The sequence below is a fragment of the Ursus maritimus genome, unplaced genomic scaffold (genome assembly GCF_017311325.1).
Source record: "Ursus maritimus isolate PB19 unplaced genomic scaffold, ASM1731132v1 scaffold_12, whole genome shotgun sequence".
NCBI lineage: Eukaryota > Metazoa > Chordata > Mammalia > Carnivora > Ursidae > Ursus > Ursus maritimus.
The window spans coordinates 53,022,288-53,166,466 of record NW_024423564.1 but is presented as its reverse complement, the minus strand read 5'-3'; the positions used below and the strand labels follow the sequence as shown (position 1 = coordinate 53,166,466).

General features: G+C 36.5%; 1 protein-coding gene across 4 annotated transcripts; it reads left to right on the top strand.

The window, feature by feature from the left end:
- Window positions 1–24,945: 24,945 nt before the first annotated feature.
- ATG4C (autophagy related 4C cysteine peptidase) lies at window positions 24,946–110,902 on the top strand. 4 transcript variants are annotated; one of them, XM_008690794.2, is made up of 11 exons: window positions 24,948–25,384; window positions 48,250–48,389; window positions 56,123–56,206; window positions 68,608–68,841; window positions 70,952–71,282; window positions 73,328–73,398; window positions 77,238–77,374; window positions 83,801–83,879; window positions 84,537–84,613; window positions 93,310–93,429; window positions 104,326–104,456. In XM_008690794.2, exons 2-11 carry the CDS (start codon window positions 48,314–48,316, stop codon window positions 104,350–104,352), a joined length of 1,236 nt encoding a protein of 411 aa, XP_008689016.1. In that variant the 5' UTR covers window positions 24,948–25,384; window positions 48,250–48,313; the 3' UTR covers window positions 104,353–104,456. The 4 variants fall into 4 exon arrangements, with proteins under 4 accessions (XP_008689015.1, XP_008689016.1, XP_008689013.1 ...); XM_008690791.2 differs by lacking the exon at window positions 104,326–104,456 and adding an exon at window positions 109,757–110,902 and having other exon boundaries at window positions 24,951–25,384; XM_008690792.2 differs by lacking the exon at window positions 104,326–104,456 and adding an exon at window positions 109,757–110,902 and having other exon boundaries at window positions 24,951–25,430.
- Window positions 110,903–144,179: the final 33,277 nt, after the last annotated feature.

Genomic DNA, 144,179 nt, shown 5'->3' with positions numbered 1-144,179 from the left:
CAATTAAAATATATTGGAATTTGTCTTAAGACACAATTGTTTTGGGGGCATCTGTGTGGCTCAGTAGGTTAAGGGTCAGACTTGTGGTTTCGGCTCAGGTAGTGATCTCGGGGTCATGAGACTGAAACCTGTGTTGGGTTCCACGCTCTGTTTAAGACTCTCTCTCCCTCTGTCCCTTCCCTCCTCTCTCTAAAATAAATAAATAAATCTTAAAAAAGAGAAAAAGAAAGAGACGAAACTGTTTGAATCCCAGTATTTCTGCTAAGCAGTTGTGAGCTTTAGGCAAGTTCACAAACCTCTCTGAAACTCAGTGTCTTCATCTGTAATGTAAGGATAGCTCCTACCTTAGAGTGTTTTTGAGAGAAACTAGCTACTAGATTTAAAGCAGAGTTTTATAGTGAGCATAGTGTGTACTCATTAAATGGTAGACATCTTTATCTGATTCCTCCTGACTCTGTTTATTGTCGTTTATCTTAAGTAAAAATCTTGTAGCCACAAAGCAAGTAATCAGCTCTCCTGCCCAACATTAGTGTCAGAAAATACTGGTGCCCCTGAGAAACAGGGAACCTAATGAATAGGGCACTGTTTTGGGAATCAGGAGATCTGGCTTTCATCCTGGACTTACTGCTGCCAGTGACTTAACTTACAAAGCAACTATGAAAACAAGCCTTGTGCCTGAAAAAATAAACCCTCTCACTCTTTTTCTTGATATGTTTGATTGCCATGGGATTGTTTTCAGAATTAGGAGAATATGATTCAAGTTCAGTTCAGGTCAGCAAACATTTTTTTTTTCAGGACTTGATCTGTGTCAGGCAGTGTGCTAGTTCTTGGATATAAAAATGAATAAAGCAAGATTCTTCAGTTTTCATTCACTCATTCAATAAATGTTTATGGAGTACCTAGTAGGTAATAGGAACCTTACAAGGCCTGGGGAATCAAACAAAAAGTTATTGCACTAATGGAATTTATAATACAGGGAAAGTTATAGACAGTGATGTATTAATACATGTTTAAGAACTAGCTCTCTACAAAATAAATCAAAAAAGTGTGTGTGTCTTAAATTTTATTAAGACAAAGAATGTGTAGCCAGAATTTATAAATAACAATGTACACTTTATTATGAAGTCATTATAGCCAGTCGGTTCTCACTAAATGATTTTGTTGATTTTTGCAGAACTCGTAAATCCATGGCAGACTTATGGTTGAAATTGACAAATGAGTGTGATTCCACCTGAATGTTGGCTGATATTTTAAGTTAAAGACTAAGATGAAGTGAAACAAGGAAGAAGAATGTCAGAACTTCACCTGTTTCTCAATGACTGAATGATTTCTTCTTTTTTTTTTTTTTAAGATTTTATTTATTCATTTGACAGAGAGAGAGACAGCCAGCGAGAGAAGGAATACAAGCAGAGGGAGTGGGAGAGGAAGAAGCAGGCTTCCAGCGGAGGAGCCTGATGTGGGGCTCGATCCCAGAACTCCGAGATCACGCCCTGAGCGGAAGGCAGATGGTTAACGATTGAGCCACCCAGGCGCCCCTGAATGATTTCTTCTTGAATGAGATAATAGTTTTCAAATATTGAAAGAATTCTTTGGTGCTGAATTTGCTACAGACAAAACACACTTTTAATTTTAATTTGTATTTTTTTAAAGATTTTATTTATTTATTTGAGAGAAAGAGTGAGAATGAGCGGAGCACAAGCGGGGCAGGGGGAGAAGGAGAGGGAAGAGCAGATTCCGTGCTGTGCAGGGAGCCCAACTCATGTCCTGATCTCAGGACTGATGGCAGACACAGACGCTTAACCAACAGAGCCACCCGGGCACCCGATTTTAATTTGTATTATTAATATTTTTTCTTTCTTTCTTCCTTTCTTTCTTTCTTTCTTTCTTTCTTTCTTTCTTTCTTTCTTTCTTGGAAGAGAGAAAGCGACTGAGAGGGAGAGGAAGAGAGAGAGAGAATCCTAAGCAGGCTCCATGCCCAGTGCAGAGCCTGATGCCAGTCTGAACCTCACGACCTGGAGATCATGACCTGAGTTGAAACAAAGATTTGGACGCTTGAATGGCTGAGCCGCCCTGGCACCCACTCTTTATCACTTTCTTAAGTCTAGATAAGGAAAAGAACAATATTAACCCTTATTGTAGCATCTTCTTATTTCCGTGATAAAAATACTGCCAGTATTGCCACTTTTAAGCTACTAATATGATTTTCCTAAATATGGAGTTGGAAAGAAATTATATATTATTTCCACCATATAGATAGGATAGAGGTAAATAACTTCAAAAACATAAATAGTAGTAAAATTCACTAAAATAGGAAGTTATAAGTTTTGAGTATTTTATTATCTTCATTTTTTTTATTTTATTATAAGTTGTAAGTTATAATAAGTATTATGAATTTATTTATTTTAATTTTTAATAATGGTGTTTAACAACTGGCTCACAAAATTTCTGAAAACAAAACCATCTATTCTCTTGAGCTAGTATAAGCTAGCTCCAGCACTTGTAGAAATGTTATAAGGTAATATCTTTAAATATTCATATCTCTGTTTTTTCTTTTCTATACTTTCTTGTACTTGATCTTTTCCCTGTAATTCAGAGCTGGCCACGTTGCCTTAAGAAGAAGCATGGTTATTTTACTGAGCAAGAAACAAGGGTCCTTATTATACATGGTAGATTGAACACATGTGTTCACCACAGGTTTCTCTTGAAATTCCCATAAACCAAGTAGAGCCAAGAGAGTGGTAAAGGAGAAAATATAACAAAATTTGAAGTATGAAAGTAGATGAATAAGTGAGAATGAATATTCCAGTCTAAAGAAAGCTAAAATCTGAATTTGCAGAGGGAAAGGTAATAACAACAAACTGATTCATGGTGGGGAATCCCAAAAGCTCAGGAATCGGAAGATAAAATTGAAGGAAATCTCTGAGAAAGTGGAACCAAAAAATAAAAAAGAAATGGAAAATAGAGAAGAGAAGAAAATTAAAGACAGTTCAGCATCTGAATAATAAAAGTTTCAGAAAGGAAGAATAGAGAAAACAGAGGGGAGATTATCAAAGTAGTGATTCCAGAGCAATTCCCACAATTGAAAGACATGAGCTTCCAAAGTAGCAGAGCTCATTAAATGCTTAGCACAAGAGATTTATAAAGACCCATACCAAGGTGTCTCATGTGAATTTTTATTTATGAGGGACAAAAAGAAGTTCCTAAACATTTCCAAAGAGGGAAGTGGAAGCCACAAACAGGGCTAGATTTAGAAAGAATTGCCTCTTTACAGCAATGCTTCATACAATAAGACAATGAATCAATGTCTTCTTCCGATGTCAGAATTCCAAGGAAAATAGTTTCAACCTAGAATTCTATACTCAGCCAAACTTTCATTTGAGTGTGAGGATAGAATAAAGACTTTTGTAGATGTTTATTTTCTTAAAGATTGTATCTAACATGTACACTGGAGAATGTGCTCCACAAAGCAAGGGAGCAAAATAAGGAAGAAAGATACAGCACCTAGAAAATAGGAGATCCAACACAGGGAGGAGAAGAGAATCCTCAGGATAGGCATGGAGATCCCAGAGCCATATTTGGATAATATTGCTAGGGAACAATCTATTCATGTTGGGGCTGGAGAGCAGAAGGCTTCACAAGGGTTGTTGCCATGACATAAAAAAATTTTTTTTAAACCTGATGTATTTGAACATTATGAGAGGAAATTTATAATTCTGGAGGAATGTTTGAAGATGAATTAGTTATAGGAACTTAGAAAACCGAGGAAAAAATAACGACAACTATTAATTCCAAAAGAAAAAAACTGTACAAGAAAGGAAGTGCAATCATCGTATACTGCAGTGGTCATGTTGAGGCAACCAAAAGTTATAATATGGGGAGAAACGAAGGAGGAAAAGAGTGTATGTGAATGTGTGTATGATAAGGCATGGGGTGGGCAGTGTTGTAAGAAATCCGAATCTTCATCTTCTGTAGCAGGAAGCCTAAATATATGAAACTGAGCAATCTTGAAATAGCAGCAGTTATGGATGTTACTTAGGAAAGATGGAAGCAAGTGCTAGAAGAAAATTCAGCTAACATAATGGAAAAAATGTTGCATTTGAACAGTGGGAATTGGAGTAGAGAAGGTGGAACAATGTAGTGCTTCTTTTCAATATAAGCATTATAGTAGCGTTTGACTTTTAAAGCTCTGTACAAAGATAAACTATTGTCTTCTTTTTTTATTTTATTTTTTAGTTTTGTTTTATTTATTTATTTGAGAAAGGGAGAACATAAACAGGGGAGGGGCAGAAGGAGAAGCAGACTCCCCGCTGAGCAGGGAGCCTGATGCAGGGCTTGATTCCAGGACCCCAGGATCATGACCTGAGCCGAGGGCAGATGCTTAACTGACTGAGCCACGTAGGCACCCTGATAAATTATTGTTTTAAATAAAGAAGCAAGAAGCACCCAACTTTCTTCTTTTTGTTTTTTTCAAATAATCTTTTGAAAAGAGAGAGAATGCAGTGAGGAAAATGATAATGCTGTGCAAGGGAAAGCTTCAACCATAATGGTTATGGAGTACTGGAGAGGGATAATTACCACCCCTGTTACAAAAATAATCACACCCTTCAGTGTTACAAAGAAAAACCAGACGGGGGGAGTGTCTGGGTGGTGCAGTCAGTTAAGCGGCTGACTCTTGGTTTCGGCTCAGGTTGTGATCTTAGGGTCTTGAGATCGAGCCCCGCATTGGCCTCTGTGCTCAGCATGAAGTCTGCTTAAGATCCTCTCTCTCTGGGCACCTGGGTGGCTCAGTCAGTTAAGCATCTGCCTTTGGCTCATGTCATGATTCAGGGTCCTGGGATTGAGTCCGCATCAGGCTCCCTGCTCAGCGGGGAACCTGTTTCTCCTTCTGCCTGCTGCTCCCCCTGCTTGTGTTTTCTCTTTCTCTCTCTCTCTGATAAAGAAATAAAATCTTAAAAAAAAAAAAAAAAGACTCTCTCTCTCTCCCTCTGCCCTTCCTTACTAAAATAAATAAATAAATCTTTAAAAAATTATGAAACATTTATGATGTACTACTATTTCTTAAAAAAAAAAAAAAAAAGAAAAGAAAAAAGAAAAGGAAAGAAAACCAGGAGGAATTGTGGACCCTTAAAATAGGGGTACTCAATCTCCTCTGGGGTTTGTGAGAATTTCCATACAAGCTTACAGTTCAGCCAAAGAGACAGATTATAAGCAGATAATTTCAACACAAATAAAGTTTTTCAGATCACTTGTGCATTATTTCATTTAATCCTCAAAACAACCCAGCAAGGCTGATAGTTCATTTTTAAAAATTCTACTTGAGAGATAAGGATATGAAAGCAACAAAATATTGACTGAGCCTCTTTTATACAGCTAGTTAGCTTTATATCTGGGATTAGAATTCAAGGGCTGAAGTAGTTATGGTGCAAATTGTCTGGGAATTCAATGTGGTAGTTTCTTGTGGTTACCTAAGTGTGAACACCAAATTAGATTTTAAATATCCACAATATTCTATATCTCTTTCCGATCCTGCTGGTGTCATCAATACTACATTATCCTACCAGGGGATCAGTTGTTCCAACACTGATGCTTTGGTAGTTTTTTTAAATTAATAATTGGGATTTGTAAACTAGCCAAAGATTTTTTAATTTAAATGCATGAATTCATTTATAGAAAAAAATCTTCCAGAGACATAAAAGCTAAAATCCAATAAAGGAATGACCTTTGTTGTGGAAAAACAAAAGAAAGGAAGAAATCAGGTCTTTTCTGGAAAATCTGGGACACCAAATTATTAGGCGTAATATGCTTCCCCCTAGGGACATAGGTCACTTTCAATATTTGCCAAAGCATTAGATCAGCCAGGCACTGGGAAACATTTGTAAGCTTTAATAACTGAGCTGCTTCAATGTGTTTTGGTAGAAGTTTAAAACTTCTCTGGCCCCATTTTATTAAATGTATATGTTTGGCTATACAACATCTCTCTCTTAAGATATTACTGGGAGAATAACCATCTACTTAACAATTTTTATTGTGCCTGCAGTATGTGTACATGGTGTATAGTGGTTATGTTGCACAAATGCAACGATTAGAGCTCTGGAAAAGGAGTTGGAGAAAGAGGAAGAATTTGTAATCTGAGCAGTAACGGACTTAATTATTTAGCTGGCTGAAAGTGTGTCAATCTCCTCTGCTTTGCAAATAAACAGGAACCCAGAGGTAAACTTTTTTTTTTAAGGTTTATTTATTTATTTATTTATTTATCTATTTATGAGAGAGAGAGAGTAGGAGTACAAGCAGGGGAAGAGGCAGAGGCAGAGGGAGAAGGAGAACCAGACTCCCCTCTGATCTGGGATCCAGACGTGGGGCTTGATCCCAGGACCTGGAGATCATGACCAGAGCCAAAGACAGATGCCTAACCATCTGAGCCACCCAGGCGCCCCAAGAGGTAAACTTTAGATAAAAAACAGAAACTCTGGGGTCAACTAAGGAGACTGACATTAAAAACAAATAGTTGGAACAAATTTGTTGTAGAATAATCAGAAATACAGATACTTTTTAAAAAAGATTTATTAATTTTATTTTAGAGAGACAGTGTGAAGAGGGGGAGGGGCAGAGGGAGAAGGAGAGAGAGAACCTCAAGCAGACTCTGCACTGAGCATGGTGCCCGATGCAGGGCTCAATCCCATGACCCTGAGATGATGACCTGAGCTGAAATCAAGAGTCAGACGCTTAATGGACTGAGCTACCCAGGCGCCCCCTATACAGATACTTTAAAAGAAGAGAGAATAAAAACTACTTGAACTCTACCAGCCAGAGATAAGAATTATTGGCATTTTAAGATCAATCTTTCCACACTTTATATGTATACATACATATGTACAATAAAAAGCTATACATGCTGGTTCATAACTTGCCTTTTAAAATTCATCAATATATCATAAGCATATTTCCATGTTAAGTAAGAAACTAAAACATCATGTTAGTTACTACATAATATTTTATTAGACTGTTTTCCCAAAATTTGCATAGACTATCTTTGTTTTGTTTCTCATTTTTGAAATTTATATGTTTATATTTTTAAAAGATTTTATTTATTTGTTTAAGAGAGAAAGAACAAGCAGGGAGAGGAACAGAGGGGGAGGGAGAGGGAAAGAGAATTTTGAGCAGACTCCCTGCTGAGCCTGGAGCCCCACATGGGGCTGACATGAGATCATGACATGAGCCAAAATCAAGAATTGGATGCTTAACTGACTGAGCCACCCAGGGACTCCTCATTTCTAAGATTAAAGACATTAAAATGATAGACATTTAAAAATTTTTTTAAATGATAGGCATTCTTAGAACCAAAATCTTTGGAATCCTTTGTTAGTTCTTAAAGATAAACTCTGAGAAGTGGAATTACAAGGTGTATTGGTTAAGATTCTTTGGTTGTAAGCAACAGAAATCTGGCCACAACTAGCTTAAGGAACAGGGAAGAATTGATTGATTCACATTCATCCAATAATTGCTTAAAAACCATTAGAGGGGTGCCTGGGTGGCACAGCAGTTAAGCGTCTTGGCTCAGGGCATGATCCCGGCATTGTGGGATGGAGCCCCACGTCAGGCTCCTCCGCTGTGAGCCTGCTTCTTCCTCTCCCACTCCCCCTGCTTGTGTTCCCTCTCTCACTAGCTGTCTCTATCTCTGTCAAATAAATAAATAAAATCTTTTAAAAAAATAAAAATAAAAACCATTAGAGGTTTTGTTCATTGGAAACTATAAGGATATATTTATCATTTAATTTGGAACACAGATTGCTCAAAGCAAACTATATTCTATTTTACTTATTTTTTTAAGTTTCCACCTTAGTTCCTTATATCCATATTCTGATCAATACTCAGCTAAGCAATAGAGGCAGACCCTCTGCAGATCTTCAGAGCACACTCTCTGTGCAACAATCTCCTCTCTGGCATGCTGCCCTGAAGACTTTAGCTGCCTTGTCCTCTCATGACCCCAGCTCTATCTTCTCAACTCAGAGAGACCATGAGGCTCCACCTGGGATCCCTCTCTTCGCAGTGCAGTATGGAAACTCTCTCCAGACTAAGTAGGGGTATTCATAGGGCTCCCTTTGTTTGTTTCCTCCCTTTAGAAATTATACTGGTTGTGTGTGCTTTTTTTTTTTTTTTAAGATTCGTGTATTTATTTTAGAGAGAGAAAAAAAGGGGGGACAGAGCAGAGGGAGAAGGAGAGGTAGAGGATTTCAAGCAGACTCCCCGCTAAGCACGGAGCATGACATGGCTCAATCTCATTTCTCCAAGATCACAACCTGAGTGGAAATCAAAAGTCGGATGTTCAACTGAATGAGCGACCCAGGCATCACCCCCACTTTTTAAAAGTAAGCTCTACCTCCAATGTAGGTCTTGAACTCATGGCCCGAGATCAAGAGTTGTATGCTCTACCAAATGAGCCACCCAGGTGCCCTGAAATCATACTGTCTTGTATTGCTTGATGTCCAATGTCTAAAAAACATTTTTTCTTATATTTTGTCTGCTTTTTTCATGTTTTGGAAGGAAGGGTGAATGTGGTCCCTGTCACTTCATCTTGGTCCAAAGTAAAGTGTCTATCTCAACATTTTTAGAGTCCCTGTCATGTGCCAGCACTTGGGATCCCAGCTAGAACATATGATCAAGCTACAGAAAAGTCAGAATTTGAGCTGGCTCCAGGGACAGCAGCATCCAGGATATAAATGCTCCCTGATTTTAAGATCTCTCTCTCTCTCTCTCTCTATTTCTTTTTCTGTCTCTTTCCATATCTTGTGTCTCTATCTTTTTACACACTACTGTCAATTTTTCCTTCTTTAGATGATCTAAATTCATCAAGAGTACACAGGCAAAGAGACTTGAAATTGTATTCTTTCAAGCTTCGTTATTTTAGAAAAAGGTGAATCTCTTTTTCTCAGCTTCTGTATGGAAAATCTCTAGGAAGGAATAATAAGCCCATTCCTTGGATGAATCACTGCAGCTAGGGAAGTAAGGAACTTAAACTGACCCAGTCTAGATCATGTGCTTTACATTTGTGACCAGGGATCTGGAATCTCTTACAAAATATAGTCACAGGGGAATCATTAGATGAGTAGGCATCACAATTTATATCTGCAATTCTGCATATATTATTTTTTTAAAAGATTTTATTTATTTATTTATTTATTTATTTATTTATTTATTTTAGAGAGAGATAGAGAGTGCTAGTAGGGAGAGGGGATGAGCGAGAGAGAAAACGAGAGAGAGAAAGAGAGAGAGAATCTCAAGCAGACTCTGTGTTGAGCATGGAGCCAGACACAGGGCTTGATCCCACAACTCTGAGATCATGACCTGAGCCAAAATCAGGAGTCAGATACTAAACTGACTGAGCCACCCAGGTGCCCCAGTGGGTATACTATTTCTTGATATTTAAAAAAAAAACTACTTTAAAATAATTTCTGGGATGCCCCGGTGGCTCAGTTGGTTAGGTGTCTGCCTTGGCTCAGGTCATGATCCCAGGGTTCTGGGCTCGAGTCCAGCATCAGGCTCTTTGCTCTGTGGGGAGTCTGCTTCTCTCTCTGCTTGCCGTTCCCCCTGCATGTGCTCTCTCTCCCTTTCTCTCTCTCTGACAAATAAATAAATAAAATCTTAAAAAAATAATGTCCAACTTCAGCACATTTGTCAATGGTTAGTATTGAGGGATCAGATGCTTGCCTAGTATAGTGCATAAAGAAGCTAAGGTAGAAGGAGGCTTAACATTTGATTAGTGAATATGGTTCAGAAAAGCAATACACTATAGAAACCATATAAGGATCCTGAAGAACAACAGAGAACTGTAGTGTTTCTAAAGGGAGACATTTATAAAGGTAGTTTAGAAAACATCCAAAAAGAATTTTATGATAAGGTAGGGAAATCTTTTCTCATTCATGGACCCACCCGGGAAATTCTTAAGACATCTAGGCTAACTATGTCAAAGCTGGACAAGAAAAATCTTAAATCTTAGCCACTTATTATTCTCTCAGCCAGTTAACTATCAAGTCCTATCCATTCTCTCAACCCTCCTTGGCCTCTCCTTATTTAAGTCATCTCCTGCTTGGATTACTGCAAATGTCTTCTAGCTGGCTTTCTGAATCAAGTCTTGCTGCCTGTGATGGATGCTTGTGCTTACTGCCCAACATCCATTTGCACTTTTCCTTTGTAACTGCACCCAAAAATCTCCTTTTGGGAAAAATTCCTCTCTTACTCTTAACCATATAATTTTGGAGAGATTAATCTCACCTTCAGTTCCATAAGTGGATTCTTGTGAGCTTAGCTACTTAGTGAATTTCTATTGAATTAATAAAATTACTGATTCAGTTATTGAATTAGTGAACTCACCTATTCCTCTGATCGTACTGATTACCTTAGGCCAATGACACACAGTAAAATGTTGGGGGCTTCTGGGAGCTAACTTATATTCTTCCTTTGAATCTCTGTAGAAATGTCATTTTCTCAGGGACAGTTTCCCTAATCTCACAATTTAGGTTATTCTCCCCTATTATACACTCCTGTATACAAATACATTTGTAATTGTTTAAAATCTGCCTTCCTTTTTAAGAATATACACTTCCTGGATGCAGGGCTTTCTATCATACTCATTGCTATATTCTCAGAGTCCAGCACAGGGCCTGGGACCAAATACACAGTGAACAAATCCACAGACCAAGAATGAACATGGAGCTCAGAATCACGGAGAAGGCAAAAAAGTGTATTTTAAGAAGAAATGATCATTCTACCAAACCTAGTTTAAACATCAACCTAAAGCTACCTGGTGTTGAAGAATCTGAGTATTTTGGGCTAAATTCCAATGTAGACTGAGTTAAGAGAGGAAATGTGAAACCAGAGAGACCAAATATTGTGCCTTTCAAGTAAACATTTTTAAGTTTGCTTGTTTGTTTATTTATTTAGTTAGGTAGGTATAAGTAGGCTCCACGCCTAGTGCAGAGTCCAATGTGGGGCTCGAACTCACAACTGTGAGATCAAGACCTTACCTGAGATCAAGAGTCACTCAACCAACTGAGCCACCCAGGTGTCCCAAGCTTATTTATTTTTATTAGTAATCTCTACATCCAACGAGGGGTTTGAACCCACAACCCTGAGATCATGAGTTGCACATTCTTCCGACTGAGCCAGCCAAGTGCCCCTCAAGTAAACTTTTGACTACACTTTCCTTAATGAGCTCTGTGAACTCATCCATGTCTAGGCTTGTGCATTGTCTATCATTTTGGTATTTTCTTACTCATTAATTCAATAAATATTTATTCATTATCTCCTTTATTTATGCACTGCTATAGATACTAGAGATGGATGAATAAAATGTGATACTGTAAGGAATTTACAGTCTAATTAGAAGGTTAGATATGTAAACAAATAAATTATAATATAACATTGTGGTAAGTGCTGAAAGAAGAAATTAATGATTATTGCTTTCTTTAAACATATGGTACTATTCTTCAGGGTCTTTCAGTTGCAAGTGACAGAAACCCAATATCAAACGGCCTAAGCAGAAAATGGAATCTATTGACTCTTGTAACTAGGAATTCCAGGGAGAAAGCTGAGCTGAGCTACTCAAATAACATCGTTGGGTCTCTCTATCTCTTTCTGTGTTTATGTCTTGCTATTTAGGCCTCACTTTATTTTTCTGAAGATGGCCCCTGACGTAGATTGCTGTGGTGCACTGCCCAGATGCCACCTTTAGGATGGAAGCACTGATTTCTCCCCAGCTTTTGGGAGTGTTGGCTGCTGAGGGCTCAAAGCTGAGTCTCTCTCTGGGAATTGCCCTTAGGCAAAGGGAGGCACCTCATTCCAGGTTATGCCTCCTCCCTGGGAGCAACTTGCCTCCAGACTGATCAGTGAGGGGTTCCAAGGCCTGACATGTCTAAAGGGCCATCTCAGCTTTAGAGCTACCCATGGGGCATTTGAAGAGTCTGAGGAACTTGAGAAGGTCTGACACTTGGCAGATCTATTCTATGAATAATGGGGTTGAATTTATTTTTAAATTCTGGTTATATAGGAAGAAATGGAGAGAAGGAAAGAGAAGGAAATATGAAGTAAAATCAAAAGATTGTTCTTTTTTTCTTTTACGATTAGTCACTATACAGTACCTCATTAGTTTTTGATGTGTGCTCCATGATTCATTGTTTGCATATAACCCCCAGTGCTCCATGCAATACTTGCCCTCCTTAATACCCATTACCGGGCTAGCCCATCCCCCCACCCCCAAAAGATTGTTCTAATTAAAGACCAAGAGCCTTGCCCTGTGACTTCTCTTTAGGATTCTACAGATCTTCATCAAGTGCTTCCATGTAAAGGAATTTTTTGTGAGGTACCTCTGCAAATGAATACAACTGTGGGTCTTAAGTTCTTCTAGAAAATAGACAAATGAATTAGATAATTTCTGGGAAACCATTTCTACCCTGTTATAGGGGCTTTTTGAGGCTAGTGACTTGCCTGGGAAAAGCACAGAGCTGAACTGAAAATAAAACAGCAAATTAAGAGAGCCATCTACTGGCAGCTCATTGAAATCTGTTTAATTCATTAGGTTTTTAGGCTGAATATACTTCGTAAGTAATACTATGATCCACTTTCTTGGATAAATTTAATCTGACCAACTGTCATGCTATACTTTGTATGAAGGAGGATATCTTTAATATAACTGTTATAACCTGAAACACAGATACCCATGTTTAGAAGTTATTCTTTGAAATTTAGCCAACTTGGCTATTACACGAAGAATGATGATGACAAGGTACATGATGTTTATAGTAAAGTGAGTACAAGAGCAGACAATATATGTCTAGCACTGGTCCATGTAATTTCCTTATATTAATTTTTATAATCTTCACAACAATCTTATAAAGTAGGTGCTGTGATTATCCTCATTTTGTAGATGAGAAGAGTAAGTGCAAAGAAGTTCGATATCTTGCCCATAAGTCAAACAGCTGTAAGCATCAGCACTTGGATTAGGACTCAGGTCATTTGGCTGCACAGTCCATACTCTTACTAAAAACAGATACAAAAATATATTGAGTTACAGACACAATGCAATTCCTATAAAAATTCTAGCTGACTTTTTTTTTCCAGAAATTACAAAAACAAGATGATCCTAAAATTCCTAAAGAAATGCAAGCAACTGGCAGTAGCAAAAACAATTTTGAAAAAGAACAAAATTGGAAGACTCACATTTCCCAATTTTGAAATTTACCACAATGTTATGAAAAAAGTACAGTACCAACATAAGGATGACATATATTTCAAAAGAATAGAGGGGTGCCTGGCTGGCTCAGTTGATGGAGCATGCGCGGTCAAGCCCCACGTTGGGTGCAGAGATTCCTTAAAAGTGAGGTCTTTAAAAAAATAAAATTATGACTCCAGAAATACACCTATATATTTATGGGCAATTGATTCTCAACAGGAATGCCAACACAATTTAGTAGTGAAGGAATAGTCTTTTCTTTTTTAAAAAATTCTTTATTTAAATTCAATTTAGTTAGTCTCAAGTGTGGGAACAGTCTTTTTTCAAAAACAAATGAAGTAAACCTGTTACTTCAATAAAAACTACACAATATTTGTTGCTGATAACAAAATTTGAGATTTTAAGTAAAAATTAGAATGTGGGAGAACTATCTGCCACAGTGAGCTTGTCAGCTTCCAAATACTTATAGACCTTTCTGACTAGAGAAGTGCACAGGTAAGGCACATTCCCACCTTGGGGCTTTTGCACTGCCTGTTCCCTCTGTCTAAAATGCTCTTCCCTCCTATCTGCTTGCCTTCCTCCCTTAAATTGTCATTCACATGTCACCTTCTAAATGAGGTCTACCTCCAGTGCCATATTTAAAATTATAATCCATCCCTCAAGACTCCTGAGCTTTCCTCCCACCCTTTGTTTTTCTTCCTCCCTCCACCTCCAAAAGACTTATCACCTTCAACATTCTACATAATTTACTTTTTAATTTTTTTAAGTTTATTTATTTTTGTTAGGAATCTCTACACCCAATGTGGGGCTCAAACTCACCACCTCTAGATCAATTGTTGCGTGCTCTTCTGATTAAGCCAGTCAGACCCCTATTTTATTTTTATTTTTTGTTTGTTCTGTCTTAACCAACTAAAATGTAAGCTCCTTGCGAAGAGGAATCATTGTTTGTTCACTGATATAACTCAAGCCCCTAAAATAGTGCCTAACACATTGTAGGCAATCCACACATACTCAGTATATTAACAAATGTTTGTAATAATATTTTATGTTATTATATTCATAAAAAGTTAAGATTATACATCAAAATCTTAGGGGTCATTATCTTGATTATAATATGTTTCCTCAATGTTTGAATTTTTATCAAAGACCTGGGTTATTTTATTTTAAGATTTTATTTATTTATTTTAGAAAGAGAGAGTGCACATCAGTGCGCACAAGCAGAGGAGGGGCATGGGGAGAGGGAGAGGCAGAGAATCTTAAGCAGACTCCATACTGAGCGAGGAGCCCAATGAGGGGATAGATATCATGACCCCAGGATCATGACGTGAGCCAAAACCAAGAGTCAGATGCATAACTGACTGAGCCACCCAGGCTCCTCAAAGACCTAGGTTATTTTAAAAATCAGAATATATATTAAAATCTTAAAAAAAAAAAGGGGGGGGGGCGCCTGGGTGGCTCAGTCGTTAAGCGTCTGCCTTCGGCTCAGGGCATGATCCCAGCGTTCTGGGATCAAGCCCCACATCAGGCTCCTCTGCTGGGAGCCTGCTTCTTCCTCTCCCACTCCCCCTGCTTGTGTTCCCTCTCTCGCTGGCTGTCTTTCTCTGTCAAATAAATAAATAAAATCTTAAAAAAAAAAAAAGAAGAATATATATGTAGAGTGGTGCCTGGGTGGCTCAGTCAGTTAAGTGTCTGTTTTCAGCTCAGGTCATGATCCCAGGGTCCAAGGATTGAGTCCCACGTTGGGCTCCCTGCTCTGTGGGGAGCCTGCTTCTCCCTCTCTCTCTGCAGCTCCCCCTGCTTGTGCTCTCTCTCTGTCAAATAAATAAATAAAATTTCTTTTTAAAAAAAGAATATGTATTTATATAAACGTACATATATGTATACACATATACACAAAAGTGCATGTATATGTATATGCACACACGCATATCTATGTTTAGCCCAGCCCAAATTGCCATCTATTCTGAGATGGAATTTATTTTGAGGAATTTATTCTTCTTCTATGCCACAATAAGACTTTGTCTTTATTTTTATTTTTTTTTTAAAGATTTTATTTATTTATTTGACAGAGACAGCCAGCGAGAGAGGGAACACAAGCAGGGGGAGTGGGAGAGGGAGAAGCAGGCTCCCAGTGGAGGAGCCCGATGTGGGGCTCAAACCCAGAATGCTGGGATAACGCCCTGAGCCGAAGGCAGACGCTTAACCACTGCGCCACCCAGGCGCCCCAAGACTTTGTCTTTATTAAGTCCTGTTCATATTCTGCCTTGTTTTATAATTCATTGTATATATTCTTGTCTCCCTCAAAAGATTCCAAGCTCCTCTAGGGCAAGACAATGGCATGCTCACATAGGCATTTGGCCAACTGAGTTTTTAGCCATGCCTCAAAGACTAAACATTTTCAAAACTAGAGTAGATTTATTTTGAAAATGGCATTTGTCATTCAGTGTATAAATCTGTGAACTAAAGTAAATAAAAACTTTAAGTACTAGGACTTAATAAACATGATCCTTCCCAGCTTTTGTGTTTCCATACAGAAGCCAAAAAGAATAAATATCAAGAGGAGTTCTCTTCTGGCTGCCTTTTTACTTTAAAATATATTGATCCAAGGTTTTTATAACTTTATTTATAAACTACAGCTATTGTGATATTGAGGTTTAATATTAATATCAACTTATTAATATTAAGTAACCCCTTTATATTTACAAAATAAAACACAGGTTGTAAATTATTTGTGAAATACAGAAAGCAGTAAGAAAAAAATTATTCAAAATTTCATTATCTAAAGGCAACTACTATTGATATTTTTATCTGTATATATTGATATCTTTTCTTCTAAGAGTAGTTTTTCATTTGTTTGTTTGAAAGAGTTGTGATTATTTTACAAGCATAATATTTTATCCAGCATTTTCCACTTGGTGTTAAAATATAAGGCACATTCCATGTTATTATGAACTATTCATAAACATTGCCATTTGAGTCTTCCCCCAATTCAAAGTCTGAGACCTGGCTTTTGGTTCAACTGACAAATTACCAGTATTAGATTCTTTCCTCTTTCTCCTGGCTCACTGAATTTCTGAGTCTTAATTTTTAATTTTTAAAAAGATTTTATGTATTTATTTGACAGGGGGAGAGAGAAAGAGGACAAGCAGGGGGAGCAGCAGGCAGAGAAAGAGGGAGAAGCAGACGCCCCGAGGAGCAGGGAGCCTGCTACAGGGCTCGACCCCAGGACCTTGGGGACCTGAGCTGAAGGCAGACACCCAACCAGCTGAACCACCCAGGAGCCCCAAGAGAGAGACTATATTTAGATTCAGAAGAACCTGAAATTGAGTCAGGCTAAGATTTAGACTAACAGAAGTAATGTTTATGAGCAGTATTTATCTTGCTGTTCTTTCCTGGAGAGCAGTGCAAGGTAGAAGGAAGAGCATGTTTTTTAAAAATAATTGGAAAAATAGTTAACTTTCACAAGACTAGAAGGAATAAAAAGAAGGAAAGAGAGAAAGAAAAATGTGAATTTTGAAGTCATACTGACCAGAGTTCAAATCATCTAAAAGTTGAGAAATGTTAGACAGCCAAGGAGTATACTATTTATTGCCTACTAGGTTCCAGGTGCCTTAAACACATCAGTTATACCACTAGCCCCCAAAAGAGGAATCACTGTCCTATGTCCCCATGCCTTAGAGGGTCGCATATATAATATACCCACAAAAATTATACTATAAACACAAGAGTGTCTTTATCATTCTCTAACTTGTTCTCAGTATTAATCCAGTACAACATCTCACCTGAAATAGTTGTTCTTGTGACTAGTAATGTCAGGCCCCAAAGAAATGATTCTCACATCCTTTTCCCTGCCTAATGCAACTGTGTTCAAATGCTGTAATGGTTTTGGGTTTTGTTGGTGGTAATATCAAAGATAAACACTGCTTCAGAGTATGGAGAGGATTTGAGGGGCAAAATGCTCATCAGATAAGGAAAGAAAAGAAAAGACAATTACCTTGTCAAATCCTTTCTCTCAGAAAGCATGAATGGAGTAGATTCTTAAATAGCAAGGAATCATTTCACCATAAAGCTATTCATTCATTTTCTTGCTTCTGTTCCTATTCCATTTTGCGGCTCCAAGGTACTTATGAATGAGCGTGGTATTTGCAACAGTTGTATAAGGTGACTGCAGTAGGTATTTTTAAAATGGCCTCCAATGATCCCCCCCCTCCTTGTACATATGTCCTTTTGTTTTGTTTTTAGTTTTTTAGTTTTTTTTTTTAAGATTTTATTTTTAAGTAATCTTTACACCCAATGTGGGGCTTGAATCTCAGCAACCTTGAGATCAAGAGTCACATGCTCCACTGACTGAGCCAGCCAGGCGCTGTTGTATGCCTTTTTGTAATCATCTCTCCCTGAGTGTGGGCTAGGCATAGTGGATTGTTTCTAATATGTAGAATACAAGAAAAGTGATGAGATGTTACTTCTATGATTGGATTTTAAAAGACGATGACATCCATTTTGCTAGCAGACTATCTCTATTGCCTTCTTGGCTCATGCACTTTAAAGAAACAAGATGCTATTGAGGCAAAGAAATGCTATTGAGGCAATAGCCAGTGAGGAACTACAGCCTTCAGTCCAGCAAAGAACTGAATCCTGTCAACAACCACTGATTGAACTTGGAAGCATATTCTTCCCCAGTCATGCTTTCAGATAGGTCCACAGACCTAGGCCATTACCTTGATTACAACCTTGATGGAGACCAGGAAGCAGAGAACCCAGCTAAGTCATGCCCAGATTCCTAATCCCTCCAAATTGTGAAATAATAAATGTTGCTCTTAAAAGCCACTAAGAAATAGGGGCGCTTAGGTGACTCGGTTGAGAATCCAACTCTTGATCTTAGCTCAGGTCTTGATTTCAGGGTCCTGAGTTCAAACCCCATGTTGGGCTCCACACTGGGCATGGAGCCTACTTTAAAAACAAAAAACAAAACGACTAAGAAATGGGTAATTTGTTATACAGAATACATAACTAATGCAGTGATTGGTGTAACATTTTGAAGTTTCTTTTTTCTTTTCTTTTTTTGGGGGGGAGAGAGTGAGAAAATGTGTGAATGGGGTAAGGGGCAGAGGGAGAGAGAGATAATTTTTTTTCAACTTATTAACATATAATGTATTATTGGCTTCAGAGGTACAGGTCTGTGATTTGTTAGTCTTATATAATAGCCAGTGATCATTACATCACATGCCCTCCTTAATGTCCATCACCCAGTTACCCCATCCCTCTAACCCTCTCCCCTACAGCAACCCTTAGTTTGTTTCCTATGATTAAGAATCTCTCATGGTTTATCTCCCTCTCTGGTTTCATCTTGTTTTATTTTTTCCTCTCCTCCCGGATGATCCTCTGTTTTGTTTCTTAAACTCCACGTATCAGTGAGATTATATGATAATTGTCTTGAGAGAGAGAGAGAATCTTAAGCAGGCTCCACGTTCAACACAGAGCCCAATGTGGGGCTGGATCTCATGACCCGAGCCAAAATCAAGAGTTGGATGGTTAACAACTGATCCACCCAGGCGCCCACATTTTGTAGTTTTAAACATTACATATTACTCTTAAGTGTGTGTATATATATGTACATATGCATATATATAAGCTTAAACAAAAAACACATTTTACTTATCATAAAAATATAATTAGTGATGTTGAACATTTTTTCATGTGCTTATTGACTATTTGTATGCATCTACTGGAGAAGTATCTACTCAAGTCCTTTGCTCATCTTTTCATTGGGTTGTTGTCTTTTTGTTTTTCATCTGTTAGTTCTTTGTGTATTCTGGATATTAAACCTTTATCAGATATATGACTTGCAAATATTTTTTCCATTCTATGGATTATCTTTTCACCTTCTTCACAGTGTCTTTTGATGCATGAAAGTTTTTAAATTTTGATGAAGTCCAATTTATCTATTTTTTTCTTTTTCGTGCTTTGGTGTCACATCTAAGAAACCATGGCTAAATTCAGGTTATGAAAATTAACTTGTATGTTTTCTTCTTAGAGTTTTATTATTTTAACCTTTATATTTAGATCTTTGATCCATTTTGAGTTAATTTTTAAATATGGTATGGGAATATCATACAGTTAGGGATCCAAATTTTTTCTTTTGCATGTGGAAGTCCAGTTGTCCCACCACTATTTGTTGAAGAGACTATTCTTTTGCCCTTAAATGGTCTTGGCATGCATTGCTTTTTTTCCCTCCAATTTTTTTTATTGTGGTAAAATAGACAAAACATAAAATTTACCATTTTAACCATTTTTAAGTGCTCTGTTCAGTAGCATTAAGTACGTTCACATTGTGGTGCAGCCATCACCACCATCTATCTCTAGAACTCATTTCATCTTACGAAACTGAAACTCTATACCCATTAAATAATAATTCTTCATTCCTCCCCAGCCCCTGGCAACCACCATTCTACTTTCTATCTCTGAATGTGACTACTCTGGGTACCTCACATAAATAGAACCGCACACTACTTGTCTTTTTGTGACTGGATTATTTCACTCAGTATTATGTCCTTAAGGTTCATTCATGTTGTATCATGCATCACAATTTCTTACTTTTTAAAGGCTGAATAATATTACATTGTGTGTCTATATACATTTTGCTTATTCATTCACCTGTTGATGAACACTTGGGCCACTTCCACATTTAGCTATTGTGAATAATGCTGCTATGACCAGTGTGTACAGCATGAACTGTTTTTGTTAGCAAAAACCTTTCCCAGAAGCTCCCGAGCAAATTTCCCCTCACATCTCATTGCCTGGAATTGTGCCACATGTTCATGCCTAAACCAAAAGAAATGGGCCACAATGTTTGATTAGAGTCTAAACTTTAGGCAAATCATAATTTATGCCTTGTAGGGTTTGGGGAAGGAATATCCCTGCCCAGAAGCTTTGGGCTGTAAGGAGGATGTGGATTCCATTATACAACAAGGATGTGAGTGTAAGCAAGCCAGTTGCACTTTCTGCTGCCAAGAGTCCTGAAAGCTACACACGGTTAGAGTGAACCTCAGATTTATATAGAGTTTCTGCTTTGAAACCTTGAGGCTGGTGGATATACCTCATATTCCTGTCACCCTTGGTCATCATCTTTCTTTTTGTGTTCTCATCTGTGCTTCCCTTTCTCCTGACCCAATCCTCTTACTACTTTTCTCCCTTCGAAATCTTTCCATTCCTTCTCTCATGCTCTAATTTGCTACAACATGATTCTCCTCACAGAATTCACTCCCTGGGCTTTTTTTTTTTTTTTTTTAAGATTTTATTTATTTATTTGAGAGAAAGCAGGATCGGGGGTGGGGTGTGGGGGGGCTCGGAGGAAGGAGAGGGGGGAGGAGCAGAGGGAGAGGGAGGAACAGAGGGAGATGGAGAAGTAGACTCCCCGCTGAGCTGCTAAGCAGGGAGCCCATGGACAACTGGGGCTCTATCCCAGGAACCTGGGATCATGACCCCAGCCTAAAGCAGATGCTTAACCGACTGAGCCACCCAGGCACCCCTCACCTCTTAGTCTTAATGAATGCTCTCTTTTCTCTGGATTCGGTCTCTCTGCAACTTTCTTGAATTCGTGTTTTTGTTTTTGTCTTTTTGTTCTTATTTATTCATGTACACCAGGTCCAGAGATGAGTTCAGCTCTCCCCTCATTCTGTAATCCTCTGCTTTTATGTAAAAATCCTGTTCCTTGAAGGATTTCCAGACATTTGTATATGCCATTTTCTACCTTACGTCATTCCTGGAAAGGTTATGAGTTTATATCCCTATCTACCTAGTTCACAATCTTATCCATGCCCAGGGACACCTGGTTGGGCATCTGTCTTTGGCTCAGGTCATGATCCCAGGGTCTTGAGATCAGGTCCTGCATTGGGCTCCTTGCTCAGTGGGAAGCTTGCTTCTCCCTCTACCTGCTGCTCCCCCTGTTTGTGCTCATGCTCTCTCTCTTTCTCTTTGACAAATAAATAAATAAAATCTTCAAGGAAAAAAATATCTTATCCTCGCCCATGTTCTTTTCAATAGTCATTTAAAGTTGATTACTCCCAAAGGTATATATTGAGCTCAAATCTTTCTCTTAAGCTTCATATCTCACTGCCTCCTGGATTTAGCCATCTGGCAACTCTTAAGCATTTTTCTTTTCTTTTCTTTTCTTTTCTTTTCTTTTCTTTTCTTTTCTTTCTTTCTTTCTTTCTTTCTTTCTTTCTTTCTTTCTTTTTTTTAAGATTTTATTTTCAAGTGATTTCTATACCCAATGTGGGGCTCAAACTCACAACTCTGAGATAAAGAGCCACATGTTCTTCTGACTGAGTAGCCAGATGCCCCAACCATTCCTAACTCAACATATGGAAAATTGGGAAAGCAGAAACCTAGAGGTCTTTCTTGATTCCTTCTCCCCCTCAAACCTCCTCTTGATTCTATTATCCTAATATCTCTGACCAGTTCTGCTCTTTTTTAAAAATCACTATTTACTTCAGATTTCCCATTTTTTAATGTGAATTATGAAAACAATATCTTAACTGTTCTTTTCAGCTCGAGACATTATTCATAACACTGCAGCCTAAAAATGCAATCTAATTATGTTATTCCCTAAATGGTTCCTTATATAACCAGGTTAAAGTTCAAGATTAACATAGTACACAAGACCAGTTTAGGAAATAGCCCCAGTCTGTCTTTCCAGCCTTGTGTCATACCACTCCTTCACAGTCATGTTCCAGCTATAATGAATTTATTAGTTATTCTACATTGGTTGATCTCCCTTCTTCTGAAGTTGGTTAATTATTTTTGTCATTTAAGTTATCTCAGGACTTTCTCCTCTAAGCTCCATCAATTTGAGAGTAACTGACACTCCTGTTCTCTTAATATCTTGTCCATACCTCTATCATAATGTTTATCATGCTGTATTGTGGGACCATAATTTTCCTATCTGAATTCTCTTCATATTTCCAGGATTTAGCACAGTGTTTGGTAGATATAAGCTGTGACTAGATTGTGTGCAGCATTTCAAGACTAAGGTTTCCTTTGCAGCACTTGCTGAATGTGGCTATGTAATGAAGAGGAGGATGGAATAATATTGCATTTAGGAGGGAAGCTGAATCCACTGAACTTGCTTTCAAAATTATGAGGATTTTATAGCTATGCTGAGGTACAGGGGACAGTGGAGAGATAGAAAGAGATTGAAGATGTAGGAGAGGTGATAGAAATACGATCACTTGGAAAGGAAGAAAGGTTTTAAGCTTTCCTCAAAATAATTTTTTAGCTTTTGAAGGCCTACAGTTATTGGTCTCATCAAGGGCTGAGCTCAATTTATCTCAAGATAATATTCTTGATCAGGGGTTCACGTTACCCATTTACTTATTAAACAGACCTTTCATCTTTCCTTGGGTTCAGGGGGGAGATGGATAAAGAAGTACACTTGGTAGAAGTTAAGGATTAAAAGTTTACTAACAAAAATCTGGAGTTGTATCACAATCAATGCTACTGGAGTGGCTGGTATGGTTTCAAAGTATGTGCCTGGGATATGATGACATTTTAGAAAGGTCTTGACACTTAAGATAAAGGTTGTTATATATATACACACACAAAGCAATAAATGTTCTTTCATGATTTCTGAATGTAACATTCTGATTAATGAAATATTCTGGTTTTAATACCTATTTTATTATATAATCTGAGTTACTTATTAAGAAAATGAAGTTGGATGTTAAAAATAGCATATATTAAAACTCCATAGTATGAATAAGAAGGGAGTTTCAGAGCCTCAGACATCACTCTGAACCCCCACAAACACTTATGGAGAGCAAGTTACTCTGAATAAAGTAATGTGTTAGAGCCGAGAGGGACACAAACATTTAAGGTGTGACTCCAGCCTCTTAGAAGGTATAATAGCTAGTATAGAGTTCCAATTAACCAAATGCAGAAGTGATTATTAGATGAGGTTACACGTATTTTCCTTTCCGCTTTCCATTCTGATAAAGCACTCTTATCTTTTCATTTTCCATTTAAATCTTTCCCAGCTATCAAAACTATCTGTGCTTCAGAAATAGACTGTTGTGGCTAAACAAAGTGCTTTGTCCCTAGAAGCACAAATTGTGTATTTGTTGAACTAAAATGAGTATCTTGTTCAGTTTGAACTCTCCTTTGCTTGGCAATTGGCTGAATTGGAAAGTCAAAGGCACATTTAAAAAGAGGAGAGAATATTGCTGAGTATTGCAGCTGCCAAGAATCTCCTTTCAAAACCTAAAGTCGGCTACATGAATTATGTACTCTTTAAACTCTCTTCCTCGTTCATTTACACAATTGATCACTGAAACTACTTTAGAATATGCATATCAATTATTTAGCATATTTTAAAAGCTTCCTTAATAACATCTTTAATAAGTGGATGCAATTATGTATTTATTTACTGCAAACAGTTATGAATAACAGATAACCTAATTATAGTTTATCATTACCTCTAATCATTCCAGTGGAAGGTTTCTCTTACTGCATTCATATTGTAGGTGCATGAGTATGGAAAGCGGCAGATTGTTTTCTGTGATCATAGATTTTAAATATTTACTTGCTAGTGCTGCATAATTTAGCACACTGTAGTTGGAAAGCAGTTTGTATGGTAGTGGATGCCTTGTCGGTGTTACAGAATACAGTTTCCCTCTGTGACTTCTATGTGAGGTTGTAAAAATGGAAAATACTGTACTTCATTTTCTAACCAATTAAAATCTGTTCAGCTGTAAATTCATAGAAAACCAATGTTTATGGTATATATCAATTTTATTTTATATTATTACCATATAGTTTAAGAATTCAAGAATTGTTTCTCATGTGCTACTAGTACACAATACCAAAAATAAAATATATTCATTCTTGATAATCTAAATCTTTATGAAAATAACAAAAAGGCATCCAGATGCATGCTATCTGTCCTAAGAAATCAAAACAAACTTCTGTACTTTAAAATATGGAACCACAGACTATTTAATGAGGCAAGGAAACAGTTATTTTGTTTTGTTCACTCTAATAAATGTTACATTTATGATCTTGCTATATCCTTTGTGCGATTGGTTACTTGGTTGCCTTACCACATAATAGAAAATAAATAGTTCCAATTACCTGTTTTTATAATAATAATGAAAATAATCCAAACCTTAACATGTTAAAAAAGTGAAAAACATTTTAAAATTTAATTTTGAACTTTCAACTCGGCATTCTGAAAGATTTCCTTTGCCATGTGGGTGCATAGTCCGGCAGTACAGATTGTTAATTTTTCACTTCCTGCTCTTACTATTATTTCTTACGCAATTCAGAAGCATGTCTGGTAGTCCTTGTTCCAACACAACCTTTCAGTACTGCAAAACGACCTAGGATTACACTTTGCAATAACTTAGTATCCTACTCCTTATGAGTGTGGATAAAAATCTCCATTTCATAAAAAAAAAAAAAACCAAACCTTTATACTATCCTGGGTTTCAATCCCTGAAAATAATCGGAATGTGGAAAATGCACACATTCCTTAATATTTTCGAAGTATTTACCTACAGTCTCAACTATAGCTTGGCTTAGAGAACCTTCACAACAGGACAGCAAGGAATAGCGGCATTTTTATCAAAGGGGTCTACATTATTCCAAGTAATTTAGCGACTCCTCTGAAATCACATCTCGGGTCTGCCGGTGTCAGGAGGAGAGCTAAAAATGAGGGGGACGCAGTGCATACTGGGTCTTGTAGTTCCGGAGCCAAACGAGAGGGCGTGGTGTTGCGTGGAACGCTGGGAGTTGAAGTCCAATTGTCCCCGGGACCTCAAGACAGGAGTAAAGTGGATTGTCTATCAGACACACCAGTTACAGATAGATACTTTCCCTTGGCTCTGCGCTTGCCGTATTGGTGACCTAGGGGCTGGGGTGGCGAACAGTGGGGAAAAAAGATGAAGCGGAGCACGGGTCTGTGGGCTGCTGATATTGCTAAGACCAATCAAAAGGATTTAGTGCCCCGGAAGTGGCTGACCTACTGGGTTCGAAGAGGAGGCCTTTCCTTTTACTACGGTGGCCGGGGAGCCTGTGGCCGCAGCGCTGAGGTCGGAGCGTCTGCGTGTGTACTGGCTTGGCTGCTTTTGGGGCGGCTGCTGCTAGAGCTGGATCATTTCCCGGGTTGGTGGCTCCTGCACATATTTTACATTTCTTCAGTTCTGTTTCGGTGAGGGGCGATTTGAGCCTAGCGGAGTCAGGAGAAGGTTGGGACTTAGTGCTTCTGGTCTCCAGATGACCGGGTTTTTGGGGGACCCTGCCGTCTGTGGAGATCCTGTGGCCAACCGTTTAGGCTCTGAGGATTTTGGCGCCTCCTTCATTTACTTTCTAGTGTAATTTGTCTTCTGACCCCTCGCCCTTTCTGGGCTCCAAACCTAACAGTCAGCCTTCCTCTGGGCAGCTGTTCCCCTCTCCTTGTGGCTTTTCTTGGTATTCCAGATAGGACTTCTTGTCCCCTAAGTTATCGCATCCGTTTAACTTTTTCTCGTTAAAAAAGAAAAGAAATGAAAATCAAAACCAAAAATTAGATTCTCAAAATCTCAATTTTCTCATTCCTAATACCTTTCTTCCTTTTTGGCCTTTGTTACTGCTGCAGACCTTAACACTCTCGCCTGAATATCTTAATGCCTTTACATCCAGACATCAACGTTCACTCACTTAATTTGGTTCTCACTCATCCTCAACGTTTCCACCTCCATCCGCATCTAAGGGCTCTTTATATGTTGGAAGTTCGAATACATTCTTAGGATGATTGGTGAATCTGAGAGACGTCAGTGGTCAACTCGGCATGCCTCTGCTTATAGAGTTTATATTTCTTAAGATTTCTTTGGCTTACATTTTGGTTTTGTGTTGATTATTTTCCCACAGGGGGTTTGCTGCTACCCTATAGTTAGAGGAGAATACCTTGTCCTACAGGTCTTTGTGTCTGAATTACTTAGGTGGGACCCCACCCCCCCATTCTTAGTCGGAACATGTGTCGCCTGTGGAATTTGCAATGATTTTGTGTCAGTTAATAGCAGATAGACACAACGGAATGCTCTTTCCTTCTTGCTTGCTTGTGATTTGTAATTAGATTATGAGTCATTGAAAGTACCCAGAGGGATTGGAAAAGCTTTGAAAGGTAAATTCTATGCATGTTCCAGTTTACAAATTAATAAAGCTTCTTTCCTGAACAAGGAAGAGTTTCTAACTGGTACAATAATCTGGTGCTATGTTGAATTATCAGTTCATTCTTCGTAAAATTTTGGGAACGGCTTAAAGTAAAAAGTAGCCAATATAAGGAATTGTATAATGTAGTAAAAAAAAAGTTTAAAGACCATTTAACTAATGCCCTTTTTCTGTAAAATGGAATGCAAATATGTTGAAAAATTTGTTATAATTGTTTATGGTGTATTTTTTGAAGATTTTATTTATTTATTTGAGAGGGAGAGAGAGATAGAGCACAAACAGGGGGGAGAGGGGAAAAGCAGGCTCCCCACCGAGCAAGGAGCACAATATGGGGCTGGATCCCAGGACCCTGGGATCATGACCTGAGCTGAAAGCAGTCACTTAACCGACTGAGCCACCCAGGTGCCCCAATGGTGTATTTTTATATATTTTGATAAATCTGGTAAAACAGGATTGTATACTATTCCCTAATATTCTGTAGACAGAAATTTTTTACTTCCTGGCTTTATGGGGACTGTGTAAATCAAATAAGTTTGCAGTTTTTCTTGTATTCTAATTATTGCACTATGGAAATCCTAATAGTAAAACTTCCGTTCTTCTTTAGTCATTCAAATATAATCTATAATATATAATCTATGTAAAATATAAATATTAATACCTGTACCCTGTCAAATTGGAATTATTCCTAATTAATCAGAAATGGTTTCAGCCATGCTTATGATTTGGAGCTAAATATATATTTCAGGGGCACCTGGGTGGCTCAGTCGTTGGGTGTCTGCCTTCGGCTCAGGGCATGATCCCCGGGTCCTGGGATTGAGGCCCGTTTCGGGCTCCCTGCTCTGCTGTGAGCCTGCTTCTTCCTCTCCCACACCCCCTGCTTGTGTTCCCTCTCTCACTGGCTGTCTCTCTCTCTGTCAAATAAATAAATAAATAAAATCTTAAAATATATATTTCAGATTTAATTCACTCATAGAATTCTTGGCTGGATAAATGATAAGAGGCTAGATATTACTCAAACTTTTTATATTTTTCCTGAGATTTTATTCATTTTGTAAGCATTTATTGAATATGTCTTGCTGTTTAACTGTTGTCAGAAAAATCATCAAAACATTTATTGAGAGCATCCTCTTGTCCTCAGATCTGTACTAGATGCTATTAAAGCATTATTGCATTTAATCAATATAACAACTCAGTGAGCTGGTGAACATTATTTACATTTAGCAGATCAAGAAACTGAAGCTCAAACAGTTCAAGTCATTTAGTTAGTCCAGTGCATTTTGACTCTTCCCACTATACCACAGCTGCAAAGATGTGTTCTCTACCCTGGAATATATAAGGAACATTAATTCAATAAGTATTTTTTGAAGCAGCTGTTATTTGGTACATGATATATGTTATTTGTTGCTGGAGATACAACAGTGAACAAAAGAGACCAAAGCCCCTGCTCTTGGGGACCTTACACTATAGCAGTATGGGATGTAAACCTTGTCTTCAAGAAGCAGCAAGTACAACCAATATGCTGTATTAGATTTTATGTGTTTTAGAATGTTAAAGTTGAAAAGAGAGATTAACTAGGAAAGATTTAATGAAGAAGATGAGATTTAATCTAGAACTAAAGTAGTGATTATATATTTGGTAGGTAGAAACTGGGAGGAAAGTGATTCTAACTTGAGGCATAAAAAGAAGAAAATTCTGAATTGTAGGGGAGAGAAGAGAGGGAAGGGTGGATAACTAGACTGCTTTGTATCTTCAGTTCCTTGCACACACAAGTGCGCAGTGTTGGTTGAATTTGAAACAAATTTTTTTTTTTTAAAGATTTTATTTATTTATTGACAGAGAGAGAGATGGCCAGCAAGAGAGGGAACACAGGCAGGGGGAGTGGGAGAGGAAGAAGCAGGCTCCCAGTGGAGGAGGCAGATGTGGGGCTCGATCCCAGGACTCCGGGATCACGCCCTGAGCTGAAGGCAGACGCTCAATGACTGAGCCACCCAGGTGCCCCTGAAACAACTGTTTAAATGAATGAAGCTATGACAAGAGTTCAGATATGAAACAAGGAGGAATTAGATAGATCTAGTGTTATTATAGTGGGACTAGGAGAAAGGAATGGACTTGATAGCTGTTGGTGAAAGAACCAGTAGGGTCTGTTAATTATTGAATGTTGGGAGTAGCGTGGTGGTCAAAGGAGAAAGGGAGGCTAGATTACCAAGTTTAAACTGAGTGGACCAGGTGTGTTGTTGATTTACTTATTTCATCAAATCATAAGATTTTTAAAAAAAGTCCTAGATGCACCTTTGTTGTATGAACCACTATGAAAGAAAAAATTTTTGCCAATTAAACAAAGATAATCAACTATAAGATGTATTCATTTTCAAAGTTAAAATGTAAATGTATGATCTAGAAATGATGAAATAAAGTACTCCTTATGATGGTTGGTGGATCTTATAACCAGTTTTTTTCTGTTTATAAATAAACTTGCAATCTTTGACATGCATTCAATCGTTTAGCATTTATTTATTAACTGGGCACTCTCCTAGGTCACAATGATTAAATGGTGAGTAAATACAGTTTTTACCTTCATATTGTATAACTGGGGAGGCAGACATAAATCAAATGTTCAAAGAAATTTAAAGTTCCAGTTATTTTAAGTGCTATAAGAAAGGAGTTGATGTTATACAGAGGAAAAACTGTTTATAAGAGGGATAGCAGTGTGGATAAGGAGAGGCCAGATGAGAGATGATAATATCTTGGGCAAGATGGTGGTGAAGATGGAAGTGGGTGGATTTAGAGATATTTAGGAGGTGGAACTAGGTGATAGACTAGATGTGAGGAATGAGGGAGACGAAGGTGGTGCCACCACTAGCTTTTTGGCTTATGTAACTGGATGGATAGTAGTACAGTTCACTGAGAGAACACTGTAAGATGATCAGGTTTGGGGGGACATGGTTTGTTTGTTAATATTTTTTTATGGTGGCATCAATTTTCAAGGTTAATTTCTTATTTTTTTTTCTTTTATGCCATTGTTTGAACTAAGTATACTTGAGGAATGGTGTACCTGAAATAAATTTTTTCAGTGTGTTTTTTTTTTTTTCTTGAGTGAGCAGGGATAAAGTTCTAGATGAAAGCATTTGGAAATATGCTGGTATTTGTTTTGACTTTATATGTAACGTATTCAACCATATATATGAATAGGTATATGATTATTTTCATGTGGGATTTGGCAATAAATTGGGTATCTGGTTAAATTCTAACTTCATTCAGTTAGTGTATATGTAAATTTAAATGTGTATTAGGGAAGAAAGACATGCTCTTGATTTTTCCCTTGAAATGTCTCCTTTGTGTAATTTTTGATAGATATTGAATCAATACAGTTTATTTTTAAAATTTTATGTTTCATAGTAAAGCAGTAGAATGTGTAGAACAGAGAGCATGGCTTCTGGAGTCAGACTGCCGAGATTCAAGGTGTGTTTTGCTATTTACTAGCAGTATGACCTTGTAGAAGTTTAGTCTTTCCAAGCCTTTTCCCCCCTTAATCTATAAAATGAGGATAACAATAGTATCTGCATTAAAGAGTTGCTGTAAGGATTAAACGAGATGATATATGTGCATAGGTTAACAAAATTACTGGTCCAGAGTTTGTGTTTATTATTGTTATAGATATGTGTTCTGAAATTATTTGTATGTCTGTGACAACATTTTAATTCTAGAGATCCTTATAACTAAAAGATCTCAGTTGCAGAAAAAATTTGTTTAGTCATTTTTGGATTTGGAGTAAATATTATGTAAGATAGTTTTGCTGATTCATAATTGTCCTAGATGAGTTAACACGTCCTCTTTTAAGCATTTTCTTTTTTTTTTCTCTTTTAAGCATTTTCATCAGAGATTATGTTTAGTCTACAGCTATGATAGGAAACTAATGGTGTCTTGGTTTGTAATTAGTTATTATTTGTTAGGATTATTACTTTTATTTTTAGCCAAACTTTTCTGAACTTTGTCTTTGCTTTTAGTGCTTATGGATAGGATAAAGAAGTAGTTAGACTTAATAAAGTCTGATCAGCTGCTTGAAAGTCAATTTAATTTCCACCCTACTTTTTTCTCTCAACTTTTTTCTTTTGAAAGTTTCTTTTTTAAAAAAATATTTTTATTTATTTTTTTGATGTAAAGTTCAATGATTCATTAGTTGCGTATAACACCCAGTGCACCGTGCAATACGTGCCCTCCTTACTACCCATCACCAGCCTATCCCATTCCCCCACTCCCCTCCCCTCTGAAGCCCGCAGTTTGTTTCTTAGAGTCCGTAGTCTCTCATGCTTCATTCCCCCTTCTGATTACCCCCCCTTTCTTTATCCCTTTCTTCTCCTACCGATCTTCCTAGTTCTTATGTTCCATAGATGAGAGAAATCATATGAAAGTTTCAAACCTAGGGCTTCTGGGTGGCTCAGTCGGTTAAATGTCTGCTTTCGGCTTAGGTCCTGATCTCAGTGTCCTGGGATCAGTCCCCCTCAGGGCTACCTGCTCAGTGGGGAGCCCGATTCTCCCTCTGCCTCTCCCCCACTACTCGTGCTCACAAGCTCGCTCTCTTTCTCACTCGCTCTCAAAAATAAAAATAAATAAAATCTTAAAAAAAAGAAAGTTTCAAACTTATAAAAAAGCTGAAAGAATAGTACAGCAAATACCTGTATATCTTTTATTTAGATTCAGTAGTTAACATTATACCTCATTTGCTTTCTCTTTCTCTAAATATACACACATGGCATGCTTTATTTTTCTTGCTGAACCATTGGAAACTAAGGACTCATCCTGACACTTCACTCCTAAGTTCTTAGTCATATATATCCTATGAACTAGGACATTCTCCTACATAGCTATAATGCTGTGTGCACACCCAAGTAATTTAACCTTGATTGATAATACTAGCTAATGTATAGGCCATATTAAACAGTTTGAATTTACTTAGATGTTTATCAGTAATGTCCCTTATAGCTTTAAAAAAATACTTAAAGGGGCGCCTGGGTGGTTCAGTCAGTTAAACAGCTGCCTTCTACTCAGGTCATGATCTCAGGGTCCTGCTCAGTGGGGAGTCTGCTGCTACCTTGGCCTCTGCCTGCTGCTCCCCCTGCTTGTGCTCTCTTCCTCTTTCTCTCTCTGTCAAATAAATAAATAAATAAAATCTTTAAAAAAATACTTAAAAAGTACTTCTAGTTGGGGCGCCTGGGTGGTTCAGTCATTTAAGCATCTGACTGTTGATTTCTGCTCAGGTCATGATCTCAGGGTCCTGGGATTGAGCCCGGCATTGGGCTCTGTGTGAAGGGTTGCTTGTCCCTCTCCCTCTGCTCCTCTACACCTCCCCACCCCCGCCCACCTTTGCACTCTCTCTCAAATAAATAAATCTTAAAAAAAAAAAAAAAAGAATTCCAGTCAGATCTTATTTATTTTCTTAGTTGTCATGTCTGTTTTCTTTTATCTAGAGCAATTCCCACCTTTTCTTTTTCCTCCTTCCTTTTTTTTTTGTTTTTGTTTTTTGGTCTTTTAAGACTGACAGTTTTGAAGAGTCCAGGCCATTTTGTTTTGTAGAATGACTTACAAAATGAATTTATCTGATTGTTTCCCCACAATTTCAGGTTAAATATTTTTTTCCCAAGACTATTACGTAGGAGATATTGTAAACTTTCCATTTCACCGCTTCAGGAAGAATATAATGGCAGTTTGTCCCATTACTGGTAATGTTAAGATCAATCACTTAGGTTAGCCAGATTTCTACATCCTAATGTTATCTTTTCCCTTTTGAACTTAATAGTTAATCTGTGGGGGTAATACTTTGAGATTGTTGGATATTCTGTTTTCCAACAATTTTTTTTTCTATCCTTGGTTTTAGTAGGCATGGATCATCCTTACCTGAATCAATTATTGCATTGGTGGTTGCCAGATAGTGGTTTTCCAGTTCTCTCAATCCTACATGTTTGCTGGCTATCTTTATTTTTATTATTTTTTTTAAAGATATTATTTATTTGACAGAGACAGCCAGCGAGAGAGGGAACACAAGCAGGGGGAATGGGAGAGGAAGAAGCAGGCTCCTAACGGAGAAGCCCAATGTGGGGCTCGATCCCGGAACGCCGGGATCACGCCCTGAGCCGAAGGCAGACGCTCAACGACTGTGCCACCCAGGCGCCCCTGCTGGCTATCTTTAAAGAAGAGATATTCCTCCTCTCTCCTTTTATTTTAGTATTATTACGTACCCAAGGATTCTTTTAAAAAAAATTATTGGTTATAAATCTGTTACCATTCTTCTTTTTTAAAAAGATTTATTTATTTATTTATTTATTTATTTATTTATTTATTTATTTATTTAATAGTGAGAGAACACAAGCAGGGGGAGCAGCAGGCAAAGGGAGAAGGAGAAGCAGACTCCCTGTGGAGCAGGGAGCTTAATGCGGGGTCGATCCCAGGACCCTGGGATCATGACCTGAGCTGAAGGCAAATGCTTAACCAACGGGAGCCACCCAGGCACCCCTTTTGGTTTTTCTTTTTTTTGAAGTAGGCTCCATGCCCAGTGTGGGGCTTGAACTTATGACCCCGAGATCAAGAGTCTCATGCTCCACTCACGGAGCCAGCCACGTGCCCCACCATTATTCTTTTTGATGATTAAATTATGTCAAATTTGATTAGTTAGATACAAGCCAGTTCCTGTTGCCTTTGTTAATGTTCACATTGGTATTTGGGCACATTCTTATTGTTTTGTACATTAAGATGTTCTAGGTTCACGTTGTATATTCCCTGCTTGAGACCTGGATTAGCTGTTCTACCATGGAGGCCTGGTTCAATTAGTGGGAGATGGTACTCAGAAACCAAGATTTGGGCGTTGAATATACTCATCGCTATTGGAGTATCATTGCTTTTAGGTCCTTTAAATGGATACACACATGCACACACACACACTTATAGGATACCTTCAATTAAAATTCAGAACCACAGAGTTCATCTTCACCTTCTGGCAGTTCATATTTGTATCTCCCTTTTCCTACAGGGAGAATTCTGATTCAAAATCATATCAGTATATTTACTCATCTAATCTCTCCTGTAAAACACTTAAGATGGTTTTGGTATTAGTATACCGATACTCTTTCCAACAACAGATTTACCAATTAAAGATTTCTTTGCCATTTTATGTCCTTAGACTATATCCTGCTAAAGATCTATAGTCAAGTTATGTGTTCAAAGTTATTTGTATTATATTTTCTGTGTGATTATGTTATCAGTTTAAAATATAAAGTTCCTACTAAACTACACTTTTAATAGACTCTTTCTGTAAAATAAGTTAACTGGTAAAAAGATAAGTAGCCATAATAATTTAAAACTTTATCATAATATATAGTTATAGGGAACTCTAGAACAGTTCTATCAGGTAGAAATTATGCATTTTTTTTCTTTGTAAAGCTTTAAACCTGTAGCTCTATTTTGAAATTGATATACTATTGTTTAAAATTAGAAATGGGAAAATGACATCAAACAATTCCATTTGTAAGCCAAAACAATTGTGTTTGTGAACATTTTAAACAATGCTCTTCTTTTGACTGATGATACAATTCAAGCATTAATCTTTAACAATAGACATTATTGTTGAGGGTACTTTAACTCATTCCTAAGAAATATGGCTAGTGTTATCCTTATTTATACCCAGAATAGTAAGATTTATATTATTTGTGTGTCCTTGGTCTTTGTATTTGAAGAATCCCAGTTGTGACTGTGTGTGATATTTTTCTTGTGTGAATATTCTCATTGGAAAGGGGAAAATATTTCTCAATAATTGTAACATTCTGTATTTCTACTGTGAGACATAACCATATTACATCTTAAGTTCTGGTTAGTTTTATAAACATCTTGATTTTAGAATGTAAATTTAATGGGGACAGGAACTGGGTTTCATGGCTCATTGTATCTCCCATAGTATCTTACAAAAGTAACCACTCAAGTACTTGATGAATGAATAAATGTGATATTTTGTGTTTAAATGAGGTATAATTACTAGTCTCAATAATATGGATGCACCTTTTTGTAGCAGAAGTAACTAATGGAATGGGACTTGGAAAAGATCTTATCCACATTTACTTGCTAAACAAACCTTAAAACCACTGTGTCTCAAACTGAATTGATGTTGCTAGTTCTACCATCTCAGTTTGCTGTTTATGTCTCATTTCTTATCCCTTTATCAGTACCCTGATTGATACCCTCGTTACCACTCATATAGCAGTCTTCTGACTAATTGAAGGAATTGAGACTATTTAATGTGGAGAAGAGATGGTGCAGTGGGAGTGGGGGAAGGTATTGGAGGTCTTTATTTTTTTTTAAAGATTTTCTTCATTCATTTGAGAGAGAGCACAGGTGTACCCACGAGCACAATTGGGGGAGGGGCAGAGGGAGAGGGAGAAGCCGACTCCCCACTGAGCAGGGAGCCCAAAGCGGACTTGATCCCAGGACCCTGGGATCATGACCCCAGCTGAAGGCAGATGCTTAAGCAACTGAGCCACCCAGGCGCCCCTGGAGGTCTTTAAATAATCTGATGGGTTATCAAATGGAAGACAGATTAGTTTCAGAAGGCTCAACCAGGACCAGTTGGTGGAAATTATAAAGACATAGGCTTTTGGTTCCATATGTCTTTCAAGCAAGGGAAGTTGTTTAAAATTAGCTGGAATAATGTAGTTATATGGATACTCTAGAACAGTTATGTTCACTCAGAGGCTTGGTGAATGCACTTGGCTAGGATGTTGTAAAGGAGATCTTGCTATTATATGGGTAGTTGAACCCAATTAATGATTAGCCAGTGAGTTTGAACCAGACAGCAGATTAGATTCCTGGGGATGGGAGTCATATTTTTTTCAATCTTTTAAATTTACACATTTTCTTTCACTGCTTTCTTTCACTGTTCACAGGTTAGGGGAGATTAGGGATAGGTTGGAGTGTATTATATGGGAAAATGGTTAAGACCTGTTATTAATATTACTACCTACTGGCTAACTGGATACTTTGTAAGTTCCCTTTCAATCCTGATATTCTGACATCCTTCAGTTCTTATAAAGGTTAGGTTAATTTTGTGAATGATTAAATAATTTGACCCTTTATGTTGCTTCTTATGCAGACTGAATATTTTACCACTGCAAAGTTGCATTTTAAAGTATGGAGGCTCCAACCATTCATAGTTACCTTGGACCCATCAGAGGTTACCTGACATAATTAAAATTTATTTATCAAACTAGAGTAAGTATTATATGCTTCTTAGAGATAAGATCAAGGAGATCAGGGGCACCTGGGTGGCTCAGTCGTTAAGCCTCTGCCTTCGGCTCAGGGCGTGATCCCGGCATTCTGGGATCGAGCCCCGCATCAGGCTCCTCCGCTGGGAGCCTGCTTCTTCCTCTCCCACTCCCCCTGCTTGTGTTCCCTCTCTCACTGGCTGTCTCTCTGTCAGATAAATAAATAAAATCTTTAAGAAAAAAAAAGATCAAGGAACGCTTAAAACAGCCCAGATATCATTAATACTTCTTACTATAATTTTAAGTAAGTGATTGAAGTCATTTAAACTCCTTATATCCCATTCGGATTATTATGATGACAACTTTATAGTCTGTGAATGTATAATACTCTGTGCTGCACAAATGGAGGTTTTTTTGTTTTTTTAAAAGCTTTTATTTATTTATTTTGACAGAGAGAGAGAGCACAAGCAGGGGGAGTGGGAGAGGGAGAAGCAGGGGTTGGATTCCAGGACTCTGGGATCCTGACCTGAGCTGAAGGCAGACACTTAACTGACTGAGCCACCCAGGTGCCCCTCAAATGGAGGTTTTTGGTTGTAGGACCTTGATACAAGTCACGTGTGAGGGTAAATGAATGTTCAGTACTTAGTTTCTCTTTTTTAATTTTTAGATTTAAGAGAATAATGCGTAAGTAGTACATTTTATTTGAGTTATCACTGTAATGTAGCTGTTCATTGATTTAGTATTTTTAACTGGAGGGTGTATTGCTGAGGAGTTGTAAGAATGTTTATAAGATGAATCCTTGAGGCAAAACTATCTTATTAGTCTCTTATTAATCTTTTTGCTATCAGCTCTTTTATCACTCTTTTAGAAGCCAGTTTCTGAATATGTGAGTCCTGCCCTTATTATATTGCTGTTCCTTTGCTCAATCTATCTTTATCTCTTAACTGCCATATATATTTTGCCTAACCCTTAGCTCTGAAAGAGGACAATCCAAATAAATGTTCTCCCTTTCTTCATATTTGTGACTTAAAAAAAAAAAAAGATTTTATTTATTTATTTAACAGAGAGAGAGTGCACAAGTGGTAGACAGGGGGAGAGGGAGGAGCAGGCTCTCCACTGAGAAAGGAGCCCGATGTGGGGCTGTATCCTAAGATCGTGGGATCATGACCTGAGCTGAAGGCAGACGCTTAACCGATTGAGCCACTCAGGTGCCCCCATATTTGAGACTTTGAAAGAAATAAACATGCTGGGTTTACAAACAACAGTTTTAGACTACATGTTCAATGCATGAAGATAGAAGATTGGCAAATATAGGAAAAGAGGGAATAGAAATGGATATAGTAATTGATGTTTCTGCAGACAAAGAACTGAGATGGAGAGAAATAAGAGCAGAGATGACAGACCAACATATTGAGAGACATTCAAGGTCAGACAAGGGATTAATATTTGTTACTAAAAATGCAAGCAGGTAGAAAAGGTTACAGTAGATGAAAACTTAGAATGGACCTCACAGTTCATTTTATTTGATGGTATAGCTAAAAGCACATAAAAAATTCTAAATCAATATCTATAGCTCATCTTGCTGTAGAAAATACCATTTGGGGAAGGTGCCCAAGCATACGCAAATCCTGTAAGTCTGCAGTGTTTTTTTCGGTTGTACTATGTGACTGAGATCTATTCTGTAGAGTCAGTCCCTGAAGTTCTGTCTGTCAGGAGCTTTTTCTTGGCTTTAAATTCTCAGTGGATAAAATATTCTTCTATCTGTTGCCATATGGGAGAGGCTGATTGCCTTCATCTGCCCTTCAAGGACATTGATTCGAGGACCCTTTACATTTATCAGTTTCTAATTTATCGACTGTCTTAATGCATGGTTATGGTTAGAAAAGTGACTCTCTAAAATTGACATCTGGGTCTCAATCGATGATTTTCATATCAAATGTTGTAGCTCTGCTTTCCAAAAGAACTCTGCTTAATGTTCACTCTGCTTTTCACATCATTGACAGTAAAGTTTAGGAATAAACCTCATCTGGTAGCTTTATGTTTACTAAGATAAAATAGAGATTTCTCCTCTTTACTGCTATTTTTTAAATTAAAATGGATTTATTAGTGAACAGAAATATGGGAATGGTGGATGATAAGATTTATTGTAATATGGATTAATAAAGTCTACTTGAAAAAAGTTACTAATTTCTTTAAAGTTTAGGAAATAACCATAAATCCCTTCTTTAAAAACAAAACAAAACAAAACCATAACACCCCCCCCCTTTTTAATCAGAAATCCCTTCTAAAAGTGTTTGGAGGGGTGCCTGGGTGGCTCAGTGGGTTAAGTGTCTGCCTTCTGCTCAGGTCATGATCCCAGGATCCTGGGATGGAGTCCCACGTGGGGCTCCCTGCTCAGTGGGGAATCTGCTTCTCCTTCTGCCTGCCTCTCTCTCTCTTCTCTCTCTCTCTGTCTCAAATGAAAAAATACAATCTTAAAAAAAAAAGGGTTTGGAAATTGCGAAGAATTATTTTGATGGTTTTCTAGACTAAGGCTCTGATATTACCTAAACTAAACAAGAATTTTGGCATATCAGTTCTATCACTGGAGCAGTGAAACCAGGTATTTTAGATAACAAAAGAAAATGAAATATAATAGATAATGGGTAAATCATCTCTTCACTTTATACCTGATAGAATGAATTTTAATTCATTTTTAATTTTTTAAAAATCAGGTAAGCTTTTGGAAAGGGAATTTGTGGGTGAGGATAGTTTAGATTTTTAATGTGGGACTACTGCTCTTAAAGTTCATTGTTATTTCATTTGTGTTTTTTGCTCATTTGTGGTTAAACTAAAAGTACTATTTGTCTTGCCTTTTCCTTGGCTTATCTCACACAAGTATAAAAAAGACATTTGAATAGACTGAATGGACTCAATTATTAATTTATTCCTTTTCCTCTTTCCAAATCTTACTACTATTTTAAGGAGAAAAAAAATGATGAATTAACTAGGGATATCCTCCAAGTCATTTTATTCAGCTAGAGCTGCCCTAGGGAATTGCATTGAGGAAGTTACGTTTTCTATATGACTAAATAGCTGAATCTGATGTCTTTAAGAACCGGAAGAATAAAATTGTTTATCTTAAAAAGGAAAAAGCACTGTCTCAGCATTTTATCTTTCTTAGAAGCTGCTTAGGATTTTGTAATAGAGTGTCTTCTCCGTAAGTTTCCTAGTCAAGCAGTTTCAGGCACATTTGTAATTTCCTGTATTCAGTTTTTAATCTGAGCAATTTATTTTTGAATATTATTTAATGTAAGTATTCAATGTAAACATTCAATGTAAACAATTAAAGAAAAATACAAAAAAGATATTTCATCTTTTAGTTCCACTTTCAGCATGGACTTCTAGACATTGTTTTTACATATTTGTGTGTGTGTGTGTGTGTGCAACTCTATATACATATATATATTATATACCCATATAGATGTGTAAATTTTATTCATGCTATTCTCTCTTCCTTTTCCTCACCCTGTATAGAGTTAGTAAACTTTTAATTTTTTATTTTATTTATTTATAAAAAGATTTTATTTATTCATTTGAGACAGATAGAGAGCATGAGCAGGGGGAGGGGCAGAGGGAGAAGGAGAAGTAGACTCCCCACTGGGCTGGGAGCCCAAGGTTGGGCTACATCCCAGGACCCTGAGATCATGACCTGAGCCGAAGGCAGATGCTTAACCATCTGAGCCACCCAGGAGCCCTTAAACTTTACTTTTTTAGAGCAGTTTTAGGTACATAGCAAGACTGAGTAGAGTTCCTATATACCTCCTGTCCCACAATATGAAGAACTTTTCCCACTATCAACGTCTTGCACCAGAGTGGTACATTTGTTACCGTTAAACCTACAATGACACATCATTATCACTCCAGGTCCATGGTTTACATTAGGCTTCACTTTTGGTGTGAATAAATGTATAATGACCTGTATCAGCAACTGTAGTACGATAGAGAATAGTTTTATGGCCTAAAAGTCCTGTGTGTTCTTCCTACTCATTCTTTGCCCCTATTGCCCCCATCCCTCACAAACAATGATCTTTTTACTGTTTCTGTAGTTTGGCCTTTTCCAGAATATCATACTGTTGGAATCATACAGTTGATATACAGTGGTCTTTTAAGATTGGCTTCTTTCACTTTGTAATATACATTTAGTTTTCCTTAATATCTTTTTTTTTTTTTTTTTAAAGATTTTATTTATTTATTCGACAGAGAGAGAGACAGCCAGCGAGAGAGGGAACACAAGCAGGGGGAGTGGGAGAGGAAGAAGCAGGCTCCTAGTGGAGGAGCCTGATGTGGGGCTCGATCCCATAGCGCCGGGATCACGCCCTGAGCCGAAGGCAGACGCTTAACCGCTGTGCCACCCAGGCGCCCCTCCTTAATATCTTTTTATGGCTTGATAGCTCATTTGTTTTAAGTGCCTGAGTAACAGTCTACCGTCTGGATGTATTAAAGTTTATTTATCCATTCGCCTACTGAAGGACATCTTAGTTGCTTCCAACTTTTGGTAATTATGAATAAAACTGCTATAAACATCTATGTGCAGGTTTTAGTGTGGATTGTTTTTATTTCATTTGGGTAAATACCAAGGACCACAATTGCCGAATCATATGCTAAGAGTATGTTTAGTTTTGTAAGAAGCTGCCAAACTGTCTTCCAAAGTAGCTGTAACATCTTGCATTCCTATTAGCAATGAATGAGAGTATTTATTGCTTGACATCCTTGCCAGCATTTGGTTTTATCAGCTTTTTGGATTTTGCCCATTTTGACAGGTATGTAGTGGTATCTCCTTGTTTTAATTTGATTTCCTGATAACATGTGGAGCATGTTTTCATGTGCTTATTTGCCCATCTCTATATCTTCTTTGGTGAGGTGAATCTTTTAAGGTCCTTGGCCCATTTTAAAATTAGGTTGTTTGTTTTCTTATTGTTGAGTTTTAAATTTTCTTTGTATATTTTGGATAGGAGTCCTTTAGCAGATGTGTCTTTTGCAAATATTTTCTCCCAGTCTGTGGCTTGTCCTTTCATTCTGTTGACATTGTATTTCACAGAGAAGTTTTTAATTAATTAATTTATTTTTATTTATTATGATATGTTAGTGACCATACACTGCATCATTAGTTTTTTTTTTTTTTAAGATTTTATTTATTTATTTGACAGAGATAGAGGCAGCCAGCGAGAGAGGGAACACAAGCAGGGGGAGCGGGAGAGGAAGAAGCAGGCTCATAGCGGAGGAGCCTGATGTGGGCTTGATCCCCTAACGCCAGGATCATGCAACGCCAGGATCACGCCCTGAGCCGAAGGCAGGCACTTAACCGCTGTGCCACCCAGGCGCCCCTGCATCATTAGTTTTTGATGTAGTTTTCCATGATTCATTGTTTGCATATAACACCCAGTGCTCCATGCAATACACACGTGCCCTCCTTAATATCCATCACCGGGCTAGCCCATCCCCCCCACTTCCCTCCCCTCTAAAACCCTCAGATTATTTCCCGGAGTCTATAGTTTCTCGTGGTTCATTTCCCCCTTTGTTTAATTTTAATGATGTCAGCTTACCAGTTATTTCTTTCAGGGATTGTGCCTTTGGTGCTGTATCTAAGAAGTCATTGCCATGCTACAGGTCATTTAGGTTTTCTTCCATATGACTTTTATAGTTTTGTGTTCTACGTTTAGGTCTACAATCCATTTTGAGTTAATTTTTGTGAAGGGTGTATGATCTATTGTCTCCTTTTTTTTTTTTTATGTGTATGTCCAGTTGTTCCGGCACCATTTATTGAAAAGACTATCTTTGTTCTGTTGTATTGCCTTTGCTCCTTTGTCAAAGACCAGTTGACTATATTTATGTGTATCTATTTCTGGGGCTCTCTATTCTGTTCCAGTCATCTATTTGTCTACTCTTTTGCCAGTACCAATAATGTCTTTGTCCGATTTTGGTATTAGGGTAATGCTGACCTCGTGAAATGAGTTAGAAAGTATTCTCTCTGCTTTTATTTTTTGGGAGAGATTGTAGAGAATTGGTATAATTTCTTCCTCAAACATTTGGTAGTATTCAACAGTGAAACCACCTGAGCCCGATGCTTTCTTTTTTGGAAGTTTATTAATTGTTGACTCAATTTCTTTAATAGATATAGACCTATTTAAATTGTCTATTTTTTGTGTGAGTTTTGGCAAACTGTGTCTTTAAAAGAATTGCTTCATTTCGTCTACATTATCAAATTTGCGAGCATAGAATTGTTCATAATACTCCTAATTGTCCTTTTAATGTCCATGGGATCTGTGGTGATGTCCCCTGTTTCATTTCTGATGTTAGTCATTTGTATCTTCTCTTTTTCTTAGTTAGCCTGGCTAGAGGCTTATAGATTTCATTGATCTTTTCAAAGCACTAGCTTTGATTTTGTTGATTTTTCTCTACTGATTTCTTTTTTTCTTTCTGCCTTAATTTTTATTATTTCTTTTTTTCCCTGCTTACTTTAGATTTAATTTGTTCTTCTTTTTCTAGTTTCCTAAGGTGGAAGCTTAGATATTGATTTTAGATCTTTCCTCTAAAAGGAAAATATATTGGAAATTTTCCAATATATTCATTCATTCAGTGCTATTAATTTTCCTGTAAATTTTAAGGGAATTTTCTGCATCTCACAAATTTTAAATTGTATTCTCATTTTCATTCAATTAAAAACATTTAATTTCTCTTGAGGTTTCCATGTTATTTAAAGTGTTTTGTTTAATTTCCAAGTATTTGGAAAATTTCCAGCTAACTTTTTGTTACCGATTTCTTGTTTAATTCCATTTCTGTGAGAACAAATATGATTTCTATTGTATGATTTCTATTCTTTTAAATTTGTCAAGAGGTGTTTTATGGCCCAGAATCTTGTTGGTCTTGGTGAATATTCCATGTGAACTTGAGAATAATGTGTAATCTGTTTTTGTTGAGTGAAGTAGTCTGTCAGTTATGTCCAGTTGATTGATGGTGCTATTTAATTCAACACTGTCTTTACTGATTTTCTGCCTGCTGGCCCTGCATTTCTTACTTTTAGAGGGGTATTAAAGTCTCCAACCTTAATAGAGGAATTAACTGTTTCTTCTTTGAGTTTTAACAAGTTTTGCCTCACATATTTTGATGCTCCGCGGATATCTTTTTATGGTAATAAATATAGATCTATGTCATAATATGTATATACCATAATTTTGTCATCAGCAGATATTTGTGTCTCTTAGCACACCAGTGTGCTAGGTGTAAGGATACTGTAGTGAATGAGACATATTTTCTGTACTCATGGACTTTATTATTTGAGAAATTATTATGCAAAATGGTTGTTTCTTCAGGCTGACCAATTTCATCTCTTATGATGATGCAAAAAATATGAAATTCCTTTAATGTGCATTACTTAGATTTAGTAAGTTTGAAAATATTTTCCTATGTTTATTGGTCTTTTTCTTTCAGAGTGCCTGGATTTTGTTTCTATTTGGGTGTTTTTTCCCTTATTGATTTATAGGAGCTCTTTGTATAGTAGAGACATTCAGTTCAGTTTTGGGGGAGTCAAAAGTTACACATGGATTTTCACTAAACAGGGGTTCAGTGCCCTAAACCCTGCATTGTGCATTATTCAGGGGTCAACTGTATATGAATTATTAAGCTAGCAACAGCTTAACTAGTTTGACCTTATGATAGTAATTTTATTATTCTCATCTACCCTATGTGCCCCATGTACAATGGTAATAAAAGTATTCTTATAGCACAGTCAAGGATATGTTACAAAAACATTTTAAATGTTTCATATTTGGGGGTATAGTTATTCTGAGTAGTCAATAAGCAGGAATTTTGAGGAAAAATAATAATAATAAAAGAATAACAACAATTTATTCCACTCTAAGTTCCTTGAGGTTAGAGAATTTTCTCATTAATTTCTGAGTGTGTCATAGCATCTTACCTTGGCTATTTATTTATTATTTGTTAAGGAGCCATTTTCTAAGGTACAGACTTTTCCCATACAAAATGTCTTACTTTGTCTTTATGTTCCTCCCACCCACTTTAAGGGATCATTTTTACATTCTTTTTTTTTTTTTAAGATTTTATTTATTTATTTGACAGAGATAGAGACAGCCAGCAAGAGAGGGAACACAAGCAGGGGGAGTGGGAGAGGAAGAAGCAGGCTCATAGTGGAGGAGCCTGATGTGGGGCTCGATCCCATAACGCCGGAATCACGCCCTGAGCCGAAGGCAGATGCTTAACTGCTGTGCCACCCAGGCGCCCCCATTTTTACATTCTTGCTAAGGGCTTTCCAGGGTATTCCTGGTAACAAGTGTTGCAAGCTGTTTGAACCAAAGTCTTCCCCATTACCTACTTTATTTCTAACTTAGAAAGAAAATACATGTGTGTGTATTCTCTTATTTTAAATATTTTGAATTTAGAAGACTCGTGGTTGGTGCCTTTAAAAATTTTATTTTGGTGGCTTTTTAAAAAAAAGATTTATTTATTAGAGAGAGAGAGAGGGCAAGCAAGAGGAGGGGCAGAGGGAGAAGGAGAGAATCTCAGGGAGATTCCCCTCTGAGTGCAGAGCCCAATGCAGGACTCAATCCCATGACCTTGAGATCATGACCTGAGCCAAAACCAAGTTGGACACTCAACCAACTGAGCTACCCAGGTACCCTGGTTGATGGCTTTTGAACAATAAAAATTTTAAATTCTAGAAATTACATCTGTTCTTTGTATAAGATTTGGAAAAGGTGGGCAATAGTGGTATAAAAATAACCACACACAATTTTATATCCAGAGAAACTTGTCAATTTTTGATTTCTTTTTAACTCTTCCCCTGACACTTCTCCAGCTAGTGTCATATGATGCCTAAAGTTTTAGATTCTGCAGTGTTTCCCCATTATCACAAACTTTCTGGAGACTTTATTTATTTATTTATTTATTTATAATTATTTATTTAATTATTTTTTAAAAAGATTTTATTTATTTATTTGAGAGAGAGAAAGAGCAAGCACAAGCAGGGGAAAGCAGCAGAGGGAAAGAAGTAGACTTCCCTCTGAGCAGGGAGCCTGACGCAGGGCTCAATCCCAGGATTCAGAGATCATGACCTGAGCCAAAGGCAGATGCTTAACCGACTGAGCCATCCCAGGTACCCCTGGAGACATTAAAAAAAAAAAACCCACTTATTTATTGGGACACCTGGGTGGCTTAGTTGGTTAAACATCTGCCTTTGGCTCGGGTCATGATTCTAAGGTCCTGGGATTGAGTCCTGCATTGGCCTCTTTGGTCAGGAGGGAGCCTGCTTCTCCCTCTACCTGCCACTCCCCCTACTTGTGCTCTCTCTCTCTGCCTCCCTGACAACTAAATAAATAAAATCTTTAAGATAACCCATTTATTTATTAGGGAGAGAGAGCAAGTGAGAGTGAGTGTGCACAGCAGGGAGAGGAGCAGAGGGCAAGGGAGAGAGAATCTCAAGCAGACTCTCTGCTGAGCATGGAGCCTGATGCGGGGCTCGATCTCATGACTCCAAGATCACTGAGCTGAAATCAGGAGTCAGACACTTAACCAACTGAGCCACCCAGGCACCACTCTGGAGACTTTTTTTTTTTTTTTAAGATTTTTTATTTATTTATTTGACAGAGAGAGACAGCGAGAGCACAAGCAGGGGGAGTGGGAGAGGGAGAAGCAGGCTCCCCACTGAGCAGGGAGCCCAACGCGGCTGGATCCCAGGATGGTGGGATCATGAACTGAGCGGAAGGCAGATGCTTAACGACTGAGCCACCCAGGCGCCCCCTTCTGGAGACGTTTTTAATGGATATGTAATTAATCATGTGGATGCACATTTTATAAACCTTTCTCCTTATTTTTCCAAATTTTGTTAAATTCTGCAATTTTTTGGAGGAAAATTTCTTGTTGTCAGTGAAAAAATTTCCAACTGATAGACTTTTACAGCTTGTAAAAGCACTACTAGTGAGATACCTTATTATTTATCTATTCACTGATTCATTTAACAAACATATTTTGAGAGCTAATCACATGCCAGGCAGAACTCAAGGACACTCAAAAAGTTGGCCGTCTATTGTAAGAGGTAAGAAGTAATTACAATACAGTATGATGAATGCCATGATAGAGGAGGATATAGGATGCTTAGGAGCTAAGAGCAGGACATCTGTTTTAGTTTGAGGTATGGAGTGGGTAGAAATCTTACAAGTCTGATCAGAGGAGGTGAAACTTAAGCTGGGTCTTAGGGACTCATGATAATAAGGTAGTCAAAAAGTGAGGATGAACAGGAGGGCCTTCTAGGTGGAGGGAACAGCACATGCAAAGACATGGAAGCATGTCCAGTTTAGGAAGCTTTAATATTAATATTAAAAGTGGCTTCAGTGAATGGTGCATGTGAGGGAGTGGCAAGAGAGGAAGCTAAGTAAAAGGGCAGATGTAATTTCTTGAAGGGCCTTGAATATTCTCAAGACTGAGGGTGTAAACATAAGGCAAAGTCCTTGAGGAACATGTTTCTAGCTCTAATTCTCATTTATACATCAGCAGTTCTCAAATTAATAGCTCCCGCTCAGGCCTCACTTTTAAGCTCCAGATCTATATATCCAACTGCCTAGTTGGCCTCTCTGGAATATATCTAGAAGGTAAGCTCCCTGAGAGGAAGTGTTTCACTGTTTTTGTCCTAAGCTGTATCTGCATTGCCTTGAACAGTGGCTGGCAATAATTTATTGAATAATTAAATAAATTAATATATCTCTCAGAGGCATCTCAAACTACATAGAAATTAAATTCATGATCTTCCTCCTCTAACCTGACCCTCTTCTGATGCTCCCTATTTCAATGGTTGGCACCTTTTATTTAGTTTCACAAGCCAGGAACATGGGTGTATCTTTGGCATATCTATCTTTTTTGCCTTCCTTATTCATTTAAACACCAAGACATTGGATTTTTGACACATTTCCTTATATGTCTGTTTCTCTCCCTCTCTGATGCTCCATTCCAAGCTATTACGATCTCTCTTCTAGTCCTGTACAGTACTTGTAAACTCTAATCATGTACTCTTGTCCTTTTCAATCTATTCTTTGTGCTGCCCTGGGAGTCAAACCCACAGAATCAGATTCTAATATTTCTGTTTGAAACCAATTGTTCTTAGGATAAACAACAAAATTCTTAGCATGGTGTACAAGGCTGTGTGTGCTCTGGCCCATGTCAAACCTATAGCCACATCTCAAGCCCCCTTTTTGGATTTTTTGTGCTCTAGTCACACTGACTTTTAAAATTTTTCCAACAGGCCATGCTTTCTCCTGCCTCAACTGTACTGTATAATTAGTAGCTTTTAGTACATATTATAAAATGGAATGTCTATTGTTAGAGAAATAAATTTATCAATACTTGTGAGTAGATATTTTTAACCCTAAAAGGGCAATGTTCTGTGCAGCATTCTTTTCTTGAAAAGTAAACTGTCTGAATTATTGCAGATAAGCACAAGCATTTTAAGGTATAATTTGTTCCTCTTTCAGATTATATTGCACATCTCAAATTTCCCTCGTCAGTTATAAAACAAATACCTGTGAGCTACATTTATTCTTACTTTAAAGTAAGAAAACATCTTTTTTTGTAGATTTAAGCCATTCTATTTTTTTTAAAGATTTATTTATTTTGGAGAGAGAGAGAGACGGCATGTATGAGTGGAGTTGGGGGGGAGAGGGGGAGGGACAGAAGGAGAGGGAAAGAGAGAGAATCTCCAGCAGACTCCCCGCTGAGTGCAAAGCCCCATGCAGGGCTCGATCTCAGGACCCAGAGATCATGGCCTGAGCTGAAATCAAGAGTCCCATGCCTAACTGACTGAACTACCCACATGCCCCTAAGCCATTCTGTTTTTTAAAGATGCTGCAGTACTGAGATAGGGAGGAAATGCAGAAAATGCCTTAAAAAACAAAACAGGTTTTATATGAAGTAGTGACTTAATCAGTTTAAGTGGAATCCTCCATTCTGAAGATAGTTGTCATTTCTTTCTTTCTTTTTTTTTTTAAAAGATTTTATTTATTTATTTTTAAGAGAGAGAGAGAGCACAAGCAGGGGAGTGCCAGGCAGAAGGAGAGGGAGAAGCAGACTCCCCACTGAGCAGGGAGCCCTATGCGGGACTCAATCCCAGGACCCCAGGACTACAATCTGAGTTGAAGGCAGACGTTCAACCAACTGAGCCACTGGGGGGCCGGATAGTTGTCATTTCTTGTAAGATTTAAAACCACCTTCTCTCATTACAAATAAAACAAATCTTGCAATAGTCTCACAAGCATCAAAGTGGAGTTGTTTCACTAAGCTAATTTATTGTTCTTGATTGTGAGTAATTGGAGAAGATTACTGTTTGGTTTTGTGTGATAATTTTTATTGTATATTTGGTATTTAATGTTTTTTGTAATTAAAATATAGAATATATTATAATCTGTTATGTAAAATGAGAAATTGGTTTGCTCATTTGCCGTTCAAATTGTATTTAATCATAAGTAAAACTTTAGCAATATTATACCATATAATATATCCTCATTACTTATTTTTCTTTAATTTTCTTTCTTTTAGTACAAAAGATTTAACTTTACAGAAGAATGCAATCAAGTGATGGCTTTTTCTTTAGAATTTGAATATGGAGGCCACAGGAACAGATGAAGTTGACAAGCTAAAAACTAAATTTATATCTGCTTGGAACAACATGAAATATAGTAAGTATCATTTAAAAATTGTATAAATCTAAAGGAATATTTAAAGACATGTATCATCTGCCTTATTAAGTCACTCACAATTGCTTAAGTTTGTCTTTGAATGAAATATTTCTGTGAGGAATGTAGATAAACATATATCCTGAAGAAAGAACCAAATATCATCATAAACATTGTCTAGAAACTCAGGCATGCTATGTGGTCCTTTTTTCTTTGAACATTCAGAAGCAGATAGAATTTATTTAAGTGATGATAATACCTCAGTTTTTCAGACTCAGTTTCAGGCAACGTCATATATAAACTAGGAAGCAAGCAAAATAGACCTTTGTACACACAAAACAGACAGTATAATGTTCACATACTGATACCTATGAATTTCTCTTAGGAGTACTCTTAGACCTTTATATTTAACCTAGTTATTCGTGGTTTGCAAACAAATCCAATAAGGGTCATTTTGGTGGTTTTAAAACCCACCTTGGACTAGAAACAAATAGGAAATGAAGAAACTTTCGAAGATGGAAAAATACTTAGCAGAACCAGTTGCAATAGAAAGAGGTTCATATCCATAAATTTGGAGTAACATTTAGCAAAACCCCTTCATAATGCAAATTCAGGTAAAACACAATTGACAGTTGGCTTCTGGTTCACTGGAAGGCATGGCCAGCTAGCCATTCAGATAGTTATAACTTGATAATAATGAAACATTGCATTTTGAAAACTATGGACATTGATTTTTTACAAATTAAGATATAATTTACATACCTTTTATGATTCTGTGGTTTTTAGTATATTTATAAGATTGTACAACCATCATCACTATCTAATTCCAGAACATTTTTATCACTCCCAAAAGCAACCATGGACCCATTAGCAGCTACTCCCCATTCTTCCCCACCTCTCTCCAGCCCCTGGGAATCACCAGTCTATTTTCTGTCTTTATGGGTTTGACTATTGTGGACATCTCATATATATGGAATTGTACAACTTATGGCCTTTTGTGCCTGACTCCTTTCATTTAGCATAATGTTTTTGAAATTCATCCATATTGTAGCATGTATGTATCATTACTTCATTCCTTTATGTGACTGACTGAATAATATTTCATTGTATGGCCATATCACAATTTCTTTACCTATTTCTTAGTTGATGGACATTTGGGTTGTTTTTGACTTTTTGGCTAATATGAATAGGCTGCAATGAACATTATGTACAAGTTTTTGTGTGAATATATCTTTTCGTTCCTCTTAGGTCTATACTTAGGAGTAGAATTGCTGGATCATATGTTAACTCTTTAAGTTTAACTTTCTGAGGAACTACCAAGCTATTTCTCAAAGTAGCGGCACCATTTTACATTCCCATCAGCAATGTTTGAGGGTCTGAATTTCTCTACATTCTCACCAGCACTTTTTATTGTCCATCCTTTTTTTGTTGTTGTTAAGTTTTTTATTTATTTACGTAATCTCTAAATCCAATATGGGGCTCAAACTCACAACGCAGAGATCAAGAGTCACATGCTCTTCTGACTGAGCCAGCCAGGCGCCCTGTATTGTCCATGCTTTTTAAAATTTTTTTTAAAGATTTATTTATTTTAGAGAGAGAAGGAGAGAGAGAGCATGAGCAGGAGGGGCAGAGGGCGAGGGAGAGAGAATCTCCAGCAGACTCTGTGCTGAGCATGGAGCCTGATGTGGGGCTTGATTTCACAACCCTGATATCATGTCCCCAGCTGAAACCAAGAATAGGATGCTCAACTGACTGAGCCACCCAGGTGACCCCATCTATCTTTTTTATTAGAGCCATTCCAGTAGGTGTGAAGTATCTCACTGAGTTTGATTTGCATTTGCCTTGATGAATAGTGATGTTAAACATGTTTCCATATACTTATTGGCTATTTTTATATATTCTTTGGAGAAATGTCTATTTAAATCCTTTGTACCTTTTTAAATTGGGTTATCTGTCTTTTCACTATTGAGTTGTAAGAGTTCTTTATATATTCTAGGTACAAATCCCTGAGCAAATGTATGATTTGCAAATATTTTCTCCCATTTTGGGGTTATCTTTTCACTTTTCACACTTCAGTGTCCACTGAAGCACAAAAACTTCAAATTTTGATGAAATCCAATTTGTTTATTTTTTTCTTTGGTGGTTTCTTTTGATATCATATTTAAGAAACTGCTGCCTAAATCAAGATCATGCAGATTTATACCTATGTTTCTTTTTAAGAATTTTATTATTTTAGCTCTTATTTTGAGGTCTTTGATCCATTTTGAGTTAATTTTTGCATGTGATGTGCAACTTCATTTTTGTATGTGGCTATTTAGTTGTCCCAGCACCATTTTTTGAAAAGACTATTCTTTCTCCTTTGAATGGTCTTGACACCCTTGTCTAAAATCAGTTGACCACAGATGTAGAGATTTATTTCTGGACTTGCAATTCAGTTCCATTTATATACACATCTGTCCATGTGCCAGTACCACACTCTCTTGATTACTTTAGCTTTTGTAAAATTTAAAATTGGGAAGTGTGATTCCTCCAACTTTGTTCTTTTCCAAGATTGTTTTGGCTATTCTGGATCCCTTGCCTTTCTGTATGAATTTTTGATCATCTTACCAATTTCTGTAAGAAATCCAGCTGGGATTTTGATATAGATTTGATACAGAATCTGTAGATCCACTGGCAAAGTATTGCCATCTTAACAGAGTATTGCCATATTAAGTCTTCCAGTCCATGGATATGGGATGTCTTTCCTTATATTTAGGCTTATAATTTTTTTCAATGATGTTTTGTGGTTTTTTACATATAACTTTTGTACTTTTTGTTAAAGTTATTTGTATTTTATTTTTGATGCTATTTTAGAAGGAATCGTTTTCTTTATTTTAGCTTGTTGGTGGTATATAGAATTATAGTTGTTTTTTATAATTTGATCCTGTGTCTTGTAAGCTTGGTGTTCTACTTTATTAGCGCTAACATTTTTTGTGGATTCCTTAGGGTTTTCTGTATGTAAGATCATGTTCATCTGCAGGTAGAAGCTTATGCTCTTTTTAAGCCATTTACTCTGGTGAATAGGTTATGTGATGAAGATTTCATTTGTAAGTTGAAAATTGTCATATACGTACTAGATAACACATTTTAGTAGTATCCTAGGAGTTGTTACTTAACCTATTATTTACATATGTGTTGTTTTCCATATCTAGATAATTTAAGTGTCCACAGTAAAATCCAGAGATTAATCCCTAATCTCTAGATAACAGATTGTTCAGGGTAACTAAGTGTTCTAGATAGCTTCAAGTTATGAAGTAATATTTTTTATTTGATTTTATTGGTGAAAATCATTCTAAAATACTTTGTGTATTTTCCTTGCTTTGAGTTTGTGTAGTATGGTTGGTATAGGAAGGACTAACATTGAACACCCATTAACACATTAGCATTTTGTAGATAATTTAGGTACCTTCTGATTTAAGTCTCATATCTTTCTGAAATAGATATCTTTCTGAGTTTTTTTTTATTAGAAAACTGAGATTAAGTGACATATTTCATGGTCACATGAAATTCTATTTCATGTCACAATTCTATTCCAGGTAATAACTCTTGAAACTGGTATTTATTTATTTATTTATTTATTTATTTATTTATTTTTTAAAAAGATTTTATTTATTTATTTAACAGAGATAGCCAGCGAGAGAGGGAACACAAGCAGGGGGAGTGGGAGAGGAAGAAGCAGGCTCACAGCAGAGGAGCCTGATGTGGGGCTCGATCCCATAATGCCGGGATCACGCCCTGAGCCGAAGGCAGGCGCTTAACCGCTGTGCCACCCAGGCGCCCCTGAAACTGGTATTTAAACCCAGCCTCTCTTGCTCCCCAGTCTTGCTGTTTTCTGAATACAGTGAACATAATTTAGGATTATTTTTATCAACGTCAGTATTATGAAATGGTGAAGAAGGAACTAGAAGTGGCATAGCACTTAAGATTTAAAAGACTGTCAACCTTACTTTCTTATAAAACTGTTTCATTTTTGCTTTCTTCTCCCCTCCCCCTTTTTATTTACATGACTTTATGAGGTATGTAAACTTGACTTCCGTTTTAAAATAGTAATAAGTAAACCATCCTTCTTCTGTGTGTTTCTGATCCTCCAGAAAATCATTATCATCTGTTCTTTCTATGTTCTTTGGCTTGTTTACATCTTTTAAAGCCTTGTGATTTTCAAGTTGCTGACTTAATGGACTTATAAGGTTTTTTATAATATTCTGTTTATGGTAGTCTCCAAAGATGGTCCTTAGTAAGGATCTTTAATCACATCTTGTGTTGTTTCTTTTCTCATTGAATCCGGGCTGGCCTATGCCTTATATTAACCAATAGAATGAGATAGAAATGAGGGTGTGTCAATTCTAGGCCTGGCTGTTAAGAGGGCAAGTTCTGCTTGCTCTGTTTTGGAGCTCTGAACTGTTATGTAACCAGCTTAGGTACTCAGCTGGAGAAATCACATGGAAGGCCACACAAAGAAGAAAGGCCCTGAAACTACATAAGAGAGAAAGCATCAGCCAATGCAGTATCTCGGTTGAGCCTCTCCATCTTATTTTTACGACATTAGAGACTCCAAGCAAGATCAGCAGGAGAACTGCTCAGTTGAGCCCAGTCAACCCACAGAGCTATGTGATATAAGAAAAAAGTTGTTTCAAGTTACTAAGTTTTGGAGTGGTTTGTTAAACAGGAACAAATAACTGAAACACTGTTCTAGTTTATCTCTTAATTTTTTTTTTTTTGTAACTGAGAGAAAAGTAACGTAAAGTGTGATGAACAGATCGTAAGTATACGATTTGCAGAGTATGACACATGTTTATACCTATGAAACTAGCAATCTAATCAATATATAGAAAATTTCCTTTACTCCAGAAAGTTTCTTCATTCTTCCTTCTGGTCAGTGCTCACCCCTCATAGACTGTCACTGCTCTGTGTCAATTTATTAAATGGCTTTTTTGCCAAATTTACTTACTTTTATTAATTTAGTTTTATTAGTTTTTAATTTAGAAAACATAATGACATTTAATTTGTCTCTGTCCCACCTCCCTGCTGCTATAAATTGAGATTTAGAGGTAAAAAGTGGGGGAGGTTGAGGAATAAAATAAAAATATATTCTTGAATATGAAGAATTCTGATGACTATATATTTTTCAATATATGTAAGAAGAACTTATTCATAATCATACTTCTTATTCATGTCTCTTTCCTATGTCCCAGGCTCTATTATCCTATCTCTATGGATTTTATATCCTTCATTTTTCCATCTCTGTGTGCCAGAGCATCCTGGTTCAGCATCAGTAAGCTAGGGCAGAGATAGTGGTACATTTCTTACAATGCTTTTAAAAAGATAAAATGAAGATTGGCCAACTAAAACTAAATAATTTAAAGAAAAAAAAGAATATAGACTAGTTACTTGGCATACTGGTCTAATTCAGCTCTGACATGCCTGTGGAAAAAGAGAGAAAAATGGCTGGGCCTTATCAGAAGTCCTGAGTCTTCTTTATGTACCTAGCGTCATGGAGTATTAAAGGAAGGCAGTCTATTTTGAGGGTTAGGTCCTGCCAGGATTTGCACAGGAAGTACAGAAGTTAAAGCATGCACCATATGAATGAATGATGGTTGAGCTTTAAAGCACTATGTATCTGTGCTCATGTAAAATGTGGATCTTTGCAGTGCCCCAGGCTCTAAGAAATTAGATTCGCAACTTCTCTTTTCTTGAGGAAGGACTGGTGACTGGTAAGAGGTGGTAGGCAGAGGGTAAAGTGTAGAGAGAAGGAGAGAAGTTCCTCCTTAAAGATTGTTTCCTTTTATTTGAGGTTGTTTTTATGAAGTTCTTCAAATTTGCCTTAGAAATGCCGTTGGAGGAGAAGGAGTTATTACTATTTTGGGGATTAGAATTATTCCGGTACAGTTACTAATAATATTTCTAAGACATAATGTTTGTAAAGTGCCTAGCCTAGTTCCTGGTAGACAGTAGGTGGCCAGTGAATACTAATTTCCCATTATAGTTCAGAGAAGACCATCAGAGCCAAGTGAGAAAAGGAAAAAATGGCTTAGAAGTGTATACATGAGCCAGAAGATGTAGGATTTGGATAGGCTGTTATTGAGGAGGACATTTTTGTCATGGGATAGTATGACCCAGATAGCAAGCTCCACTTTGAGTACAGCTGAAAAGTAATGGAAAAGATGACTATAAAGGTAATTTGTAGCATATTTTGGAAAGTCTTTAGTATCACTGAGAAGTTCATAATAAATCTGTTAATAATGAGTCACTGAGGATGGTTTTTGGGCAGAAGAGTTACCTAATCAAAGCTGAGCCACGGGGAGATTAATTTGGCAGTGATATGTGGCATATGCTAGAGTGAAGGAAGACTGATGGCACAGAAGCCATTCTGGAGAGTATTGTAGTAATCCAAGCTGCATGAAAGCCTGATTCGTGTGTTTGATTTTCCATTCTTTTCTCCAGCAAATTCAAATACTTGGATCATCTTTATTGTGAATACACAGTTTTATTTATTTGTTTTTTATATTTATTTGTATTACAGTACTTTGAGGAGCACTTTCATAAGAATCACTGATTTTAAATTTTCTAACAACTCTTCAATATAAATGGTAGATAGTCTACTTAAGAGTAGACCTAAGTCAGGCAACCCCCTTGGGTCCCCTCCCTCTTCGGGAGCTTTGTCCTCTATCATTCAATAAACTTTACTATCATTCAATAAACTTTACTTTGCTGCCCAAAGAAAGAAAGAAAGAAAAAAAAGAGTAGATCTAAGTCTGTTGTCTCCCAATTTCAGATTCTTTGTGTTTATATGCTCTTGTACTTTAGAAGTGGCTTTTAAGTCTACCATTAGCAGTCAGGAATTTCATATACTTGGGGATATTCAGAAATGTAATGGACAAGTGTTTTTCTCAGGAAGTCAAGAAATATTAGTAATACCATAAAAAACCAAGAGGAGGGGGCACCTCGGTGGCTCAGTTGGTTGAGCAACCGACTCTTGGTTTTGGCTCAGGTCATGTTCTCAGGGTCATGGGAAAAAACCCCAAAAGGATACTACCTTTTAGACACATAGTTTAGTAGGAAGAAAATTGGAAGAATCAGAGTTTGCAACTACAGTTGGGGATTGGGAATTGGGAGGTGGAAAACTGAGATGAGTCTCTCTGAAAGCTTTATTCACTACTTTCAGAGATCCTAAGGTGGCTGACATGATGGGGTTATAACATTTCCGTAGGAAACTTCAATCCACATTTACCAAAAGCACTAGTGTACTGTGTTACCTTGTCCCTAAATTACTTTATTGGAATACTCTATTACTTTAAATATTTTAATTATCTAAGATGGAAGGAAATGCAAGAAATTGGTAACATTTGTTGCATTTGGGAAAAGAGATTGACGTCAGAGGAACTGGAGTAGAATTTGTACCTTTTAAGTTTTATACCATAAGAACATTGTAACCTGTTTGAAAATAAATTAAAATTAAATTCTTTTCTTTCTCATGTCTTTTACATGAATAGAATGTGTTTAAAATACTTAACTGTATTTGAATGTCACATAAATGGCCTGTATTTTCAGTTCATTGTCCATATATTTTGCTATTTTTGCAAAAAATGAGTGTCTATAGCTGAGAATTAATGATTTGAAATTAAGAAAAAGGAAATGCTGCTAGACTCTTAGTCTGAAATCCTTTAATTCCAAAACTACTTTTCTCTTTTCTCGTTCAGGTTGGGTGTTGAAAACAAAAACATATTTTAGTAGAAATTCCCCCGTATTATTGCTTGGAAAATGCTACCATTTTAAGTATGAAGGTAAGTGCTAAATTTGTAACCCATTTAAAAATCTTTATAGAAATTCATTGTATAACTGTTTTCATTGTTTTATTTCCAGATTAATTTACTTTTGGCATATGTCTTTTTGTTTTTTACTTAAACTCTTCTTATTGTAGTAAAATACACATAACATAAAATTTACCATCCTAATAATTTTTAAGTGTACAGTTAGGTGGTATTAAATATATTCATAATGTTGTACTAATAACATTACCACCATTTATCTCCAGAACTTTTCATCTTGTAAAACTGAAACTCTACCCATTAAACAATAACTCCCCAACCTTCTCTTTCCNNTCCCTCAGCCCCTGGCAACCACCATACTACTTTTTATGCTTGTGTTTTTGGCATATTTCTTTAAGAACCTGTATTTTATGTAACACAAAATACATTGCCATGTGGTTTGGGTTTCTAGTGAACTCCTTGAGGATGAGAATCATGACCTCTTTTGTGGTGTCCCCCATAGTTTTGGACTTATAATAGTATGAATGCTAAGTATTATTTGAATTGATATCTTAATATGATGTATCAAGTTCTGTGATAACTTTAAAGTATACACTAATAATTAAAAGTATCACCTTAATTAACCTACTAATGGTAGATTTTCCAATTCTTAAGGAAGCTCCAATTTCTGAAATTAATTGACTTTATTTGATGTTTTTAAGTTTCCACATATACTCATCCTCTTAATAATTATCATACATTTTCTTTTAATAATTATCATGTATTTTCTTTTAATAATTTATGTCACTTAATGAGTGTCTTCTATGTGTCAGGCGTCATGCTGAGCTCTTTGTGAAATGTCATTAATTCTTACAACAAGACTACAACATCGATTCATATATCCTTACCTTATGAGTATGGAAACAGGAGCTTAGAGAAGTTAAGTAATTTGTCCAAAGTCACACAGGTATTAAATGGCAGAGCTGAAATTTAAACCAAGACTATGTCTCACTTTATGACTGGTGTTTTTTCTACTATGTGTCTTTGCTTGGTTTTGTGTGTATGAGTGTGTGTATTTTGTGTTAATGTGCGTGTGTGTGTGTGTGTGTGTGTAGGAGAGAGGAGTGAATGTATGTGAAAGTATGTCATTATCAAGGCTTTTATTTTTGGTTGACTTATTTTGGCACATCATTTATCAGCAATTTTCTTTTTCATTTCTTTTTAAAGATTTTATTTATTTGAGAGAGAGAGAGAGAGCACACGAGTGGAGGGGCAGAGGGAGAGGGAGAAGCAGACTCCCCACTGAGCAGGGAGTCCAGTGGTCTCAATCGCAGGACCCTGAGACCATGACCTGACCCGAAGGCAGACACTCAACCAATTGAGCCACGCAGGCGCCTCCTATCAGCAATTTCCTAAAACCTTTTAAAAGTCTTGTAATAATAACAGCTAACATTTATTATTTATTATGTGCTAGGCAGCATTTTAAGTAATTTACATGTTTAACTGATTGAATCCTCACAGCATTCTTGAAGGATGAATAGGAAGGTGATGGACAAAGAAGGGATACATTTTCGGTAAATAGAATGGCACAAGATATTAGAGAGTATATTTCAGAAACAGAGATGTCCCGTGTAGGTATGGTGTGAGAGAATTCTGGAAAGAATCAAATTATGTCGGGACTTCTTGAATGCTATACTAAAAAGTTTTGTTATTTGTTTATAGGCAGAGGAGAATATGGGCTTTGGGGTCAGACATAAGTGCTTTGAATTTTGGCTCTTTTTACTAATTAGTTGTTACTTTAGGCAAATTGTTTATTCTTCCTAAGTATTAATGATAACTGTTTCATAAGGGTTTAGTGATTTGCCTGGTACATATGAGCATCCTAAATAGTATTATTATTCATGATATAGGAAATTGGAGAAAAAGTTATTAGAATTTTTAAAATTAATTTTTTTAAAGTAATCTCTATACCTAGTGTGGGGCTCGAACTCATAACCCCAAGATGAAGAGTCTCATGCTCTACTGACTAAGCCAGCCAGGTGCCCTTTATTAGAATTTTTTTGTTGTTGTTAAGGATAGCATTATAGATTTTTTAGAAGAAATACTTTGAACAGATCCTTGTAGTGGGCTCTTGGGGGCCCTCAACTCAAGAGACACAAAGTAAGTGATGTAGGAAGTAAGAATGAGACAAATAGAAGACTATAGTTGACCCGTGAACAATGGGTTTGAACTGCGCAGGTCCACTTACATGTGGATTTCTGCAGTAAGTATAGTACTGTAAGTATATTTTCTCTTCCTTGTGATTTTCTTAATGATATTTCTTTTCTCTAGCTTATTGTAAAAGTACAGTATATACTGCATATAACATATAACATACAAAAATGTGTTAATTGACTATGTTATCAGGTAAGGCTTCTGGTCAACAATAAGTTATTAGTAGTTTAAGTGTTTGGGGACTCCAAGTTATACATGGACTACAGGGTTGGGATTGGAGCCCCTAACCCCACATTGTTCAAGGATCAACTGTATTTTGCTTTCGTTTAGGAGTGGTGATACAGGGAAGGGGAAAGGTGTGGGACCTGGAGGGAGAAAGGAGAGGAGCTAGAAAGGTGGTAAGAGGCTACATGTCCATTGAGACATTCCCTTGTTGACGTCCTCTGATCTTAAGTAAAGTCAGGTAAGCTTGTGAAATGCTTGATCTAAGAGGAGTTCTTTTGGAAAGGGGATGAATTTGACATGTGGAATGAAGACGACAACTCATATTGTAGTGGCTGGACACAGGGAGGAGCATTAAAGCTTAAGCTGTGGAGAATTAGCAGAAATCTTGGAGGCTAGGTTTGGGTTCCTACATGTCACAGAATTTTTGGCGTAAGCAAGTTTTCTAAGTTTTCAGAGAGAGACTGGGGTGCCCAGTTGGCTTCTTAATTACAATGATTGTTATTATCTTAGATTTTTGAGCAAAAAATGCCAAATTTCATGTAATTATTTTCAGTGATTATATATTCACAATGTACTGGTTAGGACATTGATCTTGCCCAGAAGGAGCACATAATAATTATAACTAAATACATGCTTTGGAAGAATAACTGATAGAAGAATGATTGGAAGTCAGTTAATAGGCAAGATACAATGACTCTGATATAGGGTAGTGGAAATGGAAAGGAGGGGATGGATGTGAGGTATTTTAAGATAGTATCAACAGCATTTAACAAATGATTGGATTTAGTAACATGGAGATAGTAGATAAAGAAGACTTAAAAACTACTATCTTGGATAATAGGTAGTATTAGTAACCAAATCTGCTATACTAAAGGAAGCATGGGCTTGGGGGTACATGTAGTGTTTGAAGTAGACTATTTAGAAATGAACAGTCTGAATGAAGTAGGCTGTTTAGAATTGATTTGTATTTATTTTCAAAGAGGTCGCATTCGAGGCCAATGGGTAAGGTCACATTGATGAAAAGTATAGGTGGAGAACATCCATCTTTAAAGATAGTCTGATGAGGAAGAATTAGTGAATGACATTAAGAAGGAATAGGCAATATATAAGACAAAAACCCATAATGGTGTATTATCATAGAAACCAAAGGAAAGATTTTCAGGAAGTAAGAGTTGGACAAAATGCCTAATGCTCAAAAGAGGTTAAATAGGAAATAGCCTCGGTAGAAGCTCTAGGATTTGTTGATGAGAAATTGCTGATGACTTTTGTGAGAGCAGTTTCACTAGAGTGGTAAAGATACAAAAGTAACAGCAGCTAACCTACGTTTACTGGATGTGGGTCTGTGTTATGCATCAAGGCCAAATTGTATTGTTTTAAGGAGCTAGTGATCATGATATTTGGTAAAGAAGAATTTTTTTTTAAGATTTTATTTATTTATTTGAGAGAGAGAGAGAGAGTGCCTAAGTAGGGGTAGAGGCAGAGAGAGAGAGAGACAAGCAGGCTCCCCGAGGAGGGACCCTGAGATCTCAGGACCCTGAGATCATGACCTGAGCTGAGGTCAGATGCATAACCAACTGAGCCACCCAGGTGCTCCAGAGAAGAACTTCTTACATAAAACATAAAATTACAGGGGCGCCTGGGTGGCTCAGTCCTTAAGAGTCTGCCTTCAGCTCAGGCCTGATCCCGGAGTCCTGGGATCAAGCCCCACATCAGGCTCTTCCGCTGGGAGCCTGCTTCTTCCTCTCCCACTCCCCCTGCTTGTGTTCCCTCTCTCGCTGGCTGTCTCTCTCTCTCTGTCAAATAAATAAATAAAATCTTTAAAAAAAAACAACATAAAATTACAGCCTATAAAGGAAAATATTGATCACTTTGACCAAATACAAATTTAAAATATCTACATGACAGAAGACACCATAAACAAAGGTTCGTAGCAAACCAGAGAGAGAAGATACTTGCACACGCTCTTTCATTCTCCTTTTGTGTGTGTAGGTATTTTATCTGTGTATGTATCACATGATGACCTTTCTATCTCTCCATCTCTATCTTAAACAAAATGTTAGTCTCCAAAATAATAATGAACTACAAATTAATACGAAGCACATAAACAACCCAAGAAAAGATGAGCCAAGCAAATGAACAGGCCAGGTGCTTTTTAAGTAGAAATCTGAATGGCCAAATACAGGAAAATGCTATGCTAGTAATAAAGAGAGTGCAAATTAAAATGGGATATTATTTCTTAGTCATCGGATTTGTAAAAATTGAAAGGTTTCATGATATCAAATCTTAGCAAGGATGTGAAGAAGTAGGAACTCAAGCACTGCTGAAGAGAGTGTAAACTGGTACAACCTCTTCGTGAGAAATTTGAGAGTACTTAGAAAAATTAAAAATATACACAACTTAGGATCCAGCAATTTGACCTTTAAGTATTGATCATAGAGGAGTTCTCTGTATGTGTGGAGAATACATGTACAAGGATGTTTATTGTAGCTTTATTGAAATAAAAAGTTGGAAACAACTTAAGTATTCAGTAGTAGATGTGATGAATAAGGTTAATCATTTATTCCACAAGTATTTATTGAGAGTCTTATAATGTGCCAGGCACTGGAGTTAATGCTGAAAGTATGACAGGCACAGTCCTTACTCTCAAGGAGCTTACTGTCCAGATGAGAGACATTAAACAAATAAGTACAAAAGTTATTAATCCCATTATGATATTTGTGATGAAGCAGAAATATAGGCTGCTGTAAAACTACAGAAGGAGACCAAATTAGAAAGGTTGCTAATGGATGTATTTCAAAATAGCTTAAACAATGAGGGGATGTATTAACATACACAATCAGAAGTCCTATGTAGGGATGGCTCTAGGTTGGTTAATTCAGTGCCTCTGTGACATCAAGGACTCATGTTCTATTCATCTTCCTACTCTGCTAATCTCAGCATGTTGGCCTTATTTTCACCAACTCTCCTTAAAGTAGCAAGTGTCTATTTCAGCACCAAGCTCGGATATATGACCAATATGACACAATCTAGTGGAAGAAAGACTTTTTCTTCTTTGTATTATTTATTACAAATACCGAATTTTTATTATTTTTATAATTTTATATTAAATCGTTAAAATTTTGAAATTATGAAATATTCATACATAGAGAAGGTAAAAACCTTGTGTATATACATTTAAGGAGAGTAACAAAAGTGTACTCAACAAAAAAAATACAATTTTACTCTTACCTATTTATTTAACTTTTAATTCAAGTATAACTAACATACAGTGTTATGTTATTTTAAGGTGTATAATATAATGATTCAATAGTTCTATCTGTTACTCAGTGCTTATCACAGTAAGTGTGTTCTTGATCTCCTTCACCTCATCCACTTACTCACCTCCCCTCTGGTAACCACCAGTTTGTTGTCTATAGTTAAGACTGTTTTTTTGTCTCTTTTCTTCTTTGTTCATTTGTTTTGTTTCTTTAATTCCACGTATGAGTGAAAACCTATGGTATTTGAGTAATTTTTTAAATCTCTGTGTGCTTCTTCTACCCAATTATAGCCCTCCCATGCCAAAAAAAACCCGCTATTGCAATGTTACAATGATTTTTTATTTCCTGTTTCTGATTTTTTGAAAATGGAATCAAACTATATTTCGCTTCTGTTACTTGCTTATGCCTTTCAGTTATGTTTTTAAGAATTGTCCATGTTGTTACAGGTAGTTCTGGTTTACTTTTACCGCTGCATAGTATTGCACTGTATGAATTACTACAAATTACTCATTCTATTATTGATGGGCATTTGATTTTGGTTTTTCACCTTTATAAACAATGTATGTAGTATTTTCTTGCATTATTTATTGATTTTTAATTCAGTTGCATTGTGGTCAGACAAAATACTTTAATATCAATCAATAATAGAATGAGATCTTATTTATTGATTTGAGAGAGAGAGAGAGTGTGCACACAAGCAGCAGGGAGGAGCAGAAGGAAAGGGAGAAGCAGACTCCCTGCTGAGTTGGGACCCTGATATGGGGCTCAATCCCAGGACCCCGAGATCACGACCCGAGCCAAAGGCAGATGCTTAACCCACTGAGCCACCCAGATGCCCCGATAGAACGAAATCTGGAAATTAAGCGATACACCTCTATATAACTCCTCATTTCTTTGTACATGCCATTTTTTAGTGAAAGTAAAAGTTATGATTCAAAAAATTCTGAATTCCTTGATCTTATTTCCACAACGTTTGGGCATAACCCTGGTAAGATCTAGAGCAACACAGATCCCTAAAAACAATAGACTTAGCACAAAAACCAACAGCATACATAGTAAGACCACTTGATATCTTACTTTCATGCCCTTCCTTATGTTCTACAAAGAGATTCCTAGCAAAAGTCCATCCCTGAGATGGTTTCAGTTCAGAAAAAGCTTTTACCATTTTCTAGCCTCTGTGCTACCCTACTTTTTAAAAAAGTTTTTCCCCCTTTTTCCATGTACTATTTTCATCCCCATGGCTAGACTGATTGTAGATGCTCCTCAGCCCCAAAATTAGGAAAGACAGAGCCTTATCTCTGTTCAGTTTACACTAAATCATTTTGGCCCCTACAATAGAACCAGTGTGCCAGAGATAGCCTCAAATTCCAGTTTTTCCTTAACAGTCTCTGAGCCCATCATGTCCTGAATCATCTAAGAGAAAACCTAGAAAAATCCTAGCCAGATGGGGGCATGGTGTCTGTGAAAAGATTAAGCTTCCTTAGAATGAAATAAAATCCTTAATTGCTTCTCTTACAGATAATCTGTAAAATTAAATTTTGGTATTTGGTCAAGATGCTACTAACTGGTAGGACCATTTGGATTTTTTTATAGTATACAATATTTTTTATAGTATATTTTATTTATTTATTTGAGAGAGGGAGCACGAGCAGGGAGGAGGGGCAGAGGGAGAGGGAGGAAGCAGGCTCCCTGCTGAGCAGGAAGCCCCACACAGGCCAAACCCAGGACGCTGAAATCATGACCTGAGCCGAAAACCCGACTGAGCCACCCAGGCACCCTTATGCTACAGATATTGACATAACAATGCACAACAGGATATCTTACACTGGGAAGGTGGAATTGTATAATATGAAGTGAAGAGTTTGTAGCTCAGGAAAGGTAGCAAGATAAATTTAGAAGCTTGAAAGATCATACCAGATTTAGCCTGGTTAAAATAATCTAATTTTTTACAAATGTGTCCTAATATTGATAGAAATAAAATAATAGAAGGCAGATTATCAAGTTTAAGACTCTTATACTTATTGGGGCACCTGGGGAGGCTCGGTCAGTTAAGCACGTGTCTTTGACTCAGGTCATGATCCTGGGGTCCTGGGATCAAGCCCCACATCAGGCTTCCTGCTCAGTGGGGAGTATGCTTCTCCCTCTCCCTCTACCCCTCCCCCCCCACTTGTGCTTGCACGCGCTTGCTCTCTTTCTCTCAATAAAATCTGTAAAAAAAAGAATCTTATACTTATTTATCATTATGAATGAATTCATTGTAGATGACTTAGGGTAAGATGAAACCACTACTTCCTAAGCACTTAAGATTTTTTTCTTTATCACTAGTTTGGAAAAATTTGATTATGATATGTACTGGTGCAATTTTGTTCATGTTTCTTGTGCTTGGGTTTTGTTGAACTTCTTGAAACTGCTGATTCATAGTTTTCATCAAATTTGAATTTTTAAAAAAGATTTTATTTATTTATTTATTTGAGAGAGAGAAAAGAATGAACAAGGGAGTGGCAGAGGGAGAAGCAGGAGAAGCGGACTCCTTGCTGAGCAGGGAGCCTGATGTGGGGCTTGATCCCAGGACCCCGGGATCATGACCTGAGCTGAAGGTAGATGCTTAACCGACTGAGCCACCCTGGCTCCCCTCAAATTTGAATTTTTTCCAGTCATTTTGTCTTCAAATATTTTTTCTTTCCTTCACTTTCTTCTCTCTCCTGGGTCTCCACTTATACATATATTACCATGGATGAAATTCTGCCACAGCTCACTGATGGTCTTTTATTTTATTTTTTAAAAAGATTTTATTTATTTATTTTAGAGAGAGACTGCGAGTGGGGGGAGGGGAAGAGGGAGAAGGAGAGAGAGAATCTCAAGCAGACTGCACGCTGAGTGCAGAGCCCAACATGGGACTCGATCCCATGACCCTGAGATCATGACCTGAGCCAAAATCAAGAGTTGGACATTTAACTGACTGAGACACCCAGGCACCCCTTCTGGTCTTTTATTTTTAAAAAATTCTTTTTCCTCTCTGTGTTTTATTTTGGATCGCTCTTATTGCTGTGTCCTCAAGTTCACCAGTCTTTCAGTCTTTTCCTCAGTAGTGTCTAATCTGCCATAAATCCCAGTCATATATTTTTCATCTTGGACCTTGTAGTTTATATATCTAGAAGTTCCATTTTTTTTTGGTCTTCCTTTTCTCTAGTTACCTTTTTGAACATATATAAAATAGTTGTAATAACTGTTTTAATGTCCTTGTTTGCCAATTCTAGCATTTGTATTAGTTCTGGTTCAGTTTTGATTGATTGAGTATTCTCATTTTGGCTTGTGTTTTCCTGCCTTTTTGCATGCTTAGTAATCCTTGATTGATTGCCAGACATTGTATTATTTGCCTTGTCGGGTGCTGGATATTTTTGTATTCCTTCCAGTACTGCATTGTGTGCATGTGCCAGACTTTCTCTGTTTTACTCTTGGGGGATATTTGGAAAATTTTCAATTTTTGGCAATTGTTAAGAGCGCTGCTGTGAATATTCCAGTACATGTGCTTTGGTGAGTAAGCATGCGTATGGATTTTCATTCAATATGTATACCTGGGAATGTAATTGCTGGATCACAGGGTATTCATATGTTTAGCCTCAGTAGATACTACCAAATTGTTTTATAAAGTAGATGTGCCAATTTGTATTCCTACTAGGTGTATGTAAGAATTCTACTTGCTCTTATGTCACCATTACTTGATGTTTTTCTTTTTTATTAGAGCTACATTTTGATTTTAATTTGCATTTCTCTGATAACTAATGGAATGAGCATATTTTCATAAACACCTTTCCATTTGGATAGGTCTTCTGTTAGATTGTCTTTTTCTTATTGTTTCATTCCTAAGCTTTCTTTATATGTTCTGGATATGAATCCTTTTTTGGAATGTATATATAGGACATGTCTTCTAATCTATGACTTTTTCACTCAAAGTTATCTTTGGAAGAATAGTAGTTCTTAATTTTAATATAGTCCGGTTAACTATTTTACCTCCTTAAATGGTTACTACTTTTGTGTTCTGTTTAATAAATCCTTGCTTACTTTAGGACAAGATGTTCTCTCTAGTATCTTGAAGCTGTCATTTCACTGTTTGTTTTCTCGTGTTGTTTTTAAGATCAGTTCTTTGTCTTTCATGTGAACTTTATTTTACTCTACTTGGGATTCATATCTTTCTTAAAATCTGAAATATTTTCAACCACTTTTAATTTATAGCTGTTCCCCATTCTTCCATTCTCTCCTGCATCTCTGGTAAGTCTTTGTTAGATTTTTTTCCCCATGTCTCTGAAATTCTTGGTTTTTCACATATTCTATTACTTTGTCTCTCTGTGCTGTATTCTGAGTAATTTCTTTCTCTTAATTCTGGTTCCTTAATTATCTCCTGAGTGGTGTATAATTTTCTGTTTAATCTTATGCCAAATTTCTATTTTTAGTTCTATATTTTTTACTTCTAGCAGTTCCATTTGGTTTTCTTTCCTATGTGCTTGGTCAATTTTAATAGTCTGTTTTTTGTTATTTTTCTAACTTTCAGTACCCTTCTATTTTTTAAACGTATGCATACTTATTTTATCCTGTATCTGATAATTACAAGATCTGTAGTCTTTGAGGGCTCATTTTATAATTTATTTACTTGTAATTATTTCTCATATTAGCTTGTTTAATTGTGATAGTAAGCCTTGATTGAACCCTTGATGTTATAGCAGTTCTCTTCTGTTTCCTTTATCAGCTTTCGTTTCATTCTTTGTTGTGGTTCTTTGTGACTTCCCATTCTTCATAAAGTTCTGATCTCACATCTTTCCCATCATAAAAGACAAAAGCAAAGCAAAACAAAAATTAAAAAACCCCTCTAAAACCCCTCTTCCTGTGGTTCCATTTATCTTACATTCATCTGACAAATGTTTATTGCACATCTACTATGAACTGAACTCTGTGATAAGTGCTGAAGCTTTAGGGGTGCAGGAGAAAGATTCCTTCTCCTCTAGTGTACTTGAAATTTGGAAGGGAGGCAGATGTAGATAAATATTATAGATATAATTAATTATGATTTTGAAAAGAGAAGTCAGTCAAAGAATTGAATAGCAGGGGCAGTATTATTATAGTGGAGAGTCAACAGAACAATGAAGTTCATTTAGTACTAGCAATTTTCCAATAATATTTAGAGTAAGTTTTTGGGGGGGGGCAGAGGAAGAGAGAGAATCCTAAGTAGGCTCCACACCCAGCATGGAGCCTGATGCAGGGTCCGTCTCCTGACCCTGAGATCATGACATGAGCCAAAATCAAGAGTCAGAGGCTTTAACCGACTGAGCCACCCAGGTACCCTGTAAATTTTAAATTTGGAGTAAATTTAGAGTAAACATTTAGAGTAAATTTAGAGTAATTTTAAGACTAGATCTTAAAAGGATAAAGAATTAATCACTTCGTCAAGGTAGGAGATGAGGAACTATATGTTTGTCAAGCCACAGGGTGAGATGTGAGAGTTATGTGCTATTGTATCAAATTGCAAACAAATTTAAATTTCTCTAGAGTAGAAATTTTGGACATATTTGTAGGGCCATGTTCAATTTCTAGGCATTTTTATTTCTAATAAACTTCACATATTCTAATAAACTTCATTGATAATGGGAGCTTGACAGTCATTATTTTTATTGTCATTGAAACTGTATGCCACAAGTTAGCTCCATTAAGCTGAATATTATGAAGTTTAGATGATTGTAATTTTTTCAGAATGAACTTGAGGAAGGATAGGTGCAGCAAGGATAAAGAATAAAAGCATGATAAAACTGCTTTAACATCCTGCAGAAGGGCACTGGAAATTGAACTCCTTGGAATTAAGAGTTGTAGGCAGATTTATCTATCCACCTGTCCACCCACCCAAACCAAGCAACATTTGTTAGGACCTACTTGTTTTAGGCACTGTGCTGCCTGCTGAGGTTGTAAAGGTGACTAAGATAGTCTCTCTAGAAGTAATCAAGCAATGTCCATTCATTTTGAGAGACTAATCAAGGAATGTTAGTTCATTTGAGCCCTAGTATTTTGTAAATTATTGGGCAAACAGTGACCATAGTTTTCACATAGAAATTGTATTACAGATAATCAATTTGAAAAAGCCTTTTAAAATGATATATGTGGGCGGGAGCAGTTTTTAAAAAAATGTTTTTCAACATGAAAGGATAACTATATATTTAGGAATTTTGTATTCTTACTCTTTAGCTTCTTAGTTTTGATTTTATAATTTGAGTATAAATATTCATGACAATAAATACCATCTGAACATTTTATTTGATTTTAAGAACTAGTTTATGTGATTATATTCAGTTTTACATATTGACAAATCATGATTTTTTATTTGCAAATCTCATTTTAGAGAGCACTAATATGTATATCCTGAGCCAAATGAGGCAAAAAGAAAAGGTATTTTTATATTATCCCCTCATAAAAGAGTTGATTATATTTGGAATATAGGATATTATTATTAACAGTATTACTGATGATACCTTTTATTAGCTAGTTCAAGAGTGTACAAAACATTTCAGCATCCATTCTCATTTGATTTTCATAATAGCCTGATTAGGCAGAATAACATTTATCTTCATTTAAATTGAAAAAAAGTATTAGAAAAATTGTAATATACTCCATATCTTATGGACAGTAATGGGAACATAATACCATTATTGATGTTTCTTTGCATATATTTAGACTGTAGTTTATATTTTTATTTTGTAGATGAAAATAAACTGCTGCCTGCAAGATCAGGATGTACAATAGAAGATCATGTAATTGCGGGAAATGTAGAAGAATTTCGTAAAGATTTCATTTCAAGAATATGGTTGACCTACAGGGAAGAATTTCCTCAAATAGAAGGCTCGGCTTTGACAACAGACTGCGGTTGGGGCTGTACATTAAGAACTGGCCAGATGCTATTGGCTCAAGGACTCATACTACACTTTCTTGGTAGAGGTAAATCAAATCTCTGTTTTGGGGGGAATTTTTGTTTTGTTTTTTGCTTTGGGGGACTGAGGCAGAGGGAGAGAATCTTAAGCAGGCTCCATGCCCAGTGCAGAGCCTGATGTGGGGCTCGATCTCAGAACCCTGAGATCATGACCTGAGCCAAAATCAGGAGTCAGAGGCTTAACCAACAGAGCCACCCAGGTGCACCTGTTTTTTTTTTTTTTTTTCCAAACTCCAGCTTGCAAACTGTGTAAAATTTCCTATGGTTAATTTCTTGACTTCCTGATGTCTTCTAAAATTTGTAACTAATCTAGCATATTCCATCTTTATTGAACTAGGCTAGGTATGACTTATATGTAAGTGTAAGTTTTTAGTAGCCTTTGGGTTTTTTATTGTTATTTAGTTCTTTTTGATTGAATTATCTGAATTATCTCCAGTTCAGTAAATCTTGGGCAGGTCAATAGCAGTGACTTTGAACAGATAGTTGATATTTTTACATTATTTAAATCTTAAGAAATTTAAACCAGTTTATTTTCTCTCTACATATCAGTAATGCTTTAAAATGTTTTTATCTTTACAAATATGATTATAATCAGTTAACTTCATTAGGCATATTCTTTTTTTTTATTTTAATGTTTTTTTATTATATTATGTTAGTCACCATACAGTACATCCCTGGTTTCTGATGTAAAGTTCGATGATTCATTAGTTGCGTGTAACACCCAGTGCACCATGCAATATGTGCCCTCCTTACTACCCATCACCGGTCTATCCCATTCCCCCACCCCCCTCCCCTCTGAAGCCCTCAGTTTGTTTCTCATAGTCCATAGTCTCTCATGCTTCATTCTTAATAGGGTTATCATGCTTAGTCTTTTAGACTCTCAAAAATGTCATTGCTACTTCCTACATATATCTATTTAAAAAAGAAAAACCTTTCTTACCATTTCTATTAGTCCATTTTTTATAATTTGTACATTTGTAGGAAGATTTTAGTTTACTATTTAGGTTATCGAATATGGCTATTACTAAATATTATCATATTTTTAAAGTGTTAGATAATTTCCCTGCAATGCATGGCAAATATTTGGTAACCTTTCTGTAGGGATTATTGATGAGATTATTTAGAGAGAATGTTTATTCAAGAATGGTATGGATAATACAAAGAAAAAGAATTTTTAAACTTTCTCTGGGATGATTTATTTGTAGTCTTGTGTAATCACAGGCAAGAATTGGGATATTCTTCATAGTTCAACTAGTTCTCTGAATCTATGACTCATTTTGTTAACTTAAAATTACATGTATGCTTGGAACGGTCTTATCACAAAAACTGTGAAGTAGTGAATATGGTTGGTTTTGGGGGGATCTTTGATCTTTAACGACTTCTATTTATTAACTTTTCATTTACTAGAGAATTGATATTACTCCCTAAACAATGATTGAGTTATTTTTGAAAGGTTTGAGAAAAAAAACAAAGAAAAGAAATTTAAAACTTCCATGGTTAGACTTCCATTTTAACATATAATCAAAGCAAAATCTGCTTTCCGAAGTTACTCTCTCATTAATGTTAGTGAATATGTTTATTGTGCATTTGGGTAGTCAAGGCTGGCTATCTGATAAGCAGTACTAGTAAGGGAGTACAGAAGTCCTCATTCCATTTCAGCACTGTCAAAGAGAAGAAAGAAAAACATTTTCCTGAGTTGTTTATTTGTACCCGAGTTTACTATTTTTTTTTAAATTATATCTCAATACTATTTTAAAAATATATCTCAAAGTTTTATTGAGATATAATTTACATAACATAAATTCACTCATTTAAAGTGAACAATTCAGTGGTTTTTGGTATGCTTCCAGGGTTCTGCAACTATCACCATCACCTAATGTTAGGACATTTTCCTCATCCCCAAGAGAAACCTCATACCCTTTGGCAGTCACTCCCAATACCCTGCTTGTCATATGCAGCCATTAATCTACTTTCTGTCTCTATAAATTTGCCTATTTCTGATTTACTATTTTAGCTTAGTAACCTATATGACTTTAAATGCTATATCCTTATTTTAGTAGAATTGTTAAAATCTAACTATTTAAAAGATCTGAACACCTTGCTTTGGAACTACTATAGCTTGGACCTGGCCTGATGCTTTGAACATTGAAAATTCAGACTCTGAATCATGGACTTCCAACACTGTAAAAAAATTTACCGCATCATTTGAAGCATCACTTTCAGGGGAAAGAGAACTCAAAACCCCAACAGTTTCTCAGAAGGAAACAATCAGGAGATATTCTGATGATCATGAAATGCGAAATGAAATTTATCATAGGAAAATCATCTCTTGGTTTGGTGATTCCCCTTTGGCTCTCTTTGGTTTACACCAACTAATAGAATATGGAAAGAAGTCTGGGAAAAAAGCCGGAGATTGGTATGGACCAGCTGTGGTTGCTCATATTTTAAGGTAAAATTCTATTAAAATCTTTCATCTTATGACAGAGGTCCTTAGGCTCAGAGATACTGATTTTGGCAGTGCATGTATATAATTGGAACTTTTAAAGTCTTACTGTTGAGAATATTCATAAGGAAGCATTCATTTGTTAATAAGGAAAAAACAAGACATTGCAATTCTAGTTACATTTAATTTATCTATGACAAGTTTTTCCACTTTTGTGCATAGGTATAGATATCCAGGGTCTCTTTCTAACCAGGTTTTCATTAGACTACCTTATTGGAATGTTCTAAAAACTAACAACTCTTTCAACCTTGGAACATGCATAACATTATAGTTGTTTTTTTTTAATAGTGTAACCTGGGGGCTGTAATGTACTGATAGTGTAATGAAATGTCAAGAGCTAAAATTGATGTTTTCAGCATTTCTTTGCACACATCAAATTCTTGTGAATTGTAAATGTATGGGACTATTAATATTATAATTATATCATAGTAAAAGTAAAGGGTCCGTGACATTCAGAGTAGTTAGAAAAAAGTCGAAAGTCAAATTTCACTGTACCTTACCCTTTTATGTGCCATTTGTTTGGCTACTGCTTAATTAAAAAAAAAAATAGTCTAATTTGTTGTGTGTCCTATTGTTGTAAATGGAATCATTAATATGTCACTCAAATAGAGTATGTTATAGTAAGTTTACTTCATTTAAAATCATGTCTAAATTAGAAATTATTATACTTGTTTTGCATATTAACAGGCTTTTATATTTTATAGGCCAGAGGCTTAACAAATGGAAATGTATTTGCCTAATGTTATTAAATGGATTGTTAATATCAAGTCCTGCTTGGTATGATATTTATCAAAGCATAATTATAAAAGCTTAGTTTCTACTCTTCAAGATATTACATTCTATACCCCAGGGATCAGAACGCTTTTTCTGTAAAAGGCCTCATGGTAAATATTTTAGGCTTTGCAGGCTATAAAGGGCTCTGTTGACCATTTTTCTTTTCTTTTTTTGTTTTACAACTCTTCAAAACTGTAAAAGCCATTCTTAGCTTGCAGGTTGTACAAAAACAGGCCACAGGTTGTATTTGGTCTATGGGCCATAGTTTGCCAATCCCTCTTCTAAATGAACACATACAAACATAAATAATAAGTCATGTGAAATTAAAAAATTATGAAGATACAGTTAAATAAAATATTTCTATTTCTCCAATTTGTGTAATTTCTTTTTGCAGGTGTTACTGTGACTTTTTTCAAATCATGTGCACCATTGAGAACATTATCTTCACTCAGAAATATTTTTCAACTTGCAGTTTTACTTATAGAATTCTAAGACTCAAAATTAGGAAATTCATTTGTTCAGGTTACATAGGTTTTTGAGTGAAGGGAAAAAAGTCATCCATGCATGCATGCATGCATGCATTCATTCATTTTATTTAAAGATTTATTTATTTGAGAGAGAGTGCGGGGAGAGGCAGAGGGAGAGAGAGAGAAAAAATCTCCAGCAGACTCCCTGCTGAGCATGGAGCGTGTCTGGGGCTTGATCTTATGACCCCAAGATCATGACCTGAGCCAAAATTAAGTCCAAGGCTTAACCGACTAAGCCACCCAGGCGCCCCTGTAACTTATATTTTAATGTTCTTTGAGTAATTTAGTGTAATACTCTACTTAGAAAGGATTGACCAGATTTTGATACCATTCAGATTTTGAAAGCAGACACTACAGGTTAAATAAGTAAAAAAAAAAAAAAAAGAAAAAAAAGATGGCTTTCTTTCCCCTTAAATTAAGTCTTTAATTATTTTTTTTTTTTTAAAGATTTTATTTATTTATGTGACAGAGAGACAGCCAGAGAGAGAGGGAACACAGCAGGGGGAGTGGGAGAGGAAGAAGCAGGCTCACAGCGGAGGAGCCCGATGTGGGACTCGATCCGGTACGCCAGGATCACGCCCTGAGCCGAAGGCAGACGCTTTAACGACTGCGCTACCCAGGCGCCCCAAGTCTTTAATTATTAACTGGAAATGTTAGGCTTTTAAAGGATGATATGTGTTGTTTTTTTAGAAAAGCAGTTGAAGAAGCAAGACACCCTGATTTACAAGGAATAACTATTTATGTTGCACAAGACTGTACAGGTAAGGAATGTATATAATTCTATTTTTTTTCTGATTATTTGGTTATACTTTTTTATTTAGATAGAATTGGCATAGAACATATTAGTTTCAACTGTATAACATAATGACTCAGTATTTATATGTATTGTGAAATGATCACCACAGTAAGTCTGATTAACATCTGTCACCATACATAGTTACAAAAATCTTTTTCTTGTGATAAAAACTTAGTAGAGAGAGTAGATTAGACCTACTCTCTTTGCAACTTTTTAAAAAAATATTTTATTTGAGAGAGAGAGCACAAACGGAGGGAGGGGCAGAGGGAGAACGAGAGGGACAAGGACAAGCAGACTTCACGCTAAGCAGGGAGCCGGACGTGGGGCTTGATTCCAGGACCCTGATGGAATCACCACCTGAGACCTGAAGGCAGACGCCCAACCAGCTGAGCCCCCCAGGTGCCCCTCGTAGCAACTTCCAAATATAACAACATGATATTATGAACTGTAGTCCCCATGCTGCATGTTACATTCTCATGACTTACTTATTTTGTAGCTGGAAGTTTGTACCTTTTGACCTCCTTTACCCACTTCACCCTCCTCCCCACCCCTGCCTCTGGAAACCAGCAATCTGCTCTCTGAAGGGAAAGCTCATTTGATTAAAGTATATATTAGTTCAGAAGAGTCAGAGATAGGGATGGTCATGTGTGTGCTGCCTCAGAAAAATTAGAGAATTTAAAGGTTTATAATTAGAAGCCGTTACTGAATAGTTTGGAAAAAGTAAGATGATACTTTTTTCAAAACATAGAACTGTTGTTGCATTTTCGTGCCTTTGGTTTAGACAGACTATGGGAGATAGGGAAGCTGGTGAACAGAAGAATGTGATAGCTCATAATCTAAATTTGGAATTTAGAGAGAAGTGGGGAGCAAGTAGCAGAATTTGTTAATCAGCAACCGTACAAGAAAGAGCTTGGTTTTCTTCAAACAGGGAGTTTGAAGAAAGCTTTTTTGTTGTTGTTGAACAAAACAAAGTTTTGTCTATATTTGGTTCAACAAAATCTTCTCATTTTCTCTTGAAGTATTCTACTTGGCCTGTCAACACCCATCACTCTACCCAAACTTCTCTTATCAATAATTTAATCTTTCTAAAAATCCAGTGTTCACTTCTCAGTCCTCACATCACACAATTTAGCAATAGCATTTGACACAATCCACCACTTTTTCCTCCTTGTAATGTTTTGTTTACTTGGTTTCTAGGATGCTCCTTTTTAGGTTGTCCTTCTACCTTGTCCACTCCTTCACAGTCTTCTTTGCTGGTTTTCCTTATCTCGCTGATCTCTAAAATTGCGCTCGGCCTTTAGACCTCTTCTCTCTCTCTCTTTTTTTTTTTGAAGATTTTATTTATTTATTTGACAGAGACAGAGACAGCCAGCGAGAGAGGGAACACAAGCAGGGGGGATGGGAGAGGAAGAAGCAGGCTCATAGCGGAGGAGCCTGATGTGGGGCTCGATCCTATAACGCCGGGATCATGCCCTGAGCCGAAGGCAGACGCTTAACCGCTGTGCCACCCAGGCGCCCCTAGACCTCTTCTCTTATACACAGATTTGAATTCACCTGGTCTCGTGGCTTTACAGGACTATCTATATGCGGTCAACTGCCAGATTTATAGGACCTCTCACGAATCCAGGCTTTTATATCTATAGCTGCCTACTCATCCTCCCTGCTTGCATGTTTAATAGATATCTGACACTTAGCATGTCTAAAACTGAATTCCCAATCCTCCTACTCTTTCCCTTCCTATAGTTGTCTATCATATGTCTTTGTAAATGGTATGTCTCTTACTCTATTTATACCAAAATCATTCAGATCACTTATGACTCCCCTTTTTCCCTCTCCCATCTTGCATTTAACATATTAAGGAGTTCTTTTAACTTACTGATCACTTTTAACCAGCTCCAAATGACCATCCCATGACTGTTCCCTATATTCACAATTACTGCCCTTGTTCGAGCTATTATCATCTCTTGTTAGATTATTGTGGTTTCTTTCCTTCCTTCCTTCCTTCCTTCCTTCCTTCCTTCCTTCCTTCCTTCCTTCTTTTCCCTTTTCTTTCTTTCTTTCTTTCTTTCTTTCTTTCTTTTTTTCTTTCTTTCTTTCTTTCTTTCTTTCTTTCTTTCTTTCTTTCCTTTTCTTTTCTTTTCTTTTTTCTTTCTTTCAGATTTATTTATTTGAGAGAGAGCATGTGAGCGTGAGCAGGGGAGGGAGAGAAGGAGGCAGAGAGAGAATCTCAAGCTGACTTCCCACTGAGTGTGGAACCCGATGGAGGGCTTGATCTCAGGACCCTGAGATCATGACCTGAGGTGAAATCAAGAGTTGGATGCTTAACTGACTGAGCCACCCAGGCACCCTATTTTCTAACTGTTCTCTGTGCTTCAGCCCTTGCCCCTACAGTCTGTTATCAACACAGGAACCACACTAGTAAAGTGTAAGTCAGATTAGGACATTCCTTTCTAAAAAACTCTTCAATAGCATGCTCTCTCACTCAAAGTAAAGAACTGCAGTTTTTACAATGGCCTTTAAGAGTTCACGCACTGGGGTGCCTGGTGGCTCAGTCGGTTAAATGTCTGCCTTCGGCTCAGGTTGTGATCCCAGAGTCCTGAGATTGAGCCCACATTGGGCTCCCTGCTCAATGGGAAGTCCGTTTGTCTCTTTCCCTCTGCCCGTCATCCTCGCTTGTGCTCTCTCTCTCTTGCTCTGCTCTCTCTAAAATAAATAAATAAAATCTTAAAAAAAAAAAAAAAAGAGTTCACACAACCTGTCTTCATTCTCCCCCAGTGTTTTACTTTATCTTCTAACCTTATTTTCTATTATTTTACCCCTTGCTAACTTCCCTCCAGAGACACAGGCCTCTTGTTCCTGGAATATGCTGGCTGTGCTTCTGCCTTAAGGCATTTGCATTGACTGATCTTTATACCTGGAATACTCTTCCCCCAAGTTTTGGCATTTCGTGGTTTCTTACTTTGTCCTGACTTAAATGTTATGTTTTCGAAGGCCCTCCTTACCAGCTTATTTTAACCCCCACTCCCCCACACCTACATCTCCTATCTATCTTTCTCCCTTTGTTTTTCTTCAAAGCACTCATCACCATCTGACATAACTTTTTTTTTTTTTAAGATTTTGTTTATTAGAGAGAGTGTGTGCACAAGTGGGAGGGGGGTGGCAGAGGGAGAGGGAGAAGCAGACTCCCCAGTGAGCAGGGAGCCCAACATGGGGCTTGATCCCAGGACCCTGAGATCATGACCTGAGCTTAAGACAGACACTTAATTGGCTGAGCCACCCAGGTGCCCCAGCCGTCTGACATAATCTTATATTTGACTAATTCACTATTTCCTTATATTAGAGTATATGATCTAGGAGGACAGGGTTTTTCCTCTATTTTGCTCACTGGTGAAGCTCTATATGAAGTGCCATATAGTAGCTACTCAATAAGTATCTGCTGAATGTATAAATGAAGTAGACATTTTTTTTTTAAGATTTTATTTATTTATTTGACATAGATAGAGACAGCCAGCGAGAGAGAGAACACAAGCAGGGGGAGTGGGAGAGGAAGAAGCAGGCTTTCAGTGGAGGAGCCTGATGTGGGGCTCGATCCCAGATCGCCAGGATCATGCCCTGAGCCGAAGGCAGATGCTTAACGACTGAGCCACCCAGGCGCCCCAAAGTAGACATTTTTTAACTCATTGAGACCTTGATAGTGATAGCAGAGATTAGATGACTGGCCAATGGGGAGGAGGGATTAGAGTAAAAATGTTTCTGAAAATCATTTTTATAAAATTTAATACATATTTATTATATTTTTCTCAGTTTACAGTTCTGATGTAATTGATAAACAGTGTACTTCCATGGCCTCTGATAATACAGATGACAAAGCTGTTATTATTCTAATCCCTGTTAGACTTGGTGGGGAAAGAACCAACACCGACTACTTAGATTTTGTAAAGGTATGAAATAACTAATTTTTTTTAAGGCAATGCTAGCTAATATGAAAAATACAGAAGGTTTGCAGTCTTTTTTTCTATGAAATGGATAGTGATGATTTTATAATTATAGGTTGTTAAGTTTGATATTAGAAATTTTTAATTTCAATATTATAAGATCAAACATGATTTGAAGGGTATGGTGTTCTATGACCAAGTAAAAAGCCTTTTAATCTTTTTGTAGCTGATCAAGCAGACATAGATGCAGCAATAATCATAATCTGTACTATGTCTACAGTTCCCATTATCCGTATTTGTGATTGTTTAAAAGTATGTACCTTTGTTTATTTATAAATCCCACATTAAACTATTTTGAGATAATGATTGAAACAAACTGAGTTTTCTATTATTGCTGTATTATCTCTTAACTTGTTTCCTGTGCCACCAGAAGGTCAATAAGTAAAATGACTATTTATTTATATAGACAGAAATGATGAAGATAGTATGAGGGAAGGTTCCATCTTGGTTTTCTTTATATTAACCAGTTAAAAATCTCTTCTATTTGAGAACATATAATTCTTTTTTCCAGATGAACGTGTCTAATTATGTTATCTTGTTTTGGGCACCACGACATTTAGTTAATTATTTAAAATAATTTTATTTTTGATTTGAGTAAAGTTGACACACACTGTTACATTAGTTTCAGGTGCACAGCATAGTGACTCAATTTCTCTATAGGCTATGCTGTGCTCACCACAAAGGTAGCTACCATCTGTCACCATACAACCCTCTTACAGTATCAGTGACTATATCCCCTATGCTGTGTCTTTTATGACTGTGACTTATTCATTCCACAACTGGAAGCCTGTATCTCCCACTCCTCTTTACTCATTTTGCCCATCCCCCACCTCCCTTCTCTCTGTATTTATAGGTCTGATTCTGCTTTTTGCACAAAACTTTAACTCTTGAAATACTTAGTTTTGGTTAAGACTATAGTACTTTTTTTATATAAAGATTTTATTTATTTATTTGACAGAGAGAGACAGCCAGCGAGAGAGGGAACACAAGCAGGAGGAGTGGGAGAGGAAGAAGCAGGCTCCCAGCAGAGGAGCCTGACATGGGGCTCGATCCCAGGACTCTGGGATCACACCCTGAGCCAAAGGCAGACGCTTAATGACTGCACCACCCAGGCGCCCCTAAGACTATAATACTTATATTATTTTCATAGTTTTAATAAAGTTTCTCATCTTTTCAAGGCCAGAGATGGAATTCCTCTTTGAATGGAGTGTTTTGGCATATAGTAATCTTGAAATTTGTCTTTTTTTTTTTTTTTAAGATTTTATTTATTAATTTGACAGCGAGAGACAGCCAGCAAGAGAGGGAACACAAGCAGGGGGAGTGGGAGAGGAAGAAGCAGGCTCCTAGCGGAGGAGCCTGATGTGGGGCTCGATCCCGGAACGCTGGGATCACGCCCTGAGCCGAAGGCAGATGTTTAACTACTGCGCCACTCAGGTGCCCCTTGAAATTTGTCTTTTATGTTTCAGTAACAGTTTGTTCCCCACGTGAAGCCTCGTGGTCCATGTGTATATGGGTGGAACATCTATCCTCACCATAGATTGTGCTGTTTCTAAAAATCTAGAGCAGTTGTTTTCAATACATGGGATATGGAAGTTTTCTAGGTGGTATATTGGTTTTTCGTAATAGTTACTAAAATTCTGCAGGCATACATGTTACTAGTAATACCGATACTATAGTCTATCGATAATATATGAATCCCCTAGGTAGAAGTGGGGTTTTGATTTCTAACATGTGGGCTCTTTAGTAAAGTTAATGGTAGAACGTGGGAAGTTATAAACCATTTCACCTAGCGAATCCATTGAGGGTTTTGGGACTTCTGCCATGTTGCCATGTCTCAGTAGGTTGTAATCAAGTCTGGACTGGATTCCCTCTACCTTTTCTATAACCATGAAAAGATTAGAAACTGAGACAATCTTGGAACTAACTCCTTTAGCCAAACCCCATTTTTGGTTTGTATGTAACCCCATGTTACATCTATCTGAGGGCTTTGCTACTTGGTGGTATTAATATTTTTTATCAGATGGTAGGATTGCCTCATGCTCTTGAATGATTCATTGGAGTCTGAAGTGTAGTAAACAAACCACGGTTAGCTGTTAAAGTGATCCTCCGTATCCAGCATATGGGGTTGCTCAACAAATACTTGTTAACTCTCATATTTCTTTTTTTTTTTTTTAAAGATTTTATTTATTTAACAGAGATAGAGCCAGCGAGAGAGGGAACACAAGCAGGGGGAGTGGGAGAGGAAGAAGCAGGCTCATAGCAGAAGAGCCTGATGTGGGGCTCGAACCCAGAATGCTGGGATCACACCCTGAGCCGAAGGCAGACGCTTAACCGCTGTGCCACCCAGGCGCCCCTCTCATGTTTCTGTAACACTTTTAATACAGATATATCTCATTTTGCTTTCATAACAGCTAGGAACTATCTTGTCTTTATAATAAACAGAAAAGACAGATAATAAGTCATAAGTTTAAGTTCAGATAGCAAACTGGTAACAGACCAGAATTTCTGTTATTTTCATATTTTCCCCTAAAATATGGACTTTTATTTTTTTTTTAAATATTTTATTTATTTATTTACCACGAGCGGGGTGGGAGGGGCAGAGGGAGAGAGAATCTCAAGCAGACTCCCTACTGAGTGCAGAGTCCAACTTGGACTCACGACCCTGAGATCACAACCTGAGCCGAAACCAAGAGTCGGATGCTCAACTGAGCCACCCAGGCGCTCCTAAAATATGGACTTTTAAAAATGTAATACTCTTTGAGCTTCTACCCATTTAATTTTTACATTTTGCACATTTTAATTTTTCAATTATCAGCAAAAAATGGCTGAAATGGCTGAGTGAAGTAGGTTATATGGTATGTGTTATGTTTGCTTAGGGGTTGGTTGGGTCAAAAGCCAAAATGATAACTTATAAAGGGGCATTCACTTGGAAGTGAAAAAACAGAGTGTCCGATAGTCCTAAAAGAAGAATAATCATCTTCCTCTTCCATTTCTTCTTCCTCCTCTACTCTCCTTTCTCCTTCTTCACCTCCTCCTCCACCTCTACTTCCACTGCCCTTCCATGCTTCCCACTCCATCTCCCCCTCTCCCTCCACTTCCTCCTCCTTTGTCAGCAGTTGTATTTTTTCCTGCCAAACCATTGTGCATTGTACTCTCTCAAATTCACCACTCAGTTCTATTTTTCAAATTTATTAATCAAGGTAATTCCATTCTTTCAGAGATGGTACCAGCCCCTGCTACATTCTGTGAGGAGAAAGAAATTTGGTGTGGTGCTTTATCAGCTCTTAGCTCAGGAAGTTTATTTATTTATTTATATATATTTTAAAGGACCTGGAATGGGGAAAATCTAATATGTTCTCCTTCTCCAGCAAGACAAATTAGGACTTTTCTTTTTGACTGATTACTTCAGTCTTATTTATTGCTTCATGGGTACAGTTCAATAAATTCTCACCACTAGATAACTGTGAAGAAGATTTTTTAGGAACTGAAAAGTGTTTCAGGTTTCCAAAGATACAGTCTCTTATATGTAATGGCATTCTGGTTCCTAATCTGCTTCTAAGTGTTTATTGCTAAATCTGCTCTAGTCTGTTGCAAAGGAAATATAGATGTCAGGAACCAAAGTCTTTGTTCCATTACTTGGAGTCATTCTTTTTTGCTGAGGAGAATCACTGATGATTCTTGCTATGTATTTTTTTCTTTATTTTCTTTGTTATGAGGGACTTAGAACTTTCACTTCCTCATGGCTTTCTCTGTCAGAAACATTTTGTGTCAGCTGATCAGATTGCCTCAATTTGAAGTAAGGCACTCTCTAAGGATTTTTATTTGAGGGGAAAGGAACAGAATAATAAACTATTAATGGAATAATAATAAAAATAGAATGTTTTGTTTATTTTCTGTATAATTTCATCTTAATTTATTTGTTAGCTCTAAAATTTTAACCTATAATATGCCTTCTTTGTTTTATTTAACTTTTTTAGTTACAGTTCTCCTTTCCAAAGAAACCTCTATGATATATTCACATGACTGAAAATATACAAAGTTGTTTTCTCTAAAGGGTTATTTATAACAGTAAGGACCTGGAAACAAATATTCATAATGGAGATTTTAAAGTACATTGTGGTATTTTCATAAATTTGAATATTTTACAGACATTAGATATTATATTAGTGATCTATATCTGTTGATAGAAAAAGATGTTTACAACATAATGAGTGACTAAAGTTAAAACAGCATATATGGTGTGATGCCACATACATTGGTTTATATTCATAAATTTCTGTGTGAATATATGTAACATAGATCGAGTTCAAGAAGGTGTTCCCCAGATATTAATAATGATGAGCTCTGAGTGTTGGGGTTTTGGGAAATTGTTAGTTTTTTTTTTTTAAAGTTAGTTTATTTAAGTAATCTCAACAGCCAATATGAGACTTGAATTCATGACCCTGAGATCAAGAGTCACATGCTCTTCTGACTGAGTCAGCCAGGCACCCAGGAAATTTTTACTTCTGTTTTTAAGTAGGCTCCATGCCAAGTGTGGAGGCCAAAGCAGGGCTTGAACTCAGGACCCTGTGATCAAAACCTGAGCTGAGATCAAGAGTTGGATGCTTAAGCTCCTGAGCCATCCAAGGCCCCCAGATTTTTACTTTTTAATATGTACTCTATGTGTGTTTTTTAAATAACAACCGCATATTATTATTATTTTTAAATATTTATCTATTTATTTTAGAGAGAGTGTGTATGCGTGGGGGGAGGGGTAGAGGGAGAGGAAGAGAGAATCTCAAGCGGACTCCGTTCTGAGTATGAAGCCCAATGTGGGGCTCCATTTCATGACCTGAGTGGAAACCAAGAGTCAGGTATTCAACTATTGCACCACCGAGGTGCCCCCAAACACATATTATTTTTAAGAAAACAATTTTAAAAAATACTCCATGGTTTGATTACTTGTTAAAGGGAAAAAAGCATTAGTTCATATACTTTGTATTTTTGTTAATTAATTTATTTAAAAGATTTATTTATTTTGAGAGAGGGAAAGTAGTGGGAGGGGCAGAGAGAGAGGGAAAGTGAGAATCTGGAGCAGACTCACTGCTGAGTGTGGAGCCCAGTGCGGGGTTCTGTCTTACAACCCTGAGATCACGACCTGAGCTGAAACCAAGAGTTCGATGCTTAACTGACTGAGCCACCCAGGCGCCCCACATACTTGTTATTTTTATATCTTCTAGATTTCAAAACATCCTGTCACTTAAGGGAAGGAAAGTTAAGCTATTATTTAATACTTCTGGGGTTTTATAATATACATTTTATCATTATTAGTGTTTTCTAACTTTATAATATATGCTAAATATATATATATATGCATAATATAAGCTAAACTATTGATAAGACTTTATGTGATTCCACTGGACATGTTTTTTAAAAGGTATAGAATCATTGGGGCACCTGGGTGGCTCCGTCTGTTGAGTGTAGAGCTCTTGGTTTCAGTGCAGGTCATGATCTCAGGGTTGTGAGATCAAGCTCCACGTCTGGCTCCGTGCCCAGCTTGGAGTCTGCTCCAGATTCTCTCTCTCCCTCTCCCTCCCCCTCTGCTCCCCGCTAAAATAAATAAATAAATAAATAAATAAATAAATAAATAAATAAAATGATACAAAAAAATAAATAATCTTTAAAAAATGGTTTAGAATTATTTGACCAGCTTAAATAGAATTCTACTTAGAATACATGCTGAGGGGCACACTAAATACTTTACTGAGGTATCCCTTATATTTTATGATTAGTAAATTAAGTTGACTTTAAATACAATAACAATTATTATTTGCCTCGGATTATTTTCATTCGTCTTTATGTTTATTCCAGTAAACTTACGAAAAAGCATTAAAAATGTGTCAAGTGAATGCCGTTGATTAGAAAATGGTTTGTAGTTTGGGATTCTAAGACTCGAGGTTCAGTGAAAACAGTAATAAGGTCTAAGAACTATTTCTAGTATTTCAAAAAGCCTGATGAAAATACTATGTTGATCATGATAAGGCTGCACCAACTAACCAAAAGGCCAGGTGTTTGGCTCTGGCAGGGCTTTTATTGCCTTTATATGGTGACCTTATTTATTTCTGTATCTGGCATATAGTAGTAGTTAATGCTGTTGAGTGACATGCTGGTCAGAATAGTTGATTTAATCATGTTAATGTGTGTTTTAAAGAAAATGGAAAATAGTGTGGTAGATAAAAGGATTCTAAAATATGGGGGCATATGTAATAACAGTAAAACTAGTGGTGAAAAATTTGGGAACTACTATACATACTAAACTGCTAATATAAATTTGGTTGTTTTGAATAACCATTTGCATCTTGACTCTAAATCTGAATTAATTTCTTTTGTCAGGGTATTTTAAGCCTTGAATATTGTGTGGGTATTATTGGTGGCAAACCTAAACAGTCATACTACTTTGCTGGATTTCAAGGTCAGTGATTTAGTAAAATATATTTCTTTATTGTTTTCTTTTAAAAGTCGGAAAGTTAATTTGGGATCATTTGGAAACAGGATGATTAACAGAGCAAAATGAGTATCTTATAAATTCATCAGCCCTACCTAGCCACTCATTTGTCATTTGGTCCACAACATAATTGGATTCTGTAAAATGTATGTTTAATTTCTGTTATTGCATAAACAGGCATAATTTATTGGTTTCACTAAACTTCAGAAGACATTGCTGCCACATTCTGGCAGTTACTATTTACATATTTACTTTTTACCAGTTTTAGTGGTGCTAGTTGATGATAAAATGACAAGCAATATGTTCTTCCTGTCAGGATAAAGTAGTGCGATACATTTTTCATATGCAAACTGTAGAATATAATTGTGTGTTTGTGAAAGTAATTTTATCACCAAAAATTAAATGACAGTCTCATCACTTTATAAAAATTCTGCTTATACAAGCATATTTGATTATGCAAAAGTTAATCTGTCCTGTGCAAACCTATGTTTCAGTCAATGAATATCAGTCTGGCAAGCTGTTACTCCCAGGTTTTTTTCAGCTATTCTACATAGAAATTGGATTGTAAGCAGTGTAATAATAAGGTGTTTTTTGAATTACTTGTCTTCTGTTTTGTCCTTGTAGATGACAGTTTGATTTACATGGATCCTCATTACTGCCAATCTTTTGTAGATGTCAGCATAAAGGATTTCCCTCTTGAGGTACTATGGATAAAGAGCTGGTACTGTTTTCTCACCATATGAAGCAAACTCTAAGTATATAGAGATGTGCTAGACAGCGATGCTTTTATGGTATTACAAGTTAATAATATTTTACTGATTTATAAAACCATAATCCACACAGTGGTCAAAGGTTAAATAATTTGTTGCTGAATTTTAATTTATGACATACTTTCTTCTTCATTTATCTGTGTCTCTAACTTGTTAGATATCCAACCCTATTAAAATAAATGATCAAGCCTCCAAGTTATATTGTAGATAAACAGCTGAATATTACTGAAGAATTTAAAATATTAAGCATGTTTAATAAAAAGAAAAAGAGGGGAAGAAAAAAGTGATGGAGTTGGGTTAGAATGACAGAGTGACTTGAGACTATCTGCTAAATTATTTTAAGTATAATAGTTGAGTCTTAGCCCCTAGTTTAGTTTTCCAAGAGCTAAGTTGGGTTTCTAATATTTGTTTTAGCTCTGATTTGTTTTTAAGATTTTATTTATTTATCTGAGAGACAGAGAACATGAGTTGGAGGGCAGAGGGAGAGGGAGAAGCAGACTGCCCGCTGCGAAGTGACGTGGGGCTTGATCCCAGGACCCCGAGATTGTGACCGAACTGAAGGCAGACCTTTAACTGATTGAACCTCCCAGGTGCCCCTGTTTTAGGTCTGATATCTTAACATATTCTTTTCCTTTATGTCGGGTTATTTGTGATCCAGTATTTTATTTTTAAATTTTATTATTATTTTAAAAAATACTTATTTAGTAATCTCTTTGCCCACTGTGGGTTTTGAACTCACAACCCTGAGGTCAAGAATTGCATGCTCTACTGACTGAGCCAGTCAGGCACCCCTGTGACCCAGTATTTAATTCAGAAAATTTTGAGAGTGCATAAGTGAGACATGTAATTATTACATGGTTTTGGTTCTTATTTTCCAGGTTGTTGCCTTTACAGACTTTTAAAATATTTGTAATCACTTGAGTGGCATGGATCACTGTTTTTCAAGGGCTTGACAAATTGGAAATATGGTTTAATACTTACTTTAGTAATAGCTTCCTAGCTAATATTAATATCTAGTAGTATTTAAAGGATAGATTATAAAAATAAACTGTAAGATGAAAATCTGGTTCTGAGGCATGCCTGGGTGGCTCAGTCGGTAAAGCATCTGCCTTCGGCTCAGGTTATGATCCTGGGGTCCTGGGACCGAGCTCCAAGTCTGGCTTCCTGCTCAGCGGGGAGCCTGCTTCTCCCTCTCCCTCTGCTGCTCCACCTGCTTGTGCTTGTGTGCGTGCGTGCGCGCGTTCTGTCTCTGTCAAATAAATAAATAAATAAAATCTTTAAAAAAAACCAATCTGGTTCTGAAAGATACATTATACAACATCCTAGCATTCTTTTTTTTTTTTTTTTTAAAGATTTTATTTATTTGACAGAGAGATAGCCAGTGAGAGAGGGAACACAAGCAGGGGGAGTGGGAGAGGAAGAAGCAGGCTCCCAGCAGAGGAGCCTGATGTGAGGCTTGATCCCAGGACTCCGGGATCACGCCCTGAGCCGAAGGCAGACGCTTAAGACTGAGCCACCCAGGCGCCTCTCATCCTAGCATTCTTTGTAAACTATTACCTGAACTAAAAGTACAAGTATCTTGAGGCCAGAGATAAGGTTTGCTTTCTGTTTTCTTCCTTCATAGTATCTTCGATGTAAACCTTAATAAATATTTCTAGTTGACTGATTGATACTGTGGGAGGCATGACAGAATTGTACTATGTGAACCACGTTGTAATTCTCTTTCAGCTGCGTGGTGGTCTTGTGGCACTGATTCCTATGTCTAAGTTACATTTTCACTATATCTGTGCCATATTAACTCCTTAGAAAAGGAGATACTTGAAACTCAGATGGAAAATTATTCATAGCATTCTAGTATTAGCTAAAATAGGCAAATTAAAAGATTACTAGTGTTGACTGTTTCAACCAGTAGAGAGAGACTTTTCATCTGATATTTTGAAAGATTCTACAAAGAAACCAGGTGAGTGACTATCCTGGTTATATCTGCACTAGCAATGTTAGGAAGGCTGCAGCTCACTATTGGGAGGCAGGTGCAACACTTCACAGATGCATCAGTACAAGCTTGAAGTAGGGTGTTGATGGTGAGAATGGAAAAGAGGAAATGATTTTAACAGACTTTGTAAAGTTTGGTGAAGTTATGTAACTTTTGAAATGTACAGAAGCATTTATTTCTTATATAGTGGGGCACTGAGAAAGTGGGTTTAGATTTATATTTTTGAGATGCTGGTAGAGTATCTCCACCTGTCTGGGTAATTCCTCTGGACAGTTTTTCATTTTTCTCAGCTCAGGGATTTATCTTAGGCTATTTCGTGAATAGTATCATTTATTTTTCTATGAGAGTGTAATATAAAACTACAGCAAGTTGCTTTTGTACAGAAGTAAAATTTTACTTTTTGCTTTTTATCATATTTTAAGCTTAAAATGCTCCAAGTGGAGGTATTTTAACTACCCTATATTATTAGCCATCCTTGGCTCGTTATGTAGTTTGTGTGTATTTATGCTATTGTAATTTTGCAGTGGATTGACATAATTATATGAGCATTCTAAAACCATGCTTATACCTCAGTGATTAAAATTATTTTTTAAAGATTCTATTTATTATTTGAGGGGGGAGGAGCAGAGGGAGAGAGAAAGAATCCCAAGCAGACTCCATACTGAGCATGGAGCCTGACATGAAGCTCAGTTTCACGATCCTGAGATCATGACCTGAGCTGAAATCAAGAGTTGGCTGCTTAACCAATAGAACCAACCAGGCACCCAAAATTATTTTTGAAAGAAACTTTTTTTGAAAGAAACTTTTTTTGATCAATACTTGTTTTTGGTCAGTAGATGGAGAAATTAAAATCTTAGCTCTTTTATTCAATTCCATGTGAGTAATCACCGGTAGTCCTGATATTTGAGTGAATGCCTTGAATCCGATAGGATTATGAAAGTTTAAGAAAGTAGTGTGCTATCTGAATATTTGAGACTGAAGAGGAGATTTAGCAGATTACGTCTTTTGTTTTTCGTATGGTATTGAATTCCTATATATTTAAGAGTTGAACTTTTAAAAATTTGAAACCAAATCAGACCAAGTATTCTTTTTTATTTTATTTTTTAAATTTTATTTATTTGAGATAGACTGAGAGAGAGTGAGAGCACAGGGGGGTTGGGGAGAGGGAGAAGCAGACTCCCCACCGAGCAGGGAGCCCAACGCGGACTCAATCCCAGGATCTGGGATCACAACCTAAGCTGAAGGCAGACACTTAACTGATGGAGCCACCCAGGTGCCCCTCTTTTTTAATTTTTTAGAAGATTTTATTATTTATTTGAGAGAGAGAAAGTGGGCATGAGTGGGGGGAGGGGTGGAGAACGAGGGAGAAACAGACTCCCCACTGAGCAGGGAGCCTAACATGGGGCTTGATCCCAGGACCCTGAGATCATGACCTGAGCCAAAGTCAAACGCTAAACTGATTGAGCCACCCAGACATCCCGCCAAGTATTCTTTTTTTAAACTACCATTTATTGATCTCTTTCCACATGCAAGGCACTGTCCTAAGCACTATAGTTAGTTGTCTCTTGAATTCTTTTCTTCCCTATAGTTCCAAATGCTTTATGTATATATTTGGATTAATTTTGCATTCTTTTTTTTTTTTTAATTTTATTTATTTATTCGACAGAGATAGAGACAGCCAGCGAGAGAGGGAACACAAGCAGGGGGAGTGGGAGAGGAAGAAGCAGGTTCATAGCGGAAGAGCCTGATATGGGGCTCTATCCCATAACGCCGGGATCACGCCCTGAGCCGAAGGCAGACGCTTAACCACTGTGCCACCCAGTCGCCCCTAATTTTGCATTCTTGTGATACTTTCTTATAAAATATATTAGTATATACTATTGAATTTATATATTAACTTTGTAGAAAAGAATTTCCTTCATCTTTATCCGTCTTCACAGAGTTTTTAACATTGTGAGGTGAACGTAAGTAGTTATGAATGTATATATGTCTATAATTTTCATATACAGAATGGGGTATAAAGGAGCAGCATGAACTACCTTAAGGAAAAAAGTTGTGAAAAGATAACTTGAAATTAGAAGGGAATGAGAAGAACTCAAATGGCCTTTAGCAATGAGGGTATGTTGAACTGTGGGTTCCCACTGTCAGTGGTTCAGGTAGAGTATCAATTGTGGGGATGAGAAGACTAGAAGATCTGTATCTTCATAGGTATATATTTATATGTGTGTGTGTGTGTGTTTAATAAGATATCGCAAACCAGAGACTACTGCTTCATGTTATTTATGATACACTTTCAGAATGACCGGTTCTAACTGTTATAAATAACAAATTCTATTCTATTATTAAGGCAATATTTGATTTCCTAAATACTAATATTCCACTAATAAGGCAAGAAGAGCCTTATTTTTTTTTAAGATTTTTTATTTATTTATTTGACAGAGATAGAGACAGCCAGTGAGAGAGGGAACACAAGCAAGGGGAGTGGGAGAGGAAGAAGCAGAAGCAGGCTTCCAGCGGAGGAGCCTAATGTGGGGCTCGATCCCAGAACGCTGGGATCACGCCCTGAGCCGAAGGCAGACACTTAATGACTGAGCCACCCAGGCGCCCCGAGAAGAGCCTTATTAATAGACATGTTAGTCCGTTGTGATTCCTGGGCCCCCAGTTTCAAGTTTCAGATTTTAGGACCTCTACGCAGTGGTGATTATTTTAATCTACCCTAGTAAAATCAGAGAATAGTGGCATTAAAGCTTTAAGAATGATGTCATGTGCTTAGATAGATGGATGAGTGAATTCATCAGTGAGAGATATACCCTTTATGAATTACACATGTGAACTGCAGTTAGTAGGATATGCTTTTTAGTAAGGATATTCTCTAACTATCTTAGGAAGCTCCATCTAAATCACCAAAATAGCATAGCTACACCTAAAAATATTTGTTTCAGTATTATTTATATGTTTACGCAATAGGACCCACTATTCCAAAAAATAAGCCTAGAATAGTACCTGGCATTTAGTCGGTGCCTAATAAGTATTTGTTGAGGCAGTGAATAAATATTGTATTGAAAAAACGAAATAAATGGGAATTGACTCACCCTTACTAGTTTTTTCAAAAACATATTTCATTGTCACAGAAATGTATCTAGTAAATACTCCCTAAAATGTGTTTGTAAAGTAGAGGGTGCTACTCTTACCAATCTTCAGAATTTTAAAAATTAAAAAAGAAATTATAAATACATAGCTCAAAGAATTATCATGAAGTAAATATAGCTGTGTAACACCCCTTGGGAAAATATTTTAAAGTCTAACTTGTTCTGCAATAAACAGAAATGATTCTGAATTATAAATTAATGTTGGCTTGACTTCAGAATCTTCTTGGGTGAACAAAAGAATGTAATTTTAAGTTTTAATGGTATAAAATGCCTCTGTGTAATATGAGTCCTAGTACTCATATGGTAACACCCAATAGCAATTTCAGTTTTCAGTTATCAGAGATTTATATCTGTATTTTTGTGAATAATTTAAAAAGTTCTTTGTAGATATCAAAGCAACCATGAATAACAATGTAGTGTTTGTTATTACTATCTATGATGATTGAGGCAATACGGTGAAGCAACACTAAGCATTATTTGGTTTAGTCTTATTGGTTCTTATATGAAAACAGTAATTTAGCATAATGTAGGACATCCTTGTAGATGAGTTTAAAAAATACTTTGTTGGACCCTGTATAAACCTTTGGCCCTTCTTCCTTATCCCCAGGTAGTAAAAACTAAATAAACATTCCTTGTTATTGGCTTTGAAGGAGGTGGGTTATTATTTTTAGATAGCTTGTGTGTGTGTAGAATAACTTAAAAAAAAAAGATTTACTTATTTATTTGAGAGAGAGATAGAGAGTACAAGTGGGGAAGTGGGGCAAAGGGAGAGGGAGAAAATGACCCCCTACTAAGCCTGTGCAGGGCTCCAACCCAGGTCCTGGGATCATGACCTGAGCTGAAGGCAGCTACTTAACTGACTGAGACACCCCGGGGCCCCTTGAATAACTTTTTGTAAATATGACCTAGAGCTATCTGTGCTGTGCCTTATACACTAATACACCCCTGTATATTGTTAACCAGTTTATGTAGCTCTTTTGTGCTTTTTCAGATCTCTCTTCAATAAAACAAATAAATAAAGCAGGTGAAACAGTGTTGAAAACCCTCCAAGTAAGACAATACTTGTGTTGACTCGTACTTTGGAGACTCCAGTTTAGTTAGGTTGGTTCTCACTGTATAAAGTATTAGCTAAGCATTTTATAGAAAGTCATAGTTTTGAAAACACATTTGTTTGGCCTGTATTTACTGCAATGATATTGGATTTGAATCTAACATATGATTGAACTATCTACAAGGGAAAAAAGCAGCTTGAATGTATGCATTTTGTATATCCTCTAATGATAACATATAATTGGATCACTAGGATGGATATGGGGGAGAAAAAAGAGTGATTTTGACTCATTTACCATGAACATAAATATGAAAGCCTATGTTTTTCTGTATTTTAAGAGATAGTTTCAAGTTAAAATCCTGTATTAAATGTAGGGAAATTTTAAGTTTATGAGCTCGAATTCAGCCTAGATCATTTCTTTTCTTTCTCTCTTTTTTTTTTTTTGAGAGAAAGAACACGTGTGCACAAGCAAGTGGGGGAGGGGCAAGGGAGAGGGAGGGAGAATCCTAAGCAGGCTCCATCCCCAGCATGGAGTCAGATGGGGGCTCCATCACACAACCCTGGGATCATGACCTGAGCGGAAACCAAGTCGGTCGTTTAAACTGACTGAATCACCCAGGTGCCCCCTAGATAATTTTTCTTTCTTCCTTCCTCCCTCCCTCCCTCTCTCTCTCTCTTTCTTTAAGATTTTATTTTATTTTGAAAAAGAGAGAGTAGAAGCAGGGAGAGGGGCAGGCAGAGGGAGAGGGAGAGGCAGGCTCCCCCTAAGCAAGGAGCCTGATGTGGCTCAATTCCAGGACCCTGTGATCATATACTGGGCTGAAGGCAGACGCTTAACTGACTGAGCCACCCAGGCGCGCCACCCAGATCATTTCTTAATTGAGCTTATTCTTCAATTAAAAGATATAAAATATACAGCAAAGCATTTCTCATACCTGTCCACCACATGCCCAGTTTTCTCTCCCCTAAACTTTATTTTGGTATATTCTTACAGTTCATTTATACAAACATAAACAAATACGAAAATATATATTTTTTATGGCCCTCCTTTTTTACATATAAACTTTTTTTATACACAGAAAAACAGTCTTTGGTAACCTCAATGATTTTTAAGGACAAGGTACCTGAGCATTCAGGATACTTAGGTGGCTCATTCGGTTAAACATCTGCCTTCGGCTCAGGTCATGATCCCAGGGTCCTGGGATTGAGTCCCTCATCGGGCTTCTTGCTCAGCAGGGAGCCTGCTTCTCCCTCTTCCTGCTGTACCCCCTGCTTGTGCTCGTCTCTGTCTCTCTCTGACATAATAAATAAATAAAATCTTAAAAAAAAAAAGATATCTGGGCATTCAAGCAGTTAAAAAAAAATCTTTCAGGAGAGCACCAGAATGTGGTGGTTAAGGAAAAAAGACTTGAGTTATTAGGTTTATATTCTTCCCTTTTGCATTTTCTAAAGATCCCAGATGTCTACTAGTTATCTGTATCCCATTAGCAAGAGCAGAGAGGCTAGTGCAGCCTCCCCAGCCGATTTAGATGTGTGGCACTGTGACCACATGAAAAAAGTGAACTAGAGGGACAGGAGGACTGGTAAGGAGAGCGCAAGGACCATAACAACAATTTTCAACTGTGTCCCATAAGGGAATAAACAAGAATTTAAAGTAAAGCATAGTAGAAGAGTGGGTTGGGAGGATATGCAATTATGTATTAATTGTGTCAACTGCTGAAACTCTGAAGTTGATCTCTTTTCATATCATTATGGAACATTCACATGACTCTGTGTGTTTGTTTACAAAGTCTTGATATCCTTATTAAAGGGTTTTTAAACATTAAAAATATCTCAAAAAAGGGGCGCCTGGGTGGCTCAGTCGGTTAAATGTCTTGCCTTTGGCTTAGGTCATGATCTCAGGGTCCTGGGATCCAGCCTGGCATGGCTCCCTGCTCAGCAGGGAGTCTGCTTCTCCTCTGCCCCTCCCCCCTTGCTCATGTTTGCTCTCTTTCTCTCTCTCTCTCTGTCAAATAAATAAATAAATAAATATCTCAAAAAAACCACACCAGGCTTAATTGAACTTTCATAGAAATAACTAACTTGATTCTAAACCTTGTACTAGCTTATGTATGTCTTTTCCAGTGGCACATTTTTCCTCCCTTCTGCGAGTGTCAGAAATGCATACCGCTTTGACGTACTTGTGTTCTTTTACAGAATGGCACTAATGCCACATAAGGTCGGGATTTGAATTGAATGTAAACAATGTTGGCGGTCATGTTTTACAGCTGTGGAGAGTGGAAAGGACCATTTGCCTAGGATAGACCAAAACACTGTTTGAAAGCATATTTATGAGAAAAGCCAGATGGCAAATTTTAAATTAAGTAATATCTTGTATATACTCAAGTCCATCAAATAAAACTAAATTAATCCTAAAGAACTTTTAAAATTGCAGACATTCCACTGCCCTTCTCCCAAAAAGATGTCATTTCGAAAAATGGATCCTAGCTGTACAATAGGATTTTACTGTCGAAATGTTCAGGACTTCAAACGAGCTTCTGAAGAAATCACTAAGGTACTATATTTAAAATATAATATTTGTAATTGACCTTTTTTTTAAATTAGAGATAGCCTATAAGAGGACAAAAATCTGTAAATTATTCTTTTGTAAAATTTCCCCTTGAATGTTAATATTATTAGGAATATTGTGAACCAGATAATGAAACTATTTGGGGACTCCTAGCCTTTGAGGCTAATGAAACCAACTAGTGACCAGTTGAAAATATCAATTGCTCCACTAGGTGGCACTGTTGAAATAAAAATCTCTTTTGCAAACTAACCATGTGAAAGCAATTAGGTTATATTTTATTTGAAGAGGATTTTAAAAGGGCAATACCTTAGGGGGTAGAAAAAAATTAATGAAGTATTTGATCAAGCCAAATTGTGCATTATTTCTTGTTAGTCCAAGTGCTTCTTTGATTTTTTTTTAAAAGAGGAATGGTATTTTTGGATTTCTCAGAACTGCTTTATAAAATGAGCTGTGTTGTTACCTTCCAATAAGCTTGTCTAATCTGATCTATTCTACTTATAGGATCTTTGAAATAGGTTTATTTAACTCTCTCTCATTACCTTTAAACTTCTGAATTTTTTTGGTACTTGAGTACTGCTAAAATATTTATAGAACCTTAAGGTCTGTCTATATTTAGTACTTTAGAAAATGAAAAAGCTTACCTATTTAGGAAGTAAGCATAACTGGATGGCTGTCTTTATTAGTATCAATAATTATAGGCTATCATTTTATGGTAAGTAAAACTAATACTAGACTCATTTTTTAGAATTTTTAACTTGAGCTCAGGTGTAATAGTATTCATTGCTGCTTTAATTTCCAGTTAGTTTTCTTCTGGAAAATGGACCCAGTGGGTTGAAATTTGATTTTTTACAATGTAAAAATAGAATGAAAAAGTTAAATAAAAAAGTTTCATATAAGCTTAGTTTACTTGACCTGCCGTGTAAAAGAGGAAATTTAACAGGAACATGACAGAAAAATGAATGAGAGGAGAAAATGAGATATGTGAGAACCTTTCCTTATTCTTCATTTCTCATAGTTGTCGTCTTTTCATCCTCCTTTTTAACCCAGAGGGCCAAGTGAACTTAACAAAATGTGTCTTCTGCATTTCCCTACTCTTTTATTACTTGAAGTTAGTGTATACATGTGTTTTTCTTTGACAACCCTGTCTTTATAAAGTATCATGTAAAATATGTGCTAAAATACACAAATCCAGATAATATTGTAATATAGATTGATGTTGACAAACATTTCCCTTTGAAGCCCTGCTTCCGTTTCTACTAGATTATTTTCTATCTAGGTGAAAATAAGTGTGTTTAAAACAATAAAGTATTCCTGGAATAGAAACAAATCATATTATTACCAAATTGAAAAAACAAAATGAACAAATGAGTTGCATATTGATATTTTCTGATTAAAACTTAGTTTTTGTGGGTTATATATATATTATATATATATAAATATATATCGCCTATATATTTATATATATTATGGTTTTTACATGGGAAAAATACTTAGAAATTATTGCTCATGATGCATCAGAGTAATATGCAATATTAAAACAAAGGGAAACCATATTGAAATATCATTTGGAAGTACTGAGAATTTTGCCAGAGTCAATTAACTTTATTTAATAGTGTTGTATTTAAGTTAATAGCTTTTCATAGCAGTATCAAAAACTCTCTTTGTTGATTAATAACTTGATCATTTACTGTTGCTTGAAATGTTGTAAGTTAAATAGTTTTCCTTTTCATCTTAAAAACTGAACCTGGCATTTTTATGTTAAACTTACTTTTTTCTCTTTAAAAATTAAAACAATTTAAATTATTTGTTTCAATGCAGGATGTAATTTCAGTTGTCTCATTTTGAAAATAAAGCTAGGTAGCCTAGAGTCTCATGTTTGATTTGTAATGCTGTATGGATGAGTATTCTAATGCCTTATACTACATGATTTTTAAAATGTTAATAAAAATTGTGAAATTAAATGAGTGTTTGGCAGAGCTCAATTCAGCAAGTATCTGAGTAACTACCATGTTGAAAGCATAAAATGACCAAGCCGTAATCCCTACTTCTGAACAGGTATAAGGCTTCTGCCCTCAAGTAGCATTTATAGGCCAGGAGAGGGAATAAGACAGGTAAACATACATTACATTGAATATGATAAACACCCATACAGAAATAGAAATAAATTGACAGCAGAAGGAAGGATGTTGAAATGAGAGCAATGCCACATCCAAGTCAAAGTTCTTTCTTGTGATGGTGATATTTAATTTGGGCGTTAAAGTGTAGGCTTAAGTTACTTCAAGCAGAGGAAATAACAAGAGGAAAGGTATTGGAAAAGGAACACGTAGATCTTGTCTAGAGAATGGCAAATAGTCCAATTTGTTAGGTGCCAAGGGTACATGTAGAGTAGGATTTCTGTCTTCTGACTGCCTAAATTAGGATCCTCTGTGGCTTGGGATTCTCCAGTTCTAACAAGCCTCCCGAGTAGTCTTGTACAGCAAATTTGACAACCACTGGTGTAAGATTGCAACCCAAAGTGTGATACTCAATGTTTTTAGGTAGCACCAGGATACATATTTTAATCCATATGTATTTATTTATATTCATACTAGAAAAATATAACTGGCATATTAAACATGTGATTTCCTGTTGATAAATGTACAAGGCTATTTAAGTTAAAAAGTGTGGAAAGAAAAAGAATCATTAATCGTAACAGAGATGGCATGCATAAAAAAACAATGAAGGAGGCATATATATGTCCAAGGCTTGGGAAACACTGCTGTAGGAAACAGCAAAGGATGAGGCTAGAAAAGGAAGTTGGATAATATTGTGGAGAGTCTTGAATGCCAGGCTGAAGAGGTTTGTAATTTAGCAATGTGTTGATTTTATTAACTTAGTTTTTTAATTTCAAGCATACAGAAATATAAAGAATAACATAATAAATATAGAAATATAAAGAATAACATAATAAATACCATGTGCTACCACTGAGCATAAGGGAAAAAAAATACACATATAATTGAAGCATGTTAACCTTCCCCAACCTTATTCTCTTCCTTCCTTCCCAGTGTTAACTGTTACCCTAAGTTAGTATATGATACTCATACTTTATATATATCCATAAACAACATATATTACTTTGCATGTTATTAAATTTATCATAAATGATATGTTTATATGAAAATGTATATATCCTGAAATTTGCTTTTTCACTTAAGAGTGACTTAGAAATTAGATCTGTATGTATTGGTCTAGCTTATTCATAACTGCTGAATAGTAGTACATTTTGTAATGTACTACTTTTAATTTAAACTGTCTTTTGTTGATGGTCATCTAACTTGTTTCATTTTTCAATTACAAATAATGTTTTTAAGAATATTCTTGTTCATATCTCTTCATTTACATATTCTGCGTTAACTGGGATTATTACAGTAGATACCTTAGATACACTAGAGTGGAATTGCTGGGTCACAGGGTATGCATATTTTTAGATTTGCTAGATGTATGTCAAATGCTCTCCAAAGTTATCATACCAAGCAGTATATGAAAATTTCCAATGATTCACATCCTTATTAACACTCGATACTGTAAGACTTTTATACTTTTAACCAACTTCATGGATATAAATCTCATGGATATAAATATAACTACAAAGTATCTCTTCGTAGTTTTAATTTGTATTTCTCTGATTAATAGTGAAATTGAGCATCTTATCAAAGTTTATTGGTCCTTCGGTTCCCCTTTTGTGAATTTCTTATTTATTTCCTTTCTCTAATTCTCTATAAGGTTGTTTGAGTTGAAGGAAATCAAATCAAATTTATAATTTTGGATACTACCACTTGTTGGCTCTATTGCAAATATATTCTCGCAGGCTATTATTTTCACTTGTTAATGGTGTCTTTTAGTCAAATTAGTAAATCTTTTTCTTTATGGGTTTTGAATTTTTTATCAACAAAATCTGTAATAACAAAAGTCACAAACACATTTCCTACATTCTCCTACATTTCTACTAAAAGTTTTATGTTTCACATTTAGAACTTGTGTATGTATTAAGATCTGCATCTTTTTTGGGGAAGCATGGATAACTGGTTGTTCTTGCATTATTTATTAAAAAGCCTAACCTCTCTTCATTGATTTGTAATGCCTTCTTCAAAGACTTGGTTGAGGACAGAGCTGTGGGATGGGAGAGGAAGGAACTGTTTTAAGAGTTTGTAAAAGTAGACTCTATAAGACTAAGCAGTTTCTAGGACTTGAGGACAAGTGAAAGGGAGAGGCCCAAAACAAATCTGCTTTACATCTGAGTGTCTAGGAGAAAAAAAGTAATAGTTCATTAATATGGCAGTTCAGGTAATCAACAAGATTTGAGTGCTCTCACCCCTACCACTCTGCCAAAACTTCTCTCAGGGTCACTGATGCCCCCCACATTGCTAAGTCCATTGGTCATACCTTAGTCTTCATCCCACCTATCCTAAAATTATTTGCCATAGTTGAACACCCACTACACCTTCATACATCTTCATTTGGCTTCTACAACCACTCTCTTGGTTTTTCTCATTCTTCACTCGTTTTTCCTTCTCAGTTCTTCTTTGTCTGCTCTTCTCCCCAGTCTCTTAATGTTGGAGCACCCATGGCTTAGTCTTTAGTTCTCATGTCTTTTTTATCTTGGTGATCTCAATTAGTCCTATACTTTAAATATCAATTATAAGTCAACTAAAACCAAGATCACATCTTTAACTCAAACCTCTCTTTCCAATTATAGATGTCCAAATGCCATTCAGCATCCTTTGTATGTCTGATGCACATTTCCAAAATCAAATTCTGATATTCCTTTTCAAGCCTGTTTCTGCTCATTATCTTCCTCATCTAACGGCAAATTTATCCTTTTATCTGCTAAGGCCAAAAGCTTGGAGTTACCCTTACGTCCTTTCTCTCTTATATCCTATAACCAATTAGATGTTCAATATATATCTAGAATCAGACCATTTTTCATACCTCTGCAGATACTGTTGTGGTCAGCAATGGACTAATTTGTTTCTAAACCCCCTTCCCCCAAACTTGTTCTTGATTTAGCAGCCTCACTCAACTTTTTAAAACCTAAGTCAAAGCATACCACTCCTTTCTTCAGAAACCCACACTGACTTTTCAGCTCACTTATAAATAAAAAAGTTCTTACCATATCCTCCAAGGCTCCAGATGATGTGTGTCTCCATGCCCCATTCCCTTACGTCAACGCTTCATCTCTTTCTCTACCCTCTTTTATTCTGCTTTAGTCACGTTAGCCTCCTTGCAAATGTCTAACCTAATTGCGATGGACTGGAATGCTTTTCCCTCAGATATCTGCAGGACTGATTCCCTCGTTTTCTTTAAGTCTTGGCTCAGATGTCTCCTCAATGAGGCCTAATCTGACCACCTTATTTAAATGTGCAGTATTCCCCACCATTCCTTCTTGTAATTTCAGTTTTTTTTAGCACTTACTATTTTCTAATATACTATATAATTTACTTATCTATTATATTTATTATCTGTCTTTCCCAGTGGAATATAAATGTCACCAGAGCAGGAATGTTTTGCCTCTTTAGGTCATTTATGTATCCCAAAGCATCTGGAACGGTGCCTGGCCCATAGTAAGTACTTGCTATGTTTGTTGAATGATTGTCTGAAGCTGGGTGTGCACTGGTGAACAAGAAAGTTATGACTCCTGGCTTCATGAACATATAGTCTTAAGTGGACAAGATGAACATTAAGTCCACAATAAGTGGATAACAAAAATTTTAAATTCCATAAAAATATAGTGTTATGGACAAGAAAAATAGGAAACAAAATTTAATTTAGCGAGTACAAAACATTTTATAAGATATATTCATTGCATTTTTCTTAAAGTCAGATGAAAAAAGTCTTACTTGGTCCACAAAATCTGCCCTATTTAAACCTACCACACTAAAATTAGTAAAAATCAGCAAGAGAATAGTGAGGGTCCTCTTAATTACAATGAACTTAATCAATACATTTTCATGACTTGCTTTAAGAATGCTTCGAAACCTTGAATTGGGAGCAGATAAGATGAGCGATAGAGTCTGGCGTGATAGAGATAGCGGTATTTTTGGTACAGTTTGGTGTATCTTTTATTTCATTGAAATGGTCAATCATGGAATCCTTGTGGATAGGGAAGCAAATGGTCTGGGAGAATTGAGAGAGGTGGAAAATTTGGAAGTCGGGTGAATATGATGAAGTAGGTTGACTGGGAGTACATCTCAAACAGTACCTCTTCCATCTTCCACTTCTTTAGACTTCACCATCTCTATGAATAGTTCTGTTTAATCCTGTGATATTTCTATTAACAATCTTCCCTTCCTCTTAACTCTAAGTGCTTAATTGTGTTGTTAAAATTTTTCATGTCCTTTTTGTTCCTGCATAGTATGTAAGATATGTGATAAAAGTTTCCAGTTGTAATTGTGGGTTTGTTAATTTCTCCTTCAAGTTCTCTTGCTTTTCGTTTTGTATATTTTGAGGCTATGTTACTAGTTATATACAAATTTAGTGTTAGTAGGTCTTTCTATTGAATTGACTCTTTTATAATTACATGACCCTCTATCTCTAGTAATATCTTTTCCTTAAAGTCTGTTTTTGTGCTTTGTTGTCATATATCTTAATCCTGCATATATTTTAAATTCTACAGAGCACTTTGTTTTAAATAGTCGGTATTACCCTTTCTGATGCCCTTCATTCTTTCCTGTATTATTCTGTTTCCTTCTGGGATCATTTTGCTTCCCTCTGAAGAACTTTCTTGATGGTTTCCTCTAGTGCTATTTGCTGGTGATAAATTCTCTCAGTTTTTGTTTGTTTGAATACAACTTTATTTTGTCTTCATTAAAAAATTGAAATAATTGCAACCTTACAGAAAAGTTGTAAATATAGTGCAAATATATAGTGTAATATATATCGTGCAACTTTTTTCCTGAGCCATTTGAGAATAAGTTGCCAACATGATGCCCCATAATTGAAAAACTGAGTGTGCAATTCCTAAAGACATTCTCTTACCTAACCACAATACAACTATCAAAATCAGGAAAGTAGCATTGTACATTGTTACCATGTAATCCTCAGAAACTATTCATGTTTTGCTAATTGTCCCAATAATGCTCTGTGTAACAAAAGGCTCCAGTTCAGAATAATGTGTTGGATTTATATAAACTGAATCCCTTTTAATCTAGAATAGTTCCTCATCTTTTCTTGACTTTCACATGACCTTGATATTTTCAAAGATTATAGGACATTTTTGGTTTTTGCTTTTTTTTTTTTACAAGATACTTTTGATAATTTTATAGATTATCCCCTCAGTTTGGGTTTGTCTGATGTTTCCTCATGATTTTTCAGGTTATGCATCTTTGTCAGGTATATCATGGCAGTGATTCTGTATGTTCTTACTGCATCCTAGCGGTTGGCACATGATTTCAATTTGTCCCTTTAATGGTGATGTTAACTTTGATCAGTCGATTAAAGTGTTCTCTGCCCGGTTCCAATCTGGCTTCCACACACTCAGTAGACCAGAGTGACGTCCCTGACCCTGGCATGCCTGTTTTGCTTAGCCTCGTGTAGTGGCTTTAGAAATGAATTGTTTGAGAGGGGAAGGGAAGATGATGAGCTTGCCTTTATTATTGAAGGATATTTTTGCTGCATAGAATTCTGTTTTAACAGTTTTTGTTCTGTACCTTAAAGATTTTTATTCCATTGTCTTCTGGCTTCTGTCATTTCCTGATGTACATCCCCTTAGATTTTCACATCTCAAGACATACTTTTCTTAGTTGCTCTCACCTGCTTTCTAACAGTTGCTTTATCTATTTTTTCCATTTCTTAATGATTGTTCTTGGTGGCAAGATTAATCTCATCATGGCCCTCTAAATAATTATATTTATAAAATACTTGTTTTAATTCTTTAAGTTATAATTGAAAAACCCATTAAAAAATCCTAACATAAAATTAGTTTTATTTCATTGTAATTTTACCACATGAGTACTCTGTATAGAAAGGATCGTGGCATTACAGTTTTGTCTTAAATCTATCCAAAAAAATTTTACTTAAGTAAATTGTAGAAGTAAAATAAACCAAATGAAAAGAATTTGGTTACTCTGTAAATGGCAACTGCATTATTCTGATTGCTTAATCTAAAAACTGAGAATCATCCTGGATTCCTTGCTCTCACAACCCATCCCAATCCATCAGCAAAGTCTATCATCTCTCCTGTAGAATAGATTTAGAATTTGGTGACTTCTCACCATTACCATTATTACCCTGGTACACCATCATATCTTCCTTGGGATTACTGCAGTAGCTTCTTAACTAATCTCCCTTGCTCTTATCTATAGTCGGTATAGCAGCCTGAGTGATTTTTATTAAAATGTAACTAATATTACATACTAAAGTAACATGTTACTTCTTAATTCAAAACTCTACAGTAGCTTTCTAACTCAGAGTAAAAGCCCACTACTCTTCCAGTTACGTATAAGGCCTTCAGTAAGTGGAATCTCCCCCTTTTCTCCCTCCCCTCTGACCTTATCCCCTTCCTCTCTCAATTCCAGCCACACTTAGCCTCCTTGAAAATGTGAGGTGTCCTTCTCTTTCAAGGATTCTGCTTGTTTTCCTGTGCCTGCAGTTCTCTTCCTGCATATATTCTCATGATTCCCTCCTTCACTTTTTTCAGCTGTCACCTTCTTAGGCTTTTCCTGGCCACCCTTTATGTATTTGTTATTTCCTTCTTTCCTTGTTTTATTTTTCTCCTTAACATATTCATTTAAGTACACACACACACACACACACACACACACTCTCTCTCTCTCTCTCTACTGTATCATATATAAACACATTACACATATTTAATTTATTTACCACCTTTCTACTCTACTGGAATGTAATTTCAATAAGGGGTATTTGTTGGTTTTGTATATTATTGTTTTCCCAGTGCCTAGTACTGCCTGTCACATTGGAGGAATTCATAAATATTTGTTGAATGAAAGAATGAATTAAAGAGATTTTGTAATAAGTTTGTCTTATAAATTAGCAAAGAGCTCAGTAATTGAATTATAGCAAATCTAGTATGTTTTCACCTATTTCTTCTGTTGTATTCTCTTCTTTTTTAATGGATATATTATTTCTTCTTCACCTCAACAAAATTAATTATAGTAATTTTGAAATTTTCTTCTGCTTCTTTTGCTGTTTCTGTTTCCTTCTGGATCCTTTTTTGTTTTTGCTTTAATCTTTCAGTTCTCCCTTGGATGCTTTCCCTCAAATAACTGGTGATCTTCTGTGTCTGTTTATACTTAAGAGTGAAGCACTAAAGAGGTGAGTAGAAGTTCTGTGTGTTTGAGCATGGCTTTTTAGCTGGTGATTTTCATATTAAGATGGTCAGGTGATGAGCTTGCCTTTTCATTGGGTGACCTCCAGGTGTTAGTAAGTGGTAATCTTTTCTCTGGAGTTGTACCATTTTTTTCAGAGAGGAGTTCTGCCATCTCCCTGTGGAATGTATGTTGCTTGCTGTGCTCTGGGACCAAAAAGTGAAGGATGCTGAGGGCCCTGTGGTTTAATATTTTAGAGTCCTGCTTAATTCTTTAGCTTCTGTAGTCATCACTGTGCCTGGTATAATAAAGGCCATATCTTTATTCAGTTTTTTCAAAGAATAAATCTTTATTTTTCTGTCCGTAGGATGGCTAGTGTGGAGCAAAGAAGGGTGTTGGTTGCGAGGAGGGACCTGGGAATTGTGTCTGTATGTAGGCTTTCAGTGAGTTTCTTGTTTTGAGTTTTGTGTCTCACCTCTATTTTTGTGCTTCTATATACTCTTCCCCTCCAAGTTCTACAGGGTGAACTTGCTCACTTTTCATAAGTATCCTGTCAACACATCTCTTTCCCAATCCCTGAACTTAGATTGTATCTCCTCTGCTCTGCTGTCTTGTAAAAGGCCTGATGTAGATTATTTTTTATCTTATCTCACATCCCCTATTCTTCCTTTTTTTCACTTGTTCTCAGCCTAAAGATAATTATAAAATAAAATACTGTTTTTCTAATGATAAACTTAACTACCTAATAGTACTGATGTTTGAGGCCAGAAGATCTCAAATAAAAATGTGAGTATTAGGAAATTGTTTGATTATGGAATGGATGTCCACATAGGAAAAATATTTACAGGTTGCCAGTTGTCCTCTAGCTATAGAACAAAATTTATATTACAGCCATTGAATCCTAGATATCTAAGAGATCTTAGAGGTTATTCAATCCAAAGCTAACATTTGTGGAGTCCTTACCATATGTTTGATATTGTGCTACATACTTGATATACATTATCTCATTTAATCTACACAAACCCTCTGAGGTAGTACTGATATCCCACATGAGGAATCTTGTACTTACAGAGGTTCAGTAACCTTCATAAAGATCACAACTAATTAATGGTAGTGCTGAGATTCAAACCTCAGACAGTTTAACTTTGAGAATATGTGCTCATAAGCACTATTCTCTACAGTCTCCTATTTATCCATCAATCCACATGGTCCAGACAGTTGACTATCTAGTCTTCATTTCAGGTAATAGTGAGCTAATTATTTTCCTTGGAAGTCTTTTCAATTTTTGGATAGACCCTCATTATTAAAAAAGGGTTTCTTATATTGAGTTGGAATCATTCTCTGTGTAACTTTTACTCTTTCATCTCACAAAGCAAGAGAATAAGTTTGCTTCCTCTTTGAGAACAAACATTCCCATTTTCTCCAATGGTACACAATTTCTCATACCCAATACTATTTTGGTAAATGTCTTTTTGTAAACACCTTAGTGTGTCAGGTTTATGTTCATGATTATATTTCCCTTCCTAGTTCTGTGTTCTCCAACTGAAATCTGAGGGATATTTTTCTTTCATAGGTCTTCTCTACTTCTGGGATTTCATGATAAGAACTCTGATTTCTGGGGCGCCTGGGTGGCACAGCGGTTAAGCGTCTGCCTTCGGCTCAGGGCGTGATCCCGGCGTTATGGGATCGAGCCCCACATCAGGCTCTTCTGCTATGAGCCTGCTTCTTCCTCTCCCACTCCCCCTGCTTGTGTTCCCTCTCTCGCTGGCTGTCTCTATCTCTGTCGAATAAATAAATAAAATCTTTAAAAAAAAAAAAAAAGAACTCTGATTTCTTTTAAAATCATCAGGGACTTATTGTTTAGTTAGGAAGACATGAAATGGATTTTAAAGATAAATGACTGTAAAAATATATTTAGTAAATACTAACATTGTGATAATAATGGCAGCAATAATAGCCAACATATTGGAGGCCAGGTAATCTTCTGAGTACTTTACATATATTAACTGATTTACTCTTCACAGCAACTTCATGGCGTTGATGCTATCAATACTGACATTTTACAGCCTAAGGAAAATGAGACAGTCTAGTTAAGGAATTTGCCCAGGGTCATTTAGTTTGTAGGTATTAGCCAGGTTTTGAGCAGAGACTAAGTTCCATGGGTTTTCAGCACAGACTAAGTTCCATAGTCCATGTTTGTAATCCTTGTACTACACCTGACAAATCTGTAGGACTTTGGAGAAAGTTATAAGCACTTCAGAATAAGGTACTTGGCAGTGGAACTTGGGCTGGAGCTTTGAGGACTGATTGAGTTTGTATGATCAGAAAGGAAGTATGAAGGGTGGCTAGGTGATGGGAACATCATGAGCAGAAACATTACAGTAGAATGTTATGGAATGGTTATGGTAAACTGTTATGAGGTAGAAATGTTTAATGTGGCTAACAAGGGCCTGGATGATATGGTCTTGTGTACCAACCATTCTTCCTTTTTCCCTCTACCCTTGAGCCACACTAGCCTTCTTTCTGTTCTTTGAACATGCTAAGTGTACTGGCAGCCTAGGCCTTCGTACTAGCTGATTTTCCTACCTGGCGTGCTCTTCTCCTAGAACCCTAATGTGTGATTGCTTATTGTCATTTGGGTCTCAGCTTGGCCTTTTCTGACCACAGAACCTACAGAAGCCTTCCCGTCCTTCCTTATCACATTACCCTTTTTAATTTTTATCATGGTTCTCCTCTCTGAATGGTGTGTTAAGCACCATTAGTTACCTGTTCGATAGCCACCTCTTTTTGTTGTTGTTTTGCTAAGAGATTCCTGCTTTTATTTGGGGGAGCAGTACCCAGATATTCATTTTTCTTGGTCTCCCTTGTATTTAAGCACATTTTGGCCAGTGAAATATAAGTGGATGTGTGCTGAAAGTATCTGGGAAAAATTTTGCTCTTCTGATAAAATGGTAGATTTAGATGTGGTTCTGTCACTCCCCTTATATTTACCTGCCCCTGCCTTGAATGTGCACTCAACACCTGGGGTTTCAGTAGTACTTTGTGATCATGAGGGGAAAGGCCAAGAGAATTGTAGGAACTGTTTGACATCAATTAACCAAAGCTAGCTATGTCAGACTTTTTGTTATGTGATAACAATTCCTGGTACCTAAAGCCATCGTTATATTTTATCTTACTTGTTGTCAGTTGGCACAAAAACCATTCCTAATTAATAAAGATGACGTTATCAATGATAGAACCCTGGAGAAGCCTGGAAGGGAGCTAATTTTGGGAGGCAGAGATGATCAGTTTCAGCTGATAACTGCAGCATGCCTCTACTTACTGTAGGAGGCGGTATAGTATAGTGGTTATAACAGAACCAGACTGCTTAAGTTTAAATCCTGGCTCTGTGAGTTACTAGCTATGTGAACTTGCACAAGTCACCTAACCCCTCAATATTTTTCAGTTCCCTCAACTGTAAATTATGGATAAGAACAAAGCCTAACAGAGAAATGGCTGAAACTGAGAGTAGATATTTTTGAGAATATAGAATATATAAAGAAGATAAATCAATAATTGATTAATATCTGCATTTTGGGATGTAGGAATAAGTAGAGTCAATGAAGGAGATAGAGAAGAAATAGTTCAGGAAATAGGAGGAGAAACAGGAAAGCAAAATATTACAGAAATCAAGGAAGTGAATATTTTAAGAAAGTAATGCTTAACAGTGTTGATTGCTGTAAAAATATCAAGAGAACAGGAACTAATAAAAGCCTTTTTTATTTGAAGACCAGAAAAGAGTATTTTCAGTATAGTGAGGGGTAAAAGTTGGGTTGCAGTAATTTGAGTTTGAGCAGAGAGAAGACAGAGAGGAGTATCACATGCACATTTAACTTACTTCAGTTCAACTACATGAACTCTTGCAGTAAAACAGGAATGTATTTTTCCATGTGTACTCTTTATTACATACTCTAAGCTAATATAGACTGTAGTGTATTGTACATTTATACATGTTATGGAACAGGGTTGTACATACAAGACTATGCATAACACCCTTTAAGCAATTTAAAGGCCTTTTGAAGATGATTTTGACTATGATTTTGACTGTATTTGATTTTCACATTATGGGCTGACTTTAGAACCTAACCACGACATAAAATGTAGCTCCACTGTGAATATAGTGGTGAATATAGACCACATAGGTCTAGACTGCTCTGTACTGGGTATAATTTTACATGTGTGGTGGCAGAGGCTAGAGGTAAAGGTTTTGGCCTGGGGAGAAGAGGTCGTCTCCTGGTTCTATTTCTGTTCTTCCTTACACCTACGAGCATTATGAAGGAAGAAATTGCTTAACTTCTGTCCTCCAGCTTTTTCCTTTGTAGATTTTGAAACCTGTCAACGTAGCACATAGGAAAAATGTGATAAATTATTTGACCTCCTGAAAAATGATTTGCCTTTTAGATAATAAAGCCGCTTTAGTGTATCTTTGACTGTGTTATTAAAATACAACAGAGGACTTGCCTATGCTAAAATTATTGTTGAGCAAACCACTGAATTACCTTTTGAAAATCGACTATGAAATAGTAAATTCAGTTATCTTAAATTTTTTGAAAAATGTTTTTCTCCTATCTAAGATATACATGTTAGAAAGTTTGGAAATTAGAATTATAACAAAAAAAATCACCACTATGTCTTTCCTCATAGATAACTTAATATTTTGTTGTATATCCTGGTCTTTTGAAAATACATACTTAAAATGATTTTAATATAATTGAGATTAAATTTTATATATAGCTTTATATCTTTTTTCTTTTAACATTATATAATAATTTTTCCAACTTATTAAATAACTTTTGTTATCTTTTATTTTGTATAGTATATCAATTGATAATACCCCATCTCATATAGTTAGATTTTTTTTTTTTCATGTAGATTTTGTTATCCATCATGGAGGGACTTTAAGCTTAGTTTGTAACCTTTTCAGATTGTCTTCTTTCACTTAGTGATACGCACTTAAGGTTCTTCCACGTTTTTTATGGCTTGACAGCTCATTTCTTTTTAATGCTGAGTAATATTCCATTGTCTGGATGTACCAATTTATTTATCCATTCACCTACTGAAGGACATCTTTGTTGCTTCCAAGTTTTGGCAATCTTGAATAAAACAAGTTTTTGTGTGGACATAAGTTTCAGTTCATTTGAGTAAACCTTTAATATATTTTTCATTTGATAATCTTTAACATATTTTAAATAAATCAAGAAAAGTTAGAAAAATTGTAATTCTCAGAGACTAAATCAATACATATGCATAAGGGAGCCTTACACTACAAGTGAGTTTGCAAAAAGTAGGTACATTTTATAATTAAAGGACAGAGGGCCCCTTTCTGACATTTTGCCCTGGGTCATAGATTTGAATCATAGTTGATGAGCCACTAATAAACCTAAATGACTTCTTCATTGATCTTGAAAGAAAGGATGAAGAGATGATAATATTAGCTTTGTTGTGCTGATCTGAAAATGATACAATGCCCATTAGATACTGGACTTTTACAAGTGACATTAAATGAAAATAAAATGACAATTTTTTACTCTATTCCAGCCATTGGCTGGAGGTGAAAGAAGCTTGCTCACATTATTTTTATTTTCTGCACTTTTCCTTCTCTCTTCCCCCACTTTTTTTATAGAGTGTAAATAAAATAAATTTGAGCAATGTATACTTTAGGAGAGCAATATGAATTATGGGTTACAATTTTCATTACATCTAATTTTTCTAAGTACTTGATTGTTTTTAAATGGTTCATTCCCATTCAATTTAAAAAATGTATTTCATATTAACTGTCTCATTGAGGTATTTTAACATTGTATCTGTATGGTAGGGCTACATATTTATTTTAGCCACACTTCAAGAGAATCTATAAGTACAATATATATAAGAACTTTATGATTCTTCAGTTGAATATTGACATTTGGGAGAATTTAGTTTTTACCTCTGAAATTATCCTTTAGAAACAAATTATAATTAATTGATCATGATTAATGATGTGTAAATACTGTTGGTATTTTTTCAGCATTCTCTGTAATTCACATAAACTTTTCAGAATCCTTATAGGTCTAGGTTATCTATAAAAAGTTTGTTTCTATCAAAATGTCATTCAAAAATTTTATTGATTTTTAATGAAAATTTATTTTTTAATAGAATTTATTTAACAGAAAGATTAAAAGAATGGGTTGTTGGATTGTTAACAAATCCCAAATTGACAGAGGTTATAAAAGTTGTTGGTCTCCCCATAAAATTCCAGGTATACTCCTTTTTTGCTTCTGAATTATGTAGCTTTAAAAGGTAATGTATAAGGTATGGATTATTACTATGTATGAGAACACTATTTTTCATGTTTACCAAATTATTACAGAAATATTTTTTCAAATATGTGACTCTGAAAAGACTAAATTTTTAAAAATAACTATTATTGCTTTCGGTCAATTTAACAATTGCTGAGGTAAGGAGATTGGATATCTTTTGCCACATTTTGTAGATGATAGTCACGTAGAGTAATTTTGTCCAAGGTCTCAAGGTAAGTTGTAGAATTGAGATTAGAATGGACCTTCTGACTCAGTTTAATGGTTTTTCTTCTGTGTAATGGTACCAGTCTTTCATAATATTTTACTAGAGTTTGTTTTATTGTCTGTTACTACCCAAAGAAGATAAATCTTGATTCTTTAGTAAATCTTTAAATCAGAAGGTGATTAGAAGACTTACTTTGGTGGGGGGGTAGGATGGAATGATAATGTACTTAACTTTTGATGGTCTACTCTTAATGGAGAAGCAAGTATTTAGCTATAAGTAAACTCTACAATGCTAATGAACTTTTTGTCTTTTAGCCAGAACAGTGAAACAGTGGTACTGGATAAATGTAAATGAGAGAAACTAACAAGAGATATTAAAGGCTAAAACATTAGATTTCGTCATGTGGTCCCATTGTGCACTCTTGTATCCAATAAGGGATTTTTCTGTACTTTCTGTTACAGATGCTGAAAATTTCTTCTAAGGAGAAATATCCCTTATTTACTTTTGTAAATGGTCATTCCAGAGACTATGATTTTACATCTACTACAACCAATGAAGAAGACTTTTTCTCAGAGGATGAAAAGAAAAGATTAAAAAGATTTAGCACAGAAGAATTTGTCTTGCTCTAAAGATTAATGCATTTGTGCTTGTTGAGAAGAACTCCTCTGCAAGGGGAACAATGAAGAGAAACAAGTTTACCTAAACTGACTTATTTTCACAAATATCTTAATTTTATATGTTCTTTAAAAAAAAAGAACATTTGGAAATACACAAGTTTTAAAGATATTTTTCTGAAAGAGAAATGATTTAATGAATCTTTATTTCTAATAAATATCAAGTGATTCTGGCTGCATTCCTATTTCCCTAAGATCTGCTAACAATAACTCTAACTTAACTGTAAGCCTTCCAGTCTTCAAATTCTTCCACCTGAGGCCACTAGTGTCCTGAAGGTTTTGTGATATAGGCCCCAAAATTGGGATCACCAAATAGGTTCAAAAGCTTCCATTTATACTAACAACCAGAAGACCAGAGAATGAATCTTCAGTGCTGCATAGCCTCCTGATATTAATGCAACCAAAGGATACTTACGGATGTATCTGGATATATTTAATAGCAATTGTTAGCTGTGATATGCATACAATTATATAAGTAGAATTGTGAGTTAATGTAATACTTAGCAATATGATTTTATAATGGCTCCTCATTTTGCTTGCTATCAAGCCTTCTTTGAGGAGTGAATAGAAAGTATTGGCTTTCCCCAGAAATTTAAAGGTTATGTTATTAATAATAACTTCATCCAATCAAATCAGATAAAGGCAATTTTAAGATAGTAGTAGTGTTTGTCTCCTGTCTCAAAAATAGAATTTTATGGGAATTCTGCTTACTATGGAGTTTTTAAATCTAAAGATAAGTACTAAGAAAAATATCAGATGCTCCTCTACGTGATTTTTGCTATTTGTATGAATCAGTGTAGTGGTGTTTAGAAGGTGAGGCTATCTTTAAGGTAAATCTGCCTTAAGTGTATTGTGTGTTACTGAAAGGCAAATTTGTGAGTTATTATTCAGCCAGGATTATGTACTTTAATAAAGATATGAGAATGTAATGTACCTTTGTTTGGTTTTAATAGGATTATTTTCGTTCTTTAATTTGAAAAAATCATTGTCTCATATGAAGTCTATTTATTTGTAATGAAGGCAAGTAATATTGTTTCTCTGAAAGAAAAATATTAACTTATTTTATGGAGCTTTCATGTTTCAATGTGGAAAGGTGACTTATAAAGACATAAAATTGTGTATCATTTAAAGTCATTGATCTCTTCCATCAGAAAGCCTATTTGTTAGGCTTAGAGTTGCATGCAAAACTGAAACAGAGGGGGCAGATTGCTTTAGTGTGCCTGATGAGAGAAATCAGGTTTGGCATTTCCCTGTGAGGACAGTTTATTGAATTGATATAAATGGGCTGAAATCTAAAATTTTCCTTTACTCCAGATAAAATCTGGACAAATTAAGTCCAGTACTAATTTTCCTAGAATGTCAAAGCAGTACCGGAATAAGAAGCCAGTAGTATGCCCGATTTTATGCACTGCAGTTGTCTCGCTAAATTATTGTGGTTTGTTCTTTATATATACCTGCAGTATTCACAGGATTTTACAGCAAACACATCAAATGAGAGTACCCATACCTTCAAATGAATCAGAATTGATTTTAAGTATTCTCTTACAAGAACCATATAAAAGTTTAGACTTAGACTATTGCATTCTGTTATTTTTTCACCATCTTCGGGGATCATGTTAAGTAGGTTAAAATTAGACCTGGCCAAAGTTGAGGTGAGAGGAGGCAGAAACTTCCTTTACATTGAATTATACTGAAAATACCCAGAATACTGTACAGACAAAACAAACCAATCTTGCAATACAGTCATCCCCGTGACTGAGAATAAATGTGTAGATCGGAAACGATCAGCATAATATGCACATAAAAACTATTCAATAATGTGTATGAATGAATGCATTCATGAAAATCGAGATAGGCTGATTGATTTATCTTGCCTGTTAATTCAACTTCAGCTGAGGACCAGCCAAAAGTTGTGCTAATCTTTTATTGGAAAGGCAGCAACAAAACTACATCATTAGATTTAGAATAGAGGTACTGTATATTCTGGTTTCAGACTTTGTTTTGAACACAGATTTCATTTCAAGTTCTGACAGCCAGTAAACTCGGTCAATAAAGCTTATGGATGATCTCTTTCAGCGTGGAATAAAGGAAAGTAAAGAAAAAAAACAAACAAACCAAGATACTAAGATGGGTGTTCTCTTAGAATTATTATAGGAGGATCTTGCATTTGGACGTCAATATTAAGATACTAGTTTTACCATTAACATTTCAGAAATGAATTTTTAAAATTCTTAATGTGACTTTTTGATGGTGAAGGTTTCTTTTCTCTCTTCTTTGACACTTTGAATCCCCTTTTGTCAATATATTAACCACCAGCAGGCAGTGTTGAGAGTCATTTGCTGAATGAGTGAATGAAAAGATCCTTTACAGTATAAGTATATCCAAAAGGATGTCCCCGAGGTATCCATTTTTCTGTTTTTATATTAAACTAACCCCATTAAATCTCTATTATTGAGAAGACAACTTTATAGGATTAAAAATTTAGGTCACTTTTGTGTTCTGTTAACCTTAGCATTGTCCAAGGGCAAGCATATCTAAAAATATGTACGTTAATTCCATCTTGTTTTTAGAAGAATTAAAGAAATAAAACAGCAAAAATGACATCTATATAATATATCCAGTATTAAGTCAGAAATCTTAATATTTTAGAGATCTCTAATTTCTTTCTATCATTGCATGCTGGAAATCATATTATCAATCAAATCATATTAACCTAGCTCCCCGCCCCTGCTTTTCTCTGCTAATTATTTTGGAATTAGTAAAGTTTTGTTTTCATGCTTAATCACCTTCAATAGCTTGCATTGTATACCTAAGTCTTTTTAACTATATATTCATATATAACCAAAAAAAGCACACTTTAAGAATTTTCCAGAAAAAGGAAATAAGAGAAAGAACAGATAATGAGAAAACACTTTGAACATATTAAATAACTATATGAATTTCCACTGAAATAGACATAAGATGAGGAGGAAACTAGAATTTTTAGTGAAGTGGAAGCAAGATATCCAGAATATATTGATAGTGGCAATTTCTTGGAAAGGATTAAGGGATTACTATTTTCTATAAAAAGAGTAAGTTCCAAAAAATTTTAGGAGAATAAATACTGTGTATTATTTATTATAGCCTCAATACTGCCAATCACCACAATTTAGTAGTACTATATTCAGTTGAGCATTTAGACTATTTTGAGATACCGAATTGAAAAGGTGAAACATCAGACCAGAAAAAATTGGAAACATTTCATCCTATTCCAAAATATAAATTTTGTGTCATTTTATAGTTTGAATCTTAGTTTAGAAATCTTATTTTTGTGTGGTTTTCATGGTTATATAAAGACTTTCTCCTTGCCTATAAACTTTGAAAAATATTATATTTAGAGTCAGTATTACAGACACATTTTTGAATTAGCATTTTCTTCTTTCTTTTTTATAGTCCTCCTCAACATTATTGGTGGCAAGCAATGGCCCAAAACATTCACAGCTACAGTTATAAAATTTCACTTATTCTCTCACAATAAGAAAAATATATTAGAAGTGAAGAATACATGTATGTTATTAGGTAGGAAAATTACTGTGGTACTCTAACCAATTCCTCCAGAAATTTAGAAACTCAATCTTCCTTTATTTATTTATATATTGAAGTATAGTTGATGTTCAATATTATATTAGTTTCAGGTACAAAACATAGTGATTCAACATTTATATACGTTATGAAATAATCACCATCATAAAAGTGTAGTTACCATCTGTCATCAGAGTTATTACAATATTGCTGACTCCATGCCCTATGTTTTACTTAACATTCCCATGACTTGTTTTATAACTGGAAGTTTGTACCTCTTAATGCTCTTCACCTATTTTGCCACTTGCCCCATCCCCCCTTTGCTCCAGCAACCACCTATTTATTCTCTGTATTTATGAATGTTTCTGTTTTGTTCATTTATTTTATTTTTTAGATTCCACATGTAAGTGAAATCACATGTTGTCTTTCTGTGTTATATATACACACACATATATATATGTATCACATCTTTATCCATTCATCTATTGATGGACACCTCCATATTTTGCTATTGTAAATAATGTTGCAGTGAACATAGGGGTGCATACATCTTTTTGGATTAGTGTTTTTGTTTTCTTTGGATAAATACCCAGAAGTGGAATTGCTAAGTGGTATGGTATTCCTATTTTTAATTTTTTGAGGAATTTTCATAGTGGGCACACCAATTTACAGTGTGGGAGACAGTTCCCTTTTTTCCCATGTCTTCTCTAACACTTATTTCTTGTCTTTCTGTTACTAGCCATTCCAGCAGGTGTGAGGTAATAATCTCATTGTGTCTTTTATTTGCATTTCCCTGATGATTAGTGATGTTGTGCGCCTTTTATATGCCTGTTGGCCACCTGTATGTCTTGGGAAAATATTCAGGTCCTTTGCCCATTTTTAATTGGATTGTTTGTATTTTTGGTGTTGAGTTATACGAATTCTTTATGTAATATTTTGGATATTAACCCCTTGTCAGATATATTATTTGCAAATATTTTCTTCTATTCAGTCGGTTCCCTATTTATTTTGTTGATAGTTTCCTTCACTGTGCAAAAGCTTTTTAATTTGATGTAGTCCCAATTATTTATTTCTGCATTTGTTCTCGTTGCCTGAGGAGACAGAGGCAAAATAAATATTTCAAAGACCAATGTTCAAGAGTACTTCCTATGTTTTCTTTTAGGAGTTTTATTACTTCAGTTCTTACATTTAGGTCTTTAATCTATTTTGAGTTTATTTTTGTGTGTGGTATTAGAAACTGGTCCAGTTTCATTCTTTTGCATGTAGCTGTTCAGTTTTCCCAGCACCATTTATTGAAGAGACTGTCTTTTCCCCATTGTATATACTTGCCTCCTTTATCATAGGTTAATTGACCATAGAAGTGTGGGTTTATTTCTGGGCTCTCTATTCTGTTCCATTGTTCTGTGTGTCTGGTTTTGTTCCAGTACCATACAATTTTGATTACTATAGCTTTGTAGTGTAGTTCGAATTCTGAGAGTGTGATACATCCTGCTTTGTTTTTTCTCAATTGCTTTGGCTACGGGGTATTCTGTGGTTCCATACGGATTTTAGGATTATTTGTTCTAGTTCTGTGAAAAATGCTACTCATAGGGGTTGCATTGAATCTGTAGATTGCTTTGGGTAGTATGGACAATGTTAATTCTCCCAGTTCATGAGTATGGTATGTACTTCCATTTATTTGTGTGATCTTCTGTTTCTTTCATCAATGTCTTATAGTTCTCAGAGTACAGGTCTTTCACCTCTGTGGTTAGATTTATTCCTAGGTATTTTATTCTTTTTGATGCAATTGTAAATAGGATTGTTTTCTTAATTTCTCTTTATGATAGTTTGCTGTTAGCATATAGAAACACAACAAATTTCTGCATATTAGTTTTGTATCGTGCAACTTTGTTGAATTCATTTATTAGTTCCAGTAGTATTTTTGGTGAAGTCTTTAGGGTTTTCTATATACAGTATCATCTCATCTGCAAACAGTTTTTACTCTTTCCTTACCAGTTTTACTGGTTTTACCCTTTCAGTTTTACTCTTTCCTTACCTCTTGGATGCCTTTTATTTCTTTTTCCTGTTTGACTGCTGTGTCTGAGACTCCCAGTAGTATGCTGAATGAAAGTGGCAAAAGTGGGCAGTGTTGTCTAGTTCTTGGTCTTAGAGGAAAAGCTTTCAGCTTTTCACCATTGAGTATGATGTTAGCTATGGATTTGTCACATATAGCTTTTATTTGTGTTGAAGTATGTTCCCTCTGTACCCACTTTGTTGAGAGTTTTTATCATAAATAGATGTTGGATTTTGTCAAATACTTTTTCTTCAACTATTGAGATGATCATATGATTTTTAGCCTTCATTTTGTTAATGTGGTGCATCACACTGATTGATTTGCAGATATTAAACCATCCTTGCATTCCTGGAATAATTTCACTTAATCATGGTATATGATCCTTTTAAAGTATTGTCAAGGGACACCTGGGTGGCTCAGTCAGTTAAGCATCTGCCTTTGGCTCAGGTCATGATCCCAGGGTCCTGGGATCAAGTCCTACATCGGGCTCCTTGCTCAGTGGGGAGCCTGCTTCTCCCTCTGCCTGCCGCTCCCCCTGCTTGTGCTCTCTCTCTCTCTCCCTTCCCCTCTCTATTTCTCTCTCTCTGAAAAATAATAAATATCTTTAAAAAACTATTGTCGATATTGGTTTGCTTATATTTTTTGAGGATTTTTGCATCTATATTCATGAGGGATGTTGGCCTGTAATGTGTGTGTATATGTGTGTCTTTGGCTTTAATATCAGGGTAATGCTGGTCTTGTAGAGTGAATTTGTAAGTGTTCCTTGCTCTTTGATTTTTTTTGAATAGTTTGAGAAGGATAGGTATTAACTCTTCTTTAAATGTTTGGGAGAGGGGCACCTGGTGGCTCAGTCGGTTAAGCGTTTGACTTGATTTCAGCTCAGGACATGATCTTGGGGTTATGGGATTGAGCCTTGTGTCGGGCTCCACACTCAGTGTGGAGTATACATGAGATTCTCTTCTTTTCCCTCTGCCCCTCCTCCCCCAGTCTCTCTAAAATAAATAAATAAAAAAAATATTTTTTAAAATATTTGATAGAATTCACCTGTGAAGCCATCTCGTTCTGGACTTGAGTTTGCTGGGAGTTTGCTGATTACTAATTCAATTTCATTACCAGTAATTTGTCTGTTCAGATTTTCTGTTTCTTCCTAATTTAATGTTGGAAGATTGTATATTCCTAGGAATTTATCCATTTTTTGTAGGTTGTCCAGTTTATTGCCATATAGTTGTTCGTAATAGTTCCTTATAATCCTTTGTATTTCTGTGGTATCATTTGTAACTTCTCTTTCATTTCTGATTTTAAGCCCTCTCCCTTTTTTTCTCTTGATGAATCTGCCTAAGGTTTATCAATATTATTTATCTTCTTCAAACTTGCTCTTAGTTTAGTTGATTTTCTTTTTCTTTTCCTTTTCTCCTTTCCTCTCTCCCTCTTTCCTTCCTTCCTTCTTCCATCTCTATTTCCACTCTAATCTTTATTATTTCCTTCCCTCTGCTAACTTTGGGCTTTATTTTTTCTTCTTTTCTTGTTCCTTTAGTTGTAAGGTTAGATTGTTTATTTCAGATTTTTCTTGTTTCCTGCAGTAGGCCTGTATCACTATAAACTTCCATTTTAGAACTGCTTTTGCTGTGACCCATAGATTTTGGAACATTGTGTTTCCATGTTCATTTGTCTCCAGATATTTTTGATTTCCTGTTAGCTTTCTTCATTGACTTACTGGTTGTTTCATAGCATGTTTGTATTTTTTCCAGTTTTTTCCCTTGTAATTGATTTCTAGTTTAATACCACTGTGGTTGGAAAAGATGCTTGATATGATTTCAATCTTAAATTTATTGAGACTTGTTTTGTGGCCCAACATGATCTATCCTGGAGCATGTTCCATAGGCACTTGAAAAGAATGTGCAATCTGCTGTTTTTGGATGGAATGTTCTGTATTTATCTGGGAAGTCCATCTTGTCTATGTGTCAGAGTCATTGTTTCCTTATGGATTTTCTGCAGTATCAGTGATGTAAATGGGGTCTTAAAGTCATCTACTTATTGTATTACTCTCAGTTTCTCCTTTTTTGCCTATTGATATTTGCTTTATATATTTATGTGCTCCTAAGTTGGGTGCATAGGTATTTACAATTGTTATATCCTCTTGTTAGATTGATCTCTTTATCATTATGTAATACCTTTCTTTGTCTCTTGTTACAGTCTTTGTTTTAAAGTCTGTTTTGTCTGAAGTAGTGCTACTCCAGCTTTTTAAATTTATTCATTTGGATTTGCATAGAATATCTTTTGCCATCTTTTTCCTTTCAGTCTATATGTGTCTTTAGGTCTGAAGTGACTCTCTGGTAGGTAGCATATATATAGGTCTTGGGTTTTGTTTTTTTTTTTACCCATTTAGTTACACTACATCTTTTGATTGGAGCATTTTGTCCATTTAAAGGAATTATTGATAGGTATGTACTTATTGCTATTTTATTCATTGTTTTCTTGTTGTTTTTATAGTTCTTCTCTGTTCCTATTTTCTTGATATCTTCCCTTATAATTTGAGTTTCTTTAGTGTTATGCTTGGATTCCTTTCTCTTTATTTTTGTGTATCTATTATAGGTCTTGGTTTGTGGTTACCATGAGATTCATATATAATATCCACTGTATACAACAGTCTATTTTCAGTTAATGATCATATAAGTTCAAACACCTTCTATTTTTTAATATAAAAATCTCAGAATACTTTCTAATGTGTATTGAGTAAATACTGAATTCAAAAATTATAGAATAAACATAAAATACAAGGTTTTTTTTTCCTTTTTCCCCCCAAATTTTTATTTAAATTCTGGTTACTTAATAAATAGTGTAATATTAGTTTCAGGTGTAGAATTTAATGATTCATCACTTACATACAACACCAAGTGCTCATCAAAAGTGCCCTCCTTAATACCTATCACCTATGTAACCCATCCTGCTGCCCAAATCCCTCTCAGCAACCTTCAGTTTGTTCTCTATAGTTAAGAGGCTGTTTTATGGTTTACCTGCCTCTCCCCCCATGTTCATCTGTTTTGTTTCTCAAATTCCACATATGAGTGAAATCATATGGTATTTGTCTTTCTCTGACTTATTTCGCTTAGCATAATACTCTTTAGCTCCATCCACATCATTGCAAATATAAGATTCCATTCTTTTTTATGGCTGAGTAATATTCCATTGTATATCTATATACCACATTTTTTTTATATAATTTTTATTTTGTTATATTAGTCACCATACAGTACATCCCCAGTTTTTGATGCAATGTATATACCACATCTTTATCCATTCATCAGTTGATGGACATTTGGGCTCTTTCTATAATTTGGCTATTGTTGATAATGCTCCTATAAACATCGGGGTGCATGTATCCCTTTGAATATTTTTTTTAATGATACATCTTTTTTAAAAAGATATATTTTTTTATTTTAGAGAGACAGCAAGAATGCGTGTATGCATGGGGGAGGGGCAGAATGAGTATTTTTCTATCCTTTGAGTAAATACCTAGTAGTGCAATTGTTGGATTGTAGGGTAGTTCTTTTTTTAACTATTCGTGTAACCTGCATACTGTCAAACACATTCTAAAAGCACTATATTTTCACTCCCCCTTCTCTGTTTACTGTATGTCATATTTTATATCTTTTTAATTGTGTGTATCCCTTAACTAATTATTGTAAATATAATTGATTTGACTACTTTTGTCTTTTTTTTTTTTTGAAGATCTAATTGGCTTTATTCGATGATCCATGAATTGGGCAGCATCCCATCTAACAAGTGGTGCTACTCTTGTTTTATAATCTTCATACTAAGTTTATAAGTGGTTGATCCACTGCGTTTACTAAATTTTTGCTTTTACCAGTGAGATTTTCTTCTTTCATACTTTTCTTACTTCTAGCTATGGCCTTTTCCACATTTCTTATAAATCTGGTTTAGAATGATGAACTCTTTTAACTTTTGTTTGCCTGGGAAACTCTTTACTTCTCTCTCAATTCTGAATGATAATCATGCCGGGTAGAATATTCTTGGTTTTAAGTTTTTTTCTTTCAATACTTTGACTATATCGTGCCACTTTTTTCTGACCTGCAAATTTTCTGCTGAAAAATCAGACAATAGTCTTATGGGTATTCCCTTCCGTAACTAGTTGCTTTTCTCTTGCTGCTTTTAAGATTCTTTAAATTTTTTTTAAGGTTTTATTTATTTGTCAGAGAGAGAGAGAGAGAGAGCACAAGCAGGGGGAGCAGCAGGCAGAGGGAGAAGCAGGCTCCCTCCTGAGCAAAGAGCCTGATCTGGAACTCGATCCCAGGACCCTGGGATCATGACCTGAGCTGAAGGCAGATGCTTAACCAACTGAGACACCCAGGCATCCCAGGATTCTTTAATTTTTGACATTTTAATTTTTAGGTGTCTTAGTGTGGACCTCCTTGGTTCATACTGTTTGAAGCTCTCTGTACTTCTTGGATCTGGATGTCTGTTTCCTTTCCCAGGTTAGTGAACTTTTCAGCTATTAATTCTTCAAATAAGTTTTCTGCCCCTTTCACTCTCTGTTCTTCTCCTGGGACCCCTATTACATGAATGTTGGTATGGTTGGTGTTGTTCTAGAGGTCCCTTAAACTATCCTCATTTTTAAAAATTCTTTTTGCTTTTTAGCTTGGATAATTTGCACTACCCTGTCTTCCAGATCACTGATTCTTATGCATCTTCTAATCTGCTGTTGATTCCCTCTAGTGTATTGTTCATTTCAGTTATTGTATTCTTCAGCCCTGATTTTTAAAATAATATATCTTCTTTCTCTGTTGAAGTTCTCACTGTGTTCATCCATTCTTCTGCTGAATTTGGTGAGCATCTTTAAGACCATTACTTAGAACTCTTTATCAGGTAGTTTGCTTTTCTCCACTTTTAGTTCTTTTGTCTTGTTCTTTACTTGGAACATATTCCTCTGTCTGTTCATTTATCCTGACTTTCTATGTATTAGGTAGATCAGCAACATTTCCTGGTCTTGAGGGAGTAGCCTTATATAGAAGGTGTTCTGTGGGGCCTTGAAGTGCAATCCCTCCTGGTCACCAAAACCAGGCACTCTGAGGTTATTCCCTGTGTAGACTGCATGTGCTCTCTTGTGGCTGGCTGAGACTGCCATGGGTGCACTTGTGGGCAGGGCTAGACCCAATGTGGCTTCCTGCAAGGCCTGGCCACTATTCTTGTGGCCTTGCTGGTGGGCAGAGCTATCCCCGTCCTATGGGACAGGAGCTGCTTTGGAGGGGTGTCAGCCAGGGCAGGCAGATTGGGTAGGATGGGTCTGTGGAGGAATGCTGGGGCAGGGTGAGTGGTGCTAGCAAGGTAGATGGAAAATGTCAGAATTGGTACCCACCAATGTTGGCCTAAACAGGAGGGCAAGAAAAATGGGACCCACCAGCATTTCTGTTCCCAGAGAAATTCCTAGAGAGCCTTGCCCCTCTAGCACTTGCCCTTAAATCAGTCAATACATCTTCATGTATAGCCCAGGCACTTTTCAAACTGCTGCCTCTATGCTGGGTCTTGGATTAGTTTGTGCATGGACCCTTCAAGAACAGAGTCTTGATTTCCTATAGCTTTCTGGCTCTCCTGGAATTAAACCCCACAGATTTTTAAAGCTCCTGGAGTTAATCCCTGCTGATTTTCAAAAACAGGTGTTATGGAGGCTTGTCTCTCTAGTGCAGATCCTCAGGATGGGTGGAGCCTAATGTGGGGCTTGAACCCCTCACTCCTCAGGGAGGACCTCTGCACCTGTGATATCCTTCCACTTGTGGGTTGCCACACTGGGGTTGTGGGTCCTGACCAGATGGCATCTCTGCCCCTACTACCCTTCTTTGATGTGATTTGTATATTTTCTTTGGAGTGTATATTCAAATTCTTTGCTCATTTTAAATTAGGTTATTTGCCTTTACATTATTGCATTGTAAGAGTTCTTTGCATTTCTGGATACAAGTCCTTTATCAGATGTATGACTTACAAACATTCCCTCCCATTCTGTTCACTTTTTTGATGGTGTCATTTGAAACACAAATGGTTTTAACTTTGATAGAATCCAGTTTATCTATTTTCTATTTTCCTTGGTTGCTTGTGTCATATTTAAGAAACCATTGCTTAATTCAAGGTTACAAAGATTTACACTTATACTTCCCTCTAAGAGTTTTATAGTTTTAGCTCTTACATTTGGGGTTTTGTTGTTGTTGTTTTTACTCATTTTGAATTGATTTTTGTATAAGATGTGAGATAAGTGTCCATATTCCTTTTTTTGCATGTGGCTATCCAGTTGTTTCAGCACTATTTGTTGCAAAGACTATTCCTTCCCCATTGAATGGTCTTGGCATTCTTGCTGAAAATCAACTGACCATAAATATAAGGTTTATTTCTGGACTCCCAGTTCTATTCCATTTATCTATATGTCTGTTCTTATGCCAGTACCACACTCTTAATTACTGTAGCTTTGTAGTAAAATTTGAAATTTGGAAGTGTAAGTCTTCCAACTTTCTTATTTTCAAGATAATCTTGGAAATTCTGAATTCCTTGTATTTTCATATGAATTTTAGGATCAGCTTGTTAATTTCTGCAAAATTTTTGTTCATCTTTTTTCAGTTTCTGTTTTTACAACATAAAGTGTCATTGAATTCTTACATAGTATAAAATTGGCCCCAAACACAAAAGATACATGTTTGGAAGGGAATAAACCATGTAAAACACACGTGGAGTGCCTGGGTGGCTCAGCTGGTTAAGTGTCTGACTTTGGCTCAGGTCATAATCTCAAGGTCCTAGGATTGAGCCCCTTATTGGGCTCCTCGCTCAGCAGGGAGTCTGCTTATCCCTTCTCTCCCTCTTCCTCTCCCTCCACTTGTGCTCTCTCTGTCTCTCTTTCAAATAAATAAATAAAATATTAAAAAAAAAAAAAACACCAAAAAACATGTAGGGTCACCTGGGTGGCTCAGTCGGTTAAGCATCTGCCTTTGGCTCAGGTCATGATCCCAGGGTCCTGGGATCAAGTCCCACATCAGACTCCTTGCTCAGCTGGGAGCCTGCTTCTCCCTCTGCCTGCCGCTCTCCCTGCTTGTGCTCTCTCTCTCTCTCTCACAAATAAAAAAATAAAATCTTTAAAAAAATAAAAATAAATTTAAAAAACATGTAAAACATAGATCTTATAATTATGGTCATACGTAAAATTATAGTAGATTACGTTATATCCAAGCAGTGGCCACAACAAGTGCTTCAAAAGTAAGACTACCCATATTCACTTAAAACTACTCGTTTAGAAAAAATTATGAATCCTTGTATTTAGGAAAAAACAGATATTTAATTTCCCTGTTAAGCTTCAGTGTTACAAAGTGGAGATGGCATTAATAAACTGGTTAAACTGTAGAGTCAGACCGGCTCTGCTGAAATTGTAACTTTAGCACTTACTAGCTACATGGCCTTGAGCATGCTACTTAATCTCATCTATGAAATATGGATAATAGTAACTATTACACTGGGCTATTGGGAGGATTAAGTGAGGAAACATGCAAAAACACTTAGAACAAATGCCTGGCCCATAGTGAATTCTCAGTAAGTATTAGCCTTTAAAACTGTTGTCAAGATTTCATTCATGTCTTCCTTAAGATTTGAAAAGGCTTTAAGAGTATTTTTGTGTGTGTGAAGTGGCATTAGAAAACAAGACTTAGAAAAAAAAGAGAGAAAACCCAAATCCCCTAAAATCTTTTAATTCTATTCCAATATTTAATGTCTGTAGGCTCTATAGAATTCAGATAAAGTGACACTTCCATCAGGGAACTTAGAAATTTACTTAAAGGTGGGGAAAATACACAAAAAACTCACACTTTGTAGGGGAAGAGAAGACTCAGAAGTTCTACAAAATAAAATTTTATTTGGTTTCAAGAGAGCTTACATCTGGTTATGGGGGTTAGGAAAGTCTTCATGGAGGAGGTGGCATTTGAGATGAATACTAGAAGTCTGGTATGATTTATATAAAGGCAGGGATGAGATAAATATTTGGGCTAATAAGGAAACAGCACAGGGACCCAGAGAGATGATCCATGGACATGTTTTCTAAATGAAAGTGGGGTCAAAGTGGAGGGCCATCCCCCTAGGGTGCATTTGAAGTACGTGTGGCTGATTTTGGTTGTTCCACTGCCTAGGGAACTGGTATTTAGTAAGGGGATGATGATAAACATCCTGTGATGATGTGGACAGAAAAATGAGTGATAAGAATGAAGGCCCCTTGAGGGCCTTGAGTATCAGACGGGAATGTATACTTATGTAGGTAGATGCCTGGAAAGAAACATGGGAGGAAAGACATTATAAAGGAAGAAACAAAGGGTACAGAAGTCAGAAGAACTGGGATTTAGTTTCAACACTTTAAAGTGTGAAGATTTAAAATTGGAAGATGATTTCTAAAGCTCTACCCCCAGAATCTGTTTTACCTAGATATAATTCTTATAGAGTCTATGGATGAAGTTTGTGTATTTCTATGGGGCTGAAGAACAGGAGGTCATTTAATGTATAGGTTCTTAACTTGATAAACCCAGAAAAAGAATTCAAGAGTCTATGAACTTGGACGCAGAAAAATTACATATTTATTTTCACTAACCTCTAACTGAAACACAATATTTCTCTTCCACTAAGAATGTAGGCAACAAAGTACAGTTCTATCAGCAGTACCTAGGACTTTGTCATTAGTAGAAATCATAAATACTTTCAAATCATAATTAATGCAGTTATTTTGAAATATTTACACTGCTTCGAAATTATGGCAGGACTTGCCACAGGACTTAACTAATGTATTGATAAAGAACCAAATATATACGTCACAAACTTTAAAATATTTTAACAATCATTCCCTTTGTAGCCAAACATATTTCATTTATATTTAAAAATATTTTGAGAATGGGTCCGCTGACTACCAGATTACCAGAGTATTTAGAGTGAGAAAGTGGGAGACACAGAATGATAGGTCAAGAGAATGTTGGTCAAGATAGAAGTTCAGGCTGCAGTCCGGAGTTGGAGCATTTTGAGTGTCTGAAGTAGATGGTGGGAGCATCGGTAGGAGAAGGTATGAATGATGGTAGAGCCAGCACCTGGAAGTGGGAATGCAAAGCTACCCCTCTGAATCAGGAGGAGTCTCTAGCTGGTGAGTTTAGGAATTCCTTAGTATTGTCAGGAAAAATAAAAGTTTGGGGTGATGTGAAGAGACAGAGGACTGATGATTGCCGTAATGATACCAATGGCCACAATGGCCATTTTGGGGGCACTTACTTTGTATTTTAGGATTGTATAAAATGCTTAGTATATTTAGTTTAATCTTCACAAAAATCCTGGGAAATTAGGTATTTTTACTGTTTCCATTTTAGAGATGAAGTAACTGAGAGTCAGATATGGTAATGTAACTTGCCAAGTTAATGTAATTGGTAATTTGCAGATCTGGGATTTAAACCTCTCCCGATTCCAAAGCCTGTTCTAGTTTTCCATGCATCATATTGAGTGAGAGGTTCCAAAGGACAGAGAAGAAGACACAAGCAAAAACAGCACAGAGTGGAGGAGGATGAACTGCATGGGAATGAAAGCAGGGCAGCTGTGGGAGGGAAGTCTTTGACCTAATGTGGCCAGAATTTTGGAGAACTGGGATTAAAGATACAGGCAGTTTGGTTAGTGGACTGGACAGACTGAAGAGAGGGGAGAGAACTTGATGGATTTGCTTATATTTTCTGGCTTTGAGAATTGTGTTCCCATTGTTTCAGAAGCTGCGAGATGGATGGGAAGTTTATGTAAGATGCTCCCTTTCTCTCTTTCCTTTGCATAGTACATCCTGCCCACCCCGAGGTGAAGAGTCTGATCCTAGTAGCCTTATGAGGCAACATTTTGAGCCTTCTCTTCTTTCCCTGGCTTTCAGACCCCAATTTTCCAGAGACTGTAATTGAGAAAGGACCTTTTGTTACCGTACAATAGGAGGAAAACTCCCAGTGGTATTAAGCAGACTGAGGACTTTGCAAAATATAGCAAGTTCATGTCTGCTAATATGTTAAGTTATTTGGCCTCCCTAGTTTAACTAGTGATTTGTTGTTTTCATGCTAATACAAATTCTTGTATTAATAGGAGCATGGCCTGGGTTTCTTCATCCGCCTGGGAAAAAATTACTTGTTTGATGGTAAACAAAGAACAGAAGAATTGATTCACTGTCCTCATTTTTAAAAAAGATGGTATGAAGCAATAGTGGAATAATTTTAATTGTAACCCTCTAACACTTGCGATCAGTAAGATCATTTGTGTTCTGTTTTTAGGAAATGGAGTATTAAAGAGGACATAGTGCATTAGAAATGCAAAACATGACCGCATGTTCTCAGGATTTTGTCAGTGTTACATGAAAGAGCACTTGTACTGGGATGCTCAGCTCTGAGGGTATTCTCTGTTCAGTGTGTATTTACAGAGATGTATGAATATTTGATTAATGAGTCATGGTCTCTGGAGAAATTTAATAACTGTGTTGCTGTACAAAGCCAGGCCCTTAACTGTTAACACAGCTGCCAATAGTGTCATTGACACTGCAACCCTTTCTGAATCTAATATATTCTGTGGAGTAAATTCCTTGGTCAAAAAGGGATCTGAGAGAGACATTATTCAGTTATCTGTTTTGAACTTTACTCAATTTGCAGGCTCTGATTTGTAAAGATTTTTCCAATGAAAACAAGCAGTGATACGGAAACTTAAAAATGACCTTTTTTAAGTGATTGCTTTTCCCAGAAATTAGTTGAAAAATCATTGATAAATAAAAAGCAGTTGATTATCCTCTTCAAGATTATCTGTTAGGAATTCAGTAATAATTTTTGTCTTGCTTATCATATAAGAAATACCCATAAGAAGTAGAAATATGAGATATATTTGATATATTTGTGATTTAGATATAGAGCTCACATCCATTTGGATGCTATAAACTAAATTCATTATTAAACATAATTTAATGCTTTTTCAGGAATTACTGAAGGCTAATTTATCTCTTCTCTCTCTCTCTCTCTCTTTTTTTTTTTTGTTTTTTAATGTCTATGGAGAAATCAATTCTAACTTTCAAAGTTAGGTAGGCATTTTAGCAATGTTACCTCATTTAACTGCTTGAGTAACAGGGAGAAATGTCAAAAAAAGATAAATTTAGTGCAGGAGCTTTTGCTGGAAGCTGTAACTGCAGGTTAGAATTATCCATGCTATGCAGAATTTCCTGCAACACTTCTCCTTAGGGCCACAATGCATTACAGCAGACGTATAATGAAGCTGCTATAAAATCTCTGGTAATTAAGGGGGATTTGACAGTAATTGCAACAGTGAATCAACTTAATTATTACCTGCTTCAAAGAGAGCTAACCTGATGTTATAATCTAACCTTTTCTACTTTTAAAATGGGAGATTAAACAAGTATATGTAGCATTTAAGAATTGAATCTGTTGAGATAGAATTGTATTAATATACTTCTAATATACATTTTATGCACATGTACACATCAACTTCTCAAGAAGAACTAGCATTAGGCTCTCTGTGATCCATTAAAGTTATTTGGTATGCTCTGGAAATCGAACCAAACCCACATCTCTGATTCAAGTCAGCTTCTCCTCAAGCCACAGACAGACCTTGACTATGGTTTACCTGACTTCCACAACATAAAAGAAAGATACTTTCTTAATACTAGCATGTAAAGAAGAGACACCAAAACGGTTGTTTACATTCAGACAGATTAGCTCTTAGAATCTTAAATCCCATCAAAAGCTACAAACAAGCTCATATGAAGGTAAAGATTTAGAATCATCTGAGAGCTCTTACATAACTTGGAATATCCGACATTGGGTACAAAGAAGATACCCAAGTTTCAGCCAGAGTTCTGTCTGTGGTAATGCTTCTTATAAACTATCTCCTCCCATTTCCTATTGCTTGCTATCTTCCTTCTCACAGGAGTGGGAGTGGAGAAAGATGAAAGTAGTCACTGTGGTTTTTATATGAGTTCATGTCATAAACCATGACATGACATTATCAGGTACCTAGACCATCTAATACCAGGTTCCATATTTATAGTTTAGCCTCCTCTCTTTCAAATTCCCTTAACTCTCTCTTCTGCTTTTAAGTCTTGTATATTCTCTGGCTTTAACTTTATGAATAGCCATATTAACTTCTATAATTATAGAAATATTAGAGTGTAGTAGTTTTATCTTGAAATGTGAATCTTTTTGTATGGTTCTGTGTTTGCCATATGTAGAGACCCAATAAACTGGCTCATTTCACAGGGGATGACTGATTAGGCAGTTTGGGGACGGGACAATCTCATCCTCTACCAATGTTTGCCACACTAAAAGTATGCTTATATGAATGTGAACCAGAATTTATTTTCCATCTAGGGCAGCAGGACCCCTGGGCAGATTTTGATCATTGATCTTTATAAGATTTATAAGATTTGTTGCAAATTCAGCCTGAATTCCCTGAAGGAAGATTGAGACCACACATTATATCTTGTTTTCTAATGTTGCTTCATACCACTAACCAAATTCTCTCTCATTATAGGAAACAGATAAGTATGATCAATAATTGAATAATGATTAGGAAATTAAACAATTTAAGTTCTAATTTCAATCTGATCACTGATTGACCTGGAGCAAATTGTCTAGAACCTCTTTGTATTATTCCTCTATCAGACTGAATTACAACTATTCCTCAGGGACCCCTAAAACCCAATTTACTTGTTTGTTAGAAAACTTTCACCAAGGCAGAAGCTCACCAAAAATAGTGGCCTTTTGTAAAGGTAGTTAGGACAACTTCCAAAGATACCTATTTTGTGATGAGGGATCCTCCTATTCTGTGTGAGTCATGATTGTCTTTAGTTCATGCTCATAACTTTTAATTTACCAGGGATCAGTGGTCTATGTAGGGCTTCTCCCTCTGATTTTTATCTTTTAGATGGCTCGAATTAAAGGGCATGAAATTCAAACCATGTGATTTCTACATGATAAACAAGGTAGCAAGACCACAGAAAGAAGTTGGAGCTGTCGGCCAGAGTAATCATCTTTTACTTATGCAACTTTTCTGTGCACCTGATATGGAAAGATGAACAAAAAAAGCAAGGTTTCTGCTTTCATGGAGCTCACATTTAATTGTAACTTATATTTACTGGGTGCTTACTATTCTAGGCACTTTATATGCATTATCTCATTTTTATGCCATAAACAGAAATCTGTGCTTTGTAGGGAAGAAACTTGAGATTCAGAGATTAATCAAATCGCCTAAGGCTACCCAGCTGGTAAATGATTCATTCAGGATTCCACCCCAGATCTATCTGATTCCATATTTGGTTGAAACCACTAAATTTAGAATTGTCTGTGGAATTAATGAACCATATTGTTCCTTTCCTAGATATTACAAATGAAAACTAACTTAACCATACCAAATATTTACCATATTTTACTATAATAATCCAACAAGGTAAAGAGCCCTAACTTTTATTTTTGCTTATTTGTTTTTTAACTAGAACTATACTCAAATTCTGTTTGTGACTAAAGCCAGAAGTTAGCAAGTTTTCATGAAGACCCTCTGAAATACAAAGAATTTTCAGTGTCAGAAATAAGAACCAGTGAGTTTTGAAGGTATTTTGCTCCATGTTAAAGCTATTGCCCTCTCTCAGTTCCTATCAGATCTTTTCCACAAGCAAAACATGTACTAACTTCTTAAGAACTTTATGAAGAATGGGTATCCATTTAGAGACCTGCATGGTAAAGACACATTGTCATACTTCTTTGTTCCTATAGAATGATGGAGTAAAAAAAATTAGGATTATGCTTTCTGAGAGAAAGTTAATTATACAATCACCTCAATTATTCAGGGGTAGAATAATAGATTAAGGATATATTCATTCCTGCCTTGGGCAATAGAGAAAGACTTTTTAGTTGATACTAACGTGATCACAATAAGGGATTAAGAGTGAGCTGGCATTACCTGAAAAATGACATTCATCTTTGAAAACTGGCAAAGTTTAAGGGACCTTAAAGAGTATTTGGTCCATTGTCTCTTTTTATAGATGAGGAAACTGAGGCCGGTCCATTGTCTCTTTTTATAGATGAGGAAACTGAGGCCAAGAAAGATAAATTTACTTGCCCAAGTTACACACCTATATATGACAGAGCTATGATTGCAATCTCGTTTGTTCTTTTAGCTGAGAGAAAATTTATGTTTGGTAACTTTAATATAAATTGCAGAACATCTCCTGATTCTTTTAAAAAGTCTACTCTATTTAAGTAAATTGGGTCATTGCACTGACTTTCAAGACTAGAATCCTGAAAAGGGATGGAGTTCTTGTTAGAAAAATTGCCTTTCCTTTGGTGTCCAATTTGAACACTGATACAGACTTCAGATATTGAATGAAGTTATAAAGAGAGAAAACAGAAAACTAATAGCTGAGGGAATCAGTTTGAACTCCCTTTTTAAAAAGAATTCTACCCACCCCTGCCGCATTAATATTTTGGCTTTTTATTTTATTGTTATTGGGGCACTTCTGCAAGAGGCATAGGAAAATAAGTGTTGATTGCTAGTTGGCATAACTTCAAAAGGAGAGTAGGACAGGAGAAGAAAAAGAACAGATTTTTATTACACAATCTCTGTTTTGGTTCTCTATTGCCATGTGACATATTGCCTGAAACCTTCATGGCTTAACCTAATAAGGATTTGTTATTTCTGATGATTCTGTGGGTTGACTGAGCTCAGCTCTGAGGTTCTTCTGCTCCACATGGTGAAGCTGTAGTCACTGGGGCAGCTGCTTTCAGGTGGGAGTTTGCTCAGGCCTGGAACACCCAAGGTGGTCTCTTATTTTCCATGACACTAAGTAACCACTCAACATTTGGTAGTCTAACCTGAATTTCTTTACAGCATGGCAGCTGACTCCTAAGACAGTACAAAAGCAGTAGCTTCCAGATCTTCCAGACTTTCTCAATGGCTTGGACTGGGATCTTGCATGGCATCACTTCTGCTAAATTCTACTGAGCAAAACCACTTATAAGGCCAGACTAGGTTCATGGGTCGAGGAAACAGACTCCACTTACTGATGGGAGAAATGGCAAAGAATTTTGCGGCCACAAATTCACTACCATCTCAATCTTTTAGAATCTCATTTTTTGTTTCTCACCCACTCTTACATCTTAACTTTCTTACCATTTTAATGTCTACATCAAATATTCAACAAATGCCAGTATTTCCTTAACCTGTGCAATAACCTGTATCTTTCCTCAGCTTCCCACAAAGACAGAGCAATTCACAGAGCTACATGACTCAGGAGAATACTAGGATTATGACTTTGTGAACTCCTAGATTTCCAAGATTACAAAAATCGCTAATTACCCACATTAGGGCTGAGGTAGATTTTCCAGCCCCTTTTACTTTTCAGGGGTATAAAAACAAAGCCTTAAGTCCTAGGAAATTTATATTTTGGAATAAAAAGAAATATGAACATGTGACAGTGAGCCAGAGAGAGAATTTTGGCTGGGCAGTTAGATGTGTAATTTGGTTCAGCAAGAAGACCCAATCCATTTTCCCTTTGGCTGCTTAATTCTAATTTCTCTAATAGAGTCTGAATTTAGAGAATCATCTTCTCTGACCAGGTATTCCTCTGCCAGAACAAGAGAAAGTGCCAAACTGCCTCAGCAGTGATGGCCAATTTGACACGGAGACATTGTAAAAATAAGAATGAGGGTTCAGCTCTGATTTCCCTAAACTTTATTTTTTTAAATACTACAAAGGCACTCTCCACAGGCACTCAGGTCTGCTTTTCTGTTGAAAATGCAGTGATTGCACAGCCAGCAGGGCCCTCCTACTAAAGCATTTAGACAATGGTGGGAATGGGCGTTATGGAGTGGATTACACTGTAAAGACAGCAATGTGATTTCGAATCCCCTTTTCCCCGAAGGCACCAACAGAATCACCAAGAGGCAGCCTATTCCCCCTCAAATGAGATACAGCAGTTTATCATGTCAGACTACGCCACGGAGGGTTAAAGCTATAGGGCTTCTGGCTGTCAGGAGCAGGATTTCATCTTGGGGCCCCTCAGGCCATATGGAGGAAGCCTAAAAAGTTCATTCTGCTTTTTCCATTGTCCAGCATCTTGTCTCCTTTCTCCATACTAGTGTCCTCTTGACCAACCTTATAGCTCAAATTCAAATCATGTGTACGAAATAAGCATCATAAGATTTTCCTCTTATCCATTAAGAGGAGCTTCCCAATTGTATCCACATAAATTTAGGGGGAAAAAAAAGGAACGGATTTGTATTTTAATTTGTAACTTTTCATATACTTCCACAAACTTTGAGAACTATCCTTTAACATTCAGAACAATTTTGTGAAAAGAATTTGAAATTTTTTCTGCCTAGTAAGAGACATAATTGATGGAAGCAGGATCACGAGAGAAAAATATACATATGTGATTCTTTTACGGAGCTACAATATTAAGATTCTGTTCACAGCTCCTATTAGAGTTCATCACTACCTATTTCAGATTTCGCACACAGTAATTGTTTCATTGTAAAAATCTTTTGTGTCTATTTTCTGAATTGCTATGTTGTCTATAAATATTTAGTGATAATTCATGATTGGGTTGTATTTACCCCTGTAGTTATGTATTACAAATGAAACGACAGCATCTGCTGAAATTAAAAGTGGCCACATTTTCACTGGAGCTTAATTAAATGCCAAAATTTATCTACATTAACAACAAAGTAGTGAAATTTATTGATCAATTCACATGATATAAGTTGACAAATGGCTTAAGCAATTTCCATAATTTTCTACACGTGTTAAAATTTGTAATGAAAAAGAACACTATATTAACATTAAATGAGAAATGAAAGGGAGGTTTTGTACTGGGGCCAGTGCCCTGGAGCAGTGTACTTTGTTTTCTGGGCCCTGTCCAGGCTTGCTGTTTGAGCTGTGTACAGATGGGTCTCTGACAGTCCTACAGCTGTTCTCCTAATTGTCCATTAAGTGTTCTATTGATTCTCTGATTCAAAGTACATGTCTTTCAGCTCAAGCTATCGTGTGAAGTGGCAGACACATTCCTTGTAGAATGACAGAGCTGCTTGAAACCTAAAAATGTGGTCTGCCAGTTTCAATTGAGGATCCTGCTTTCAAAGGAGAAGGCTTGGTTAAAGGCGCTTTGTAATAGCTGGTTAGGTTTTATTTTCTAAACTTTTAGCATCAATCAATTAAAGCAGCAGCAGCATGAAGAGTTTTAATTCCTGGTTAAGCATCTACAGATTGCACCTGGCTGATTCAGGGCAGGGCAAGGGGATCAGTATTGCTAATAGAAGATCAGCCTTGTTTAGCTGTATGCAGATTTTTTTCCCTGTGCACCTGACATGCGCAAAGTCATTTTCATTTGACTTGCAAGTTCACTTTTAGCATTTTTTAAAAAATTGAGATCATCTGCAATTCCAGATTATGCCAGTCAGAAGCCTGTTTAAAATCATCTCTCTTTAATCTGGAAAGTGAAAGATAAGATGCATATCTGTTGCGAGGACCATAAATCTTCAGAGAAACAAATAACCACAGATAAAACTGTAAAAGTTATTTAGTTCTCCACTGGAAGAGGTTTATTAATCTAAAATTTCCAGTCCACTGTGTCATGATTTGGTTAGCACTCTGTATCTCATTTTGTGCAATTGTACCTCAAGCAAAGAGCTGATCGCTTCAGAGTTTGATCTTTATCAGTTGTGTAGTTCAGTTGTAATCTAAATGTAAGGAATAAAATGAAAACCGCCATAAAAAAAAAAAGTCCAAAACTATGGTTTAAGTTGCCCCAAATAGTATTTGCTTTCTTTTCTTAATGAAATGACACATCTGAATGTTTTTACCATTTAGGTTTAGCTCTTGGTATTTTGTAATATAATATTTTAATAGTCTTATTATGTAGTAAACTTTCAGCTATAAATGAAATGAACAAATAATGTTTGTTGCCTCCTGTGTATCAGTTTGTTAGGAGCTACCCCAATGGCCCTAATCACAGTTGAGCTTCTCTAGTGTGATTTTAATTATTAAATGAGTATTGAAATTCATCTAGATTTTTCAAAGGGAAATAAAACATACACATGTGGATGTGTTTAATGTATTAAATACACATATTTAAATGTGTAAAAATGAAAAATATGGATTATATTAAGGAAAACATGTTAAGGGAAGGATGAATTAAAAACTGCTGTTTCCCACAATTAGCTGTTCGTTTTTATTTTTTTTTTTAATGTCTCCTTTGTATTTCTCACAATAGCCCCTTTTGAAGAACACTCTCTTTTCCTCTCATTATTATTGGGTAAAGGAGCATGGCCACTAAACTAGTGTTCCTTTTGTCAGAAGCAAGTGATTTGTATCCTGATGCTCCGTCTGAAGTATGACTCTCTCTACTCTGACCCTCCCAGTCTATAAGCCTCCATGGTGTAGCGTCCTAAGTAGCAAGTGAGTTGCCTGCAGTAAGAGCTGCTGAAACAGGGAGACAGAACTGATGTACTTTTAATTTTTTTCTAATGTTAACGGATTTGGGATTTGGAAGCATTAGGAGCATAATCTATTTGTTTTTAAAATTATTTGTTTTGAAATAATGTAAAATACATAAGTGAATGAAACATATGGTATTACTACCATAATATGTGGTATTATCTAATCTGAAGTTAGGGATTTATATTTTTTTAGAATATGGAAGCTTCAACCAAAATGTCCTCTTACCAAAGGATATAAATCCTCCCTATCTGCTTTTTCTTGGGAAACAAGTGAAAAATCTATTTCTAACATAGTAATATAGTATATATTGATACCTGCAAAACATTATGTGAATCTACTTAGACGCCAGCACTTTCAATTACACTGTTAGCCAGTTTTTTAAAAAGATTTTTAGAAGCTTTCAACTGTAGACTTTTGTCTTGTTGAATGAACTTCAGCTACACTAAATTTTAAGTAAATTTGTGATGACTGAGCAATATACATTGGCTGAGCTAGAATCCAATAACCCACAGGACAAATTAATTTTCAACAAAAAGGGCAGAAACCTCAAGTGCCATGAGTATATGGAGTCTCATTCTATCTCTCTGGAGCCATTTTTGCAAATCACTACAGCTATTCATAATCTAAATCAGTCTCCTTTAGCAGCAGAAAGATCTTTTTTCATGACAAAACAGAAGATGACATTCATTAGTGCCTAACTTGCATAAGCTACCTTAAATTTATTGGTGCTCTTCTACTTATCTGAGTAAGAATTCCTTTGTCTACAGCTATAGGAAAATTCCAGTTGTACTACTTAAAAATATAAATTGTCACTTTTATCAGAACTTTTGGCAGTTTACTTTATTTTAGAAGTAAAACTGGTGGTTAAGGTTTTAAGACTTCCAATGGGCGTTGTTTCAATCATATTTAATAGGTGCCTAGGATGGTAATAGGATTATGTATAAGCTTCTCTGCTGCAAAAAAAGTCCACATTTCCATCCATGTACTGCTAGGGAGGTTTGTGAGGAAACCAACCTCTCTGGTGGTAGATACTGTTAAATGCATTATATTTCCTGCCAACTGGGGACAGACTTAAGACCACCCAGCCTGTTTGCTTATCATATTAAAGGGGTATGTGTGATTTAAAAGGGGCAAAATGCTTATAAGACATCATTTTGAAATGTTCCATAAGCTGTTTTAAGCCTTTCTACCTAAAAAAGCACCTAGCGAGTGGGAAACTTAGTCTTATGTTAAAAATCTTCTGATTAGAACCCTTCTTTTGTCGGTCAAATGTTCTTTTCAGTTTATAAGAACCAGCCTTGGATCCATCTGAAAAAACTAAGCTGTTGCTATGTCATTAGGGCTTGTTTTTTGCTTTTTGTTCCCTCCTACCATCACTCATGCTGGTTAAAAAGAAATAAAGAAAAACTGAATATACATAAATTTTGCAGTGATGGTTTTTGTTAGTTTGTTTTTGTTTTCTTTCCCCCCTGACAATCAGATGCTTGGCCTGGTGAGACAGTTAGGAGAATTACCCAGTAAGAGCTATTTTGGCAGGGCAAAATGGCACCATGGTACATGCATCTATGTAGAGCCAGAGGAGAATGTGGGTGTGACCTTGACTGAACCTGACTTGGCTATGGGTTGATATTCAGATCTTGAAAAAATCTCTCACTAAAGCTTCTTTTTTCTCTGTCAACATAGCATCTCTAATGCCTGAATTCACATTTTTATCTGTTGCTAGTTGTCATTTATCATAGGTGACAACACTGAGGCAAGCCTTGGATATGACCTGGAATGGAGGGAGCAATGAATAGTACCACAGTGGTGTGGCCTACAAATGGGAAGAAGTCTTGTACTCTGATTACAACAAAAACAAATAGTTATTTTCACTGTAGGAATTTGGGGGAAATTTGGGATTTAAGGAAGATGAAAAAAGAGAGCTACAGATACTTTCTAATTATATATTTGCATGGGGATTTCAGAGTATTGATCAGCAATACTCTCAGATGTAACCAGGCTTGACAAAGATTGCCAAGTGGTCAAAACACCAAGTTAGTGGGTCAACATGTAGAATGCAAGTTAAAAATGACCACCCACAATTATATCAAGTATAAAGCTTATTATAAATTTCTCATTACCTCCAAAAATGTAGATACAGTAAATCAATGTGGGCAGAACCGAGTTTGGCTATTAGGTCTAAATAAAAGGCAGATGCCAGGACATGATTACCTAAGGAATAAATTTATTGGGTGAGGTCCTGGAAGTTTAAGTCACAATTGACACATAGAGATTTTTATTAACCAGAATCTGCTGCCCAAAAACCTTGTAGATTACTCACTAGGTAATACTCCCTCAAAAGTTAGAACTGATTTTTAAAATTATATCAAACACTTGGTCAAAATTTCTTTTCCCCAGATTTATTCAAAGATATCCCTGAATAGTGGGCTCTGTTCCTTACTAATGCTTTATTCAGGTTTGGTCTCCATCTGACTGGTTCCAGAATATAGTCTATCCCATTTTTATAAAGAGCAGCTATTTTCTCTCCAAAATATAGACATTAGTTTACAAATCTGAGCTGCTGAGGATGCTATCATCTTGTGAAGATGCAGGCACAGTAAACTATCCCTTTCTCAGCACTTTAAAAAGAAAATAACATGTCTTCTGAACAGGAAAGAGGTACTACTAATACCCTGGCAATAGAACACATACTGTAATTATTTTTTCAGGAGATTAACTACCACACTGAACCTGTATACAAGGTATTTACCCAGGGCAAAAAATTTAGCCCATGTCTACAAAACATAGTTGTTCTGGTAAAACTGACAGGTTCATGTCAAGGAATGCATTTTTACCCCTGGTGTCAATCACTGTGATCTAACCAATTGAGCTAAGTAGGCTAGTCATGGTTATTAATTAAGCACCCATAAATTCTCCACAGAGATGGGCTTTTAGAGTCAATCAATGCCTTTTTCCTGACTTGGAACAAAAAACTCTACAGCAGATTAAGTCAAGGAGTAGGATCAGAAATAGAGCTACACCATAATAGGTTAGAAGTAACATTCTAGGGTTTTCTTTTCTTTGTCATGTGGTCAAACTTCCCATAAAATGTCTCTCTTCTGTTTTCCCTATTTCTTCAGGCAAGGAGTGCTCCAGAACTACACAGCCTCAGTTCAAATGCCAACTCTTTCATTCTCTTGCTGTGTGACCTTGTGCAAGTTACTTAATGTTCAGTTTCCTTCTTTAGGGAATAACAGTAATCCCTATCATAGAGACTTGTTGTAAGTCTTAAATGAAATCAATAGTATCGGTGTCTGCCTACTTCTCTTGTGTCCATGTTGTCAAATGCAATGATCAATTCTTAGTTTTCTTTTTATTTGATCAGCACAATTCAGCACTGTTTATCACCTTCTCTTCCTGAGACACTCTTCTCTTGGCTTGCAAGATTCTTTGCTTTCCTGGCTTTTCTCCCCCTTCATTGCTCCTCCTAAAGTTCTCCTCAACTCTCTAATCCATAAATGCTGGAATGCCCTAGAGCTTAGTTCTTAGTCTTAGTCTTTTTCTCTTCTCTTCAGTTTTTAGACTTCTTTATGATTTCCTCCAGGTTCATGACTTCATAATATCTATATGGTGGCTACTCCTCAATTTATAACTCCAGCTTGAATCTCCCCCTACCCCACACAACTAATTGTTTTACATCTCTAGTTGGTTATCTAGTAGGTATCTCAAAATTTAACACAAAGTTAAATCCCTGATCTCTCCTCCCCACCCCCATACCCCAAAGCTGTCTCTTCCACAGTTTTCTGTCTCAATAAATGGCAATCCTATCCATTGAGTTGCTCAGGCCAAAAACCTTGAAGTCATCCCTGACTCCTCTCTCTTTCTTGCCTTGTATCAATTTCATCAACAAATCCTGCCATCTCTACTTAAATATATATCTTGAAACCAGTCTCTCAATACCCCACTGTTATCATCCTGTTCCAAGCCTGTCATTTCCCACTTGGATTATTGGAACAGCTTCTGTACTTCAATTCGTGCTCTCCTACAGTCTGCTCTCAACCTACCAAACAGAGCGATGTTAATAACCTGTCACAACCCTCAAATGGTGTCCCACGTCCCTCAGTGTAGAAACCAAAGTCTTCATAATGGTTCATAAGGCCCTTGGTTACTCCGCTGACCTCATCTCCAACTGTGTGCACTGCTCACTCACCCTCAGCCACCTGGCCTCTTGTTCCACAAATATGCCAGACAGGCTCCTGCCTTGGTCTCTGTATTTGCTTGCCCTCTGCCTGGAATTTTTTTCCTCAAGATATTCTTATGGCTTGTTTTCTAGCCTCTTTCAGGTATTTGCTTACATATCACCTTCTCATTGATGTCTTCTCTGACAACCTCACTGAAAACTGCCACCCAACCCCCCATACACCTAATATCTAACTCTTCCTCTTTCTATTCTCTGTTTTACATTTCCCCATAGCACTTATCACCATCTGTTGTTCTGTATGTTTTCTTTGTTGTGTCTTCCCCTACAGAATGTAAAATCCTAAAGAGCAGGGGTTTTGTGTGTTTCATTTCCAGTTGGATTCCTAGCACCTAGAATGGTGCTGATCATATATTAGACCTCAATAAATATTTGCTGAATGAGCGAATGAAGTGCTTAGAGTAGCTCTTAGCACATAATGAGAACTCAATAAATGTAAACTATTATTTGATCCCAATTATAAAGTTGTCATTGTGCATATAGGCTAAGTCTACGCAGAGTCTCCTTATGCATATTAATAACCCTATAACTCTATAAAGTAAAGCTCTTCTATTATTTCACTTTAGCTTCAAAATTTCCCTTTTGGATTACTGCAGTACTTAGCACCATGCTTTTTCTTTTCTTTTCTTTTTTAAGATTTTATTTACTTATTTGAGAGAGTGAGTGAATGAGAGAGAGTGCACACAAGCAGGGGCAGATGGAGAGAGGGAGAAACTGACTCCCCTGCCGAGCAGGGAGCCTGACCTGGAACTGGATCCCAGGACTCCAAAATCATGACCTGAGCTGAAGGTAGACGCTTAACTGACTGAGCCACCCAGGCACCATAGCATCATGCTTTGTACACCCTCAGTAAATGTTGAGTAAGATGCATGGTTCAGTTTCTGAATTCAGAATCTCCCTTTCAGAATGCCAAGACTAGAAACCCAAGGTTCTTCAGGACCAGCTTCCTGATTAAAGCTTTTCAGAACAAAAGTAACAAGGGTGACAGAAATTTACAGGTTAAAATTTTCCCTTCTTCCATTCTAAGTCTTTGTTCTTGGCCCTGGGTCTTTTTTGTTTAACTTAATATTACAAGGCAATTTTAAAAGTTTAACTTTGTTTTTCACCGTGGAACTTGGTGTTTATCGGTACAAAGTTCAATACAGCAAATGGTAGATACATTCACGAAGATACTTTTGTCAGATCAGTCCAACAAATACAGAGAACTGCTATGTGCTAAACACTGTGCTAAGTGCAAGGAATTTGTAGATGAGTATTACTTGGTTCTGCCTTTCAGGAGCCCAAGAACAACGGAGAACACAGATATGTAAATAACTGCATTTCAGTACAGTGTAGTAAATGCTGTAATACAACCATACAAAGCTAAAGATGTAGCAAATAGGAAGGAACAATTAACTTTGGGAGATCGTGTGAGATAGGGAAGAGGTTACAAGGAAGGCTTCATAGAAGGTTATGCACAAGCAAAGCTTTTATGTATGAAAAAGAATAAATAGGAATAATTTTGGTAAGTAAGGTGGGGGTTGGAAAGGGTGAGGCATTTCAGATGGAGGGAGCAGCATATGCAAAGGCAGAGAGATGTGTAACAGTATAGTGTTTGAAGAAAATTACAAATAGTGTGGTATTATTGAAGTACAAAGAGTGTGTGTGTGTAGGGTATGGTGGTATGTGTGGGAAGTCACAGAACATGAGGCTGCAGGGCTTTCCACGCAACATTAAGAGCTGGTACTATCCACGAGGTCAGTGAGTAGCTATTCAAAACAGAAAACTACTCTGCCTGCTCTATAGAGGATATATTGAAGAAGAAAAGAGTGGAGGTAAGGCATTTACTTAGCAGGCTATTGAAAAAGTCTGGGGGTAAGATGATGATGGCCTGAACCAAGGCAGGGTTCCTGGAGATATGGAAGAAGAGAGGACTTTGAGATATTCTTAAGACTTAGACAAAACTAATTTGACCGATTGCATTTAAGGGGCATCAGGTAGGCAAATACCTATTTGCTTCATAGAAGTACATTTCCTGTTCCCAGATTCTAAATGAACTGGAGCCTCATCATTTGCTGAGAATGCACTCTGAGAGCAGTAGCAATGGCAGGACTCTATACCCCACAGGCCCATGGTAGAGTAGGGTCCCCTTGGGGTTTTACCTCCCGAACTGAATGTTTGGTTTCTAAGGCAAAAATCTCCAACCTGGTCTCTAAGAGCTAGAGGGAGTCTTAGAGGTCATTTAGTCCAAGCTTCTACCTAATGCAGAAACCATTTCTATTGAGGTTCCCAGCCAGAAGATCATCTAGCCTCAGTCTGAAATCCACTTCCAGTCTGGGGATTTTGCCACTCCTAAAACCAGCTCCTTCTACCTCTGAACCTCTATTAGAAAGCTCAACCCTTCACTGATCCAAAATTGGCCTTCCATTCTTTAGTTCTGGTGATATCCTATAAGGGCCACACAAGTGTGACTCTTTTTCAAGAAATCTTCCTCAGGAATTAAAGATGACTTTTGGATCCCCCAAGTTTCCTCAGTTCCAGCTGCCCCTTGTGGGACTTGTTATCTGCACCCCTTATCATCTCGGTCATGCTCCCGTGGACAAGCATGAAATATCAGTGCTCCTCTTAGGAGGCAATACCAACAACCAAACATAATACTGCACAAGTGGTTTAGCGACAAACGCCCAGTGGTCTGGACATGTGTTTTCATCAATGTAGCCAAATCAATGGCACCTGCTGAGTTTCTGGTCACCAAAACCCCCCAAACTAAATCTTTCCTACCCTGTTACATCTTATTCTGTCAGTCCTATCCTCCTCAGATGATTTTTTAAAAGATTTTATTTATTTATTTGAGAGAGAGAGAGAGAGCATGCACAAGCAGGGGGAAGGGCAGCGGGAGAGGGAGAAGCAGGCTTCCCACTGGACAGGGAATCTGACGTGGGGCTCAAACCCAGGACCCCAGGATCATGACCTGAGCTGAAGGCAGATGCTTAGTGGAGCCACCCAGATGCCCCTCCATTTCAGTTGATTTTGAGAATCTACGTGCAGGACTTAATATATATTCTTATTAAATTTCACCTTCTTGGGTTTGTGGTCCCAGAGTTGGTCTGTGATGAAAGTTAACTGATTCAAGACTCAAAATGATTATTAACTGTGCTTTTAGTTTTGTGTCATCTGAAAATTTGATTTGAGGTTTACCTCTAACTGCCTCCCCTCTTCACCTTTATCTGCCTTATCTTTCTTGTCTTGATCTTTTCCTAATTCTAGAGGAGTTTAGGAACTTTGACTGTTTGTTCTGCTGCAGCAGACGTTGTGCCCCCACACTCCACTGCCCCTTAGCCTCTGCTGTTGCTGCCAAGGCCCTGTTGTCACCCTTGGTGATAGGGGCTGATTCAAATGTCTTTGGGGTTCACCACTCCTCTGCTTGCTGCTCACTTCCACACTATTGCTGATGTTGTTATCATTCATTTTCCTTCCAGTTATCCTAGTACTTTCTGTACTCCAACAGGCCCTGCACTCAGATGGGGAAGCCCTCTGCCCCTAAGCGTTGCAGGTCTTTAACTATACACCACAGAGGAAGGCTTACCGTGTGTGTGTGTGTGTGTGTGTGTGTGTGTGTGTGTGTGTGTATGAACATAACCCCTTGTGCTGCAGACCCTATTTCTCTCACCCTATCTTTAGTGAGAAAGGATCCCTAACTCTCCACAGGATTCCTTCAAGGCTGGCATAAAAGACAATATAAGTTGTAAGCAACGGTCAAAATCTCTATCAAGGGCTTGGCCTATAGTCAGTACTCAGTGCCCAGACTGTAACACCCCAAATCTTCACTTCCCACCAGCTTTCCACCAGTGTCCCTGGCATGAAGTGGTGACCTTTCATTAGCTACCCAAAGTGAGTTCCCATCCCTCATTATCTCCGTTTAGAGCACTGCATGAGGAGTTGAAGAACATCCCTTGACCCCTACCCTTGGCTAAGAGTCTTTGTCCTGGAAGTGAAAATCACTTCTAGCTCTATGCTCTCTCTTTGGAGTGTTTGCCTCTTCGTGCGAACAGTTTATATAGGTGACTGTAATATGCTTGAATTCTGAGGCAGGTTCCTAGAATGCTCACTGTTCACATCTATGATACTCAACACATCTCTTTACTGAATGTGTGTGCCTCATCCAGCCTAAGAAATTCACATTTGGAGTTTTTTCTTTTCAGATCTGGCCCTAGTCACTCTAGCAGTTATGACTTAACCTCTCAGCATAGCTTCCCTCCTCTATAAAATGAGAATACTTTTTCCTTCCTTAATGTTTTTTTTAAGGATCCAATGAAATACTATATGTAAAATTATTTCACAGACTCTAACAAACTGTGCAAGTATTATTTACTAGAATTATCCATGGTCCAATTCAGCTGTAAGAGTCTAAATCAGGCTGCTGGAAAATACATGACCAATGGAAAGAATAAAGTTAGTCCCTTGGGGGCTACAAGACTGTCACAGGGTCAGAATCACCAAATTTTAGAGTAGGATTAGGCCTAAGAGATCATTTGGTCCAACCCCCTCATTTTGCTGATGAAAAATCAGACCAGAGAGGAGTCAGAGACTTGCCTTGAGATTTCTTGGGTCAGAGGATCTGCAGAGAAGTAGCAATCCCAAAGCTAGAGAAGGCGAGAGGCTGGCCAGCAATCTGAAAATGTGTCTTGTCCCTCCCCAGGTCAGGGAACTTTCTATTAGGTAGATAATTTTTTAAACTTTCTCCTTACCTTTGAGAGCAAAGTCAGGCTTCCTCAAGCTCACAGGCTCCTTGAAGACTCACCTGTGTCCTTTTGTCAAATGGGTTTCCCAAGCAAACAGAACCATGTTGTTGTTTGTTGCTCAGTCGCTCTGCTGTGCTGGGAATGAAGGCTCCACTCTTGATCAGCCAGGGACTCCAGTGCCAAGTCTCTGATATATAGTGCGGGGACTGCAGGGCATCTGAGTTGTAACAAGAACAAGATGAGCTTGTGGCCTCGGGCTTGTAACCTGCTCCTCAACCCACACTTCAAAGAAAGTTATTACACAAGAGTTAGACTAAATCAAACCAAACTGCAATGTTTGCGCACTGTGGCCCATTTTCAGATCTCGTTGTATCTCACCACAAGTCCCTCGGAAACCCAGTTGGGAGCAGAACAAAACGATCCAATGATAATTTAGTTGTAGGTCTTTAAAAATGAGCCCAACTGATTTATTTTGAAATTTCAGTTAAGCATGATGTCAAGAAAATCTCTCTGGCTATTTATCATCTTTTTTCCTCTTGCGTAGTCCGAGTAGGCAGAATAAAATTAGAAACTGGCTATTCACATGCTTCCAGTTTTTGTTGTAAGCTGGTATTGGTACTAGAATATCAGATTTTAAGATGCTTTGGTGGTAGTTTTCTGCCCAAAGAACACTCTTTATTATGTCATTTTCTTTCTTTCTTTCTTTCTTTCTTTCTTTCTTTCTTTCTTTCTTAAGATTTTTATTTATCTTTTGACAGACAGAGAGACAGCCAGCGAGAGAGGAAACACAAGCAGAGGGAGTGGGAGAGGAAGAAGCAGGCTCCCAACAGAGGAGCCTGATGCAGGGCTTGATCCCAGAACGCCAGGATCACGCCCTGAGCCGAAGGCAGATGCTTAACGACTGAGCCACCCAGGCGCCCCTCTTTTTCTTTTTTTAGAGAGGGAGTGGGGAGGGGCAGAAGGAGAGGGAGAGAGAATCTTAAGCAGGCTCCACGCCCATCATGGAGCCCAACGTGGGCCTCAGTCTCACAACCCTGAGATCATGACCTGAGCCAAAATCAAGAGTCAGATGCTTAACTGACTGAGCCACCCAGGTGCCCCAATGCCATT

Excerpts from the sequence above, each read along its gene's own strand:
- ATG4C (XM_008690791.2), top strand. The coding sequence starts at position 48,314 with ATGGAGGCCACAGGAACAGATGAAGTTGACAAGCTAAAAACTAAATTT. Across the intron at positions 77,375-83,800 it reads ACTACTTAGATTTTGTAAAG|GGTATTTTAAGCCTTGAATA; the intron begins GTATGAAATAAC and ends TTCTTTTGTCAG. Across the intron at positions 83,880-84,536 it reads CTACTTTGCTGGATTTCAAG|ATGACAGTTTGATTTACATG; the intron begins GTCAGTGATTTA and ends TTGTCCTTGTAG.